Here is a 135,643-nt window from a genome sequence, read left to right on the forward strand (position 1 = left end):
GCCGCCCTCCTCGGGGGTGGCGAGACGGGGCCGGGAGACGTCCCCCATCCTCCCCCGGCCCGGTGGCCCCCGCTGGACGCCGGGCCTCGGAGGGAGCGGGCCGCGCCAGCCCCGAATCGCTCGTCGCCTCACCCGCTCACTCGCCTCTGGTCTCACCGTAATTAAACTCGGCCGGCCTCTGCGTGTGGGAAAAGACTCCAAGGTCCTAATGTGCGCGGCGTGGGAGACGGGAGGCCCGTCGGAAGAGCCGGGCTCACGGGGAGGATGGGCCTCGCCATCGGCGGCCAGTCGGTCCATCGGTCGTATTTATTGAGCGCTTACCGTCTGCGGGGCACTGTGCTAAGCGCTTGGGAGAGTCCGCCCACGAGCTGACAGTCCGGAGGGGAGCTAGGTTAGCAGATGGAGAGCCGCCCCCCCCGCACCGAGGCCTATGGGCTGGATTCATTCCTTCAGTCGTATTTATTGAGCGCTTGCTGGCGCACTGAAAGCAATCCCTCAGGGGTATTTATTGAGCGCTTACTCCGTGTAGAGCACTGGACAAAGCACTTGGGAGAGGACAGTAGAGCAGAGTTGGGAGAGGTGTTCCCTACCCACAAGGAGTTTAGCGATGACCCACAGAAGTCGGTTTTGGGCCCCCCACAAAACTATTAGAGAAGCGGCGTCGCTCAGTGGAAAGAGCCCGGGCTTGGGAGTCAGAGGTCATGGGTTCGAATCCCGGATCCGCCACTTGTCAGCTGTGTGACTTTGGGCAAGTCACTTCACTGTGCCTCCGTTACCTCATCTGTCGAATGGGGATTAACCGTGAGCCTCAAGTGGGAGGACCTGATTACCCTGTATCTGCCCCAGCGCTTAGAGAAGTGCTCTGCACATAGTAAGCGCTTAACGAATACCAACATTATTATTATTATTATTTCTGGGGGGAGGGACCTGACCCTCCGCTCTCGCTCCTGACACTGCATTTCCCTCCCAGGCCCCTCGGTTCGCTCATCTCTAAAGCGGGGGATGAAATCCCTGTTCTTCTTCCCCACTTTCGGCTGAGCCCCGTATGGGACGGGGGCTGCGCCCCCCCCAGATGTCAGAACAACGGTTGGCACAGAGTAGACGCCTAACAAATCCCACTATTATTATCGCTACTATTATCATTATGAGTGCCGTTCCCGGCGGGCCTCTGCTTTCGAGTCCTCGACATCCGCTCCCGTCGGCCATTCACTCCGTCGCATTTACTGAGCGCTTACGGTGTGCCGAGCACTGTACTAAGCGCTTGGGAGAGGACAGCGATAGACAGACGCATTCCCTGCCCACAGGGAGCTTCCTGCCATCCCACCAACGCGCCCTAAGACAATATACCTCGCTTGCTTCCCTCCCAAGTGACCCTAACCCTCGATCTCCCCCACCCGAAGCTCCCCTTGCACTCCCTCCCTCCCGTCTCCCTCTTCCCCTTCTCTTTCTTTATGGTATTCGTTAAGCGCTTACTATGTGCAGAGCACTGTTCTAAACGCTGGGGTAGATACAGGGTCATCAGGTTGTCCCACGTGAGACTCACTGTCTAAATCCCCATTTTACAGATGAGGTCACTGAGGCCCAGAGACATGAAGAGACTCGCCCACAGCAGACGGGAGGGAGGAGCCAGGATGAGAACCCAGGTCTTTCTGGCTCCCAGGCTTTTGTTCTGGCCACTACAGCACCCTGTTTCTCTATCCTCCTGTTTTGTTTTTAATAATTTTATGGTATTTAAGTACTTACCGAGCTCCCTCTAGACTGTAAGGTACCAACTGTTACCTGTAAACTCGTTAAGGCTGGGTACGTGTCTGCCAGTTCTGTTGTGTCATCCTCTCCCCAGCTCTTAGTAATAATAAATAATAATAATAATCACGGTATTTAAGTGCTTGCTGTGCGCCAGGCACTGTACTAAGCGCTGGGGTGGATCCGGGCAAATCGGTCCCTGTCCCACGTGGGGCTCACAGTGTCAATGCCCCTTTTCCAGATGAGGGAACCGAGGCCCGGAGAAGTGAAGTGACTTGCCCAAGGTCACATAGCAGACAGGTGGTGGAGCCGGGACTGGAACCCATAACCTTCTGATTCCCAGGCCCAGGCTCTACTTACTACGCCATGCTGCTTCTCGCAGGTGCTCAGTACAGCGCTCTACATATAGTGAGCACTCAATAATTGCCGTTGATGGATCATATTGTCCTCTCCCAAGCGGTTAGTACAGTGCTCTGCACTTAGTAAGTGCTCAATAAATGCCATTTTGGATTATATTGTCCTCTCCCAAGCCCTTAGTACAGTGCTCTGCACCCAGTAAGCGCTCGATAAATACGACTGGTCGGTTGATACGTGCCAGGCACCGTACTAAGCGCTGGGGTGGAGACAAGGTGATAGGGTTGGACCCAATCGCAGCGTGGCTCAGTGGAAAGAGCCCGGGCTGCGGAGTCAGAGGTCAGGGGTTCGACTCCCGGCTCTGCCACTTGTCAGCTGTGTGACTGTGGGCCAGTCACTTCACTTCCCTGGGCCTCAGTTCCCTCATCTGTAAAATGGGGATTAAAACTGCGAGCCCCACGTGGGACAATCTGATCACCCTGTATCCCCCCCCCCCAGCGCTTAGAACAGTGCTTTGCACATAGTAAGCGCTTAACAAATACCAACATTATTACTATTATTCATCCCCATTTTGCAGATGAAGTCACTGAGGCCCGGAGGAGTGAAACGATTTACCCAAGGGCCCACAGCAGAGCAGGATTAGAACCCAGGTCCTTCTGACTTCTGCTCCGGAGCTGTCCCTCCTCCTCCTGCCCCCGCCCCGAGCAGGTCCTGAACGAAGCGCTCGCCCCGCCCTCCCGCGGACGGACACCCGCGTCGTCCAATCAGAGGAGGCGGGGCCGTTGCCTAGCAGCGGAGGGGGCGGGGCCGGCGGAGGGGCGGGGCCGTTGCCTAGCAGCGGAGGCGGACCTGGAAAGGAGGGGGGGTCGATCCCCGGGGAGGAAAGGGGCGTGGTTGCCTAGCAGCGGTTGGGAATGGGGGGCGGGGCCGTTGCCTAGCAGCGACGGGGCGAGCCCGGGTGGGCGGGGCGGCGCCGTTGCCCGGCAGCACGAGGGGGCGGGGCCAGGAGGGGCGGCCGAGCCTCGTGGCCGAGGGGGCGGGGGCGGCTCCGTTGCCTAGCAGCGCGCGCGCGCGCAGGGGGCGTGTCCCTCCGGGGGGCGGGGCCGTTGCCCGGCCGCACGAGGAAGGGGGCGGGGCCGGAGGGGCGGCCGAGCCTCGTGGCCGAGGGGGCGGGGCGCCGCCGTTGCCTAGCAGCGCGCGCGCGGAGGGGGCGTGTCCCTCCAGGGGCGGGGCGGGTTGCTTAGCGGCGGGGGCGGGGCGGTTGCCTAGCAGCGCGGGGGGGGCGGGGCGGGCGAGGCTTTAAGAGGCGCGGCGGCGGCGGCGGAGGCCGGTCGGCGCTGCAGCATCCGCACGCTCCGCAGCCTCCTCTTCCTCCTCTTCCTCCCGCCCGCCGTCTATGGTGCAGCCGGGACCCCGCACCATGTCGCGCTCGGAGGAAGTGCACCGGCTCACCGAAAATGTCTACAAGGTGAGTGACCGCCGCAGCGCTTGGCACAGTGCTGGGGCCTCCCCGGGATGCGGCCCCCTCCCCCCCTCCGGGGTGGGCTGCGGAGGCACAGGTGGAGGCCACCCCCCAGTGGGCTCCCCCCCACCCCAGCGCTCATCCCAGTGCTTGGCACAGAGTGAGCATCGAAAGAACCCCCGGAGAAGAGCTCCAGTCCCTGCCCCCGCCTCCATCTCGACCGTCCAAACCGGGTGCCACGTCGCCCTCGTCCCCCTCCAACAGGTCCTGCGGGGGCATTTACTGAACGCCTCCCCCCGAGCTCTGGATGAAGCGTTGGTCTCCTTCCCCCCCTCCCCGCGTTGGTCATTCGGTCCATCTTGGAGGAGCGGGGGGTCGAGCGGTTACTCTGCGCAGAGCGCTGGGCAGGAGGGGGAGCGGGGGTGGGGTGGGAGCGGGCGTGGGCGGTGGGCCGGGCCTGGGGCAGGGGGCTGCGGCCGGACAGAGAGAGGGGCAGAGACACGCAGAGATACAGAAGAGCAGGGGGAGAGACAGAGACAGGAGCAGGGGGAGAGACAGAGACAGGAGCAGAGGGGGAGACACAGAGGAGCAGAGGGAGAGACAGGAGCAGGGGGAGACGAGAGGCGAATTATTAACATTATTATGATTAAGCAGAGACAGAAAGAAGCAGAGAAAGACAGAAAGAAGCAGAGAGACACAGAGAGAGGAGTGCAGGGAGAGACGAGAGGGGAATTATTAACATTATTATTATTATTAAGCAGAGACAGAAAGAAGCAGAGAGACTCAGAGAGAGGAGCAGAGGGAGAGACAGGAGGAGGGGGAGACGAGAGGTGAATTATTAACATTATTATTACTAAGCAGAGACAGAAAGAAGCAGAGAGACACAGAGAGAGGAGCAGAGGGAGAGACAGGAGGAGGGGGGACGAGAGGCGAATTATTAACATTATTATTATTATTATTATTAAGCAGAGACAGGAAGAAGCAGAGAAAGACAGAAAGAAGCAGAGAGACACAGAGAGAAGAGCAGAGGGAGAGACAGGAGCAGGGGGGGGACGAGAGGCGAATTATTAACATCATTATTATTAAGCAGAGACAGAAAGAAGCAGAGAAAGACAGAAAGAAGCAGAGAGAGACAGAGAGAAGCAGAAACTGAGAAGCAGAGAGAGAGAGAGAGAGAAGCATTATTTTTGAGGAGCAGAGAGAAAAGCAGAGAGATACAGGGGCAGAGAGACAGAGGAGCATTATTATTGTTGTTGTTATTAATAATAAGCAGAGAGAGAGAAGCAGAGAGAGAGATGATTCCTCCTCCAGTCCTGTTCGCCCCCCCCCCCCAAAAAAGGCCCTCGCTGGGCTTCCAGCTTCTCCTTTCCCCACTCCCCTTGGTAAGACGAGTTGGCCGTGCCATTTGGTGCCCTCCCCCCGAGGCCCGGGGGGCTGGGGTGGACGACCCCAAAGGGAGAGGATCCGGTCCTGGGCCCGGAAGACCGGGGGACGGTTAATTGGCCGTCTTATGTAACGGCGGTTGGGGGCGCGGGGGCGTCTAAGTGTGTGGGAGCACCCGAAAGCCAGAATCTCGCCTTCCCACGCTCCCGGTTATAGATCCGGGAGAGGCAGGAGGCAGGCACCCTTTGTCTCCCCAGAGATGCCCCGGAAGCTTGGTGGCATCTCGCCCCCCGTGTGCCCCGAATCCGGGCAGGGCCCCGGAGGAGGAGGAGGAAGGCACCCCTCGGCTCCCCGGCCGGGGAGACGAGGACCGGTTGAACCGGACAGACCTTTCGGGGCCCAGCCTTTCCAGACGCCCCCACCCCAGATTAAGCCCCGGAGCCCCGTGTGGGACGTGGACCGTGTCCAACCTGATGAGCTTGGATCGATCCCAGAGCTCAGTACAGTGCCTGGCAAGAGAGTAAGGGCTTAACGAATGCCATAAAAAAAAAACCCCGAAAGAGCCCAAGATAAATCGACCGAGGGTGTTTTTTTGAGCGTTGACCGTGTGCTGAGCGCTGGGATCGATCCAGTTTGGGCGGGGGAGACCCTCGGCCTGCATCGCCGGGGCAGATGGTCTTGGGGGCCGCCCGGGGGGGGACGGATTTTCGGGCCCAAATCTGAAGGCGAAGCGACGGGGAAGGGGCGAGTGGGCCGTGTGGAGGCGGCGTTGTGGAGGCGGCGTTCGCGCTGCAGTTTTGGTTTCCTAGCTCCCTACGCCACATCTCGACACCCCCAGACGACAGTTTGGATGCGGCCTCCGACCACCCTCCAGCCGGGCCCGGGGGGACCCAGGGGGTGCCAGGGGGCACCGGGCAAGCCGCTTAATCCCTCCGAGGCCACCGGCTGCCTCGACGGACACGACCGCCCGTCGGATGGACCTGTGGGGTCGCAGCCCGCCCGTCGGGCCGGGTTGGGGCGGGAGATCCGGGGCCTGTGGCTGCCCCTCGTCCGGCTCCTCTGGGCGGGGACGCTTAGGGGAGAAGACGACCGGCCCCCGAGGCAGCTTTGGGCCCTACTGGGAATTAATTTTCAGGGACGTTGGCGTGGGATCAGGGGATGGGGAGATCAAGCGCTCTGCCTACACAGCTGACACTGGGGGCTCCATGCTCCCTCTCTCTTCCCTCCTCTCCTCCCTCTCTTCCCTCCTCTCCTCCCTCTCCCTCTTCCTCCTCCCTCTCCCTCCTCCTCCTCCCTCTCCCTCCTCCCTCTCCCCTCTCCCTCTTCCTCCTCCCTCTCCCCACTTCCCTCTCCCTCCTCTCCTTCTTCCCCTTTTCCCTCTCCCCCTTTTTCCCCCCCTCCCCTCCCTCCACCAGCAGCTGAACCCAAGGCAGCAGTCTTTCAGGTGCTGGGTTGGTCGTTAGGAGGGCGAAGGGAGCAGTTCTGCCCAGGTGAATCTCCTGACGGCCGGGATTGCCCTCCTCACCTGAGCCTCCGGGGTCTGGCTAGGCCAGGCTGGCAGCTTGTAATAGACCCCGGACCCCCGAGGCCCCGGGGGGGTCAGCGGAAGGGAGAGGGGGGAGGAGGAGGCCAGCACGGGCCTCCGCGGGGCAGCGTCCCTGCCCGGTGGCATTGAAGCGGGGTCGGTCCAGCTGGGCCGGGAGGGAGGCCGTCGGGGGCCCCCATGTAGACTCAGTCGACTCTGAGGAGCAGGAGGCCTGGGCCCCGTGGGGGCTCTTCCCAGAGCCTCAGGAGAGGAGACGCTTGCCCGTAGCGGTATTTATCGAGCGCCCATTGGGTGCGGTGCACTGTACCGACCGCTCGAGGAATGCAGAAGCCTGGGGGGCGAGGGGAGAACCTTTGCGGCCAGAGTGGTCATGATGAATAACCGATACTCGAGTGACTGTGTTCATGTGTCCACAAGGGAGCTGAGGAGGGGTCCCTCAATCGGTGGTGTTTATCGAGCACTTACTGTGTGTAAAACACTGGACCGAGCGCTCCGGAGAGGATAATACAGCAGAGTGGGCAGACTCGTGCCGTGCCCACGGCTAGACGACAGTTGGTCGAGGTGGATGGTGGGTTGCTACGGCCCAGGATTCCGGGAGATCAACCAATCCATCGGCGGCGGCATTTATTGAGCACCCGAGGCGTGCAGAACACTGCACTAGGCGCTCGGGGGAGCCCAACCCAGCGTTCCCCGCCCACAACGAGCTTCTGGTGTAGAGAGGCATGAGTTTTCAGGAGGAGGTGGGATCTCGGGGGAGTTGCGATGGTAGGGAGATCGAGCCCCGGGGGTGGGGCGTGGGCGAGGGTCAGGAGCCCCCGGGACCCGTTGGGTGGCTTGGTTCATCCATTCATTCATTGTTGTATTTATTGAGCGCTTACAGTGTGCAATGCACTGTACTGAGCGCTTGGGAGAGCACAGTAGAACAACAAACAGACACATTCCCTGCCCACAAGGAGCTCACAGCCTAGAGAGGGCCGTGGGCTCCTGGGTGGAGGGAGGAGAGCCCGTAAGCGCTCAGTAAATACCACTGACGGATGGATTGCCCAGGGTGACCCGGCAGGCCAAGCGACGGGGCAGGATGGGGACCCAGGTGCTCCGAGTCCCAGCCGGGGCTCGTTCCACTGGGCCGCCTCCCTCCTGCCGGAAACTCCCTCCCTCTTCTCCGGCTCCGACGCCCTTGGGAGAGCCCGGCCCATCCGGGAACCGTTCCCCGTCGTCCCGGGGCTGCGGAGGGCTTCCTGGGTGCCGAGTAATCCCTCGTCTCCCCGCCCTGGGTCCCCTCTCCCGCCACACTTCCTTGTCACCTTAAGGGCTTGGGGATGCCCGCCCCACCCGTCCCCCACCCCTCCCGAGCACATACCTAATCTCTTAGACTCCCCTATTACTTCCTCCTTCCAGTAATTCACCTCCGCGTCTTTTTCGGCCACTCGACTGTAAGCTCCTTGAGAGCGGCGTAGTGGACAGAGCGCGGTCGTGGGTTCTGATTCCGGGCCGCACCGCTTGGGCCAGTCGCTTCTCTTCTCCGTGCCTCAGTGACCTCATCTGGAAAATGGGGGGTTGAGATTGGGAGCCCCATGTGGGACAGGGACTGTGTCCGGCTCCATTTGCTTGCCTCCACCCCAGCGCTTAGTACAGTGCCTGGCACTTAGTAAGCGCTTAACAAATTATTATTATTATTATTATTATTATTATTATTAAATGCCCTCAAGTCTTTTCCAATTCATAGCGACCCTATGGATGTATTTTCTCCAGGTAACAAATACTATTATTATTAACGCTAATACTAATATTAATACTAATAGTATTAGTATACTAATGTTAATAGTAATACTGTCTTATTTCCATGGGGCTCACAGTCGAAGCAGGAGGGAGAACAGGGATTGCACCCCCATCTCGCAGATGAGGGAACCGAGGCCTAGAGAAGTGAAGGGACTTGCCCAAGGTCACCCAGGAGACAGGTGGCGGAGCCGGGATTAGAACCCGGGTCCTCCGACTCCTAGTCTGGGGCGCTTTCCACTGAGCCACATTGCTTCTCCTCGAGGGCTGGGATCACGTCTGCCGATTCTCGTACCCTGCCGAACGTTTAGCGTAGTGTCCTGCACCCTGTAAGTGCTGTCGACTGACTGCTGTGTAAGCGGTAGGCGTTCAGAAGACACCCTTGATTGGTTGAGTGATTCATCCATCTTGGGCAAGGGTTCTCTGTGCTGTTTTATCTCGGTTTGGGAGAAAGTTAGGATCGGGGTGGGCGTTTCCAGATGAAGATCCCTTAGAAGTATTTATTGAGCACTTGCCAGGTGCCGAGCACTGTACTGAACACTACTACGGAGAGTGGGTTAGAGTTAGTAGACGTGGACCCTGCCCTCGAGAAACGTCCACCCTACCGTGTACAGAGCGCGCCTAAACACCTGGGAGAGTGCAATCGATAGATGGTATTTACTCAGCACTTAATGTGTGCAGAGTAATCGACGTACCGGTGGTATTTATTGAGCGCTTACAGTGTGCCGAGAACTGTACCTACTGCTAGGAAGAGTCCAATCCAGCAGAGTCGAAAGGCACGGTCCCTGCCCCCAGTGAGCTTATGTTCCAGAGAGGGAGAGAGACATTAATAGAAAGAAATGAAAAAAATAAATGGTGTGGGGCTGGGAGGGAGGAGTGAATAAAGGGAGCGAGTCAGGGTGACGCAGAAGGGAGCGGGAGAAGAGAAAAGGTGGGCCTAGGCAGGGAAGGCCTCTCGGAGGAGGTGGGCTTTCACTAAGGCTTTGAAGGTAGCACTGAACTACTAAATGCTCAGTACAGTAGAGGTGGCAGACATTATCTCTGCCCTCAGCGAGCCCATAGTCCAGAGGAGGAGATAATAATAATAATTACAGGTGGATTAATCAGCCATTCGTATTTATTGAGCACTTACTGGTGCAGCATTCGTATTTATTGAGCACTTACTGGTGCGGAGCACTGGACTAAGCGGTTGGGAGAGTACTATATAGCAATAAACAGATGCATTCCCTGCCCACATGGAGCTTACATTCCAGAGCGGGGGAGACAGACGTTAAAATAAATAAATGATGGATATGGACATAAGTGGTGTGGGGCCGGGGGCGGGGAGAGATGAATAAAGGGAGCAAATCGGGGTGACGCAGAAGGGAGTGGGAGGAGAGAAAAGGAGGGCTTAGTCAGGGAAGGCCTCTCGGAGGAGATGGCCCTTCGATAAGGCTTTGAAGTGAGGGAGAGTCATTGTCCGGCGGGTAGGAAGAGGGAAGGCGTCCGGGGCCGGAGGCGGGACGTGGGCGAGGGGTCGGAGGCGAGGGAGACGAGATGGAGACGCGGTGAGTAGGTTGGCATTGGAGGAGCGAAGTGTGCGGGCTGGTTAGGAGCGGGAGAGCGGCGGGGAGAGGTAGGAGGGGCGAGCCGAAGATCTGTGTCTAAGTGTTACGGGGGGAGCGTTGGCGTCAAACTGGGGTACGGACCCAGACGGAGGGGTCGCAGCGGTGTGGGGGCGGATCGGGGGAACGAGGGCTCAGTCGGGGAAGGCCTCTTGGAGGAAGTGGCGGTTTAGGAGGGCTTTAATCGGTCGAATTTATTGAGCGGTCACTGTGTGCAGAGCTCTGTGGTAAGCGCCCGAAGCTTGGGAGAGCGGTGGTCCACCGTGAAGTCGATGGATACGATCCTTTCCCTCGGGGAGCTTCCAGTTTCGTGAGGGAGGGGCGGCTGCCCGCGCCCCGGCCTGGTACCTTTGGGGATAGAGCCCAGGACAAGGGCAGGGTGAGGACTACGGCCACCCACCCTGCAAATTTCACTCCTCTAATGCCAGCCTACTCACTGAACCTCCATCTTGCCTATCTCGCCGCCGACCCCCCGCCCACGTCTGCCTCCGGCCCGGAACACCCTCCCTCCTCGAATCTGACGGACAAGTTACTCCCTCCCCCTTCAAAGTCTTTCTGAAGGCACATCCAGCGCTTAAACGCCATAATTGTTACTATTACTATCTCCTCCAAGAGGCCTTCCCTGATCGAAGCGCCGGGGGATTTGCAAGGCGATCAGCTGGGACGCAGCCCCTGTCCCACATGGGGCTCCCGGCCTTAATCCCCGTTTTCCAGATGAGGGAACTGAGGCCCAGAGAAGCGAGGCGACGGGCCCGAGGTCCCACAGCAGACGGGCGGCAGAGCCGGGAAGAGAACCCGGGTCCTCGGACTGCCAGAACCGGGCTCTACCCACTGGGCCGCCTTGGTTTACGTGGAAGGGTGCGGAGAGGGACACGTCGGGGCCCGGAGTGAAACCGCGTCCCCCCGGCACGGGGCGGCCTACCGGCAGGATGCCGCCGGCCAGGACGGGAAGGAAGTGACCGGCTCGGTCTGGCCCACCCCCCTAATCTACAAAGGGGCAGCGCGGCTGGGGGTCACCGCTCCCGGCCCTCCGGTTGCGGGGTGGGTCTCCGGCACCCCCTCGAGCCATGGGGGGAGAGAAGGGCTACTAGAGTCCCAGCCGGTCCAGAGGCAGCGGGGAAGAGACCCCGGCGGCTTTTGGTGGTGTCCCCGGCCCCGAGGCTCCCGGGAGGTCCTTTTTCCGTATTTATTATATCATTGTTATTATGTATATTATTATATTAACATCCGCCTCCCCCCTCTAGACTGTCAGTTGGTTACGGACAGGGAACGTGTCTGCCAACCCTGCCGTGTTGTCCTCTCCCGAACGTTCAGTCCAGTGCCCTGCACACAGTAAACCCTCAGCAGATGCCACCGATGGATCGATTTCTCCAATGTGGAGGGTGGGTCGACTTGGCATCCCCCGAGGGGGTGGAAGGGATGGCACAGTTTTTTCCCGAGGGGTCCGTGGGGGTGGAAGGATCCCACTCCATTCAGAGCCCTCTTCCTCCCTCCTCCCACTGGTCACTGCTGGCCTTGGGGGAGAAAGAACAGTCTGGACTGTGATTTCTGCCACCCCAGCCCCACCCCAGATCTCCTAAGTAGGTCACTTGAATGTTGGACAGTAATCATAATAATCAACGTGGTATTTAAGCACTTACTCTGTGCCAATCGCTGTATCGAGCAAGCTTCTCAGGCCTGACACAGTCCCTGTCGCACGCCGGGTTGACCGACTGAGGGGGAGGGAGAACGGGGATTGAATTCCCAGTTTACAGATGAGGAAAAGGAGACTCCGAGGTGTGAAGTGACTTGCTCGAGGTCACCCAGCAGGCAGCGGCAGAGGCAGGATTAGAACCCGGGCCCTCGGACTCCCAGCCTTTCCCCCGGGCCGAGCCGTTGTGGGGTTCAGGACAGTGCTCTTCACGGAGTAAGCTCTGAATAAGAAGCAGCAGCTTGGGCTAGTGGTTGAAAGCCCCGGCCTAAGAGTCAGAGGATCTGCATTCTTTTGTCTTTTGGGAGTTTTTTTAATGGTATTTTTAAGTGCTTATTATGTGCCAGGCGCTGTTCTAAGAGCTGGGTTCGATCCAAACTCGTCAGGTTGGATACAGTCCCCGTTTCACACGGAGCTCACGATCTTAACCCTCATTTTCCGGGTGAGATAACTTGAGACACAGAGCAGTGAAGTAACTTGCCCAAGGTCACCAAACCGATCAGGCCGGGGACAGTCCGTGTCCCACGCGGTGCTCCCAGTTTTAATCCCTGTTTTACAGTTGTGGGAACTGAAGCCCAACGAAGTGACTCGCCCCAGGTCCCACAAGTGGCGGAGCCGGGATTAGAACCCAGGTCCTTCTAACTCTCTACCCACCGGGCCACGCCGCTTCTCTGACGTGGGCAGAGACCGTGTCTACCGACTGTCTTATATTAGAGAGGCTGCCGTCTGCGGGGAACCAATCCCAGCGGAATCTATCGAGCGCTTTACCGTGCGCGGAACACTGTGCCAAGCATATGGAAGAGCACGGTATAACATAGTCATAGTCCCTTCCTACTTTTCAGAGGGGGAGAGGGACGTTAATATAAATTACGGATCTGGACGGAAGTGCCGCGGGATTGAACGAGGGGGTAATAGAGAGCAGATCCAAGTGCGAGGGTGAAGCAGAGGGAACGGAAGAAGAGGAAATGAGGCTTAGAGGGGGAAGACCTCTTGGAGGAAACGTGCCTTCACCGAGGCTTTGAAGGTGGGGAGAGCCATCCTCAGACTCGTGAAGAAGGTGGGAGAAACGGGGAACTGCTCTCTGTGGATAGGGGACGCCCGCGTCTGCCAACTCTGTTATATTGTCCTCTCCTAAGCGCTTACTACGGTGCCCTGCACGCTGTCGACCGTAAGCTCCTTGAGAGCAGGGTTTGTCCCTACTGACTCCTGTGCTCTTCCAAGCGCTCGGCACAGTGCCCTGCCCCCAGTTGACTGTCAGCTCTTTCAGGGCAGGGATCGGTTCTACTGACTGCCGTGGGGCCTGGCACAGAGCTCTTCACAGGGCTCTGCCCATAGTAAGCGCTCAATAAATAGCACGGGTGGACTGCAGGGGCCGGCCGGCTTCGGGGTGAGGGAGGGGAGGGTCTCGCGTGGCTCGGTGGAAAGAGCACGGGCTGTGGAGTCGGAGGTCATGAGTTCGAATCCCAGCTCTGCCACTTGTCAGCTGTGTGACTGTGGGCGAGTCACTTCACTTCTCTGTGCCTCAGTGACCTCATCTGTAAAATGGGGATTAAGACCGCGGGCCCCACGTGGGACAACCCGATTCCCCTGTGTCTACCCCAGCGCTTAGAACGGTGCTCTGCACATAGTAAGCGCTTAACAGATACCAACATTATTATTATTATTGTTGTCTCCAGAGCAGCTGGGGTGGACCACGCGGGCTGTCCTTAGGCAGCAGGGCTGGGGGCAACGAGGCAGCCAAGGGGGTTGTCGGGAGGAGCAGTGGGGTCCAGTGCGTAGGGCATGGGCTGGGGCGTCAGGAGACTTGGGGTCCTTCCCTCACCTGCTGAGTGACCTTGGATAAGTCGTTTGGCTTCTCTAGGCCCCGGTCACCTCATGTGTTGAATGGGGGGACCAAATATCCGTTGTTTCCCCACCCCCGGCTCCCCACCCTACCAGGCCTCTGGAAGCTATTAGCCTCAAGGGAAGGAAGAAGAGAGAGGAGGGAGAGAGAGAGAGAAGGGGGAAGGAGAGTGGGAAGAGGGAAGGGAGAAGGGGAAAGAGAGAAAGAAGGGAAGGAGAAAAAGGGAAGGGGGAAGAAAGAAGGGAAGGAGAAAAAGAGGGGGGAAGAGAACGAAAGGGGGAAGAAAGAAGAGAAAAGAGGGAGAAAGGGAGAAGGGGACAGAGAAGGAAGAGAGAAAGAAGGGAAGAGAGAGAGAAGCGGGGGGAGAAAGGGAGAGATCACCATTCCACGACGGACTTACTCATCGATTGCCCTGGCCGGCTGGGAAGGGACTTGGGCCAGGACCGTCCGCCGCCCCCGTACGCACACGCCGGGCTGGCTTCTGGGTGTTGAGGGGGAGCCGTTCCCCATCTCGCTTCCGCCCTGGACTGGCCTGCAACGGGAACAGTAGCGCGGTCACATTCTTCAAGAGGGCCAGGAGCTCCAGGGAGCACGCTGCAGGCCGGCAGGCCGGCCGCGCCTCACCTGACACACGGCTCAGCAGCTTATCTTGACACGGTCTGTCAGGGTGTGTGTTGGGGGGAGTCTGTGAGCTTGGGTCTGTGGGTGTGCAGGGCTACGTCTTGGTGTTGCCTTCTTTCCCCTTCGTTTCCAGAAGCGGGTTAGGGGCGGCCCGGTCGACCCTCCCCGGGCAAGGGCCGGCGGCCCGGCCGGCGGCTCTTACGTTGAGGGTCTCCGGTCGACCCGGGTCCCACCCGCGGCCCCTCCCAAGCCGGGTCGGGGTAGGGGGCATCCAGCGGCTCCCATCCCCAGGCGAGGTCTCTCCTTTCACCTCCCGGACGGTATCCCCCGGGCCCCGAAGCCCCCGCTCTGTGCGCAGCCTAAACACCCCCGGCGCCGGGGCGGAAACCCAAGCTAATCAGATTTTTCCAGAGGCCTAGTCGAGAAGCGGCGTGGCCTAGTGGAAAGAGCCCAGGCCTGGGAGTCACGGGCCGTGAGTTCTAATCCTGGCTCCGCCGCATATCTGCTGTGGGACCTGAGGCCAGTCTCTTCACTTCCCTGGGCCCCCGTCCCCCCATCTGGAAAATGGGGATGAAGACTGGGAGCCCCATGTGGGACAGGGACTGTGTCCAACCCGCTCTGCTTGGATCCACCCCAGCGCTTAGCACAGCCCCGGGCGCGTACTAAGTGCTTTCTTTAAGAAAAAGAAAAAAAGATGCCCCCTTCCCCCAAGTGATCGAGTGACCCCTTGCCCGCTCAGAACAAAAGCGCCATTCTCCCGCTCTGGGCGGGCCTCGGTCAAAGTAGCGAGGAAGGGAGAGAGACTGCTTTGTTTAGGGGTGGGAGAAAGCTGGTGTGAGTGTGTGTGTGTCCGTGTTTTCCTCCCTCAAAATGTGGGCGGGAGCAGGGCCCAGCCTCAACCCGGTGTCCCTGACTTAGTCATTTCTCTGAGGCCCGTCATGGTAGAACCCCAGCAGCCGTGACTCTCTCTCCCCCCAACCCCCCCAACCGCGGGCGAGTGGCTGAGTGGCCTTGGCACGTGAAGAGCCCGCAGCGTTCCCATCTGGACCTCGCCCTCCCCCTCCCTCATTCCTGCCCGGTGACCGCGGGCACCCTCCTCCCGGAGGAAGCGAAACGCCAGGGCCCGTCCGCCCCGGGCCGGCTCCGGCCGGTTTCCCTCCACACCGTCCCGCCGGGCTTGCCGGAGTCGGAGAGTTTCGGAGAGGGGGAGGTTTGGGCTTGGACGAGGCCTCTTCCTCTTCCTGTTCCCCATCCTTCCATTGTCTCGGCTCCGAGGTCCCGGAGAGGAGCACAATGGGACTGTTTTGTGGACGTGGGCCCTGCCCCCCTACCGAGGGGTGGGGGAGGGCGAGGAGGGGGAGGCGCTGCCCTAAGTGCTGGGGTGGATACAGGACGATCAGTTCGTACGTGGAGCTCCCAGCCCGAGGAGGAGGGAGAACAGGGATCGAATCCCCATTTTGCAGATGGGGGAACTGAGCCAAGAGGAGGGAAGCGACTCGCCCAAGGTCACCCAGCAGACGGCTGGCGGAGCCGGGATGAGGACCCAGGTCGTCTGACTCCCGGGCCCGGGCTCTTTCCGTTAGGCCGTGCTGCCGGTCTACAAGTAGAGAGTGATGGAGGCGTTCCCTGCCCACAGTGAGCTCACGGTCTAGAGGGGGAGACGGGCATTAATCGCCGTCGCTGTCGGTGGTATTCGCTGAACACTTATTACGTGCAGAGCACTGTGCTGAGCGCTTGGGAGAGCACAGAGCTGTATTGTGCGCCTCGGGGAGGAGAGGGTGCCATCACCCCACCTCTTACAGACAGAAGGATCGATTGTTGCCCGGTTTGTTCCACCCCCTCGCCCCGTTTCCGTCCAACGTGCCTCGTCTGGTTTGGGGTCGCGGGCGACGGAGGCCCGATCGTAGAGGAATCCATCTCATCCAAGGGAAGCAACAGCAGCGGCCTAGCGGATAGAGCCCGGGCCTGGGAGGCAGAAAGACCTGGGAGCCCACCCCAGCTCCGCCATTTGCCTGCTGGGTGACCTTGGGCAAGTGGCTTCACCTCTCTGGGCCTCAATTCCCTCGTCGGTCAAATGGGGATTAAGACTATCAGCCCCGCGGGGGGCGTGGACTGTGTCCAACCGGCTTAGCTTGGCTCTACCTCAGCGCTGACTACAGTACCTGGTACACAGTAAGCGCTTAACGCCATTTGAAAAAGAAAATAGAAATCCATTTTTGACTGAGCGTCCGACCGCCGGCCTGGAAAACCCTCGGTCTCTAGGCAAATAGCATCAGGAGCAACACACTGTGCTACAAGTTTCTCAGCCACACAAAAGCGGCTCGGCCCGAAGCTTCTGCCAGATGGCCTTCGCTCGCCGACCCTTCAGTAAGGAGCTCGTTGTGGGCATGGAATGTGTCTGTCTGTTTTGCGCACAGTAGGCACTCAATAAATACAATTTAATGAATCAACGAAAAGCGGATAGGCGCCTTCAAAATCCAGACCACTCCCTGGGTCAGCTTGCTTTGGGCAAAGAACTTGTCTGCTAATTCTGTTGTACTGAACTCTCCCAGGCGCTTAGTACAGTGCTCCGTATATAGTAAATGCTCAGAAAACACCGCCCTTGGACTGGTTGGTTGAATAACTCGGGCTCTCCCGTTGCGGGCGGGGACGGCGTTTGCTTATTGTTGCATCGCCCTCTCCCAAGCGCTTAGTACAGTGCTCTGCACGCAGCACTCGCTAAATACGACTGAATGAAGGAATGTCTTCCCGTCTCCCCTTCCCAGACGATCATGGAGCAGTTCAATCCCAGCCTCCGGAACTTCATCTCCATGGGGAAGAATTACGAGAAGGCGCTGGCAGGTGAGCGGGCTCTCCCCCTTGGGTAGCGCGGGGCGGGGGCAGGGCGCGTCGGTCCCCTGGCGGGTGGGCCGAGGGGCCGGCGGGGGTCCCGGGGCCGGGGTGACCTCTGGTGTCCCCTGCGGGGACGGCCAAGGCCTCCATCGATGGATCATCTTCCGGTGGGGCCTCCCGGCGGCCTGGGGTCGGGCCTGGTCACCTTCAGACAATTGCCCCTGTCCCCCGAGGGGCAGGCTCTGCCCATCCCTCGTCCCCGGCTTGTCATTTATCACCAGCTCTTTTTATGACATCTGTTAAGCGCTCTCTATGTGCCACGTGCTGTATTAAGCACTAGGGTGGATCCGGGCTAATCAGGTTGGATTCAGTCCCTGTTCCTCGTGGGGCTCAATCTTAATCCCCCATTTGACAGTCGAGGGAACCGGGGCCCAGAGAAATGAAGCGACTTGCCCAAGGTCACGCAGCGGACAAGGGGTGGAGCTGGAACGAGAACCTAGGTCCTTCTGCCTCCCAGCCCTGGGCTCTACCCACTAAGCCATACTGCTTCTCGGCTCTCTGCACACAGCAGGCCGGCTTGCGTCCGGCTAGCCGGCCCCAACCCGAAAGGGGGCCGTTTTAGAGAGATGATAATAATGGTGTGTATTAAGCGCTTACTATGTGCCGAGCACTCTCCTGAGCACTGGTAGCTACAAGGTGATCCGGTGGATCCAGGTGAGGCTCACGGTCTTAGGCCCCATTTTCCAGATGAGGTAACTGAGGCACAGAGAAGCGAAGAGGCTTGCCCAAGATCACCCAGCAGACGAGTGGCGGAGCCGAGATTAGGACTCACGTCCTCTGTCTCCCAAGCCCGGGCTCTTGCCAGTGAGCCACACTGCTTCAACCCCGTTTATAATGTCACCCCGTTCTCGGCCCTGGAGAGGTTCACGGTCCCCTTCCCCTCTCTCCTCCTTTGCGGTCACCGGGGGCCTGGGCGAGCACACCGGCCCCCGTCCCAGCTGTGTCCGCCCAGCGACTCCCCCGGGCACAGAGGAGGGGACCGTGCCGGGAGCCGGCGTCCTCCCCCGGGCCGCCCCCGGTCAGCCTGGAGGAGCCGCTCGGTTGGCATGGAGACGGCTCCGGTCCGGCCTCCCCCTCCCCCGGCGGGCGTGGGGAGGGATGCGTGGCTGCTGGCTCGGGCCGCGGCGTTCCCGGGAACGGGCGGTGCCCGTCTGCCGGAGGGGCGGAGGCAGGACCGTTTCTGGGACCGCTCACCTGCCCGAGGCTCCGAGGGGCCTGACGGCCGCGGCCCGGACCAGCTTCCGACGCCCGCTTCCCGGCCCGAGCGTCGGAATGGCTGTGGCGGGGGTCTCTTGGCCACGCCGGACCCTGTCCGGGTCCGGCTCTCCGCGCCTGCCTAGTCTGTTCGCCTGTCTGGGGCTGGGTCTCGGCTCCTGCCTATAATAGTGATAACAATAATGATTTTGATTTACGTTAGTGCTTACTGTGGGCAGAGCACTGGACTAAGCGCTTGGGAGAGGACAGCACAGCAGTAAACAAGACACTTTCCCTGCCCGTAGCGAGCTCACAGCCCGTCCTTTCCTCACGAGCCCTCGTGTCAACTCTCCCCTCCCCACCCCAGCGGACCCAGGGGTCCCCGACGGCCCCGGGCATCCCCGCCGGACTCCGCCTCCGGCCCCCGGTTGTGTTTTCCTCCCTTCCCCCTCCCGCCCGTCTTGGGCCGCTGCCCGACGACACCGCGGGAGCCAATCGTTTCCCCACAGCCCCGACCTCTCCTCCACTTCGGCTGCGTTAAGCCTCCCGAAAAGCCCAGTTGCTAAGTTTTGCTGTGTTCCGTTCCGCTGCCTCCGTTGTCATCCTTCCTTTCCATTTATCCTAAGTCCTCTCGCTCGGGCTTCGGCGGCAGCCCCGGCCGCTCTCCGGCCCCCCCGCTTCCCGCCTCCCCCCACCCCCGGGTAAGGAGTCGGCCTCGCCTCGTGCCTCGGAACAAACTGTGACGGCTTAATTGAGAACGGCATAAATAAGCCCCGATAAAGGGCCCCGATTCTGAGGAGCCGAGCGGGGCTGTTAAAAGCAGGCCGCGTGTCCCCTCGTTCTTGAAGGGTGTCACCCTGTCCTCTCCCCTCTGCCCGTCCTGGGAAAGGCCCCGGCGGTTGACCCTCTGCCCGGTCGGGACCGTCGGGGCCCGCGGAGCCGAGGAGGAGCGGGACCTGATGGATAGATCCCGGGCCTGGGAGTCGGAAAGACCTGGATCCTCATCCCGCCTTTACTGCTTTTCTTCCGGGTGTCCTTGGGCGAGTCGCTTCTCCGGGGCCTCAGTGACCTCCTCTCCATTAAGACCGTGAGCCCCCTGTGGGACGGGGACTGCGTCCAGCCCCATTCGCTTGTACCCACCCCGGCGCTTAGGACGGTGCTGGGCACACAGTAAGCGCTTAACAGGTGCCATGGAAGGAAAAAAACAACCCCCTTCCCCAGAGCCTGGTGGTTGTCCCCCAGAGATCAACTCGCCCACGTGGCCGGCGGGGGAGAAATCTCCCCCTGGGAATCACGTTCCTGTTTCCGGTAGACGAGGGCCACCCTCCATAGTAGACGTCCAGACCCCCTCCGTTCCTCCGAGTCCCCCGCCTGATCGTCACGTCTCCGACCTCGGTCGCCCCCGCACGAGCTGGGGGTGCCCTCAAGGGTTTGACCACCAGCCGTCGGGCCGGGCCCGTCGCCGACTCCTCTCTCCTCTCCCCTCAGGCGTCACGTTCGCCGCCAAGGGCTACTTCGACGCCTTGGTCAAGATGGGGGAGCTGGCCAGCGAGAGCCAGGGCTCGAAGGAACTCGGTAAGGCCAGCGCGCGGCCGCGACCCTCTCCCGTCCCCCTTCCCCAGGCTCGGCGGCCGCGGAGCCGGGGGGTCGGCGCCGGGTGGGAAGCCCGTGGGTGAGCGTCTGCCAGACCCCCCTTAAACCCCAGCCCCCCGCCACGGTGCAACTCGTCAGGCCAAGCGCGCTGGGCAGAGGCCCCCTAAGGATTCTGGGGTACGTGATGACGGGTCCGGGGGAATCCACGGGTGCCACGCTTGGTCGGTGGACCCTCAGTCTGACCATCCGCTCCTCCGGTCCTGGTGGCGGAGGGAGCCTCCCGGGCCGGGCGGACCGCTGGCCCGACGATCCGATATGGCATCCCTCACGTCCGGGGCCCTCCGAGCGGCAACCCGGGCAAGAGAAGGCGGCGGACCCTGTTGGAAAGTGTCGATGGGGGCAAGAGGGCGTCACGGGTGTTTTGGGGTGCTCCGGGATGTCCCCACGGACCCCGGGGGACGTGGGGGATGATGTAAGGAATGAAAATCCCAGGGCCTTCTAGTGGGAGAGGAGAGGGCGGGGCCGGACGGTCCCCGCGCCAACCCAGGTTCGGTCTCGGGCAACCGCACCGGTGCCCCAGCCGCCCGCTCTCTCGCCTCAGCCGGCCACGTTCACAGGCGTCCCGTTGCCGGCGAAGGTCGCGGCTCCGGCGTTATGTAAGTCCGCCACGGTGGCGGATATAAATAGAGCGGGCCCACGTGTCGCCCGGTGAAATCTCCAAACAATTAGTGGGTGCAGCTCGGGGGCCCCCTCCCCCCCCCCCGAGGCTTCGCCTTCCAGGTGGAGGAGGAAACGAGCCGATGGGGAACTTGATGCTGTCTTCATCGCCGCTTTGACTCACCGTGGGGAAGTGTGTTTTTGTGTGTGTGTGTTGGCCTAAAATGGGATTTTCCCCTGATGTTGGTTTTTTTTTTTAATTGACGGGGCTCTCTCTTGCGCTCCATCAAGGTGACCCAGAATCGGTTACGGGCCCTTCCTTCCCTCCAGCCGCCACCCCCCTCCTCCCGAGGCCCGCAGACTTAACGATGCCATCAGTGGAATGGGCAGGGGGTCCGAGAGGAATGGAGCGAGATTTAAGGGCGGGGAGGTCCGGGGTGTCTAGTGGCTGGGTTCCGGGTTTGACTTGGAGCCCTCCGGCGAGATGGAGGCAGGGGCCCTGAGGGTCGGCTCACTCAAGGCGGGGGCCGCGTCTACCTGCTCTGTGGTGCTCGCCGAGCGCTCAGTACAGTGCTCTGCACGTGGTGGATTGTAAGCTCCTTGAGAGCAGGGATCAGGGTTCCTACTCAGACTGGGAGAGTCATACGGGGCGAGGACCGTGTCCGACCTGAAAAACTGGTATCCGCCCCAGCCCTTACAACCCTGCTTGACGCTTAGTAAGCCCTCAACGAGTCCCGTGGTAATAATAACTGAACTGTACTCTTCCCCAGTGCTTAGTACAGTGCTCTTCACACAGCAGACTGTAAGCTCTTGGAGGGCGGGGAGCGTGTCTACGGTTTCTAAGGGCATCTCCCGAGCGTTCAATACGGCGCTCTGCACACGGTAGGCCTCAAGCTCCTCGAGGGCGGGGAAGGCGCCAACCGACTGTGGCGGACTCTCCCGAGCGCTCAGCACAGTGCCCTGCACCCAGGAGGCGGTCAGCTCCCCGAGGGCAGGGATCGCGGCCTCTCGACGGCGCTCGGGGGCCGGGGCAGACCCGATCCCTTGCCCTCAAGACGCCCCCAGTCGAACAGGACCGATGAGAGAGAATCCAAGCGGCCGGACGGGTAGGCGGAGTCATACGTAGGACAGTCATGGTTCAAAACCACTTTCCGCCCCGCCCCACCAATACACACACACGTATGTACACACACGTACGCACAAAGGGCTAGTGTTTTACTTCCTCCTGCCTCCGGCGTCTCCCCCATGAGGCACCGGAGCCCGGCTGTTCCCAGGGTGTTGCCTTGAGGAACAGAAGAAGCCACTCGATTTTCCAGATTGGCTGCCTGTTCTCGAAAAGCCAAGCCCCCCGGCTGAGCTCCGATCGGCTCAGGCTATCAGCCAGTCACGGGGGGGGGCGTTTATCGAGCGCTCCCCACGTGAAGAACACTGTACTGAGCACTGGGGAGAGGACAGTCTAACAGGTACATTCCCTGCCCGCAACGGGCCGTCGGTGTAGAGAAGACAGATGCTGATATCCGGAGATAAGTTACAGAGAAGGACGTAAGTGCTGCGGAGCTGAGTGGGGCGAATGTCAATCTATCGATTCTATTTATTGAGCGCTTCCCGCGTGAAGAGCTCTGTACTGAGCACTGGGGAGAGGACAATCTAACAGACAAATTCCCCGCCCACGAGCCGACAGTCTAGAGAGAAGGCGGATACTGATATATGGAAATAAATTACAGAGAAGGACATAAGTGCCGCGGGGCTGAGGGAGGGTGAATGTCAATCGATCGATGGTGTTTATTGAGCTCTTACTACAGCCAGAGCAGTGTACTAAGCGCTTGGCACAGATAACAGTCCCGTTCCCTGCCCTTAAAAAATCAAGCGCCCAGGTTTAGGAGACCCAGTTGCTGGGCTTCAGCTGAAGCGCTTTGAGGTGGTGACCCGAAATGAATCCATCAGTGGTATTCATTGAGCGCTTAGGCCAGGGCTCGGCACACAGTGAGCGCTCAATAAATACGACTGATTGATTACTGGGTGCCGAGCCCTGAACTAAGTGCTCGGGGAGGACGATCGAGCAGAGTTGGTAGACGAGCTCCCCGCCCGCAAGGAGCTTCGGGTCCGGAGGGGGAGACCGACGTTGATAGACATAAAGAAATGACAGATCTGGAGACGAGCGGTGGGGGGCTGGGTGGCGGATACCAAGGGTCCGGGTTGTCTTCTCTGTCAGGGCCAGGCTTGCGTGCCGGGCTTCGGGCGAAGGGGTTCGCGATGGCAGCCCCAAAATGTATCCATCGATGGCATTTATGGAGTACTCGGGGTGTACAGGTCTGAGTGGTCGAGAGGACAATCCCGCAGATAGGGTGGACGGGTTCTCTGCCCCCAGCGAGCTTCTGGGACGCTCCCCCCACACAACCCGACGGCGGCCCCCCCAAAACACCACCAGCCCGGGATGGCCAAGCTGCCGACCGGGGCTACCCCAGGACAGACCTGTTAGCCCGGGGGTTGGGGTGGGGAGGTCCGTGGCTGGAGGGAGCCGAGCCCCCGGCCCCCCTTCCCTCCCCGACCGGGTTTGGCTTCAGAAGACCCTTGGGCCGGGGGAGGGGTCTGTGGCCAGGGAGAGCTGAGCCCCCTCCCCACCCGTGTCTGGCTTTGGGCCCGGGGTGGGGGGGTCTCCCAGAAGTCCGGTGCGTGGGGTGGGGTCCGTGGCTAGAGAGGGCCAAGCCCCGGCTGCCCCCTCCCCACCCAGGTGTGGCTTTGGGGCTGGGTCCCCCAGAAGCCCATTCCGGAAGTGGGCCACCTCGCGCCTCCTCCGCTCGACCTCTATCGGAAGGTCCCACCCCCTGTGGCTCAGGTTTTCGGGGTGTGGCCTGGGAGACCCCCAGTGCTCCTTGCAGCTGAACCCTTCCTTCGGCCGGAGGTTCGCCGCCGGCCTCACTCGACCTCCCCCATCGTTACCTGGGCAGAGGGGCAGGGGGACGGTACCGTCTTGGGGCTTCCCACCAGCTCCTCCGCGGGAAATCCTCCCCGGGGGACGTCTGTCCCAGGACCGGGGTCCCTAACCCCACCTCCGCCCTCGGGCTCATCACTTCCCCTCTCTGAGCCTCAGTTTCCTCGTCTTCGCCCTAAACGGTGAGCCCGGCTCGATGACCTCCACCATTCGTTCAGTCGTATTTATCGAGCGCCTACTGTGTGCCGAGCACCGTGCCGAGCGCTTAGTACGGCGCTCGGCACACAGCGAGCGCTTTAACGAACGCCACTCTCGGGATGGTTATTATCATCATCGCTGCTGATTATTAAGGTCGGGTGCCCCGGGTGGGCCAGAGACCCTGTGGATCTAATTATCTCGTAACCCCCCCCCCCCCCCCCCCCCCCCCCCCCCCCCCCCCCCGTCCTGGGGCCCCGCGTCGGGCACCGGGAGCTCGTTATCGTCGTGTCTGTGATCGGCCAACGTTTGCCCGGGTACGGTTGGGGGCCGGGGATCTTGGAGAAAGCGGGGTGTTACGACGATAATAATAGCGATGATGATAATTGCGGGAATTCTTAAGCACTTACTGTGTGCCAGGCACTGTACTAAGCACTGGGGTAGATACAAGACAATGGAGTTGGACGCAGTCCCTGTCCCACACAGGGCTCCGAGTCGCAACCCCCATTTTCCAGAGGAGGAAACTGAGGCCCGGAGAAGTGAAGTGACTTGCCCAAGGTCACACAGCAGACAAGTGGTAGAGCCGGGATTAGAACCCAGGTCCTTCTGACTCCTAGGGCCGGGCTCTCTCCGTTAGGCCGTGGGCTTGAGGGCAGCCCCGTTTCTCAACCGGAGCCAAATTTTCCAGTCACTTAATCACTGTCTACCCACCCCGCCCAATTCAGTTCAGTACAGCACAGAGCGCTGTACTAAGCGCTGGGGAGAGTCCATTATCACAATAGACACATTCCCTGCCCACAGGGAGCTTAAAGTCTAGAGGGCGAGGCGGACTTGTTAAGCGCTTACGTGCCAGGCCCTGTCCTAAACGCCGGGGTAGATGGAAGATAATGGGGTGGAGCCCCATGTGGGGCTCACGGTCTTATTCCCCATCTTCCAGATGGGATCACTGAGGTCCAGAGAGGGAAAGTAACCGGGCCCAGGTCCCCCAGCAGACAAGCGGTGGAGCCGGGAGGAGAACTGGGGTCCTCTGATTCCCAGTCCCGGGCTCTACTCACTAGGCCGTGCTGCATCTCACGTGGGCTTTGGTCCTCGGGGGACCCCCCCACCCCATCCCCCACTGCTCCATATCTGGCCTCTGCCCCCTCCCCTAATTAGGAGCGACTGAGGAAGCCGCCCGCCCTAGCGTTCGGCCCTCCCCGCCGGAAAGGGGAGACTCCCAACCCGACCCTCCACCCGGCCCGTCCGCGCATCCGGCCTCGGGCTCCCCCCTCCCCCCCGGGGGCCGGGGCAGTAGGGTTCAGCCTCAGTCTCCCCCCCAGCGAGGGCAGCCGCCTGACACCCCTCCCGCCCGCGGCCCGGTCCCCGCCCATCCTGGAACTCACTAGCCGGTCGTGCCCGGTGGCGGCCTTCCCACGAGGCCCCGCCGGCAGCCGCCCGCGCCTCTGCCTCGTCTCCGCTAGCCGGCCGCCCGTTCGGTTTTCTGATGCGTTTGTTTATTTTCTTCAGCTCTTATTTTTCTTTATTCATCTCCACCGCTCTCGGCTTCCGAGGAAACGGGCCTCCGATCCGCGTGCCGGGATGACCGGGCCGACCCGGGAGTGGGGTTTGGGGGGGGGGGACGGGACTGACCATCGGGACGTCCATCCCTTTAAGGTCCCCTTTGGTCATCCCCCGCCCCCAGCCCCCCACCTCCCCGATCAGGGCCCCGGCTCTCCGGAGCGGGGAGTGATCCGTGACTCGGGGCGGGAGGAGACGGAATTGAGGGCAGAGTTCGAGACCTCGGTCGGCCAAGCCGGGGTCGGGGGGACGCAGCGGCAAACCGGGGCTGGGAGCCACGGAGCCCCCATCCCTCAGACCCCCAGTCCCTATTTGCCATCTACCAGACCCACCTAGGAATAATAGTAATAATAATTGAGGTGTCCGGTAAGCGCTTACTACATGCCAGGCACTGTACCGAGCGCCGGGGTGGATCCATGCAAATCGGGTCGGACGCGGTCCCTGTCCCACGAGGGGCTCACGGTCTCCATCCCCATTTTACAGATGAGGGAACCGAGGCCCACAGAAGTCAAGTGATTTGCCCAAGATCACACATCAGACGAGTGTCGGAGCCGGCGACCACCTCCCTCCCCAATCAATCAATCGCTGGTATTTTCTGAGCGCTCACGGGGTGCAGAGTGCTGTAGTGAGCGCTTGGGAAAGGGCGCTATTAAGAGAGGTGGTAGACACATGCCCTGCCCACAGTAATCTTTCAGCCTTCCCACGATTTCTCCTCCCTGTAACTTGCTTTGGTGTCCGCCTCCCCCACTAGACTGGAAAGCTCCATGAGGCCAGGGATCGTGTCTGCCCTTATTTATTGAACGATTTCTGTGTGTAGAGCACCGTACTAAGCGCTTGGGACAGTCCAGTAGGACAGAATTAGCAGACATGTTCCTTGCCCATAACGAGCTGACAGTCTAGAGGGGGTGACAGACATTAATATAAATGAATACATTACAGGTGTGGGCATCTCTACTTCTAGTATCTCTCTTGGACTCTCCCAAGGGCTCAGTACAGTCTTCTCCTGTCAATCAGTGGTATTTATTGAGGGCTTACCATGTGCAGAGCGCTGTACTAAGCAGTCGGGACGGTCCAATATAAGAGGGTCAGTAGATTCGTTCCCTGCCCATAATCATGTTCGTATTAAGCGCTTACTATGTGCAGAGCGCTGTTCTAAGCGCTGGGGGAGATGCAGGGTCATCGGGTTGGCCCTCGTGAGGCTCACAGTCCTCATCTCCATTTTACAGATGAGGCAGGTAACTGAGGCCCAGAGAAGTGAAGTGACTTGCCCGCAGTCACCCAGCTGACAAGTGGCAGAGCCGGGATTCGAACCCACGACCTGACTCCCAAGCCCGTGCTCTTTCCCCTGAGCCACGCTGCTTCTCTATAAACTCCATAAGGAGTTTACAGTCCAGAGGGAGAGGCAGACATTAAAATAATTTAATAAATGACAGAGACGGAATCTCTCCTATCTCTTTTGGACTCTCCCAGATGCTCAGCACAGTCCTCCGCACGGAGTGAGCGCTCAGTAAATGCTATTAATTGATTAAGGTGCGTAGTGGAAAGAGCCCGGGCCTGGGAGTCCAAGGGCCTGGTTCCTAATCTCGGCTCCGCCACTTGCCTGCTGGGTGACCCCGGGCGAGTCGCGTGACTTCTCGAGAAGCAGCGCGGCTCAGTGGAAAGAGCACGGGCTTTGGAGTCAGAGGTCATGGGTTCGAATCCCGCCTCGGCCACTTGTCAGCTGTGTGACTTTGGGCAAGTCCCTTCACTTCTCGGTGCCTCAGTTGCCGCATCTGTAAAATGGGGATTAAGACCGTGAGCCCCAAGTGGGACCACCTGATTCCCGTGTCTCCCCCAGCGCTTAGAACAGTGCTCGGCGCATAGTGAGAGCTTAACGAATGCCGACATTAGTATTGTTCCCTGGGCCTTGGTTTCTTCATCGGCGGCCTGGGGATTCGCTCCCCGGTCTCCAACCCGCTTAGACGCCCGCGTGGGGCAGGGACCGGAGGCTAAAGTGGCTGTAGACAGAAGTGACCGTCTACTGGACGGGAAATATTCGGTGATTTGTGGTGTCTGGCGAGTCACTGGCGAGACCCGGGCGGGGGCAGGTGAGTGAGAGCGCGGACGATCATGGGAAGGGGTGGTTTGGACCGCCAAGATTTCTCGGGCTAAGAGGCTTCCTCCACCTCCCGCCATTCCCCTCCCTCCCGCAGCTGGGATTGAGAGCTTTGTGGGGCTCCGGATTGCTTGTCCGGGGAGATTAATAAATCTCCTAATTGGATTCGATGCTGTCTCAAGAGGCGGGGGCCTCCTGCGGGGGGAAGAGACTTGGCCACTGTTTTGTGAGGTCAAAGGTCCCGGCGCGGGGGAGCGGGGCCGTTAATAGGGGTCTGACCCTGGGGGGCTGGTTCCCGTGGGCCGGTGCCTGCCCACTCTATTGAACTGCCCCAGGCGTCTAGTTCAGTGCTCCGCACAGTAGATTGTAAGCTCCTTGGGCGCAGGGATAGACTCTGTTTTTGGCTCGGTACAGCGCTCTGCACACAGTAGACTGTAAGGGCCTCGGGGGAGGTCTACAGACTCTAGTGTTTTCTCCCAGGCGCTCAGTAGAGTGCTCTGCACCGAGGAGGCACTTAGTAAAGCCCATCAATTGGCCAGTCGGGTTGCTTCGATGGAAGGAGGGAGAGCAGTGCAGAGGGGAACGTAATTGTGCTATTTGTTAAGCACTGTACTGAACCCTGGGGTAGATGCAAGATAATCAGGTTGAACACAGTCCCTGTCCCGCACAGGGCTTACGGTCTTAATCCCCATTTCGCAGATGAGGTAACTGAGGCCCAGAGAAGTGATGTGACTTGCCCAAGGTCACGCAGCACTGAACCCGGGCCCTTCTGACTCCCGGGCCCGGGCTCTACCCACCAGGCCACACTGCTTCTAGCTCTCCTTAGACTGGGCGTCCCGGATGGGGCAAGGACTTGGTCTCATCTTGATCATCTTGTTTCTACCCAGCGCTTAACACAGCGTTCGGCCCAGGTTGCCAGACCAGGCACTACCCTTTAGGCTGTGAGCCCGTCGTGGATGACACGGGCAGGGTCAGGATTAGAACCCACACCCCCTGACTCCCAAGCCCGGGCTCTTGCCCCTGAGCCATCTGTCCTCCTTCGGGCGCTTAGGTAAGGATCCGTTATTTAGATTAACGTCTAGTCCAGAAGCTCGCTATGGGCAGGGAGCTCGTCTCCCCGACTCTCCGTCGGACTCTCCCAAGCGCTCAGCCCAGTGCCCTGCCCACTGCTCAGTAAATACCGCTGATGGACGGCGAGACCTTAATAGATGTTTTCGGCGGCATCATCGTTCCCCGGCCCCTCGACTCGAAGCTCGCCGTGGGCAGGGAACGTGGCTCTTGTCGTGTGGAACTCTCTCAAGCACTTAGTACACCGCTGCGCACCCAGTAAGCGCGCGATAAATACGATAGAATTTGGAAATCTGGAGCCAGCCCGCCCCCAGACCGCTCAACAAATAGCCGTTAGGCGAGCGAACCACACCTGATGTCCTTTGCCCCCTACGCCCGTCTGCTCGCTGAATATATTTTCCGTTCGCCCGGACGGGGAGCGAGTGTTCACAGGCCGGTGGGGGGTGGCGAGTACCTCTTGAGGGTCGCTGGTAAAACACCTCGCTCGGGCCCGGTGAGGTTTTATTTTGCAGGTGTCTTGCCAAGGCAGATGGGAACGTCAGAGCTACAACCGTCACCCTCTCGGCCGGAAATATCGGATCTCCCGGGGTCTGTCGCTGGCTGGTCCACGAGCGAACCCGCGTTCCTCGTCCCTTGCCCGTCTCGGACCCGAGAGACGGTAGCGGTGACGTGTGTTCATAGTAATAATTAGGATCGCTGGTGAACGCCTGGTACGTGAGAAGCAGCGCGGCTCAGTGGAAAGAGCCCGGGCTGGGGAGTCAGAGGTCATGGGTTCTAATCCCGGCTCCGCCACTCTGTCAGCTGCGTGACTTTGGACAAGTCACTTTGACTTCTCTGGACCTCAGTGACCTCATCTGTAAAATGGGGATTAAGACTGGGAGCCCCATGCGGGACCAGCTGACGACCTTGTATCCCCCCAGTGCTTAGAACAGTGCTTGGCACATAGCGAGCACTTAACAAGTGCCATTATTATTACGATTACGTGTCAAGCGGCGGGGGAGGTCCACCAGATCCCCCTGGCGCCCCACGGGGCTCACAGAAGCCGGGGGAGGGAGACCGGCCGTTGAACCCCCAGCGGGTCGTCCGCTCCCTTGGCACGGCCAAGGAACTCTGGGACACCAGCAGTGGCTTTGTGTGGCGGGGGAACAACCCAAAGGCGTGCGCCTTCCCCACACGCGGGTAGCGTCTGTGTGTCCGCAGAGCCACCTGGATCGGCGGGCGTGTCCAGCCCCACCGGTAGATACAAGCTAATCGGGTTGTCCCACGAGGGGCTCGTATCCCAGCACCTCTGTGTCTATGATGGATCTCCCTTATGCCAACAGCCCTTAATTGGAAAATTAAAAAAGCCCTCAAATTTAAAAAAAAACAACACACCCAAACACTAATGTCGTGGGGCTGTTGAGGAGGCGGAGGAGAAAAGAGCAAAGGGAGGGTTCCCCAGCACCGGAGCCCGGGTTTAGGAGTCAGAGGTCGTGGGTTCTAATCCCGGCTCCGCCACCTGTCAGCTGGGTGACTCTGGGCAAGTCACTTCACTTCTCGGTGCCTCAGTGACCTCCACTGTAAAATGGGGATTAAGACTGTGAGCCTCACGGGGGAGGACCCGATTACCCTCTATCTACCCCAGCGCTTAGATCGGAGCCCGGGACATAATGAGCGCTTAACCAGTACCAACGTTGTTATTATCGTTAATAATCCCCATTTCACAGATGAGGGAACTGAGGCACGGAGAAGTGAAGTGGCTTGCCCAAGGTCCCACAGCAGACAGGCGGCGGAGCCGGGATTAGAACCCACGTCCTCTGACTCCCAAGCCCGGGCTCTTTCCGCTAAGCCACGCTGCTTTAATCATCACTGTGGGGTTTAAACACGGGGCGGCTACAATCCACGCAGATGTGGGGCACGATCCTGGTCCCCCCTAAATGAAACGAGAGAGAAAAAACAACTGAGAAGCAGCCTGGCCTAGTGGAAAGAGCCCGGGCCTGGGAGGCAGAGGACCTGGGTTCTTATCCTCGCTCTGCCAGTCGCTTGCTGTGTGACCTTGGACAAGTCACTTGATGTCTGTCTCCCCGCCACCTCTAAATTGTAAGATCGTTGTGGGCAGGGAATGTCTGTTTATTGTTGTATTGTCCTCTCCCAAGCGTTTAGTACACTGCTCTGACCACGGTAAGCGCTCAATAAATGCGATTGAATGAATGAACTCTCCTTCTCTGGGCCTCCGATTCTCCTGTTCTCCCTCCTACTTAAACTCTGAGCCCCAGTAATTCACTTGGCTCCACCCCAGGGTTCAGAAGAGTGTCGGACACGTAGTGAGCGCTTAATAAATACCGTTTAAAAAAAAAAAATAAACCAAAGAGAGCAGGGATTTGATCCTTATTTGACAGATGAGGGACCGAGGCTCTGAGAAGTGAAGCGGCCCGCCCAAGGTCACACAGCAGGCAAGGGGCGGAGGCGGGATTAAGGTCTTCCGGGGGGGGGGTGGCGGGGCGGGCCCGGCCGGACCCTGGGAGGTCTCGGGCGACTGCCAAGCGACCGATTTGGTCCGGTGGGGTGTGGCACGGCACCCCCTTCCGTTCTTCCGACCGACCCCCGTCGTTCCTCGGACCCGACCCCTCCCTTTCGCAGAGAGCCGCCCCGCTCCCCTCATTCTTGGTTTATCTGCCATTAATGGCATTTGTCAGGCGCTCGCTATGCGCCTGGCACTGGACTAAGCCCTGGGGTAGATCCAGGCTCATCAGGTTGGACACGGTCCCTGTCCCACACGGGGCTCACCGTCTTCAACCCCATTTTACGGATGAGGGAACCGAGGCCCAGAGGATAGTAATAACAGCTCCGGTGCCTGTTAAGCGCTTGCTGTGCGGCAAGCGCTGTTCTGAGCACTAGGACAGATGTAAGTGAATCGGGTTTCTGTCCCCCGTGGGGCTCCCGGTCTCGATCCCCATTTTCCGGATGAGGTCACTGAGGCCCAGGGAAGTGAGGTGACTCGTCCGAGGTCTCGCAGCAGACAAGTGGCAGAGCCGGGATGAGAACCCACGACCTTCTGAGGCCCGGGCCCGGCCTCTAGGCGCCACGCCGTGCCGCGCTGTGGGAACGCGTCTTGCTACCTGTGCTGTCTTGTCCTCCCCTAAGCGCTTAGCACAGTGCTCTGCCCGTAGCTCTCAAACGGCACCGATTATAAATATAATTATATTAACGACTGTCCGTCCCCCCCCCCCAGACTGTAAGCTCATTGCGGGCAGGGAACGCGTCTGTTTATTGTCATGTCGTCCTCTCCCAAGCGCTTAGTCCAGCGCTCTGCACACAGTAAGCGCTGCGTAAACAGGACCGAACGCGTGAGTCAGTGAGAGCCGGTCTCGGCTCCCGCGACGCGGCGGGGGTTAAACGTCGGGAGGCCAAAGCCGGGCTTGTCACCCCACCTCCTTGCAGATTGTAACTTCACATGGCTTCCTGCAGATACTTGTAAAATCGGTTGAGAAAAAAAGAAAGCCAACAAAAACCAGAGAAAGCCGCACGCTGTGTGGGCTAGCCTGCCTCGCGGGCGAGCAGATTGAGGCCCGGCGCCGTGGAGAGAATTCGATTCCGCAGCGCTGTCCTCCCACCTGGGTACGGCTGGCAGAGCTCCGCCCTTCCCCCTGCGGGGGGCAGGGGGGCTCAGCGACCCTAGTCAGAGCACCCCCGGCCACCCCGACCCACCTCGGCCTCCCGGCCCCGGGGGTCGGACTCGGAAACGTCAGGAGACCCGGGTTCTAATCCCGGCCCCCTCCTCCCGCTGGCTCTTGCCCGCCGCGTGGCCTCGGTCAAGTCACTTCCCCCTCTCTGCGTCTGCCTCCTCCTCCATTAGGCGGGAACGAAGAACGCCGCCTCCTTGGGCTGGGGAGCCCGGTTGTCTCGTTCTCCCCCGTCCCGGCGCCTCGCACATAGTGCAGCGCTAAACAGACGCCTCCTCCCTGGCTCCTCCATCTTGTGGAAACCTGGGAGGAGATAAATGGAGCACAGCCTATTCCCGCCCGGCCGGTCGGAGCGGGAATTAAACTGGGCCGCGGGAGGAGCCGATGGGCCCGGAAGAAGACTGTAAGCCCGTCAAACGGCAGGGACGGTCTCTATCTGTGGCCGACTTGTTCATTCCAAGCGCTTAGTACAGTGCTCTGCACATAGTAAGCGCTCAATAAATACTATTGAATGAATGAAAGAGGAGGGGCGGCCGGGAGGTGGCCCCCCGGCCTGGCCGCCCGTCCCGGGAGGTCTTCGCGGCAGGCGGGTCGAGAGCCGCCCCCCGCCCGCACCCCAGATGGTCGCCGCTCCCCGCTCCCCCCCCCGGCCCTGGGACCTCGTTATCCCGGTTCTCTTGCCCAGGCCTGTGCCGGAACCGGAGCCAGGAACCAGGCCCAGCCCCGAAGGCCTGAATGACAGGGCGGGGTACCACCTGCGGGAAGAGTCCCGCCCGCCTGCCCCACCTCCACGCGCCCCCCCCCACCCCGCCTCCAGGGCCGGGGGTGCCACATCTCCCCTCCGGACTCCCAGTGATGGTATTGGTTAAGCACTTACTATGGGCCGGGCACTGTACTAAGCGCTAGAGCCGGGCCCAGGGAGGCAGGATGAGCCAAAGGGGCGGGATCACCTACCCCGGGACCACGAGTTGCCCTCTTTGGGTCTGGGGGTTCGCTCCCTCTCGGGTGACGGCGGAAGCTCAGAATTTTCCACCGCTGAGTGGTCCTGGTTTCCGGGAGGATGGGGGGTCGCCGGGGGAGGGGTCCCGGTCTCAGTCAGTAAATCGTATTTATTGAGCGCTTACTTTAGGCAGAGCATCGCACTAAGTGCTTGGAGAATACATTAATAGTAACTATGGTATTGAAGTGCTTACTGTGTGCCAGGCATTGTACTAAGCACTGGGTAGATCCAGGCTAATCGCGTCGGCCACGGTCCCCGTCCCACACGGGCTCTCGGTCTTAATTCCCATTTTAGAGAAGCAGCGTGGCTCAGTGGAAAGAGCACGGGCTTTGGAGTCAGAGGTCATGAGTTCAAATCCCGGCTCTGCCACTTGTCAGCTGTGTGACTGTGGGCGAGTCACTTCACCCCTCGGTGCCTCAGTTCCCTCATCTGTAAAATGGGGATGAAGACTCTGAGCCCCACGGGGGACAACCTGATTCCCCTGTGTCTACCCTAGCGCTTAGAACAGTGCTCTGCACATAGTAAGCGCTTAACAAATAGCAACATTTTGCAGATGAGGGCCGGAGAAGTGAAGTGCCTGGCCCAAGGTCCCACAGCAGACAAGTGGCGAAGCTGGGATAAGAACCCGCGTCCTTTGAGCCCCAGGCCCGAGTTCTATCCGCTAGGCCGCACTGATGTAACAGACACGTTCCCCGTCCACAGCGAGCTTACAGTCTGAGGGGGGGAAGGGGTGGGGCCTGGGAGTTTGGGGCTACCTCCGCCGGTTACCTGTGTGGCACTGTGGGACTAGTTGGATGATATGAGCCCCTCCTCGGGGCGGGGCGCTGTACTGGCCCTTCAGAAGTACCCAGCAGGCCGCCTACACGTTTAATATCGGTATTTGTTGGGCCCTCACTGTGCGCCGAGCTCCGCCCTAAGCGCCGGGGCAGATAGACGTTCAGCGGGCCGGACGTAACCCCCGTCCCACGCGGGGCTCGCCGTCCGAGAGAGAGAGCCGGTATCGAATTCCCCGTCTCGCGGGTGAGGGAACCGAGGCCCAGGGCAGTTCAGCGAGCGGGCCCAGGTCACACGGCAGGCGAGGAGCGGACGGAGAACCCGGGTTCCCCGAGGCCCCGGGCCCTCCGCTCGGGGTGACGGTGGCAGCCGCTTTTGATTCCATCTCTCTACGGCTCACGGGGTCCCCCTCCTCCTCCGCCCCGGCCGGTCGCTCCCGTTTTCTAACGGTCGTGGGGAGGGGGCTCCCCGAGACTCACCGTGGGGAGGACACTCTTCCCCTCCCCCACGGTTACGGGGCCGGATTTGGTGTGCCCCCGAGGCCCCCCACGCGGGGGAACAGACCGGTTTGAAGGTTACTGAGAACGGCCTTAGCCGCGGCCAGATGGGGTTCCCGATGTGTATATCGCAGGGGCTGCCGTGTGTGGGCACGTGAGAGCGTGTGTCCTTATATAATGGAGAGAGAAAACCTGTTGAGCAGACAGCCCGACGGGCAGCGGAGAGGGAGGGGCGGCCACCCTCCTGAGGCCCGAGGCGGGGCGGAGGGCTAGGGCCCGGGCCCCCGGGGAAGGGTCCGGCCCGAGGTCACCACGGGGAGGGGGTTACTGCCCGGCCTGAGCCCGAGGTCACCCCGGGAAGGCGGCGGGCCGCACGCCCCCCCGGGCGTCCGGGAACGGTGTCGATGGCGGATCGGGGAGCCCCGCCCGGCCCGGAGGAGGCCGTGGGGCTTACGCGCCCCGGTCGGGGACTCCGATCTCCCCGGTCCCGCCCATCGGCGGGCGGAGGGGGCGGCACGGGGCCGAGGCCCCGCGTGGGATCTGCTCCGGCCATAGCCGTGGAGGCGGGCGCGGTTCCGGCCCGCCCAGAGGGCCTCGTCTCAGCCGTCTGGACCTTCTCGCTGGACCTTAACGGTGGTACTGGTTAAGCACTTACTATGTGCCAAACGCTCTTCTAGCACTGATCTCATCCGTCTCGTCGCTGACCCCTCACCCGCATCCTGCCTCTGGCCCAGAACGCCCTCCCTCTTCGCGTCCGACGGACGCTGTCTCTCCCCCCGTTTCAAAACCTCATTGAAGGCCCGTCTCCTCCAGGAGGCCTTCCCTGACTAAGCCCCCCTTTCCTCTTCTCCCACTCCCTTCTGCGTCGCCCTGCCTCGCTCCCTTTATACATCCCCCCGTTCCAGCCCCGGTCCACTTATGTCCACATCCCTCATTTTATTGATCTATATTAACCCTTGCCTCCCCCTCTAGACTTTAAGCCCATTGTGGGCAGGGAATCTGCCATATTATACTCTCCCAACTGCTCAGCACGATGCTCTGCACACAGTAAGGGCTCAGTAAATACTGTCGACTGATTGACCGCTCCATCGATCGGTCAGGTTTGAGCGCTTACTGCTTGCGGAGGCCTGTTGCGAATACTAGGGAGAGCGCAGTAGAGTTGGTAGGCTGATCCCTGCCCTCGAGGAGCGTCAGTGCTTGGCACAGAGTGAGCGCTTAACAAATAGCACGTTTATTATCATCACGATCAGCGTCAGACTCTCCGGAAGCAGGGGAGCGGGCGGCGTCCCAGCCACGTTCTCGGGGTCGAACTGCGCTCTCTGTGTCTCTCTCGGGGTCCCCGTCTCACCACCGTCCCCCCCTTCCTGTCCCCGTCCCTTCAGGAGACGTCCTCTTCCAAATGGCCGAAGTCCACCGGCAGATCCAGAACCAGCTGGAAGACATGGTGAGTCCCCGGGGGAGGCGGGAGGAAGGAGTGGGGGTCCCTCACAAAGTCATCGGTCCGCCCGGGCGAAGGCGGGGGCCGAGGGGCCGGTCCAGAGCCTGCGGGGTAGCCCCCCGCTCCCCCACCACCCTCCCCCGGGCCGCCCACTCCCGCAAAGGTTGGGCAGCCCCGTTCCTTGGGACGCCGGCCGTCCCTCCGTCCCCCACCCCCTCCCGACGGTTGCGTTCTTTGTGTTTTCAGCTGAAGTCCTTTCACAACGAGCTCCTGACCCAGCTGGAGCAGAAAGTGGAGTTGGACGCCCGCTACCTCAGCGTAAGCGAATCCCAATCCCCTCGCCCCCACCCCAACTCCCGCCCGCTTCCGTCAGAGCCTCGCTCCCTAGTAGTGATGGCCCGGAGCGTTCTTCACAAACGAGCGCCGAAGTGACCGTAAGCTCGTTGTCGGCAGGGGATGGGGCCGTTCTCTTGTTAGGCCGTACTCTCCCAGGCGCTCAGTCCAGTGCTCTGCACGCTGTCAGCTGGGCCTGGAGGGAGGAGAAGCTTGGGAGAGGACAAGTGAGTGCGTATTCATTCATTCGGGCACTCGGTTGTATTTATTGAGCGCTTAGTGTGTGCAGAGCACTGTTCGAAGCGCTTGGGAGAGGCCAATACAACAACCAGCAGACACATCCCCCGCCCAGGACGAGCTCTCAGTCTAGAGGATTGTATTAGACGCGCTCCCTGCTGCCCTCGAGGAGCTGACGGTCTACCGGGTGCAGGGGACTGTACTGAGCACTAGGAAGAGAATAATTGAGTTTGAAGCTGCCATCCCTGGCCTCGAGGAGCTGGCAGTTTACTGCGGGCAGAGCACTGGACTGAGCAGTTGGGAGAGGCCAGTAGAGTTAGTAGAGCGGAGGTGGGGTCCCGGGACAGTCTGCCCACCCCCGTTTCTCCCCTCCTTGCCCGGCCGGTCAGCCCCCCCCCACCAGGTCCGAGGGGCCGCGCGTGTCCCGGGCCGCCCGCGGGGAGGGGGTCGGGATTCCCGTCGGCCCCGGGGCCTGGGGGCTCACTCGCCCCCTCTCCCCCCGGCCCAGGCGGCGCTCAAGAAGTACCAGACGGAGCAGAGGAGCAAAGCGGAGGTGCTGGACAAGTGCCAGATGGAGCTGAAGAAACTCCGCAAAAAGAGCCAGGGGAGCAAGAACCCCCAGAAGTACTCGGACAAGGAGCTCCAGGTAGGCCTCGGCGCCGGGCCCCGGGGGGGGGGGCCCTGTTTGGCGGAGGGGGTGGTCCCTCTCCTGCCTGGGACTGTGGCCCCCAGCCCCCCATCTCTGAGGAAGGCAGCGAGCTCCCTGGCACCGCCGCTCTCCGCTCCGTCCTCCCCGCCGGCCTCGTCCTGCTTCCGGGCCCGCGAGGCGGTTTTCCGGGTGGGAGTGGGGATGCCCCTCCACCGCCCACTTGCCCACGCGGTGGAGGAGCCGCCCCGGGACAAGCCGGATCAAGCCCTCCCCCCCCCCGCCCACCGGCCCACGCTCCCTCCGCCCGCCCTTCCCCCCACCGTGGGCTCTGCCCGGGCACACCCAGGCCTGGCACCAGCCGCGGGCACCCTGCACCAATCCCGCTCCCTCCGGCCCGGGTCCTGTTGCCGGCGCGGAGCCCTGGCCGAGCGCAGCGGGTGCGCGGAGAGCGAGGACGCAAATGAGAAAGGCAGGGTGGTGTCTTGGCTAGATCCCGGGCTTGGGAGTCAGGTCATGGGTTCTAATCCCCGCTCCGCCACGTGTCTGATGTGTGACGTTGGGCAAGTCATTTCACTTCTCTGGGCCTCAGTTTCTCTGGAAAATGGCGATTCAGACTGTGAGCTCCACGGGGGACAGGGACTGGGTCCAACTCGATTTGCTTGTATCCACCCCAGCGCTCACTAGAGTGTCTGGCACATAGTAAGCACTTAACAAATGCCGTGGAGATTAGTATGATTATTATTATTATTATAACACCCCCCGAAAACCGGCCAAGCCCCCGGGGCACTCGGGGGGGGACTTCTGTCGATCAGTGGTACTTATTTAGAGTCTAGTGGGGGCAGGGCGCCGCTCTGGGCACTTGAGAGAGATTCATAGAGTTGGTAGTCTCGAGGAGCTCGAACGCCGTCCAGCTTTTCCACGTGCCCAGCTTCCCACGCGTGCCATCCCACGCACCTTCAAGCCAGGCGGCGGCGGCAAATACGCCAACAGGGACACACAGACACAAGTATACACACACAGAGCTGTACACTCACAGACCCACTGAGAGCGTAAGGCGTGTACAGAAAACCACAAGCACACAAACAGAGACGTTCACGCAGAAATAGAGAGTGGGGCCTGACTGATTCTGGCAGAAGCGGGGTCGGGCAAGGAAGAGCGCGGGGTTGGTTTTTAAAGTGGCATCTGTTAAGCACTTACTTCGTGCCTGCCTCTGTAGTAGGCGCTGGGATAGATATGGGCTGATCAGGTGGGAGACGGACCCTGTGCAGTGTGGGGCCCACGGTCTTCATCCCCATTTTACAGATGAGGGAACTGAGGTCCAGAGGAGCGACTTGCCCAAGGCCATACAGCGGATGAGCAACAGAGCAGGGTTAAGAACCCGGGTCTTTCTGACTCCCGGGCCCGGGCTCTACCCACTAGGTCGACGCTGGTCCCATCTGCAAACTTCCCCCTGACCCCAGAGGAAGTGCTCTTTGTTTCTCCGTTTCCCCTGATGCACGGGGGATCGTTTAGGTCAACTTTGCCTCCTATTTTGGCCTTAAAGAGGTTTCGTTCTCTTTCCTTCTCCTTGCGAGTGTCAGAAGGCAGATACGCCCAGAACGCAAAGGGGGGAGACTTGTTCTATCCGAAGGGCTCTGTCCTCAAACGAAGCCAAAACGAAACCACCGGCTTCCAGCCGAATCTGTGGTGTTCACTGAGCACTCGCCGTGCTGGACAGTACAACAGAATCCGCAGACCCGCTCCCCGTCCACAACGAGGTCACAGTCTAAAGGGGGAGACAGACATTAATAGGAATAAAGGGAAGTGAAGTGACTGGCCCGGGGCCACACGGCAGACATGTGGCGGAGCCGGGTTGAGAACCCAGGTCCTTCTGATTCCCAGGCCCGGGATGCGGCCACTGGGCCACACTGCGTCTCTCTTCCCGGGGTGGGGGGAAGGGGAGCTGGGATAAGCCAGCCTCACCGTACCCCGATCTCGTCTAGCTCGCCGCTGACCACTCCCCACCTCCTGCCCCTGGCCTGGAACGCCTCCCTCCTCCTATCCGACAATGACTCCCTCCTCACCCAAGCCGTACGGGAGGCCCGTCTCCTCCAAGAGGCCTTCCCTGACTAATCCCCCCTTTCCTCTTCTCCCGCTCCCTTCTGCGGCACCCTGACTCGCTCCCCCTATTCATCCCCCCCCCCAGCCCCACCCCACTTATGTCCCTATCCGTCTTTTATGGATTTATATTCCACTCTGTCTCCCCTTCTAAACTGTAAGCTCCTCGTTGGCAGGGAATGAGTGTGTTTATTGTTCTGTCGTCCTCTCCCGAGCGCTGAGTCCAGTGCTATGCACGCAGTAAGTGCTCGATAAACACCGTCGACTGACTGCCCGGATCGAGGTCTCGTGGCTGGGGAGGGGGCTTCGGGCCCGCCCAGGGGGCCGGGGCGGGGGTGGGCCGCACGGGCCTCTGCTCCCAGGAGGGAATTCCTTCTCGGATTAACGGAGTTTGGGCCCGGACGGGCAGCGGCTAATGCCCGCTTAGTTAATCTTCAAACGCAGTCACCCCGAGCGGCGGGGGGAGGGGGACGCGGTCACTCGGGAGCGAGTGACCCGGCACGAACCGCCAAAGTTCGGTCTGTTTTCTCCAGTCGGCCGGAGGGCGGGCCTACCGGACGTCCGCTCGTCTGTTTCTCTGGGCGTTCTGTTTCCGTGGACTCGTGGTGCCCGCCGACGTGTTTTAGAGGACATCGTGAAGAGCTCTGTACTGAGCCCTTGGGAGAGTACCAGAGTTAGTAGACACGAGCTTAGAGTAGTCTACTGGCTGCAGAGCGCTGTACTGAGCGCTTAGGAGAGTACGAGAGTAGACACGAGCCCCCGTCCTCAAGCAGCTACTCTGTGCAGAGCGCTCTGCTAAGCGCTTGGGAGAGTCCAGCAGAGTCAGTAGACGTGATCCCTGGCCTCAAGGAGCTTCCAGCCTACTGTGTGCAGAGCACTGGACTGAGCGCTCGGGAGAGGACGGTAGAACAGACCCGTTCCCTGCCCACAAGGAGCTGGCAGTCCAGAGGGGGAGACAGGCATGACTATAAAGAAATAACTGAGTAAATGACAGATAGAATACATTACCCTCCCCCGGAGACAGGCGGGTGGGCGGACGCGGCAGCCGCCTTCGGCTCGGGTGTTTCTGGAGCACCGGTCTCCATGGCACCCGAGCCCGGAGGACCCCCGGAGAGGGGATGGGGGCGGTGGGTGGGGGAGGGCCCTGAGGCGTCAAGCCCCGAAGGGGCGGCCGGGACTCGGGAGGCTCCGCTCCGGCCCCCGGTTCGAGGTCTCGCCTCCCCTGCCCCCGGCGGGAGGGTGGGGGGCCCATCCTTATTTCCGGAAGGGGCCCCCCGCCCCTACTTCCGGTCCCCCGGAGACCGAGGAGGCCGGCCGGGAAGAAACGTGGCGCGTCCGCCTGGGCCCTGCCCCTCTCGCCGGCCTAGTTTCCCATCCCCGTCCACGCCGAGGACGCCGCCGGCCTCTCCCGAAGGCGGCGCCGTCCCGCGAGCGGAGGGAAAGGAGGGCAGGACGGGATCGCCGTGGAGACGGAGTCCGGGGGCAGCGCCCACCCATCCAGAGGATCTGGGCGGCGGGGAGCGCCGTCCGGGTGGAGGGGCGGCCGCTCGGCCCCCCCCACCGGCCCCGGGGTGCGGTCCCAGCCCTGCTCACAGGGGACCTGTGGGAAGAAATGAGAATCTTAAAAATAACAGGCGGCTCAGCTCCCCGGGCCCCTAACGAGGCCAGAGCGCCAGCCTACAAACCCAGAAACCACCTTGGCACGGGGCCGGGGGGAGCCGGCAAACGGCCTCTCGGCGGGGCGGGGGGGGGTCTGGCTCATCACCCCGATCCCTCACGACTCCCAGAGACACCGGGCGGCCGGGGCTGGGCTTCGGAAGACCCTTGACCTGTCCGGGCCTCAGTTCCCACATCTGTCAAGTGGGGGATTCAGCGTCGGTTCTGCCTCCCTCTTAGCCTGGGAGTCCCCGATGGTATTGGAGCCCCCCTCGGTGCTCAGCACGCTGCTCGGCACCTTAGCGCTTAACAAGCGCCACCCTGTCGATCGTTATTGTCTTTGTGGCTTTCGGTGTCAAGGCCGGGGTAGATCCAGACTAATGGGGTCGGGCACGGTCCCTGTCCCACGCGGGGCTCACAGTCTTCATCCCCATTTCGCAGAGGAGGGAACCGAGGCTCAGAGAAGTGAGGCGGCGGCTTGCCCAAGGTCAGGCGGCGGAGCCGGGATGAGGACCCAGGTCCTCTGGCTCCCAGGTCCCGGCTCTAGACCCGGGTACTTAAAAGGTCAGGTCCTGATGGTTTGAGTGGAGTAGAGCCTCCACCCGACACCCCTCGACTTTCTGCAGAGTTGGACGGGAGTGGGCGAGGAAGAGTAGGGATCGATCGCATTTATCGAGCGCCGCTCTGAGCCCTCGGGAGAGTATTGATCGATCGTATTTACTGAGCACTTACTGTGTGCGGGGCACTAGCATCAAGCCCTTGGGAGGGTTATCGATCAGTCGTGTTTACTGAGCGCTTACTGAGCGTAGAGCACTGTATTGGGCCCTTGGGAGAGGATTGGTCCATCGTATTTACTGAACACTCACTGTGTGCAGAGCAGTGTACTAAGCGCTTGGGAAAGTACGACTCCGACAGAGTTGGTAGACGGCTCCCAGCCCTCAAGGCCCTCAAGGGGAGATAGCCATTAAAATAAATTACATATATGGGAAATAATCAAGGGAAGAGATACGGACCTAAGCGTCGTGGAGCCGAGGTAAAGAGCGAGCGTGTAGGGCTCGCGGGAGGGAGCTGAGGGCGTAGCCCGGGAAGACCTCTCGGAGGAGATGGGATCTTCGGAGAGGGTCGAAGGAGGGGAGAGCGGCGGTCTGTCGGAGGAGAAGGGGGAGGGAGGACGTGAGTGAGGGGTCGGCGGCGGGAGGGCCGAGATGGCGGGACAGAGAGGAGGTCGGCGACGGTAGAGGAGCGAAGCCGGCGTGCCGGGCCGTAGTAGGAGATCAGAGAGATGGAACCGGCCGGGGGCGAGCTGATTGAGGGCTTTAAAGCCTCCGGCGGGGAGTTTCTGTCGGATGCGGAGGCGGACGGGCGACCGCTGGAGGCTTTTGAGGAGTCGGGGCCGGGGGGGGGGATGCAGCCTGGAAGGATTTTTTTTTCCGAAAGCGATCCGAGCAGCAGAGTGAAGCGTGGACTGGAGCCCGGAGGAGCAGGAGGCGGGGAGGTCAGCCAAGAGGCCGATCCTCTAGACTCTGAGCCCGTCGTGGGCAGGGAATGCGTCTGTTTATTGTGGTATTGGACTCTCCCAAGCGCTTCGTCATTCATTCATTCAGTCGTATTTATTGAGCGTCGACTATGTGCAGAGCACTGTACTAAGCGCTTGGAATGGACAATTCGGGAACAGATAGAGACCATCCCTGCCCGATGACGGGCTCGCAGTAGTCCGGTGCTCTGCACAGAGCGAGCGCCCAGTAAATACGAACGGAATGAATGAATGCAGAATGCAGGTGGGCTAGGATCCTTCCGGGAGAGGGCCGGGGCAGGCTGGGAAGCAAGAGGGATGGTGAGGCGAATACCCCCGAGCCGCGGGCCGCCCGCCATCGCCGAGGGGAAGGGGGCGGCGCCCCGGGCCTCCCCCTCCGGTTCTACGTCGTCGGCCCGGCCGGGAGCCGGGGGAGCCCGGGATGGAGGCTGGCAGAGCCGCGTTGGCGGGGCGGCCCCCGGGATGGGGTTCGGTGGAGGGGGGGACTGGGGCCCCGGGCGCTGGGCAGCGCCGGGCCCCGGGGGCCGGGCCGTGCTCCGCTCCCAGCTGGCATCGCATTTCTCGCCGAGTGCGTCCCATCTTCCTCCTCCTCCAGACACACACCCAGGTTGGAGCCCCGAAGCTGAGTCAGAGCCATCTCTTGGTGCAGGAGGGTTGGAGGGAGGATGGATGAGTCAGAAGCGGGGGAGGGGCGCGTGCCCCCCTCCCCCCCCCCCCCCCCGGTGTGGGTGGGAGGCCCCCCTGCTAGGGTGACTTGAATTTCAAAGAGAAGCGAGAGATGATACAAAGCTCCAGTTTTGTTTTTCCTTTTTTTTTTTTTTGGTTGGCTTTTTTTTATTATTATTATTGCCAAAGCATCTGGCAAGGGGGTTGAGCAAACCAGCAAGACAGATGAGGGGGGGATGGGTGTGGGGGGCTCTTCCTCCCCCTTCCCCCCTGCCACCCGCACCCCCCCCAGACCCGCCTCAGTACGGTGGAGAGGGCTGTCTGGGCACCCAGAGGGCGAGGGGCACGCTGGAAAATCCTGGGGCAGAGAGAGACGGAGGAGAATGGGCAGGAAGCCGGTCCCGTTCTGCTTCGTTGTCTGCCCCCCCCCCCCCCCCCCACTTTTAGACTGCGAGCCCGTCGTTGGGCAGGGATGGTCTCTATCTGTTGCCCGATCGTCCATTCCGAGCGCTTAGTGCAGTTCTCTGCACACAGTAAGCGCTCAATAAATACGAATGAACGAATGGTCCTAAACAGACGGGCCCATTTCGAAGCCACTGAAAGGAGTCGGCCCAAATGAGCACCTTTTGAAGCTCACCCGGAAAGGGGTGTCGCAACTCCTCTCCTTCCCCCTGCCCCCCAGATCCCCGGGGGGCATAGAGGCAGTCCGGCTCACGTGGTACGTAATCCCAAACCCATCGGGCCACACGCCAACCCAGGCGTGGCCTAGAAGCAGCGTGGCCCAGTGGCTAGCACCCGGACCTGGGAGTCAGAAGGACCTGGGTTCAACCCTGACTCCGCCGCCTGTCTGCTGGGTGGCCCTGAGCGAGTCACTTGACTTCTCTGGGCCTCACTGACCTCATCTGGAAAATGGGGATTGAGACCGTGAGCCCCATGTGGGACTGGGACTGTGTCCAACCTGATCAGCTCGGCTCTACCCCGGCGCTTAGTACAGGGACAGAGTAAGCATGTAACGAGTACCGTAAAAAAAAAAAAAGTTCCTCTCTCCCAAAGCAGCCACCTCAGACTCAGGGAAGTAATGGTGACGATTATCATCGTTAGTAATGATGATAATTGGCTCCCAGTGCTCTGCTATGTGCTGAGCACTGGGGCCGATGCCAGATCATCGGGTCGGGCACGGTCCCTGACCTTAATGGGGAGGGAGACCGGATATCGTTGACCACAGATGTGGAGGCTGAGGCTTGGAGAAGGGAAGCGACTTGGCCAAGGTCACACAGCAGGCGGGCGGCGAAGCCGGGGGAGGAAGGCAGGTCCCCGGACTCCCGGGCCCCGGGCGCTTTCCGCTAGGCCACGCTGCGTGTCTGGTGGACAGATGTGCCCTCCCCCCGAGGCCTGGGCACATCTGGATCCCATCTCCCCAAGGCATCCCCGCACCCTGAATACGCCCGTCCCCCAGCGCACGTCTCCCTTTCTGGCCGTCCCCCACTCACGGAGCTCCCCGCCCCCCTCCCCTGTCTCTGTGCGTCTAGTACATCGACACGATCAGCAATAAGCAGGGCGAGCTGGAGAGCTTCGTGTCCGACGGCTACAAGACGGCCCTCACGGAGGAGCGGCGGAGATTCTGCTTCCTGGTGGAGAAACAGTGCGCCGTGGCCAAGAACTCCGTCTCCTACCACGGCAAGGTGAGCCCCGCCGCCCCGGGGAGCCGGGACCGGTGACCCCCGCTAGCCCCCGGACCGGTCGGACGATCGACGCTACTTATCGAGCCGCTCTCTGGGCACGGGGCACTGGACTGAGCGTTTGGGAGAGGGCGGAGCACCCGGGGTCGGTAGGCACGATCCGCGCCCTCAGGGGAGCGGAGAGCCGTCCGGGGCTTTCTGCCCGCAGCCCCATTTCTCTCAGGTCCCGGGCCGAGGGCCCCAAGTAGTCAGTGGCACCGACCGAGCGCTGTCGGGGTGCGGAGGCACTGTACTGTGCGCCAGGGAGAGTCCGATACAGCGGAGTTGGTAGACACGATCCCTGCCTATATAGAACTCTCCCAAGCGCTTAGTACAGCGCCCTGAGCACAATAAATGCTCACTAACTTTGACTGACTGGCTACCTATAAGGAGCTGACAATCTACAGAGAGGGGAAATGGTAAAGTGTAAGGATATGGGCACCGGTGCCGTGGGGCCACGGTGAGCAGCGTCAAAAATGCTTAAGGGCCTCCACGGGCAAAGGGACACAGAGGGGAGGGTGAGGAGGAGAAATGGGTTATTCAGGAAGGCCTCTTCTTCAGAGGTGTGATTTGCATCGACCTTTGAACGTGGGGAGTGTGGTGAATTTGGAAGGGGAAGGCGATCCAGGCCAGAGGCGGGACAGTGAGCGGCAAAAATGCTGAAGGGTCTCCACGGCCAGGGCAGAGAGGGCAGGGAGGAGAAATGGGTTATTCAGGAAGGCCTCTTCTTCGGAGGAAGTGTGATTTGCATTGGCCTTTGACCATGGGGAGTGTGGTGAATATGGAAGGGGAAGGCGATCCAGGCCAGAGGCGGGACGCGGGCAAGGGGGTCCGGAGCAGGTTGGCATTAGAGGAGCCGAGAGCGCGGGCCGGGTTGGAGTAGGAGAGCGGCGAGGTGAGGTAGGAGGGGGAGAGCTGATGGACGGCTTTAAAGCCAATGGGGAGGAGTTTCTGTTCGATGCGGAGGCGGGTGGGCAACCCCCCCGAAGTTCTCGAGGAGTGGGGTGGCATGGCCTGGACGTTTTTGTAGGAAATGTGAAGTGTGGACCGGAGTGGGGAGAGACGGGAGGCAGGGAGGCCACCGAGGCGACAAGGTCCCGGGCCCTCAGTTCCCTCCTCCTTAAAATGGGGATGGAGCCCGGGAGTCCCCCGTGGGGCAAGGGACTGTGTCCAACCCCCTTTGCCGGGATAATAATAATAATAACGTCGGTATCTGTTAAGCGCTTACTATGTGCCGAGCACCGTTCTAAGCGCCGGGGGAGATACAGGGTCATCGGGTCGTCCCACGTGAGGCGCCCGGTCTTCACCCCGGTTTTCCAGATGAGGTCACTGAGGCCCAGAGAAGTGAAGTGGCTGGCCCGCAGTCGCCCAGCTGACCAGTGGCGGAGCGGGGATGGGAACCCCTGACCTCAGACTGCCAAGCCCGGGCTTTTTCCATCCAGCCCCGCGCCCAGCACGGTGCTTGGCACCTAGCAGGGGCTTAAGAAATGCCGGAATGATTAAATAGAGCGGTGCTGGTGGTGGTGAGGGGGAGGGCTTGAAGTCAACCCTCCCACGATGGCGGCTGCCCCTGGTCACGTGGCCCCGCTGTTCCCTCCACCTCCCGCCGCTGTTCCCTCCACCTCCCGCCGCTGTTCCCTCCACCTCCCGCCGCTGTTCCCTCCACCTCCCGCCGCTGTTGCGCGCCGAGGGCACGCCCCCTTGTGGGCGGCGCTTCGTCCTGCAGCCCGGCCCCCATTGGCTGGCGAGCCGGCCTCTGCCGCCCTCTAGTGGCGAGCCGCCGCCGCGCACCCGGGCCCACGGGAGCGCCCTCTTACTCCCCGTGCTCCCGGGCCCAGCGGTTCGCAGAGGGGCTCGCCGCCCCGGGGACTGCACCCGAGACCCCGCGGGAGGTCTGGTGATCATCGTAATTGCGGCATAGAAATGATAATGCCATTTGTGAAGCGCTTACTAGGTGCCAAGCACCGTGCCAAGCGCTGGGGGAGATACGGGGTCGTGAGGCTCACAAGTCTTCATCCCCATTGGACAGATGAGGGAACTGAGGCACCGAGAAGTGAAGTGACTTGCCCGAAGTCACAGAGCTGACAGGTGGTGGAGCCGGGATTAGAACCCACGACCTCCGACTGCTAAGCCCGGGCTCTTTCCACTGGGCCACATCTGAAGAGCCGCTCGCTAGGGGCCAGGCGCTGGACTAGACGTTGAACAAGTCTGGTCATAATGAGAGTAATATTAGTAATAATAACGGGGGGGGGGGTCTTTGTACAACGCTGTTGGATCGTCCTTTCCTAAGCACTCAGTACAGTGCGCTGCACCCAGTGAGCGCTCAGTAGATACCCTCCGCTGGGTAAGTCTGGTAATAGTGATAACCATATTAGTGATAATAATAATGATGATGGTATTTGCTAAGCGCTTACTATGTGCCGAGCGCTGTTCTAAGCGCTGGGGTAGATACAAGGTAATGAGGCGGTCCCACATGGGGGCTCACAGCCTTCATTCCCATTTTCCAGATGAGGGAACTGAGGCCCAGAGGAGTGAAGTGACTTGCCCATGGTCACACGGCAGGCCAGCGGCAGCCGGGATGAGAACCCAGGTCCTCTGGCTCCCAGGTCCGGCCTTGAAGCGCTAGGTCACGCTGCTTACTATGTGCCAAGCACTGGGCTGAGCGCCCCGGGGTTGACAGAAGGTGATCGGGTGGGATTGGTAGGAATAATGACTGTGTGGGGTTGGTTAAACACTCACTGAGCGGGGGAGATAAAATGCAATCTGATTGCGGGAGTTTCTGTCCCCCAGGAGGCTCAAAGCCTAAATGAGAGGGAGGGAGAACAGGTTTCCTGTCCCCATTTTGCAGAGGAGGAAACTGAAGCCCAGAGCAGTCAAGCGACTTGCCCAAGGCCACGCAGCAAGCAGGCAGGGGGTTGAGCAGGATTTAGAACCCAGGTGTCCTGATTCCCAAGGCCCCCCTGCCTCTTTTCCCTCTCCGCTCACCAACCCACCGCCCTCATGCTGACCTCCCCCGCGCCCCCCCCCCCCAGGCCCTGAGGAGGCAGACCCTTCCCCACCTCGCCGGTGGGGAAACTGAGGCCAACGAGGGCAGAGCAGAATCACACGGCGGAGTCGGTCCCCGGCATATGTCGCGCGGCGGAGACCGCGTGCAAGGTGCCGAATGGAGTCTTTTTTTAACACGCCTTGCGGGTGGCTGGCGGGAGCACCAGCCCCGTCGGGCCGGGAGAGGAAAGAGCTCAGGAGATCCAGGTTCTGGTCCCGGCCCCGCCGGCCGTCTGCTGTCCGACTTGGGGCAGGGCGCTTGACTTCTCTGGGCCTCAGTTACCTTCTCTGGAAAACGGGGGCGTCGCGTCCGATGAGGAAGGGGGGGCCGGAAGAAATGAGTCAGGAGGGCATCGAAGGTGGGGCGGGCAGCGGTGGGTCGCATTGGCCGTGGCTCTGAGGGTGGGGAGGGCGGTGGGCTTGCGGATCGGGGGTGACGCGGGCGCCGCTGACTTATCGATGGGTATTTACGGAGCGCTTGCCAGCGCGGAGCACTGCGCGAAGTCCTGGGGAGAGGACGGTAATAATAATAATAATGTTGGTATTTGTTAAGCGCTTACTATGTGCAGAGCGCTGTTCTGAGCACTGGGGGAGACGGTCAAGTTGGTGGACCCGACTGCGGCCTCCAAGGAACTTGCTATTTGGCAGGCGCAAAGCGCTGCACGAAGCGCTTAGGAGAGTGAGCATTTCTAGGGAGAGTGAGCGCTGTGCCCGCAACGAGCTCAGGGTCTAGAGGGGGAGACAGACATTCAGATGAATAAACAGATAAATAAATTACAGCTATTGACAGCTGTTGGGTGCCCTGGGGAGTCCAGTAGACTTGGTAGCACCGTCCCTGCCCTCAAGAAGCTACGGTGTAGCCAGGGGAGACTTGGCAGACGTTAGGAGAAATTACAGGGAGGGGGCAAGCAGTCCCTCAGTGGTATTTATCCAGTGCTTACTGTGTGCAGAGCGCTTGGGAGAGGCTAATAGAACAGAGAGCTGGGGGTGGGGTGAGTCTCAAGGAGCTTAAGGTGCTTTATGGTTATATTGTATTCAGTTTTCACCTCCTGCCTCTGGCCTGGACCGCCCTCCCTCCTCTTATCTGACTGCCCCACCCTTCAAGGCCCTACTGAAGGTCCACCTCCTCCCAGAGGCCTTCCCTGACTAAGCCCCGCTTTCCTCTTCTCCCGCTCCCTTCTAGGTGGCCCTGCCTCGCTCCCTTTCTTCACCGCCCCCCTTCCCGGCCCCTCACCGCTTGGGTCCGTAGCTGCCGTTCCTCCGTTGGTATTAATGTCGGTCTCCCCCGTGGCCTGTCGGGTCGCCGCGGGCAGGGAATGCGTCTTGAATGTCGTACCGTCCTCTCCCAAGCGCTCAGTCCAGTGCCCTGCACGCAGTCGGCGCTCGACAGATACGCCCGACTGACGCCGAAGGGGCAGCGGGAGCCCGGCGCGGCCGGGGGCGTCTCGCTCAATCGATGGATTGATGGCATTTATGGAACGCTTCCTCAATAAGCGGGGTGCGGGAGGGACGGTTCTCCCGCCGGGCCGCCGACCACCCCCCGCTGACCCCCCGCTCTTCCCGTCCCACAGGGGAAGGACCTGCTGACCCAGAAGCTGCCCCTGTGGCAACAGGCCTGCGCGGAGCCCAACAAGATCCCCGACCGAGCCGGTCAGCTGATGCAGCAGATGGCGGCCGCCAGCAGCAACGGGGCCGTCCTGCCCGGCTCCCTGTCCGCCTCCAAGTCCAACCTGCTCATCTCGGACCCCATCCCCGGGGCCAAGCCGCTGCCGGTGCCCCCCGAGCTGGCCCCCTTCGTCGGCGTAAGTCCGGAGGGGTCCCGTCCCCCGCCCCAACCTTCCCGCCGCGCGTCCGCTCGCGTCCTCTCCCCCAGTCCCCCGGGTCAGCGGGCGTCCCCTCCGCCCCCGCAGCGCATGTCCGCCCAGGAGCACCCGCCCGCCATGAACGGCACCGCCGGCCCCGACGCCAACGACTACAACCACTGGTCCGACCGCCAGCCCGCCCAGCCCAAGTCGCTGTCCCCGCCCCAGACGCAGGGCAAGCTGAGCGACTCGTACTCCAACACCCTGCCCGTCCGCAAGAGCGTCACCCCCAAAAACAGCTACGCCGCCAGTAAGCCTCCGGGCCGCGGGCGGGAGGGAGGGCGGGCCGGGCTCCGGCGGGGCCGCGGGAGAGGCCACGTCGCGCCACGGCCTGGCGCGAGGAGCCAGAGGAGAAGCAGCGTGGCTCAGCGGAAGGAGCCCGGGCTCGGGAGTCGGAGGTCGTGGGTTCTAATCCCGGCTCCGCCGCTTCCCAGCTGTGAGACTTTGGGCAAAGGCACTTAACTTTTCTGGGCCTCAGTCACCTCGTCTGTTAAATGGGGATTAAGACTGTGAGCCCCGTGTGGGACAACCTGATTTCCTTACATCTACCCCAGCGCTTAGAACAGCGCTTGGCCCAGAGTAAGCGCTTCATTCCCATTATTATTATTATTGTCCCGGCTCCGCCACCTGGCTGCCGAGTGACCTCGGTCCGGCCGCTTTGCTTCTCTGGCCCTCCCCAGGAAAATGGGGATTCGATCCCTGTTTTCCCTCCTACTCAGACTGTGAGCCCCATATGGGGCGGGGACTGTGTCCGACCAGATTAATTTGGGTCTACCCCAGTGCTTAGAATGGTGCTTGACACACAGTATGCGCTTAACAAATGATATGTGTGAGTGTGTGTGTGTGTGTGTACATACACATATATAAAAGCTCTGTATTATCTGGAGGTGTGGATTATCCACACAGGTGTTCCCCAGGTGTTCCCCCGGGCACCTCCCCTGGAAACCAGGGTCATCCAGGGAGCACAGATAACCGAGTGAATGAGGCTGCCTACCCGATCCCGGAGGCCTTTGGTCTTCAGAGCTCCCACCAGTGTCCATCCGGGGCCTGCCTGGGGTGGGTCTGGGGGGGCAGGAGGGGATTCTCCGGCCCACCGGGTGACCCCCGGGGGCCGATCTCTCTCCCGTCTCATGCCGTCTCTCCCTTTATCCCTCCCCGACTGCCTCTCTCTCCCCCACTCTGTCTCTGTCTCCTCCTCTCCCCATCTCTCTCCCTTTCTCTGTCCCATCTCTCTCTCTCCCGCTCTGCCCATATCTCTCCCCGTCTGCCCCTGCCTCTCTACCTCTTTGCCTGTCTCTCTCTCCCCTTCCACCCTCTCTCTCTCTCCAACACTGTCCCATCTCTTCCCTCTCTTCCCCGTCCCATCCCTCTCTCCCTCTGCCCCTCTTTCTCCCTCTCTTCCCCAACTCTCCCTCGCCCCTGCCCCTTCTCTCTCTCTTCCCTTTTGCCCCCTTCTCTCCCCGTCTCTCTCTCTCACCCCTCTGCCTCCCTCTCCTCCCTTCTGCCCCCATCTCTCCCCTGTCCCGTCTCTCTCTGCCTCTCCCCCCGTCCCATCCCATCCCCTTTTCTCCCCCTGCTCCTTCTCTCTCTCTTCCCTTTTGCCCCATCTCTCCCCCGCCCTGTATCTTTCTCTCCCTCTCTGCTTGTCTCTCTCCCTCCTCTCTGCCTCTGTCTCTCTCCCTCCCATCTATGTCCCCCTCCCCGCCCCAGCTGAGAACAAGACCCTGCCGCGGTCCAGCTCTATGGCCGCCGGCCTGGAGCGCAACGGGCGGACGCGGGTGCAGGCCATCTTCTCTCACGCCGCGGGGGACAACGGCACCCTGCTCAGCTTCAAGGAGGGCGACCTCATCACCCTGCTGGTGCCCGAGGCCCGCGACGGCTGGCACTACGGCGAGAGCGAGAAGACCAAGATGTGAGCATCCACGGCAGGGCCTGCCGGTCCCCCCGACCCCCCCACCCTGCCCCGCCACAGCCCCGGGAATGGGGGAGCCGCCAACGCGGCGACTTCCAGGAGATTGGGTGGGGGGAGGCCCAGAGAGGGCGAGTGACCGGCCTTACGTCACACAGTGTGTCGCCGAGCCGAGGGCTGGAGGGAGAAGGTTCGATCGGGCAGTCAGTGGTATTTATCGAGCACTTCCTGGGACTATCGGGTACTTAAAGGGGACCCAGCCACGTGCGAGGAAGAGGGAGGAGGGGGAATGAGGGCTTACGTCGGGAAGGTCCCTTGGAGGAGACGGGATTTTAATAAGACTTGGAAGAAGGAGAGAGCGGCGGCCTGGCCGACGTGGACGGGGACTGAGTTCCAGGCCCGGGGGGAAGACGTGGGCGAGGGGATTCCCGGGAACCTCCGGAAGCAGGGGGCCGACGGTATCCCCGTCCTCCCCGCCTCACGTGCCGTTTCCCATCTTCCAGGAGGGGCTGGTTTCCCTTCTCCTACACGCGAGTCCTGGACAGCGACGTCAGCGACAGGCTACACATGAGGTGAGCCGGCGGTCCGGAGGTCCCGAGACCCCAGGGTCCGGGGCCGGAGGGGTGTGCCGGGGGGCGGCGTGAGAGCAATATTCAAGGTCCGTCCCGTTCCCAGCCCCCCCGGCCTTCATCGGATCAGCCTCCCTGGCACGGGAGCCCACCGGGGGAGGGGGACGGACCCGAAAACTGCGTCCCGGCCTGTGTCCTGGCGGGTTACGGGCTTGTGAGACAGGGAGCGTGGCAGTATTGTCTACAGCGATGGCAAAGACGAGGGGAGGACGGGATTTGGGGTGGATGAGATGGTCCGTTTTGGACGTGTTAAGTTTCAGGCGTCGGCGGGACGTCCAAGTAGAGGCGTCCCGAAGGAAGGAAGGATTTGGAGACTGCAGAGAAGGAGAGGGATCGGGGCTGGAGATTGAATTGGGGAATGGTCCGCGTTACAGATGGTAGTCGAAGCCGTGGGAGCGACTGAGTCCTCCGAGGGAGTGGGTGTAGACGGAGACTAGACGGGGACGCAGACCTGGACCTTGAGGGACCCCCACCGTTAGGGGGGTGGGAGGCGGAGGAGGAGCCCGCGGAAGAGACTGAGAACTAGCGGCCGGAGAGCTAGGAGGAGGATCGGGAGAGGACGGTGTCGGAGAAGCCGAGGTCGGATAAAGTTTCCTGGAGAAGGGGGTGGCGGAAGGCGGCCGCGCGGTCGAGGAGGATGAGGACGGAGTGGAGGCCGTTGGATCTGGCAAGAGGGAGACCGTCGGTGACCTCCGAGAGGGCTGCTCTCTGTGGCGCGAAGGGGACGGAAGCCAGATCGGAGGGGGTCCGGGAGGGAGCGGCTCGGCGGTGTCTCGGGCGGGCCTCGCGCACGGCGGCGTCCCCGCCGCGTGCTCGGCGGTGTCCCCGCGGGTGCTCGGGAGTCCGGCGATCCCCGCGTACGAAGGACGTGGGCTCTTGAGAAGGCCCAAAATGGAGGCTCGGGTTGCCCCCGCCCCTCCGCTTGAGAACTAGGCCCGCTAGCGCGGGCAAGCAGGGCAGGGCACGGCTCCTCTTCCGCCACCCCACCCGTCGGGGGAGGAATTTCAGCCGGGCAGGGCTCCGAGAAGGGCACCGGTCCCTCTTCAAGGAGCAGGAGCCAAGGGGAGGGTGAGCGTAGGAAAATCTCCCACCCACGTGCCCCCCCGAGGCCCGAGGCGGCCCCGGGGGCCAGCCTCCCGGCCCGGAGCCCCCCAGAGACCGGGCCCCCGGGGCGGAGGAGGCCGGGCCGGCTTGCTCGGTGACGTTATGTGTGTTTGTGTGTGTGTTGTGTTGTGTTGTGTGGCGGGTACAGCCTGCAGCAGGGGAAGAGCAGCAGCACGGGGAACCTGCTGGACAAGGAGGAGGCGGCCCTCCCGCCCCCGGACTACGGCGCTTCCTCCCGGCCCTTCCCATCCCAGCCCGCCAGCGCCTTCAAGCAGAGACCCTACAGCGTGGCTGGGCCCGGCTTCTCCCAGGTGACCACCGGCCCCCCTCCGCTGCCCGGGCCTCCTCGCCGTCACCGCGCTCGTGTCCGTTGAGCGCTTCCTGCGCGCCTGGCGCTGTACGAGGCGCCGGGGCGGGTACGAGAGAAGCGGCGTGGCTCGGTGGAAAGAGCACGGGCTTTGGAGTCAGAGGTCATGGGTTCGAATCCCGGCTCGCCCACTTGCCGGCTGTGGGACTTTGGGCAGGTCACTTCTCGGTGCCTCAGTTCCCTCATCTGTCAAATGGGGATTAAGACCGTGAGCCCCACGTGGGACAACCCGATTCCCCTGTGTCTACCCCAGCGCTTAGAACGGTGCTCGGCACATAGTAAGCGCTTAACAGATACCGACATTATTATCATTATCATTACGGGTTGGTCGGGCGGGCCGCTCGTGGCCGGGGGAGGAAGGGAGGGTGGTGAAGGGGCTGGGGGGGGGTGTTGGGTACATCGGGCCGGGGTAGCTTCACGGGTCACCCCCCTCAGCTCTTCCCCCCCCCACCCTTTCCACCCTCTCCGTCTGCCCCCCATTTTCAACCTCTGCCCCCCCCCGCCCCGCCCCCCGACTCTCCGCCCGACCCCCTGTCTCTTCCTCCCAAGAGCTCCTACCGCTTTCTTGCTTTCCCATCGCTCTGACCCGTTATCATCAATAATAATAATAATAATAATGTTGGTATCTGTTAAGCGCTTACTCTGTGCAGAGCACCGTTCTAAGCGCTGGGGGAGATACAGGGTCATCGGGTCGTCCCACGTGAGGCTCCCAGTTAATCCCCATTTGACGGATGAGGTCACTGAGGCACAGAGAAGTGAAGCGACTCGCCCACAGTCACACAGCTGACAGGTAGCAGAGCTGGGATTCGAACTCATGACCTCTGACTCCCAAGCCTAGGCTCTTTCCACTAAGCCACGCCGCTTCTCAATATCGTTATCATTATAGGTAATAGTGACTGTAACGGAATTTGTTAAGCGCCTCCTCTCTGCCAAGCACCGTTTTAAGCGCTGGGGCGGATACAGGGTGATGAGGGTGTCCCACGAGGGGCTCACTGTCTTAGTCCCCATTTTCCAGACGAGGGAACTGAGGCACAGAGGGGTCAAGTGACTTGCCCGAGGTCCCACAGCAGACGAGTGGCGGAGCCGGGATCAGAACCCACGTCATCTAACTCCCAAGCCCGGGCTCTTTCCACTAAGCCGCGCCGCTTCTCTAATCGGCGTCGGTATCGTCGATATCATCATCATCATTTTAATCATCGTACCCGTTAAGCGCTTACTACGCGCCGGGCACCGTTCTAAGCGCTGGGGAGGATACAGGTCGATCGGGTCGGACGCGGTCCCCGTCCCACGTGAGGCTCACGGTCTTAAGTAGGAGGAGGAACCGGGTATCGGAGCCCCATTTTACGGTCGCGTAAACTAAGGCCCAGAGAAGCGAATTGACTTGCCTTAGGTCAGCCTGCAGGCAAGTGGCAGAGGCGGGATTAGAACCCGGATCTTTTGAATTCTAGGCCCGGGCCCTCCCCACCAGCTGCTTCCCGGGAACGGAGGCCCAGAGGGGCCGACCGACTAGCCCCGGGCGGCCCCGGCTACCGGCCTTTCTCCGGGGCTCGGGGCCCAGGCCGGGGGTCTTGCGGGGCCGGGCCGGGGGGAAGGACATTTTTGGGAACCCCCCCGCCCCCCTCGTCCCCGGCCCGGGCGCGGGACGTCACCGGCCGCTAGGGCGGAGGCCGGGAAACGGGGGCCAGAGGGAGGCGGCGCGAGCTTTCCCCGAGCCCCCCGGGCGGCCGCGGGGGCCGGCCTCTCCCCGACCCCGGGACCCCTCCCCTGAGCGCGGCCCCCGCCTTCTCCCCTCTCTTCCAGGGCCTGGACGACTACGGGTCGCGGTCCGTAAGCAGGTAAGAGGCTTTCCTGGATCTCGCCGCCGCCCCGGCACGCACGCACGCTCACGCCGACACTCACGCCAACACCCGCGCACGCCGGGGGCGCGGGCGGAGGCGGGTTCGGGGTTCAGGGGGCCGGGGCGCCGCCCCCCACCCCCCCGCCCAACACAGACCTTTTGCAAAGCCCAGGGGAGCAGGGCCGGCCAGCCCGGGGTCCCGCCCGGCTCTCAGGCCCCGGACCCCCACCTCGGTCCGTCCGTCCGTCCGTCCGTCCTTCCGCGCGCCTGGCAGCCGCCCCCCTCTGCTTCTCTGCCCCTCAGCGGCACCCTGGTGTCCACGGTGTGAAGACCCCAGAGCCGCCGGCCGCCGCCGCCGCGAGGACCTCTCCGCCGCTCCTCCCTCCCCCTCGGCTTCTCTGGCCGCCTCCGACTGCGGGCCTCCTCTTCTTCCTCCTCCTCCTCTTCCTCCTCCTCCTCTTCCTCCTCCTCTCTTCCTCCTGACGGCTCCGCCCGGCCCCCCGGCCCGGCAGCCCCCGGCCGGGCTCTCTCTCTCGGACTGTCGGCGCGGGTGACCTTCCGGGCCTCCGGGCGCGCCCCCGCCGCCTCGCCGCCCCCCCCCCCCCCCCCCGGCCCGCGGGCCCGTCTCCCCCGGGCCACCCCGGGGTTCGCTGTCGCCGCCCCCCGGCCCCTTCCCCCCCGCGTGCCTGTGGATGCCACCGCCCGCCCCGCGCCCCCGCCGCCCCCCAGCTCCGCCCGGGCCGCGCGCGGAGTTGGAAGAGAAAGGAACTGTTTGGACCCCCCCCCCGCCCCGATTGGGGGGAGCCCCCCCCCCGCCTCCCCGCGTGCAACCCCCCCCCCCCCCCCCCACGCCTCTACGCGGACGGACCGTCGCTATCCGAGAGGGCGGGCTTCGCGTCCGGTGGGCCCGCGGGGCCGGGGCGGCGGGGGGTGGCCTTCGGCCGGACCCTGGGGATCTTGGCGGCGGGGGAGGGGGTTTCTCGATGAAGCTGTTTTATAATGTACATAGGCCGTACGACCTACACGCGCCCGCACGCACACGCGCCCCCACCCGCAGGCTGTACATAAACACACCGTTTTGTAGCAGGGTATCTGTTTTACCTCACTCGAGCACGGCCCCGGGGGCCGGGGCCGGGGGGAGCCCCCACGGGACGGACGCGAGTCCTCCCTTTCGGGCCTCGATTCCTCCCCCCCCGGCCCCCTCCTTTTTAAACCGGCCTCGCAGGTAAGTAGCCGCCGCCGTCTACCGGCCCGCCCCGGGACGGGGGCGCCGCGAGAGGAAGGGCCGCGGCGGGGCCGGAGCCGGGCGAGGCCGACCACCCGCCTTTCCCCGCCGACACGCGGTGAACCGTTTTCTATACGCCGCCCGCCTCGGGGGCGAGGTCCCCGTCACTTCAGAAACAAGCCCCGGTGGAATCGGACTTCTTCCGTCCACTCCGGGAGCCCCTCCTCACCACCCCCCCGCCCCGCCCCAGGAGCTTCTTTTCTTCCCTCCGTGTGATTTCCAAAACCTCTCTCCCCCCCACCCCGTGCACACACCTGCAGACGCACAGACACTCGCGCGTGCGCACCTACCGACCGGGGCGTGGCCGGAGATCTAGAGGCCGAGAGAGAGGAAAAGCGCTTTCCTCATTTTCTGTCGAAGCCAGGACGGCGGTCTCCTCGACCCCAGACGTACACAGACGTGCCCCCCCCCCCCCCCGACCCCTCTTGCAGAGCGTTGGAAAGCTTAGAAACTGTCTTTGGTTTTTTTTCTTTCAAATTTTTTTTTTTCCGTTTCCTTTTTGGTAAGCAGAAGAAAAGTGTGCCCTGTACTGGAGTTAACTGTTCGAATAAAAGTTTTATTTATTGCATTGAGTCAGGTTTGGGTGACGGCTAGATTTCTGCTCTCGTTTTGGTCGTCGGGGTTCTTTTTTCCGGACCTCCCTCGGTCTCCACGCCCGCGTCGGCGGCCGGAGCGGGGAGGCCGGCTCGGGCCCGGCGGCCCGTTGGTTCGGATTTTTATCTTCCCCTCCCTCTCCCCCTCCTCCTCTCCCGCCTCCCTTCCCGCTGCACCGACGCGGTTCCGGGGCGGGTGTCCGCGCGGCGACGGAACGTCCGGGGTGGATGATGCGGGCTTGCAGATAGCGTGACGTATTTACCGGCCCACGCTCGTTTTCGAGACATCGGTTCTCCCGGAACGGGCCGTCGCTTCGCCCTCCGAGGCGGGGAGGTCTGGCGCGGCTCCGGGTCCCGCCTCGGGGAGAGGCCTCGGCCCCCGTCCCGCCCTCCCCGATTGAGCGGAGCCCCCCGGCCCCGCCGGCCCCCTTTCCCCGGCCGGCGTGGGCGCCGACCCCTCTCGGCTCCTCTCGCGTACCGACTACGTTTTGTTCTCGTTGCAGTGCGGATGTTGAAGTGGCCAGGTTCTGAGTTACCCTCCCGACTAGTTAGTAAGTTGTCTGGCTCCCGGGCGCCTCCGGCCCCCGTCCGCTCCTTCTCCCGCCCCCACGCTCCCCCCGGCTCCGGACGGACGCGGGGACGGCCGGGAAGGGACGCCGCCGGCGCCCGGGGGGTCCGTCCGGAGCCGGGGCCCCCTTCGCCCGGCCGTGGTTCTCCCCCTCCCCTCCTACACTCCACTGCTTTCTACCTCAAAATCACTGGCGTAAGGGAGACCCCCTCCTTTTTCGGGGTCTGGGAAGAAACGACGGACTTTGCTCCCCCCCCCGCCGCCTCCCTACGGTCCGGGAGCCTTTCCCGTTTCTCCGTCCCGGGGGCCGGGTTGTCGGGATCGGCTCTCCGTCTCTCTCTGTCGCTCGCTCTGTCTCGGACGCGCCCGCCGCCGATCGGGGGCAGCCCGTGGGCCGGTGATCCGGGCTCTTCCTCTGCAGCGACTCTGTCTCTCCGGTTTTGGCGGGGCGGGGGGCTCCTTGGGGGCCCGGGCCCGGCCGGGGGCGGGGGGCCCGGCCTGCGGGCGCCGGGTGGGGGTCGGTCGGGGTGGGCCACCGTCTCCGGCCTGCCGGAGACTCACGGGGCCGGAGGGGGAGGGGGGAGAGGGAGCGGATGCCCGCCCTCCGGGTGAGGAAACCGAGGCCCGGAGGAGGTAAGTGACCTCTCGTAGGGGCCAGAAACCCAGGCCTCGGGCCCGGGCCGCTTCGCGGCGGGGGACCCGGGGGTCCCGAGCCGGGGCCACCCGCCCGGCAGAGGGACGGTGCCCGTCCGGCGCCCCGCGGACGCGTCCCGTCGGCTCTCCGGGGCCCGGCTCACTGGGAGGCGGTGATGGCGCCCGGCGGGCGGAGGGGCGGCCGGGCCCGCCCGCCCGCACCTCCCCCGAAAACGGGCCCCGGGAGCGAGGCCGGGCCAAGCCCGGCCCCGTCCCTCCCCCTGCCCTCGGGGCTCGCGGTGCCCGTCCCGACGGGTCGCTGGCGGCCCGGGCCGGCCACGGGCAGGAGCGGACCCGCGGCATCCGCTACAGGTAACGGCGGAGGCGCCCGGGCCCCGGGCCCCCCCCGTGGGGCGTCCGGGAGGGTAGGGGGCGGGCTCCCCCGACTCCGTCTGTCCTCGTCTCGGTCCGTCACGTCTCTGGCTCAGTCAGCTTCTCGTGTGCCTCGGGTGGGCGGGGGGGGGGGGGGGGAGGGGGGAACGGTGGCCGTGGTCCCGTGTTCCATCGCCGTGTCCGTGCCCGGCCCCCACCGGCCTCCCCCGGCCGGCTGCAGGGGCCTACCACGTCTCTGTGTGCGTGTGCGTGTGTATTCGCGCACGGACGCGCCCGCGGCGCTCGGGGCCGGCCCGTCGGAGGGGTCTCTGACCCCTTCCCCCGCTTCTCTCTCTCTCTGCAGAAACCCCTTCGCTAACGTCCAGCTGAGGCCGACCGTGACCAAGGACCGATCCGCGCCCCTGCTCAGCTGATGGCCGGCCCGGGTCCGTACCCTCGCCTCGGGCCCCCCGCCAGCCGCCCGGAGAGGCAGGCCAGCCTGTGATGGGGACGCTCACCCCTAGGAGCCCCTCTCCCCGCCCCCCCCCCCCCCCGGCTACCCCGTCAGCTTGCTGCTAGCCCAATCCCCCCCCCCCCCGCCCCCACCGGTCCTCCAGGGCCCCGTCCCCGCTCGGCGGCCCACAGTATTAGCCCCGCCGAGCCCTCGGACCGGGGCGGGCGGGGGGCCCTCCTCCCGCCCCCGCCCCTCGGTGCCGGGGGCGGTCGGAGGGGCGGGACCGGTCCCGGGCCCGAAACCTAGTTCCGTCGCAGCAGCCCCCGCTCCCGCCTCGGGGCGGGGGGGACCCCGGGTGCCCCGTGAGCGATTAAAGGGCCCACAGAGCACCGTGCGTCTGCCGCTCGCTTCCTCGGCCGTGGCCGGCCGGCCCGTCGCCCCCCACGGCCGCAGAGGCGGGCCGAGGTATCCTACCGCGTTGGCCGCCGGGGTCCGGCATCACCCGCGCGCACGCGCGCGCTCCTCTCTCTGCTCGGGCAGCTCCGGGTGGTGGCCCTCGGGGGGGGGGGGGGGAGACGGTGCCAGGGAGGAGGGAGACGCTCCCTCCCCTAGGGTCCCCAGGGCGATGACACCCCTCCACGCGCACGTCACCCACACCGCAGTCCACCTCACCTCCCCCCCCCCGGATCGGGGCCGAAGCCGGCCCGGGCGAGCGGGCTCCGCGCCGGCTAACGGGGAAGAGAGAGAAAACCCCGGAACGGGGGTCCTCTCCCCGGGGAAGCCCGGCCGTGCGTCCCCTCCCTTTACCCGTTCGCGCCCCGCGCTCACCGGTACGCACCTGCGGTCCACCTCGCCTTCGCCTAGGTCGGGCCCGGACGGTCACCGTCCGGGGGGCTCCGTGCCCGCCGACCGGGAAGGCCCCAAAAGAGGGGTCCCTCCCCGGGGAAGCCTGGATGTACGTCTCCTACGCGTACCCGTTCACGCTGGCCAGGACGCACCTGCGGCGGGCATCGCCCACACCTGGGCAGTCACGCCCCCGGCCCCCCCCCCCCCCCCCCCACCCGGAAAGAAGCAGCCCCGCCGCTCGGCTCACCTTCACCCGGATCGGGCCGTCGACGGCCGCTCTCCGGCGGGTTCCGTGCCGGCTGATCGGGAAGGACGGGAAGGCCCCGGAGCGGGGGTCCTCCCCCGGGGGGGGGGCCCCGGACGAACGTCGCCTACACTCGCCTGTTGGCGTTCGCCGGCGCCCACCCACGGCGGCACGGACGCCGGCCGTTCACCTCAGGCGCGAAACGCGACAGGCACGACCCCGTAACCCACCTCACGCGCACCCGCGCAGACCTCTGCCGTACACACGTCCGCCTCACCTTCGCCCCGAGCGGGGCCGCCGACGACCCGGGGGGGCTCCGCGCCGGCTTACGGGGAAAGACGGGAAAACCCCAGAGCGGGGGTGGGGGTCCTCCCCCGGGGAAGCCTAGACGTACGTCACCTAGGCTTACCCCGTCGGCGGTCGGTTTCCGACGGGGAGAAACGGGACGACCCCAGAACCGGGTGGGGAGGCCTGGACGCGCGTCACCTACACTCGCCTGTCGGCTCTCCACGCTGGCGGGTACGCACCCGCGGCCCACCTCACCCACACCGAGACGAGGCCCGCCGCTCACCTCCCCTGGACGAACCTACCTCCGCACCCACACCCGGATACACGACACGACGCCGGTGCCCGGGCTGACCTGTACACAGCCCCTTCCCCTCATCCGAGGCCCCCCCCCCCGCCCCACTCCGGACCCTCCTCTGCTCACCTGTGGACGGACACAGACGCGCGCGCACACGCACACACACACACAAAAACGACAGGCCCCCAGCCCCGGCCAGGAGGAAGAAGAGACTCTCGGCTAAAGAGGGCCTTCCTCCGTTTAATGGTCCTTTCCCCTGGGGCCGGCCCGTCGCCCAGAGGCTCGGAGTGACCGGAACCGGCGCCGATCTGAAAATCCGGGGGTCCCTCTCCACCCGCCCCCCCCCCCCGTCCCCCCCGCCCCTCCCCGTGCGACCTCTCACCTTTACATCTCTTTGGCAACAATAACTTAAGATCACCTCGTCTCCCCACGCCCCCACCCCCGGCCGCGGTCTCGTAGGAACGTCCGGTGCCCCCTCCCCGCCCGCCGGGCGCAGCGGGACGGGGTTGGGGGGGGGGGGTCCCGCCCCCAGCTTCCCTCGGGGACCGCGGCCTCTAGAACGGGGCCCGCCCCGTGGCGCGGGGGCCGCCACCGACCGACGGGACCCGCGGAGCCGGCGGGGGTACGGCCGGCTCGGCCCCGGACCCGGGAGGGGTCTGGCTGCCCCGGAAACGCTCTCGCGCACGCGTCTATTTACACACGTCGTGGGGGGGGGGGGGGCACCCCCGGACAAGCGGCAGAGCCGATCCCGCCGATAAAATCTGCCTCGGAAAATAGAGTCGGTCCCCGGAGTCCTCCGCCCCGCGTCCGTCCGGCCGCGGCCTCGCCTCGACCGGGGCCCGGGGGCTACTCTCGGTCGCCGTCCTCGCTGCCGCCTGCGGGAGGGGGCGGGGGGGGGGGTCACCCCGGCTTCTCCGGGGCGGGGACACGAGGGGCGGCCCCGTGGACCCGGAACCCGTGGCCGCTCACCGGGTAAGCGGGCCCCGAGCGAGGGATTCCCACGCCTCCCCCGACTCTGGGAGCGCTCAGAGGAAGCGCTCGACCCGCAGAGCGCGGTGACCGGCCGACGAGGGGATCCAGATCTCCCGGGGGGCGGGGGCGGCGCCCCGGGTCCCGCTCCCGACCCCGCTCACCTGTCGCCGACCTGACGGCGGAGTCGGAGACGTGGGTGATGGAGAAGCGGGAGGCCGAGGCCGGGGAGACGGTGAACCGGGACGGGGGGGCGGGCGGCGACGGCGGTGCCGCCGAGGCCGGTTTGCCGGGCAACGGGGCGAAGCCGTCGTCCCACTCGAAGCCGCCGCCTGCGGGGCGGAGACGCCGCGTCACCGACGACCCCGGCCCGGCCGCGACCCCGGGGGCCGGGGAAGGGGAGAGGCCGCTGGGGGGGGGGGCGGGGGTCGGGACCCGGGAGAAGGCGGGGGCCGGATCCCCCCGGGTCCCGCCCGCTCACCCTCCTCGGGGACGGTGCCGGCGGCGTCGCCGGGCGGGCGCCGGGGGCGGAGGGGCGGCTCCTCGGGCTCGGGGAAGGGCGGCTCTCCGGGCTCCCGCGTGGGGCTCTCCTGGGAGAGGAAGGCCGGCATGACCCCGGGGGAGACCGGCCTCCGCGGGGGGAGGCGGGGTTCCCGTCGCGCCCGCCCCGCCCCGCGCGCCGGGCCGACCTGATCGAAGAGGTAGACGGTGACGTCGTCGAAGAAGGACACGGCCTTCTTCTTGCCGTCCAGCTGGCCGCGCAGGGACCGGGCCAGGAGGCCGGGGAGCTTGAGGAGGCCGCGCAGGTTGCGGGCGCCGGGGCTCTCGGCCACCACGACGGGCGCGGCCTCGGCCTCGTCCCCGCTCTCCTCGCCCCGCTCCTCGCGGACGTCGTAGCAGCGCAGCTCCTCGTCCGACTCGTCGCTGTCCGTGTCCTCCTCCTCCTCGTCCTCCTCCTCCTCGGGCCCCGGCCCCCGGAGCGCGGCCCGGGCGCCCCCGGCCGCCGGGCCCCCCTCCGGGCCCGTGGGCGCCGGCGTCGGGAAGAACCCGGAGCGGGCCGGGGGCGGGGACGGGACGAGGGCCGGGGACGGAGCCGCCGGGCACGGGGCCGACGTCGAGGACGGAAACGGGCCCGGGGAGAGGGGCGGGGGGGGACCCGGGGCGAGGGCGAGAGACGGGGCCGGGCCGGGCGCGGGGATGCCGCCTCCGTCCGGGTGGGACCCGACCGCCCCCGGGACCTCGCCCGGGCCGGGCTCCGCCCCCGGCCCCCCGGCCCCGTCCGGCCACTCGGGCTCCGCGTCCAGGTCGGAGAAGTAGGCCGAGTCGCGGTAGGGGTTCTTGACGCTCAGCTGGGCCAGATCGGTGCCCGAGGAGGAAGCGGAGAGGCACGGCCCCGCCCCGGTCTCCCCCTCCTCCTCCCCCTCCTCCTCCTCCTCCTCCTCCTCCGGCGGGTCCGGGGGCTCCTTGGGCACGAATTCGGGTGACTCGTAGTTCTCGGTGTCGTAGCCGCTGTCCGGAGCCCGGGGCTGGCCGGGGGGCGCCGGGGCGGCCGCCGGGGGTCCTCCCGGAGACTCCGGGGAGGCCGGGCCGCCCGACGGGTCGTCCGGGGCCCCGGGCGAGGGGGCGGAGGCGGCGGTCCGGTCCCCGGGGTTCGGGCCGCCGGGCCCGGGGCGGGCGGCGAGGTCCTCCGGGGCCGGGGGGGTCGGGGTCCCGGGCTCCCCGTCTCCTCTCGCCCCCGCCCGCCCGGGGCGGGCGGTGGGGCTCGCCCCGGGGCCCGCCGGCCAGGGGTCCGGAGGGGGGCTGCTGCCCACGTTGTTATTGCCCGACCTGTTGGAGGACCAGTGTCCCCGCCGAGCGGCCGGGGGCTCCTCTTCTTCCTCCTCCTCCTCCTCCTCCTCCTCCTCCTCTTCCGGCCCCCACGGCGCCATCGGCCGGTCGGGCCGGCCCCCCGGCCCCCGCGGGGAGTCCCGCGGGCCCGTCCCCGGCAGCGGCTCCGAGGCCGGGGCCTCCGCGGGGCCGCCGTCCGAGTCGTAGCCGGCCGCGTCCTCGGGGCCGGCCGGCCGGGCGCAGAGGTCCCGGAGGCGGGCGGCCGGGGCCCCGCCGGGCTCCCACCTGTAGTCGAAGTCCAGGCCGCGGCTGGTCCGGGTGACCGTCAGGACGTCTTCGCCGTCGGACGCGAAGCGCTCCAGCAGCGGGAAGGAGGAGGAGGAGGAGAAGGGGCAGGCGCCGGGCGGGTCGGGGCGGCGGAGGCCGCCGGCGCCGGGCTTGAGCGAGTTCCAGCGCGCCTCGAAGTCCTCCTCGTCCTGGCGGGCCCCGGCCGCCCCCCGGGCGCACAGGTAGGACAGCAGCAGGTGGACCTCGTCCGCCGTCGGCCGCTGGCCCGGGAGGAGCCAGCAGAACTGCATCACCTCGTACCTGCCGGGGCCGGGGGACGGGGTCGGCGGCGGGGCCCTCTCCGCCGGGTCCCCGCGCCCCTCCCGCCCCCGGGGGACGGGGACGCCGGGGACCGGGGGGACGGGCCACTCACCAGCGGTCGGACAGCGCCAGGCCCAGCCGGGGCTTGGGCAGCTTGAGCTGCTGCTCCTTGATGGCGAGGGCCAGCACCTGGCGATCCGAGCACTGCGGGTACGGCTGCCCGCCCAGCTCGAACAGCTCCCACAGCGTCACCCCGAGCGACCTGCCGGAGAGCCGCAGCGCCACGATGCCCCCGCCGGGCCCGAGCCCCTCGGCCCCACCGCCGCCGAGGGAGGAGGGGGGGGGGGCGGCGACGGCAACGCCCCTGAGCGCGGAGGACCAGGGCGGCGGGGTCCCGGCCCCCGGGATCCCCGTCCGGCCCGGGGACGGGTTCCCCCCCTCCCGCCCTCGCCTTTCACCTCCCCGAGGCCCGTGAGGACGAGGACGAGGGTCACCGTGGCATCCGCCGAGGGCTCACTGAGTGCCGGGCACCGGACTGAGCGCCGGGGGAGGATCCGAGTCCATCGGGTCCCACCCGGGGCTCTCGGTCCGAGTAAGAGGGAGGACAGGGGTCGGACCCCCGTTTCGGTCGGTCGGTCGTAGTTACCGAGCGCCCGAGGTGTGCGGAGCACCGTATTGAGCGCTTGGGACAGCCCCGTATGACAATAAACAGACACGCCCCCTGCCCGCGGAGAGCTTACGGTCTGAGGGGGGGGGAGACGGACGTTAGCGAAAACACACAGACCAACGTATGTATTCACTCCATAAAGCTCGCCGCGGGGAGGGAACCCCGTCTGTTCTACCGTAGTCTCCCAGGTGCTCGGTACGGTGCCCCGCACCCGGCAGGCGCTCGATAAATACAATCGACCGACGGGCCGTCCCGGGAGACGAGCGGCGGGACCGGGGGGAAGACCCCGGTCTCCGGACCGCCCGCTCGTCTGTCGTATCGTCCCATCGTCCTCTCCCAAGCGCTCGGCGCCGTGCTCCGAACACAGTACGCGCCCGATAAATACGACTGACCACCCCAGCTGCCTAGCGGGCGGGGGTGAGGGGAGAGCCCGGGCCGGGCCCGCTAGGCCGTGCTGCTTTCTCGTCTCTCGGAGCCCCGGGCGGGGGGGGGGGGTCTCCCCGGGAAAGAGGGGGCCGGGGGGGAAGGGGCGCGGCACCCACCACACGTTGCTGGCCTTGGTCTGGTCCACGACGAGCAGGTTGCCGTGGACCTCGTCGATGAGCTCGGGGGCGATCCAGCGCAGGGGCACCCACAGCTGGTCGGCCGTGACGAAGTAGTCGTCCTGCCCGGGGCCGGGGAGGGGAGGGATCCGTGGGCCCGGGCGAGCGGGGGGCCGCGGGCCCCCGCCCCCCGGGCCCCCGCGCCCCGCCGGCCTTACCCTATACTTGCAGCGGGCCAGGCCGTAGTCCCCGACCTTGACGGTCAGGTCGGCGGTCAGCAGGCAGTTGCGCAGAGCCAGGTCGCTGGACACCGGAGGGCGAAACGGGGGGGGGGGGGGGGGCGCGCGTCACCCGAGGCCGGACCGCCCGGCCGAGGGGCCCCGGGGCCGGAGCGGGTGGGCCGGGGGAGGGTCGGTCACCGAGGGGCCCGTGGATTTCCCGGGGGCGGCCCAGGTCGGCGGGGGGAGGCCAAGGGGGCGGGCGGGGCGGCGCCGCCTCTCCGGGGAGTGGGGCGGGGAGGGAGGGTCGCGGTGTCCCCGGCCCGGCGGGGGCCCGGCCGTCCGCGAGGCTGGTAGCCGCCCCCTTCAACAAAATCACTGATGCTGGAGTCTCCGAGCGCAGTCACTCAGCGTCAGGATATTGTTGGCGGGGGAGGCCGGGGGGCGGAGGCCGGGCGGCGGAGGCCGGGGGACCGACGGTGGCGGCTGGTCCGCGGGGCGGGCGGGGGGTGGGACGGTCGAGGCGACGCGGGCTCCCCCTCCCCCCACCCCTGGGCCGGACGGGATCGGGCAAAGTCGGGGGGTCCGCGCCGCCCCCCCCCGGGGATGAGGATGGAGGCCGGGGGACACCGGGCACCGCTCCGGCTCGCTCGCGCGCGTGCCCGGCCCGCCCGCGTGCGGCGTCTCCCCCGCGCGGGTGCCCCGACCTCAACCCCGAGCATAATAGAAATAATAATAAAAACCGTGACGGTGGGATTTGTTAAGCGCTCGCTGCGCGCCAGGTACCGGACTAAGCCCCGGGGTGGGACGCGGGCAGATGGGGGCTCCCGGTCTTCACCCGCATTTTCCACACCAGGCAACCGAGGCCCAGGGAACCGAGGCCGCTGGCCCGAGGCCGCGCGCCAGGCATGAGAACCCACGACCTCCCGACCCCCGGGGCCCGGGCTCTAGCCGCCGCACCGGCTCCCGCGTCCCGCGTCCCGGGCCGGGGGGTGGGGGCCCCCGGCGCCGACTCACCCGTGCACGTAGTTGTTCCTGTGTAGGTGCAGGAGGCCGGAGGACACCTCGCAGGCCATGCGCTGCAGGGCCCGGGGGTCCGGGCCCGACGCCGACTCGCCCAGCCGGCAGCTCCACAGGTAGCCCTTCACGTCGCCCTGCCGGCGGACGCCAGGGGCCGCGTCACCCCTCCCGCGCCGGGCTCCCGGGAGGGGGAGACCGAGGCGCGGGTCCCGCGGGCGGCGCGTCGGCGGGTGGGCCGCAGAGGGGGAAGCGGGGGGACGCGGGGCACCGGCGCGGGCCCGGGCGGGGGTCCGCCCCGGACGGAGCCCCTCGAGAGGGAGGGACGGACGACCCCGGGCCGGGGTGGGGGGGGACCGGGACCGCCGCGGCCCGGGCCGCACTCACCAAGGGGCAGAACTCCATGACCAGCAGGTAGGGCGTCACCTCCGCGCACTGTGCCAGGCACTGGACCAGGTTCCCGTGCTGCAGCGCCCTGCCCGGAGGAAGGGGAGGGACGGGGGGCGCTCAGCGGCCGCCACGGGGGGCCTGGGGGGGGGGGGGGAGGGCGGGGGGCCGCGGGCCGGGGGGGCCCACCTGTAGGGCTGGGCTTCCTCCAGAAACTGCATCTGCGCCCGGACGCCGGCGCTGGCCTTCAGCTCCTTGACCACCACCTGGGTGCTGCCGAGGCCCGAGTTCACTTCGCCCAGGAACACCTGCGCGGGCGGGCAAGGGGCGCGGCGCTCTACCGGGCGCCCGGGGGAGGACGGCGCAACGGTCGGCGGGGGCGTCCGCCGCCCGCGACGGGCTGGAGGTCGAGGGGCCCCTCCCCGCCCGCCGAGGGGGCCGGCGGGGAGGGCGACGGGGGGCTCCCGGGGACGTGCCTACCTTCCCGAACCAGCCGTGGCCGATCTCCTTCAGGTAGAGCAGGCTGTGCCGTCCCAGCCCGGTGGACTTGAGCAGCTGCACTGTACGGGAGAGGCGGGCGCCGGTCGGCGGAGCCGGACGCCCGCCCGGGCCCGGGCCCGGGCCCCGGCGGGGCCGGAGCTCGGAGGCCCGGCACGCGAGGGTCCCCGGGGCCCGGGGGGGAGGAAGGGGCGAGGGGCGGCGGGGTCTCCCGCCACGGGGGTCCCGGCCGCACCCGGGTCGGGACCGGTCCCGCGGGAGGCTCCGGGCGGACTGGGCGGCCCGGGCCCGGGGCCGGGGTCCCCGGCGTCCGGCGGGGAGGAGGGGGCCGGGGCGGTGACGTCCCCCCGCCCCCCGCCCCCGCGGTCCCGGAATTCCAGCCGTCGCCGGCACCAAAGGTCCCATTGTCGGGGGGCCCCGGCACGGGCCGGCACCGGGCACACTGGGGCCATTCTCTGGCCGGCCCGGGGAGGTCGGCGGCCCGGGCCCCCCCCGGCCCCGTGCTGAGCGCGCTCCGGATTCCGCTCCCACGCGCCCCCCCGCCCACGGCCCGGGGGTCGGGGAGGGCGGGGGGACGCCACCGGGGGCTTCCTCGACCTCCCGCCCCATCTGCCCTGCGCTCTCGCCCACCGGGGGGGTGCCGCGAGGGGCAGAGCCTCCCCCTCCCGGGCCGGGACGGAGAGGCGCAGACCACCCCCGGGCCCCCCGACCCTCGCGGGGGTCCTGGCCCGGCCTCAGCGTCCCACCCGACCGAGGGGACGCGGCCGGGCCCCTCTGGCCCACGGGGCGTCTCCCCGGAGCCGGGGGCATCGCGGCGGGGGGGTGGGAAGCGAGACCGCCCCCTCGGGCGTCTCCCCAGCCCTTAGGCCGGCGCCGGTCACGTAGTGAGCGCTCAGAAGAGGCCCTGCGGGAGCGGCGGGGTCGCGGCGGGGGCGACGAGGGCCGAGGCCGCCCCCGGGTCCCACCGACGGGGGGAAAGCCCGGGTGACCCCGGGGGAGCCGGCCGAGGGCGGGGACCCCCAGGGGAGGTACCCATCGTACTTATCGAGCACTTACTGCACGCGGAGCGCCGTACCAGGCGCTTGGGAGAGGACGACACGCTCGACGGACACCTTCCCGGCCCACGGCGAGCTGACGGCCCAGAGGGACGGGCTCCCCGAAAGGAGCGGGAGCCGGGGCCGGGTGGGACCGCGGAGCCGGGGCGGGGGGCGGCGGGGGGGCCCGCGGGGGCGGGACGGACGGACACTCACCCGATCTCCCGGGCTGCCTGGCCATGGGGAGCGAGACCTCGGCGAGGGGCAGGACGTAAACATCGGCCCCGGGTCCGGCGGCCGGGGACCCCCGCACCGACAAGCCGGACGGCCCGGCCTCGCCCTCGGCATTCTCGAACTCCTGCGGCAGAGGCGGGGGGCGGAGAGTGGGGGGGATGGAATGAGGAGGGGGGCGGGGAGCAGGGGGGCCGGGGGGGGGGCAGGGAGACCGGAGAGCGAGTGTGGGGGGGTGGGAGATTGGGGCACGGGGGGATGGGAGAATGGGGGGGGAGAGAGAGTTGGGGGGATGGGAGAAGAGGGGGGCAGGAGAGTGGGGGGTGGGAGATTGGGGGGTAGAGGAGAGTGAGGGGGTGGGAGAGCGGGGGGGATGGGATAAGGGGGTTATAGGAGAGTGAGGGGTCAGGAGAGCAAGGGGATGGGAGAGCGGGGGTACAGGAGAGCGGGGGGACCAGAGGGAAGGGGGGTGGGAGATTGGGGGGAGGGGTGACCTCCAGCGACCCCCGATTTGAGCCCAGCCGGGTGGCGGTCGTCCCCCCCCCCAATAGAAACCCGTGACTTTCCTCCCCCGGGGCCTCACTGCCGCCCGGAGCCCCTCACCCGCCACCGGGCCGCGGAGGGGAGGCCATTACGGGGGGCAGGGGAGAGGCCGGGGGAGGGAAGCGGCCACTCCCTGCCCTTCTCCTCCTCCCCTCCCACTTCCCCGGCGACCCCCCGGACCTGCGGTTGCAACTGGGAGAGGCCCACCGGGGCCCACCCACCGGGGCCCACCGGGTCGAGGCCCGGGGCGGGTAGGGCCCGACGACACCTCCCCGCCGCCCCCCGGGGCCTCGGCCCGGGCCCGCGGGGGGGGGGGGAGGCTACGCTCTCCCCGCACAGGCCCCTTACCTTGAACCCCAGCCCTCTCTTCTTGCAGCACAGACAGGCCAACATGAGGAAGACGACGGCGAAGGGTCCGGAGGAGGAAGCGGCTCACCGACCGAGGGGCCTTCCGGCCTGGGGGAGACCAGGGGGAAGCAGAGGAGAGGGTCGCCGCGCGGGCCGGGGGGCGCCCCGGGTCGCCCCGGGGGGACCCTCTGCCCTCCGCCATGGCCCTGTTCCTACTCATTCGTTCGACAGTATTTATTGAGCGCTTACCACGCGCGGAGCACTGGACTAAGCGCTCGGAATGGACAACTGGGCAACGGATAGAGACCCTCCCTGCCCGGTGACCGGCGGCTGGCGGTCTAATCGGGGAGACGGAGGGACGGAGGGACGAGAACAAGAGGGCATCATCGGATGAATAGAATGAAAGGGACGGACACCTCATTAACAAAATAAATAGGGTAATAAAAATCTATCCAAATGAGCAGAGTGCTGAGGGGAAGGGAGAGGGGGAGGAGCAGAGGGAGCCTGCGGTGTTGGCGGTGCCATTTACTGAGCGCTAGACGGTCAACTCGTCGTGGGCGGGGACCGTGTCCGTTTTCCTCGTTAGGCCACGCCGCTTCACCGGGCGCTCGGACGGGCGCGCCCTAAGTGGCGAGAGTCCGGGCTTGGGGGTCTGAGGATGTGGGTTCGAACGCCGCCCCTCCGCCGGGTGACCTCGGGCAAGTCGCTTCGCTTCTCCGGGCCTCGGTGCCCTCGGCTGGAGAAGAGGGATGAAGACCGGGAGCCCCACGTGGGACAACCCGATGACCTCGGATGGTCTACCCCGGCGCTCAGAACGGTGCTCGGCACATAGTGAGCGCTGAACAGATACCGTGATTACTGTTTTTAGCGCGGTGCTCTCCTGCACACAGTAAGCGCTCGATCAATAGCACTGGATGAACGAACGCCGGTGACACCGACGGTATTTGTTAAGCGCTTCCTTCCGACCCTTCGAACTGAACACCTCGGACTTACCGCTCCCGAGACGGAACTCCTCCTCCCTCCCGCCCGAACTTTATAACGACGGTATCGGTTAAGCGCTTACTGTGTGCCGAGCACTGTTCGAAGCGCCGGGGTGGACACGGGGTCATCGGGTTGGCCCGCGTGGGGCTCAGGGTTCGGCCCCCGTTTTCCAGATGAGGGAACCGAGGCCCAGGGGAGTTGACTCCCAAGCCCGGGCTCTTGCCACCGAGTCACGCTGCGGGACGCCGTCCCCGGCGGGGGCAAAGTAACCGGCTGCGCGACCGCAGCTCCCCTCCCTCCGCCCCCCAAACCCTCCCCGGCCGGGCCGGGGGGCGGCAACTGGTTCCCGGCACAACACGATAACGATAACAACAACAGCAGCCGCTACAAAGGCCTCGCTGATGAGGAGCGGGACCGAGACACAGACAGAGAAAGAAAGGGGGGGCGCGCGGAGGGAGAGAGACACAGAAAGGGACGGAGAGAGAGAGGGACACAGAGAGCAGGACGGAGGGAGACGGGACAGAGGGAGTGAGGGATTCAATAGTATTTACTGAGCGGTTACTATGTGCAGAGCGCTGTGCTAAGCGCTTGCAATAGACAATTCGGCAACAGATAGCGACGATCCCTGCCCCATGACGGCCTTACGGTCTAATCGATGATAATGGCATTTTTGAGCGCTCACTGTGTGCCAGGCACTGTTCTCAGCGCTGGGGGGGGGATACGAGGTGATCGGGTGGGGCTCACGGTCTTAATCGCCATCTTAATAATGTCAATAACAATAACGCTGGTATTCGGTGAGCGCTTACTATGCGCAGAGCACTGTTCTAAGCGCTGGGGTAGACAAGGTAATCAGGTTGTCCCACATGAGGCTCACAATCTTCATCCCCCTTTTACAGATGAGGGAAGTGAGGCACAGAGAAGTGAGTGACTTGCCCAAGGTCACCCAGCTGACAAGAGGCGGAGCCGGGTTTAGAAGCCGTGACCTCTGACTCCCAAGCCCGGGCTCTTTCCACTGAGCTGCGCTAAAGGGGGATAGAGAGACCCTCGCAGAGAGGGACCCGGACAGCGAAGGACAGAGACACGGAGAAAGAGAGAGAGAGGGCAGGGGAGGCGGCTCTCCCCTGCTCCCGCCCTCCCCGGGGGTGTCAGGGCGGGCAGGGTCCCCTGCGAAAGGTCACCGAGGCCCGGGGTCAGAGGGGCAGGTCGGGGCCGACGGGGGACGGACATTCGGACGGGTCGGCGCGGCTCCGGATCGCAGGAACGCAGACAGGCGCCCCGATGCCCCCGGCCCCGGGCAGCCGGTCGTTTCTTCATCATCTCTGTGAAACGCTTTACTATGTGCCTGGCGCTGTGCTAAGTGTTGGGGGTGATACAAGCTGTGAGAGGCAGCGGGTGGAGCCCCCGGCCCGGGAGTCAGAAGGACCCGGGTTCTCATCCCGGCTCCGCCGCCTGTCTGCCGGGTGACCTCGGGCAAGTCGTTTCCCTTCTCTGGGCCTCGGTGCCCTCATCCCTAAAACGGGGATGGAGACTGGGGGCCCCACGTGGGACGGGGACGGTGTCCGACCCGATTAGCCGGTGTCTCCCCCGGCGCTTAGTACGGTGCCTGGCACACGGGTCGCACTGAATGAACACCATTAAAAAAATTCCAGAACGGCAACCAGGTTGGCCACATCCGACACGCACCACGTGCCGTGCCGGGCCCCGTTCCAAGCGCTGGGGCGGGTTCAGGCTACCCGGATCGGACACAGTCCCCGTCCTCCCGACCACAGTCCCCGTTTCGCAGACGAGGTCGCTGAGGCCCAGAGAAGGGAAGTGCCTTGCCCGAGGTCACCCGGCAGACAGGCGGCGGAGGGGGAATTAGAACCCGGGACCTTCCGACTCCCAGGCGGCGATGCGACTCGTTTTCCGGACCCCCCGGGGGCCCCCGGGGTCTCTGACGGCCGGGGTGCCGGGCGAGGCTCCGGGCCCCCCGCCCGCCAGACCCTCCCCACGGGCACGGCCAGGAGGAGGAAAATAAAGAGCCTGAAGTACGTTCTCCTCCCTCCCGACCCACGAGTGGACACAAGGGACGACACCCGCACACACACTCTCTATCTCCCTTCCTCTCTCTCTCTCTCCCTCTCTGACTTTTTCTCTCTGTCCACCTGTTTTCTCTCCCCCTCCGTCTTTGTCTCTTTCTCTCTCTGTCTTTCTCTCTGTCCATCTGGCTTCCTTCCTCTCCCTTTCTAGCTTCCTCTCTGTCTCTGACTTTGTCTTTCTCTGTTCATCTCTGTCTTCCTCTCCCTTTCTAGCTTCCTCTCTGTCTCTGACTTCATCTTTCTCAGTCCATCTCCGTCTTCTTCTCTCTCTCTTCCTCTCTGTCTTTCTCTCTGTCCATCTCTCTTCCTCTCCCGATCATCCTCTCTTCCTCCGATTTCATCTTTCTCTCTCCACCTGCCTTCCTGCGTCTCCTTCTCTGACTTCATCTTTCTCCGTCCATCCGTCTTCCTCTCTGTCTCCGTCTTTCTCGGTCCACCTGTCTTCCTCTCTGTCTCTCTCTTTCTCCATTTCTCTCCAAATCTCTTTCTCTTTCTCTGTCTCTCTCGGTCTCTCTTCCGCTCTCTGTCCCCGCCTGTCCTCCCCTATCTCTGCGTCTCCGTGTCTCTCTCTGCCTTCCTCCCAGCCCCCTCCCACCCCCCCCCCCGACGCTCTGTGATGCAAACGAGATTTCACCACAGGAAGGAATCGTGCAACGGCAGTCGGCCGAGTCGATACGTGGGCCGGCCCGGGCAGGATGGCCCAAGCTCCCATCCGCTGGTCGTCAACGGTCCGGGCTCCCGGGGACGATAACAACGGCAATCGTCAGAATCGCGGGGTTTGGGGGGCGCCGTACTAGACGCCCGGGGGGAGGTTACGGATCATCGGGTCGCCCCACGTGGGGCTCGCCGTCGGACTAGGAGAGAGAACGGGGACTGAACCGGATGAGGGCCCCCAGGCCCGGAGAAGAGAAGCGACTCGCCCAAGGGCAACGCGGCGGGCCGGGATTGGAACCCGGGTCCTCTCCAGGCCGCGCTGCTCCTCCTCCAATGCCCTCCTGAACGATCGCAGCCCCGGGGGCCTCTCGAGCGGAAGATATCAATCGATCAATCGCCTAGCGGATGGAGGCCGGGCCTGGGAGTCAGGAGGACCTGGGTTCTGATCCCGACTCCACCACCTGGCTTCTGGGTGACCTCGGGCAATTCACTTCACTTCTCGCGGCCTCGGTTCCCTCATCTGGAAAGTGGGGATTGGGACTGTGAGCCCCATGTGCGACGGGGACCGTGTCCAACCTGAGTAGCCTGTAACTTCCTCAGCGCTTAGAACGGTGCCTGGCACGTGGGAAGCGTTTAATACATACCATTATTATTATTATTAGGCACCTGGGAGAGTCCAACACAACAGAGTGAGCAGACATGTACCCCGCCCATAACGAGCTTACAGTCTAGAGGAGGAGACCGACATTACTATGAATATGTAATCGATAATAAATCATTGAAAGATATGTACGTAAGAGGCACGGGAGCGGGGAGAATAGGAAATGTGTCAGGAAGTCACAAGGCAGGTTCTCTAGACTGTCAGCTCCCGGTGGGCGGGAACGTGACGACCGACACGGTAAGCGCTCGATAAATGCAACCGATTGATGTGCTGGACTCTCCCAAGCGCTCAGCACGGCGCCCTGCACGCGGAAATCGCTCCAAGGATACCGAATGAAGTCCGTCGGCTCTACCTTGACAACGCCGCTAAAATCCGCCCTTTCCTCTCCACCCAGACTGCTTCCACATTAAGCCAGGCACTCATCCTACCCCGCCTTTCGCCCGTTCGTCCCGTCGTATAGATCGAGCGCTTACCGTGGGCGAGGCACCGTACTAAGCCCCGGGGAGAGTATGATATAACGACAGACGCGTTCCTGCCCGCAACGAGCTCACGGTCTAGAGGGGGAGAACCGGTTACCGTGTGAGCCTCCCGGCTGACCTCCCGGCCTCCTGTCTCTCCCCGCGCCAGTCCAGACTTCACTCTGCTGGCCGGATCGTTCTACAGAAACGTCCGGGCCGCGTGTCCCCGCTCCTCAGGGACCTCCGGCGGTTGCCCGTCCACCTCCGCAACCAACAGAAACGCCTCACCGGGGGCTTCAGAGCCGGCCCCGCCCCCTCCTACCGCACCTCGTCGCCCTCCGACGCCGAGCCGGCCCGCGCGCTCCGCGCCTCCGACGCGCCTCCGTCTCGTCCACCTCACCGCCGACCCCTCGCCCGCGTCCCGCCTCGGGCCCGGAACGCCCTCCCTCCTCCCAGAGGCCTTCCCCGACTAGGCCCTCATTTCCTCTTCTCCCACTCCCTTCCGCGTCGCCCCTGCACTCGTATCTGCCCCCTTTATTCATCCCACCCTCAGCCCCACGGCACTTAGGTCCACGTCGGTGGTCTAGTCGCCGATATCAACATCTTTCTCCCCACCCGCGCTCGAAGAGCGAAAGAGCCCGGGGGAGTCGGAGGTCGTGGGTTCCGATCCGCCCCTTATCGGCCGGGTGACTCTGGGCGAGCCCCTTCGCTTCTCTGGGCCTCAGTGACCTCATCTGGAAAACGGGGATTAAGACTGGGAGCCTCACGTAGGTGCCCCGTATCTACCCCAGCGCTTAGAACAGTGCTGCACGAGCTTAACAAATACCATCAGTAGTATCGGTAAGCTCACCGTGGGCAGGAGATGTGTCTGTTTAGTTTTATACTGGACTCTCCCGAGCGCTTCGTACAGCGCTCAGCCCGCGGTATATGCTCAACAAGTACAACCAATCGACTGACTACACGTGTGGCCTCTTCGGAACCTTAGGGGGGGTTTCGGGGGAGTACACGCGAAAGGGCACCATCTATATAAGGGGTCGGCGAGGAGACGGACGACGAGGCCGTCCGGCGAGAAGCCTGGCACGAGAGGGGCGGAGCGTGCGGGCCGGAGCAGGAGAGCGGCCAGGCGAGGGAGGAGGGGGCGAGGCGACGGACGGCTTTAACGCCGCCGGGGTGGGGTGGGGGGGGGCGAGTTTCCGTTGGATGCAGGGGTGGGTGGGCAACCGCTGGAGGGTCTTCGGGAGCGGGGAGACACGTGGGACCCCGAGGGGGAGAAGCTGGAGCTACCTATGGAGCGTTTGGACTCGGAAAACGGCGGTATTTTTTCGAACGCCTGGAGAAAGAGAACGGCGGCGTTTACTGAACGCTCGTAGTAGGAGAACGGTAGTATTTACTGAACCCCCGCTGGAGAGTCGGTACCGTTTTTTGACTCCCTATGGGAGAATGGTAGTTTTTAATTGAATCCCCGTGGGAGAATGGTAGTCTTGACCGAGCCCCTGTAGGAGACTGGTAGTGTTTATTGAACCCCCGTAGGAGAATGCTAGTGTTTAACTAAATGCTTGTAGTAGGAGCAGGGTGGCGTTTACCGAACCCCTGTAGGAGAACGGTACTGTTTTGGGGATCCCTATAGGAGAATGGTAGTTTTTATTGAATCCCCGTGGGAGAACGGTAGTCTTGACTGAACCCCTGTAGGAGAATGGTAGCGTTTACTGAGTCCCTGTAGGAGAATGGTAGTGTTTATTGCACCCCTGCAGGAGAATGATACTGTTTGGTGAATCCCTGAGGGAGAACGGTAGTGTTTATTGAACCCCTGTAGGAGAATGATACTGTTTATGGAATCCCTGTGGGAGAATGGTGGTGTTTATTGAATCCCTGTAGGAGGACGGTACTGTTTACTGAACCCCTGTGGGCGAATGACACTGTTTACTGAACCCCTGTAGGAGAACGGTGGTGTTTCGGAACCCCTGTAGGAGAACGGTGGTGTTCACCGAACCCCTGTAGGAGAACGGTGGTGTTCACCGAACCCCTGTAGGAGAACGGTGGTGTTCACCGAACCCCTGTAGGAGAAGGGCGGTGTTTATCGAGCACGCCTACTACAGAGATGGTCACGCGTGAGCCCAAAGAGGAGGAGAATGGTGGTATTTCTTGAACGCCGGCAGTGAGGGAATGACGGCGCTTATTTCACACTCGTCGAAGGAGAAGGGGGGGGGGTGTTTGCCTCCTACAAAGATGGTCACGCTTGAGCCCAAAGAGGAGGAGAATGGTGGTATTTCTTGAACGCCGGCAGTGAGGGAATGACGGCGCTTATTTCACACTCGTCGACGGAGAAGGGGGGTGTTTACAGAACGCTTGTCGAAAGAGTAGGGGAAGGGCTGCATCTACTGAACGCTCATAAACAGAGGAGGAGGAGAGTGGTACTTATTGTGTTCCGGTAGGAATAGTGAGAGTATTCACTGCGCATCTAGAGCCCGATCAGTGGTATTTATCGAGCACCTACTGCGGGCACAGCGCTCGGGAAACGACAGTACAACAGAGTAGCGATCGATCAGCGGTACTTACTGAGTGCGGTGTGCAGAGCACTGGATCAAGCGCTCCGGGAGAGGACGATCCAATAGTCAGTATCAATCGGCGGAGGAGGGGGAAGGAGGAGGAAGGGAAGGAGGGCAGAGCTCACACTTCCAAGTAAAGAGCAGCCATTAGGTCTTTAGTCCGGGGATGAGATCGATTTTCTCCAGAGCATCTCCGCGCCTCCTTCCCCGGGTATTTTTAGGTCTTAAATGCGACGGAGCCGGGGGGGGGGGGGGTCGGACACGCAGTAGAAAGAGCGGGGGGCGCCGGCCAGCGCCCAGAGCCCCCGCCCCATCTCGCTGGGGGGCGCCGGTGCCCCAGCGGTGCTGCCCGCTCCCTCCCGGGGGAAGGGGCTCGGCGCGGGCCTGAGTTCGAATCCCCTCCGGAGCTGCCAGGCCCAAGGCCTCGACGGGACGGCTCCTCCGACACCGAGGGCAACTGGGGTGCCCGCTCCGTGCGTACCCTGTGCCCAGCACGGTGCGAAGCGCTGGGGGGACGCGATGCGCTCAGATGGCGGTGGTGTTTGCGAGGCGCCTACTGTGTGCCAAGCGCCGTATTAAGCGCTGGGGTAGACGTGAGAGCTTGGGCTCCCAGACAAGGCAAGAGGGAGAACAGGGATCGAATCCCCCTGTAAGCTCACCGTGGGCAGGGAATGTGTCTACCGACCGCTACAGCGGACTCTCCCGAGCGCTCGGTACAGCGCGCTGCACCCACTGAGTGCTCGGTAAATAGCATCCATCGACTGAATCCCCATTTTAAGGGGGAAACCGGGGCCGAAAGCAGTGAAGGCAAGGCAGTCGGTGGTATTTATCAGGCCCTTATTAGGTGCAGAGCGCGGTGCTGAGCGCTCGGGAGGGTACGGAACAGCAGAATTAGCGGACGGGTTCACTGCCCGTAACGAGCCGACAGTCTGGCGGAGGAGCCGGATACGGATATGAGTAATTTATAATATATAATTATATATAATATATAAAGATACGTACGTAAGTGCCGTGGGAGCGGGGCGAATATCCAATTTCCAAAGGTCACGGATCCAAGCAAAGCAAGCAAAGCGACCGGCCCAAGGTCACAGAGCGGGCGGGCGGCGGAGCCGGGATGAGAACCCCGGGGGGGGCGGGGCCCGGGCCCCTTCCACCACGACGCGCCGCTTCTGCTCGCCTCGCTTTCCCCCGGCCGAGAAGGGGAGAGCTCGGTCCCTCTCCTCCAAGCTTCCCGGCTGGCGGGGCGGGTGGGCGCGGGACCCCGACTTCCTGGGAGAAAGGGCTCGGGGGGGGGGGGGGGCCAGGCTGGCAGGCCGCTCCACCCGAACCCTGCCTTTCCCGATTCTCCCATCGCCGTGGACGGCACCACCACCCTTCCCGGCTCCCGGGCCCCGGAACCTCGGCGCGATCCTCGACTCCTCTCTCTCGTTCAACCCACGCACGCGACGCACCGCGATATCCCGGCGGCTCGGTCCCGCACGCCACGGCCAAAGTCCGCCCGTTCCTCTCCACCCAGACCGCGACCGCGTCAACGCGATCGCCCGTCCCCTCCCGCCCGGATGACCGCATCGGCCTCCCGGCTGACCTCCCGGCCTTCCGTCTCTCCCCACTCGGGTCTACGTTTCATCCCGCGGCCCGGATCACTCTACAAAAACGTTCGGTCCGCGGCTCCGCTCCTCAAGGACCCTCCGGCGGTTGCCCCTCCATCTCCGCGTCGCACCAGACCTCGTCCCCCGCCGGCCTGGAAGCCGTCCGTCGGCTCGCCCCCTCCCACCTCACCTGGCCGCTCTCCTCCTCCGACCCGGCGCGCACGCTCCTCTAACGCCGACCTCCTCACCGGGCCTCCGTCTCGTCTCTCTCGCCGCCGGCCCCCGGCCCGCGGCCCGGAACGCCCTCCCTCCTCCTATCCCGCAGACGATGACTCTCCCCGGCTTCCTGGCCTTATCGAAGGCCCACCTCCTCCCGGAGGCCTTCCCTGACTGCCCCCTCCTTTCCCCTTCTCGCCCTCCCTTCTGCGTGGCCCCGACCCGCTCCCTTCCTTCACCCAGCCTCGCACCCCTTAGGGGTCGTTTTATCCGTATTAACGTCCGTCTCCCCCTCTAGACTGGAAGCCCGCTGTGGGCAGAGCACGTGTCCGTTCCCTCGTCCCCTCCCAGGCGCTCGGTCCAGCGCTCGGCGCGCAGTAAGCGCTGACTCTTCGCCCCCCTCGAGCGGTGTGGCCCGGTGAAGCCGGGAGGAGACCTCTCCCCCGAGGGGTGCCCGGCTGCCAGGCGCGGGCACCGCCCATCGGAGCCGGCCGGGGCGCGGCGCCCGGCCCACGAGATCTCAGACCTCGGGGGGGGGTCGGCGCGGGCGGAGAAGCCGCGCGGCTCGGGGGAGAGAGCCCGGGCTCGGCAGTCGGAGGTGGTGGGTTCCGATCCCGACCCCGCCCCTTGTCAGCCGCGTGACTTTGGACCAGTCGCTTCGCTTCTCTGGGCCTCAGGGACCTCATCTGGGAAACGGGGGTGAAGACCGCGAGCCCCGCGTGGGACAACCCGATCGCCGACGTACATCGCCTTAATTCTATCTATCGGCTACCGTTTCAATGAGACGCTCGTCCCCTATCCATCGCTATCGTTCTCGTCCGTCCGTCTCCCCCGATTAGACCGTAAAGCCGGCAAGGGGCAGGGACCGCCTATCTGTTACCGACCCGTCCATTCCAAGCGCTTAGCACGGTGCTCTGCACATAGTAAGCGCTCAATAAATACTATTGGATGAATGAATGAATCACCTTCTATCACCCCCAGCGCTCAGAACGGTGCTTGGCACCTAGTAAGCGCTTAACAAATGCCATTATCATCATTATTAAAATGGGGACGAAGACCGCGAGCCCCACGTGGGACGGGGACCGCGTCCAACCCCATCTGCTCGTCCCCACCCCGGCGCTTAGTACAGTGCCTGGCCCACAGTTTTAAGCGCTTACCACAAATGCCGTAATTACGACGATCGGGTGGAGCGGGGCGGCCCGTCCCAGGGCGCCGGACGGCCCCCCCTCTCTGAGTGCAGGACCCCCGGGACGCGAGGCCCAGAAAAGCGACGCGACCTGCCCAAGGTCCCCCCGGCGGACAAGCGGCGGAGCCGGGATCGGAACCCGGGTCTTTCCGACTCCCAGGCCCGGGCTCCATCCGCCAGTTCTGCGGGAAGCGGGCCCAACGCGGACCCGACGACGAGCGGCATCCGAGCCGCCACCCGTGCCCTGCCCACAACAAGCTTACGGTCTAGGGGAGGGGAGCCGGACGTCGATAGGAATGAAATCACGCATCCGGACATTTAAGCGCGGTGGGGTCGAAGCAGGGGTGAGAAGGGGGGGCAAATCCAGCCCGCTGGGGAGGGGGTGGGGGAGAGTGACGATAACGGTATTTGCGGAGCGCCGACCACGCGCCGAGCACCGTTCTAAGCGCCGAGCCACCGGGGCCGACGAGGGGCAGCCCAGCCACGGCGCCTCGGCTCCCTTCCGGGGACGCTAAGGGAGAGAGCCCGGGGGACGCGGGCGAGCGGGCGCGGGGACCCCCTCTCCCCCCCAGCCCGCCGGCGAGCGGGAGCCGGGAGCTGCCGCCCCCTAATCCTCCATTCAGTCGCTCGGGAGAGTCCGATACAACAGTAATCGGACGCGTTCCCTGCCCGCAAGGAGTTGGCCGTGGGCGGAACACCGCACCGGGCGCCCGGCAGAGTCCGGCGGAACGAGAGACGGACATTCCCGGCCCACGACAAGTTGGCCGCGCGCGGAACACCGTACTAAGCGCCCGGGAGAGTCCGACGGAACAAGAAACAGACATTCCCGGCCTACGACAAGTTCACCGCGTGCAGAGCCCCGTGCTAAGCGCTCGGGAGAGTCCGCTCCAACCATAAAGACACACTGCCGGTCCACAACGAGTTCACCAGGTGCAGAGCACCGTACTAAGCGCTCGGCAGAGTCCAACGGAACAAGAAACAGACATTCCCGGCCTCCGACAAGTTCGCCGCGTGCAGAACACTACGCTAAGCCCTTGGGAGAGTCCAACAGAACAAGAAACGGACATTCCCCGCCCACAGGTTCACCGTGCGCAGAGCACTGTACTAAGCGCTCGGGAGAGTCCGATCCAACCATAAAGACACATTCCCGGTCCACAACAAGTTCGCCGTGTGCGGAACACCGTACTAGGCGCCCGGGAGAGTCCAACGGAACAAGAAACAGCCATTCCCGGCTCACAACACGTTCGCCGTGTGCAGAGCCCCGTGCTAAGCGCTCGGGAGAGTCCGATCCAGCCATAAAGACACAGTCCCGGCCCACAACGGGTTCACCGTGCGCGGGGCCCTGTGCTAAGCGCTCGGGGGAGAGTCCGGTGGAGTGGGGAGAGCCAATCCCGGCCCTCCAGGGGCTTCCAGTGGGAAGAAGGGTTGGGGAAGCGAGGGCGGTCGCCTCGCTTCGCAGCCCCGTCCCCCAACCCGGCACCCCTCCGTCCATCCGGTCCTATCTACTGAGCGCTCGCCGCGTGCGAAGCGCTGTACCGAGCGCTCGGGAGGGCACGTACAGCCGCCAACCTCCCCTGCCCACAGGGAGCGCATCCGGCAAGCTCGGCATTCGCGGCGGAGGACCCCTCTCCCCCCCCGCCCCCCCAAACGAAGGCCCCCCGGCATCCCTCCCCCGCGGAGCGGCTCTCGGGGGAGAAGGACCCTCGGACCGACCGAATCCTCGAACCCAGGCCCCGTGACCCGCCCCCGACGGCCCCGGCCTCGCTCCCGACGTTCAGCACGGCGCTCCCGGAGCATCCCCCCAAAGACCCACCCGATCTTTCCTCTCATTACTGGGGCGGGGCAGGGACCGGATTTTCCAAATCCTGGCCGGTCCCCTCCTCTCCGGGGTGGGGAGGTGGAGGGGTTTGGGGGGGGGGGAAAGGGGGGGGAAAGGCTCCGTCTCCCGAGCCCCCCGCCCCTCCTCCGGGACCGTGCAGGGATGGGATCGGGGCATCCCGGTCCCCCCCCCCCCGCCCCCCGGCACGTCTTACCGCCTTCCTGCCAAAATGCAATTTCGCAGTGGCCGGAAAGACCGGTCCTTCTCCCGGCCGGGCCTAGAAGGATGTCAAGTGCCTAGGAAAGGATGGAGGGGGGGGGGAGGACGAGAAGACCCCCCCCCCCAAGACAAAACGTCCCCCCGCAAAAAAAATCCAGATCGAGGACGCCCCTCCCCGACCCACGAGGAAGGGGGATGGGGAAGGGGGGGAGGAGGATCCGAACTCACCGGGCCGGGAGGGGGATGCGGGCGAGCCTCTTCCCTGCCCGACCGGAGGAGGAGGGAGAAAGAGGGGGGCGGGACGGGGTGGGAGAAGAAAAAGGGGGGCGGGAGGGGGTGGGAGAAGAAGAGGCGGCCGGAGGGGGAGGGGGGGGGTCACTCGGGGCGGCGCGGGAGAGCTCGGGGGGCGGCCAGGACCGGCTGCGAGATCGCCTCCTCCTCCTCCATTTTGCCCCGCCGCATCTCCCGCGGGGAGGGGGGGACCCCCTCCGGGGGGGGGGTCCGGGGGAGCCCCGGGGGGCTCGGTCCCCTTCCCCCTTCTGGGGTCCCCTCCGGGGGCGGCCGCTCCCCAGCCGGTGCGGGCTCCAAAGCGGGGGGGGGGGGGCGGGGGTCTCTTTCCGGGGGGCGGTGTTGGGGGGGGGGTCCCCCGGACGCAACGTTTGGAGAGGTGCGTGCACAGGAGCCCCCCCCCCCCCCCCGGGGCCGGGGTCTGCAGGGGCGGGGCCTAGAGGCCGGGGAGCTGTTCCAGTGCTGAGCCCCGCGCCATCTTGCAGCGACCGCGGCTTGCAGCGCGGGCTGCGGTGCACGGGGGGGGGCGGGGGGGGGCACGAGGACCGGACACGTGCCCGGAGACCCCCCCCCGGGGGGTCGGGACCCGCCCCTCCCCCCCCCCGCAGCTTTGCACGGGGGGGATGATGTGAGCGTCCTTGCCCGGGGGGGGGACGAGGCCTTTATCGTCATCATTCGTCACCCTCGACCTCCCCTCCTAATTAGTGAGCCCCCCCCCCCCCGACGGTGCGCAGAGCACTGCGCCGCACGCTCCGGAGAGGGGAAGCAGCGTGGCTCAGTGGAAAGGGCCTGGGCTTTGCAGTCGCAGGTCGTGAGTTCGAATCCCGGCTCCGCCACCTGTCGGCCGGGTGACCGCGGGCCCGTCGCTTCACTTCTCTGGGCCTCGGTGACCTCACCTGTCAAACGGGGATGAAGACCGGGAGCCCCCCCGTGGGACGTCCCGATTCCCCCCGTGTCCACCCCGGCGCTCGGGACGGGGCTCGGCCCGTAGTGGGCGCTTAACAGGTGCCGACGTTCTCCGGGCCTCGGTGGCCTCATCTGTAAAATGGGGAGACTGTGAGCCCCGCGTGGGACCACCTGGTTCCCGTGTCTCCCCCGGCGCTTACGACGGTGCTCGGCCCAGAGTAAGCGCTTAACGGGTACCGACGTTATTATTGTGGTCATTAAGCGCGTGGGCTTGGGAGTCGCAGGCCGCGAGTTCCAATCCCGCTCGGCAGGCTGGGTGACCGTGGGCGGGCCTGGGCCTCGGCGACCTCGGTCCGGAGGACGGGATGGAGACCGGGGGGCCCCCGCGTCCCCCCCGGCGCTTAGAACGGTGCTCGGGGCGCTTAACGGTTATCATCGTCATCATCGTCATCACTTCCCCCAAACCGCCGGACGGTCCCCGCCCCCGAAGGGCTCGCCGTCTAGACCGATGACGACGATGACCACGTTGGCATCTGTTAATGATAAACGTGGGTACCTGTCGAGCGCTTACGGGGTGCAGGGCGCTGTTCTAAGCGCTGGGCGGGGGGACGCGGGGGACTCGGGGTCCGTCCCCCGTGGGGCTCACGGGCTTCGACGCCACTTTACAGACGAGGGGACCGGAGGCCCGACCGAGGCCCGACCGGGGCCCGGGGAGTGAAGTGACTCGCCCGCCGCTGGGATGCCAACTGGTGACCTCCGACTCCGAGGCCCGGGCTCTTTCCCCTGAGCCACGCTGCTTAATTATCGTCGTCACTGTCAATCGTCATCGTCCCATACTATTTAGTGAGCCCCCGCTGCGCGCAGAGCGCTGGGCCGCGCGCTCGGAAGGGTGCGACTCGACGACCGCTAGACGATCCCTGCCCCCGACGGGCTCGCTGATGATGAAGACGATCCCGTCGGCATCTGTTAATAATCCCGTCGGTATCTGTTAAGCGCTTACTAGGCGCGGAGCGCCGTCCTGAGCGCCGGGGGAGACACGGGGGGGGATCGGGTCGTCCCACGTGGGGCTCACGGTCTTAACGCCCATTTTACACACGAGGTAACCGAGGCCCAGAGCAGTGAAGCGACTCGCCCCCGGTCACCCCGCTGACGCGTGGCGGAGCTGGGATTCGAACCCATGACCCCTGACTCCAAAGCCCGCGCTCTTTCCACTGAGCCACGCTGCTGTCGGTGTCTGTTAGGCGCTTACTGGGCGCGGAGCGCCGCTTCTAAAGCGCTGGGGGAGATGCGGGGTCATCGGGTGGCCCACGGGAGCCTCACCGTTCGTCACCCGTTTTTCCGGACGGGGCCCAGAGAAGGCGAAGTGACTCGGCCACGGTCACGCAACCGGACGGAGCCGGGATTCGCAACCCACGACCTCCGACCCCCAAGCCCGGGCTCCTTCCGCCGAGCCGCGGTTAAGCGCTCACTAGGGGCGGAGCGCCGCGCAGGATACGAGGCGATCGCGTCGTCCCCCGTGAGGCTCGCGGCCTTCATCCCCGTTTGACGGATGAGGGAGCTGAGGCCCGGAGAAGTGAGGCGACTGGCCCCGAGTCACACGATACTGATGACGGCATTTGCTAGGCGCCCGCCGGGGGGCCGGACGCTGCGCTAAGCGCTGGGGAGCCACGGGCCGGGACGCCGGCGTTATTTGCGGGGCTCGGCCTGGCGTAGGCGCCTAATGAATACCTCGGGTGTTACTGAATAGTAACGACGACGGTGGCTGTGGAGCGCTTCCTATGGGCCAGGCACTGTACTGAGCGCTGGGGTCGTGGCCCAGTGGAAAGGGCGCGGTCTGGCCACCCAGAGGTCATGGGTTCAAATCCCAGCCCCGCCGCTTGCCGGCTGTGTGACTCCGGGCAAGTCGCTTCGCTTCTCTGGGCCTCAGGGACCTCGACTGTAAAATGGGGATGACGACTGGGAGCCCCGCGTGGGACAAGCCGATGACCTCGTATCCTCCCCGGCGTTTAGAACAGTGCTTTGCACATAGTGAGCGCTTAACAAATGCATTATCGTTATTATTATTATTATTACAAGCTCTCGTCTGCCCGTCTCCCCCGATCAGACCGTAAGCCCGTCGAACGGCAGGGACGGTCTCTATCTGTTGCCGGCTCGTTCATTCCAAGCGCTTGGTACGGTGCTCTGCACATAGTAAGCGCTCGATAAATACTATTGAATGAATGAATGAATGAATGAATGAAGCTCATTCCCCGCCCCCACCCCCAGCCCTTCCAGCGCTCAGAACAGTGCTTGGCCCATAGTAAGCGCTTAATACCTCAGTTATTATTTAATGATGATGATGATGGCATTTGCTAAGCGCTCGCTATGTGCCAGGCACTGTACTGAGCGCTGGGGCTCATTCCCCGCCCGTCCAGTGCTTAGAACAGTGCTTGGCACATAGTGAGCGCTTAGCAAATACCATCATCGTCACGGGAAGCGCTCGGTTCCTTCCTTCGTATTTATTGAGCGCTTACTGTGTGCAGAGCGTTGGATTAAGCGCTCAGAGAATACGATGGGCCGATGACTAAATGCTCAATCAATACAATCTATTGACTGCCCTGCCACCTGAAACGGGGGCTGAATCAGACGCACCCCGGTGTCCTCGGAGGCCTTCCCAGACTGAGCTCCCCATTTAATAATAACGATAATCGTGATAACAACGATGGTACTCGTCAAGCACATACCATGTGCCAAACTCTGTTCTTAATTCTTAAGATCACGGTCTTAATCCCCATTTTACAGACGAGGCCCAGAGAAGTGAACAGGCCCGCCCAAGTTCACACAGCGGACGAGTCGCAGAGCCGGAATGAGAACCCACGACCTCAGACTCCCACGCCCGGGCTCTTTCCACCAAACCACCCTAGCCGTCGTTCAATCATTATTCACCTCTATTAACGTCTGTCTCCTCTAGACCGTCGGCTCGTCGCGGGCAGGGAACGTGTCCGTACTAAGAGCGCCGTACTAAGCGCGCTTAGGAGAGTCCATTGCAGCAGAGCGAGTGGACACGGTCCCTGTCCGTAGAGACCCACGCCCTCCGTTTTAAAAAATGGTATTTGTTAGGCGCTCACTCTGTGCCAGGCACTATACTAAGCACCGAGGTAGATACAAGATAATTAGGTTGGACCAGATTGCCCTCCATCTCCCCCGGCCCTTCACGATCCCCCCCGCGACCTCCCACGCCCCTTCACGATCCCCCCCGCGATCTCCCCCAGCCCTTCACGATCCCCTCACGATGCCCCTCACTCCCCCCCAAAGCCATACAATTCCTCTCCGTCTCTCACGCCCCTTCACAGTCCTCCCCAGTTCCCCTCGATCTCCCACCCCTCTTCACCATTCCCCCCCCCCCCAGTCTCCTTCACCCTTTCACGATCCCCCCACGGCGTCCCTCAATCCCCCACGGAGCCATACGACTCCCCTCCACCTCCCACCCCTCTTCCCAATCCCCCCACCCTCTCCCACACCCCCAGACGATCCCCCCCGGGCCCTTCGCCATCCCCCTCGATCCCCCCCAGAGCCATAGAGTTCCTCTCCGTCTCCCACACCCCTTTCCCAATCCCCCTCAATCTCCCCCAACCCTTCCTAAGCCTCCCCAGTCCCCCTCAAACTCCCACGGCCCTTCCCAACCCCCCTCACGAGCGGGCCCCGGCCCGTCCGATTCTCCCCATCTCCCCCAGCCCTTCACAACTGCCCCCCCCCCCCCGGACCCCTAAAATTCCTCTCCGGCTCCCCGAACCCCCTCGGACCCGCCCCGGCCTCCGCGACGTCCCCGGGCCCGGCCTCCGGGGCGCTGACCCCGCCGCGCCGGCGGCCGGGGGCGACTCCGGCCGCACCTTCACGCCGGCCGCGACCTCGGGCGGGCGGGAGGACGGCGGGGGCCGGGAGGGCCCCGGGGTGTCCGTCCGGGCCCGGGGTCCTCTCCGGAGAGGCCGGCGGGTCGCGCGGGCGGTCGTCGGAGTCAGGCCCCGGCTCAGTAAATCCCACTGAACGAATCGGCCCGCCAACGGGCCTCGGCCCGCCCTCTCCCAGGAGCCCTCAAGCCCCGGGGACGTCGCGGAGAAACCCCCCCCCCGCCCCCGTTCCCGCCGTTCGGGGGTCCGCACATCCAGCGGGGCTTTTTTTATGGCATCTGTTGAGCGCTCCCCGTGTGCCAGGCGCCGTACTAAGCGCCGGGGTAGATCCACAGTCCCCTTCCCCCGTGGGGCTCGCCCTCTTGACCCCGGACGAGGCCCGGAGAAGCGAATCGACTCTCCCAAGGCCACGGGGGCTATCTACCGGACGCCGCCGTCTGGGGGTGAGGCCTCCCGCCTCGTCCCCCCGCGAGGCCCCTCCGGCCCGGAGGCCTACGTACCGGCCTCCGCCGTGCGGGCGGGCTCCCGGGGCGAGGCTCGCCGGCCTCCTCCGGACGACTGTCGCTCGGCGGGCGACAGTTCCACATCCGGCCTGAGCAGGAAGCAAGACTGTGGACCTTTGCCCTCCCTGACCCGTCATTCCTTCGGTGGTGTTTATGGAGCGCTTGCCGTGCGCGGCGCGCCGTAGTAAGCGCCCGGCGGAGGACAATACGGCCTGTTTGGTCCGGCTCCCCCGATCGGACCGCAAGCCGGTCGACGGGCAGGGATCGTCTCTGTTGCCCAGTGGTCCGTCCCGAGCGCTCGGTACGGTGCTCTGCGCACGGTAAGCGCTCGGTAAATAGGATCGAATGAATAAACGGAAGCATTCCCCGCCCACGAGCCTCCAGTCCACCTCGTCTCCTCCACCGCCGCACGGTGAGGGGACGTGTCCGTTCCATCGGACTCTGCCCAACCCGATGAACTCGTATCTACCGCGGCGTTTACAACGGGGCCTGGCACACAGTAAGCGCTCAACGGATACCATCGTCACGACTTGGCCCGGCGGAAAGAGCCCGGGCTTGGAAGTCGGAGGTCGTGGGTTCGAATCCCGGCTCTGCCGCTCGTCAGCCGGGTGACCTCGAGCGAGTCTCCTCCGCGCCTCGGCTCCCCCTCATCTGGAAAATGGGGATGAAGACCGGGAGCCTCACGGGGGACAACCCGACGAGCCCGTATCTCCCCCGGCGCTTAGGACAGTGCTCCGCCCGGAGTAAGCGCTTAACAAATACCAACATCGCCACCTCACTTCTTTAGGCCGCGGTCACCTCATCTGTGAAATGGGGATGAAGACGGGGAGACTCACGGAGGGCGGACGCACGCTCCCGCACGGAGGAGGCTTCTCCGGGCGGCCGGGACCCGCGTGGGGCTTCCTCGCCCGGCTCCCGCCCGGGCGGGATGGATTCGTCGTCCGGCAGGCGTCACGTCGGTCGAGGGGGCTCCCTGTGGGCCCGTCCTCATCCGCGCCGTTTACTGAGCGCCTAAGTAGGTGCGGAGCACCCCCGCACACCCCCTCAGGGGCCCCGCAGCCCCTTCCCGCCCTGACGGTCAACCCCCGGCCCACGGTTCCAGCCGGGACGGCCCACTCCCAGACCCCGGCACGTAGCGGGCGCTTAAATACCGCAGTTATTATTATGATGAAGGAAAACACCCTCCCTCGGGTGGCATCCTGCTGGGACGCGCCATCTCCTTGGCCCAGTGGCTTCTCTGGGCCTCGGTTTCCTCCGCCGTCAAATGGGGATCCGATACCCATCCTCCCTCCCGGCCTGGGGCGCGGGGCCTGTGTCCGACCTGACCGGCCGCCTCCGCGGCCAACAGAAGCTCTCCGCCGTCGGCCTTGAAGCCGTCCCGCGACCTCCCTCTCCCTTTTCAGCCGGATGATCCCTCTCCTCTCCTTCAAATCCTTCTTTAAATCCCATCTCCTCCGAGAGGCCTTCCCTGACTGCACCCTCCTTTCCTCTTCTCCCGTTCCCTTCATAAAAATAATGACGTCGGTATTTGTCAAGCGCTCACTTTGTGCGCTGTCCTAAGCGCCGGGGGAGCTACGGGGTAACCGGGTTGCCCCACGTGAGGCTCACAGTCTTCATCCCCATTTTCCGGATGAGGGAACCGAGGCCCAGAGAAGTGAAGTGACTCGCCCACAGTCACACAGCGGACAAGGGGCAGAGTTCGGGATTCGAACCCATGACCCCATGACTCCCAAGCCCGGGCTCTCTCCGGCGAGCCAAGCCGCTTCTCTACATTCACCCCCCCTCCCTCGACGCCACGGCACCTATGCCCACGTGCGTCATTTCTTTATATACTCTCCCCCGATTAGACCGCGAGCCCGTCGTCACTGGGCGGGGATGGTCTGTTGCCCAATTGTCCATTCCAGGCGCTTAGTCCAGTGCTGCGCACACAGTAAGCGCTCCAGAAATACTATCGAACGAAGGGGGAAGCAGCGTGGCTCGGTGGGAAAAGCCCGGGCTTCGGAGTCAGAGGTCACGGGTTCGACTCCCGGCTCTGCCGCCCGTCAGCTGTGTGACAGTGGGCGAGTCGCTTCACTTCTCTGGGCCTCAGTGACCTCATCTGGAAAATGGGGATTAACCGTGAGCCTCAGGTGGGACAATCCCCCCGTGTCCGCCCCGGCGCTCAGAACGGCGCTCAGTAAGCGCTTGACCAATACCAACGTTATTATTATTATTATGAATGAATATTAATATCTGGCTCCCCTTCTAGACCGTCGGGGGCAGGGAACACGCCTCCTAACTGTCGTACCGGGCTTTCCCGAGCGTTTAGTACAGTGTTCTGCCCCCAGCGGGGGCAGGGGAGGGCCCCCTCTGGTGGCCAGAGAGCCGCCCTAACCCTCAGCCAAGTAACGCGGCCGTTTGTTCCGACGTTCAGTGGGGTCCCAGCACCGTGCTAAATCCCGGGGTCGACCCCTGATCATCGGCTCGCTGTTCCTGTCCCGGAACTGTGGAATTTTTTAAGCTCTTACTACGCGCCGGGCACCGTTCTAAGCGCCGGGGCGGATACGAGATATTAGGGTTGGACACGGTCCCCGTCCCGCATGGGGCTCTCGGGCTTCACCCCCCTTTTACAGGTGAGGTCGCTGAGGCCCAGAGAATGACAACGATAATGGTATTTAAGCGCTTTACTATGTGCCGAGCACCGTTCTAAGCGCTGGGGAGGATACAAGGTGATCAGGCCGTCCCCCGGCGGGGCTCACGGTCTTAATCCCCATTTGACGGACGGGGTCACGGAGGCCCAGAGAAGTGAAGTGACTTGCCCAAAGTCACCCGGCTGCCAAGCGGCTGAGCGGGGATTCGAACCCATGACCTCTGACTCCCAAGCCCGGGCTCTTGCCGCCGAGCCCCTAACCCCACCCGCCTCTCCCCAGGCACCCAGATCCCGGGTCCCCGCCGCGCCGACGAGGCTCTCCTGCTCCCCCCCCCCCGGCCGGCCGCTCTCCACCCCGACCCGTGCCCGGCCCCCTCTTCCCAGCCCGGAACCCCGGCCCCGCTTCCAATCCTCCCCGGCGGCGGCGGCGGCGACCTAGTGGAAAGCTTACCTGGGTTCTGGTCCCGGCTCGGCCTCTCGCCCGCCGGGCGAGCCGGGGAAAGTCACCTCGCCGCTTCGGGCCTCGGTTTCCTCATCCGAAAAAGCGGGGGTTCGCTCCTACTCTGTGGGGGGCGGGGGCCGGGTCTTACCCCATCAACCTGCGCCCCCCCCCCCGCCGGCGCTCGGTACGGTCCCGGCCCCGTCGCCCCCTTGCCCGCGTCCCGTCCCCGGCCCGGAACGCGCCCTCCCTCCTCGCATCCGACGGCCGGTGACCCTCCCCCCGCTTCAAAGCCCTATCGAAGGCCCGCCTCCTCCGGGGGGCCTTCCCCGACTGCGCCCCCCCCCTCCGCTTCTCCCGCTCCCTTCCGCGTCGCCCTGACTCGTTCCCTTTCTTCACCCCCCCCACCCCCCAGCCCCCCACCGGTCCAGATCCGTCATCGTACTTATTTCTGTTCACACCCATCTCCCCCTCTAGACCGCAAGCTCGCCGTGGGCGGGGAACGTGACTCATATCGCTACGCGGGAGTCTCCCAAGCGTTCGGTACGGTGCCGTGAGCGCCCGAGTACCACCGACCGACCCAAACGCCACCGTGGGTATCGTCGGCCCGGCCGTCCCCATCTCCGAAGCCCTCCTGGAGGCTCGCCTGCATCGGGCCGCCCTCGCCCCCGCTTCCCTCGCCCGACCCCGACGGCCCCCCGGAGACCGAGCGTTTCATTTCCGGGTCTCTGTCCCGCCAACCCCCCCCTCCCAAACCCGATTCCTGGGTCTCTAGCCCTGACGTCACATTCCCGTCCATCTTCCCCTCCGCGCCCTAAGTTCACTGTGGGCAGAGAATGCGTTCGAGGTGCTCTCCCGAGTGCTCGGCGCAGCGCTCGGCCCCCCAACGGGCACTCGATGCATACGACCGACCGTCGCAGAGCGCCCCCGGGGCTGCCGGGGTCGTCCCCCCGGGGAGAATCCGGGTCATCAGAGAACGGAGGACGGCATCCCCCCCCTCCCCGAGCCCGGCCCGGGGGGGGGGGGGACCCCGATTTCGGCGGCTCCGAGATCCCGCGAAGCTCGGGCCGGACCCCCCGCCGTCTCCCCCGGCTCGGCTCCGCCCTCCGCCCCGACTCTTCGGTGCCCGGTCCGTGCCGGGGAAGGGGGGGGTCGCAGACTATCCGCGGGGACCCGGCTCCGTCTCCCCCTCGCCCGCGACGCGCCGGCGTCCGGCCAGAGCCCCCGGGACGCGCACAGACACACGCTTGACCACCGGCCTCCTCCGCTCGGCCTTTAATGGGTCGGACGGCCCGGCCCCGCCCACGGTCAAGTCGTCTCCGGGGCCGGCGGGGGCCGGGGGGCCGGCTCCGGCGAGGGGGCCGGGTGGGAGTAGCAGCAGTCGCCGCCCAGGGTGCAGGCTCCCTGCGGGGAGAGACGAGGACGAGACCGGCTCAGGGCGGGGGCCGGGGGGGAGACGACGCGCGGGGGCGGGTGGAGGGGCCGGACACCGACCTGCTTGAACTTCTTGCAAGGAAAGGCCTTGAGCCGGTCGCTGTCCCCGCCGGCCTCCTTGCGCTTGTTCTGATGCTGCCGTCTCTTCTCCTCCGGGGCCCGGGTCTTCCCTCTGGGGCGGCGGGGGCGAAACACGGGCGTTGGGGGGGGGGGGGGGGGGAACGGGCCGGGAGCGAGGGACGGACAGACCAGAGACGGAGAAGGGGATGGACGGAAGGAGGGACAGAGAGACGGAGGGAGGGCCGGCCGGCGCCTTCCAGGGCCGTTTCCCCGCGCCCTGCCCCGGGGAGGCGCTCGACGGGCGGCACCGGCGGCCGGATCTCGATCGGCGGGGGCCCGCACGGGGAAGGTGCCCCTCCTCCACCCCCCACTCCGCCGGCCGCCGAGCGGCCGGACACTGACCCCGGCGGGCGCGGGCCTTGGGCCCCCAGTTGGCCTCGGGGTTGACCTGGAAGCGCTTCCGCTTGCGTTGGCGGGAGCTGGGGTTGGCGTCGGCCCGGATGGAGAAATTCGCCTGCAGCCTTGGAGAGGGGGCCGGGGGGGGGCCGGCTCAGGCGGGGGGGACCGGGGCGCGGAGACCGAGCGGAGGGGAGGGGAGGGGCGAGGGGGTTTCGGGGGATCCACCCTCCGGAACCCCCCCCCCCCCCCCCCCCCGGGGCCGGCCGCCCGGGGCCGCCCCTCACGTGGGTTCCGTGGCGAGGATCCGGAAGGCCGGGCTGGTCTCCGACAGCCGTTCCCGCTTGACGGGGTTCGCCTTCTCCTGGGGGCGGGGGGCGGCCCGGCGGTCAGGGCCCGGGCCGGCCCCCCCCCCCCCCCGCCCGCCCCCCCCCCGCGGCCCCGCCGCCCGCCCGGCCCCTCACCCAGCAGCGCATGATGTCCCAGAGGGCCGAGGGGGGGGCGTCCGTCTTGACGGCGTCCTTGCGGGCGTGGGACAGGGAGACGCGGTAGCCGGCGTGCAGCACCGCCGATCTGCGGGAGGGGGTGACCGGGGGTCGCGGGGAGCCCGCCCCCTCGGGACGAGGGGCGCCCCCCCGGCCCTCCCGCCGCCCCGATCCCCCCGACGCACCTGAACTGCAGCAGGGAGGGGGTGCTGCAGTGGAGGGTGCTGCTCAGCTGGGTCAGGGTGTAGTAGAGGGGCACGTCGCTCAGCTCCTGGGCGGGGGGACGGCGGGGACGGGTGACCTCCCGCCCCGAACCTCACCTCCTCCTTCCTCCTCCCGCCCCCCCTCGGGGACCGGGCGCTCGACGGACGCCGCCGAGCGCCGGGCCGAGGACGCCGGGCCCCCTCGGGCGGGCGGGGGTTGGGGGGGACGGGACGGGAGGCGGCGGCGGACGCCCCGGGTCCGCGGGGAGGGAGGGCGGGGCGGGCGGTCACCTCGGACACCATGCTGAGGACGCCCTGGATGCGGGCGGCGGTGCGGAAGCGTCCGGGGTTCCGGCCGACGGCGCTCAGGACGCGGCCCACGAAGTCCGGGTCGTGGATGGGCTCGGCCCACAGCGGCCCCCCGAGCTGCGGACGGCGGGGACGGGCGGTCGGGCCGAGGGCGCGGCGGCGGGGGCGGGGGGATCGCGGGGCGGCGCGGCGCCCGCTCTCACCTGGGTGCCGCTGGCCGCAGAACTCACAGGCCGGGCCGACGGGGGGGCCGCTGGCCGCCGAGAACTTGACGCTGCGGAGGAGGGGGAGGACGGAGGGGCCGGGCTCCCCTTCCCGGTCGCGCCCCCCCGCCCGCCGGCCCGTCCCGCCGCCCGCCCGCCCGCTCACCGGTCGCCCTGGTCGCTGGCCTTGCCCAGCCGCTGCAGGTGGAAGGCGCCGCAGCCGCCGCACTGGTAGACGAGGGCCTGCTTGCTGGGGACACGCGGGCGGGGGGTGGGTGACGGAAGGGCCGGGCGGGGGGTCCGCGGGAGGAGGCCGGGAGACCCGGGGCGGCGCCGGGGGGGGGGGGGGGGCCCTCACCTGGCGGAGGCCTTGACCTTGGCCTGGCCGGTGAAGACGCGGACGAAGACGCGGACGTAGAAGTCGGCGCTGACGGAGAGCAGGGGCGCCACGTACCGCCGGTAGCAGTTGGCGTGCAGGTCCAGGCTGTGGAGGACGATGCGCAGCGCCTGGGCCGGGCGGGGAGGGCGTTGAGGCCCGGGGGGGGGCCGCGCGGGGACCGCCCCCGCCCGCCCCCGGCTCCCCGGCGGCCCCTCACCATCTCGTGGCAGGCGGGGCTCTTGAGGGACACGGCCCCGTACTTGCCGTAGCAGGTCTCGCCGCCGTTGCCCGCCATGACGGCCATGTCCGTGCACGTGACGCAGAGCAGGCCTGAGGGGGCGGGACGCGGGCGTCCGCTCGTCCGACCGCGTGGGCCGGGAGAGGACGGCGACGGGCGGACGCGTCGGGCTCGCGGAGAAACCCCGCGTCCTTACGGTCGGAGCGGGGAGGCCCCCGGCGCGGGGGGGGGGGGCCGGGGGCACCCACCTCCTTCGCTCACGGCCCGCACGGCCGCGTCCAGGAAGGGCGAGGGGCTTCCGTAGGGGTCCAGGTCGATGACGTCGAAGCGCTCCGGCCCCGACTGGTGCCGGTACATCAGCGTCCTGCGGGCGCCGGGGGACGGGAGGGCGGGGGCCCGGGTGAGCGCCGGCCCCGCGGCGCCGGGCCCGGCCCTCCCCCGCCCCCTTCCCCGGCGGGTACCGGGCGTCTGCCAGGCTGGGCCGCACCAGGTGGGCCACGGCGTTGAGCTGGACGTTGCGGGTCACGAGGTCGACGGCCCGGGCGGAGGCGTCGTTGGCCACCACGGCCCGGAGGCCCGGCACCTCGCGGGCGAAGCGGATGGAGCGCAGCCCCGTCGCCGCCAGACCCTCCAGCACCCGAAGACCCTCCTGCGCACGGACGGACGCGGGTCGGCGCGGGGCCCCCGGGGCCCGGCCCGCGGAGGGGGCTCGGACAGGGCCGAGACCCCTCCCCGGTCGGAGACGCCCCCCTCCCCGGCCCGGCCCGCCCCGCCCCCGGCACCTCACAGATCTCCCCCACGGCCGCCGTCTCGGGCCCGGCGCCTCCGGCCTCCTCCCCGGTCCGCTCCGCCGCCTCCGCCTCGTCCTCCCCGGGCACGACGACTGGACGGGACCCCCGGGAGAGACGGGGACGGGAGGAGGGGCCGTCAGGGACGGCCGCCCCCTCCCCGCCGCTCCCGTCCCTCGGCCGGCCCCGCCGGGGAAAGCGCCGCCTCCGGGAGGCCCTCCCCGGGTCGCCGCGGCCTCCGCTACCCAGAGGGCGGGACCGGGTCGGGCGGAGAGAGGCGTCGGGGAGCGCGGAAGCGGCGGACGCTCACCCCGGATGCCCTTGGCGGCCAGCTGCAGGCGGGCGAACTCCGTGACGACGGCGCACCTGGACGGGGGAGACGGGGGGGACGTGATCTCCCGGGACGCCCGGCGACGGGACGGTCGCCTCCGTGCCCCCCCCCCCCGGGCCGCGCTCCGCGCCTCTCCCCGCCCGAAGGGATGGGCGGGGGGCTCCCGAGGGCCCCACTCACGTCAGGTCGCGGTTGAATTCCTGGACGGGGTTGTAGAAGACCTCGTTGGCGCCGGGGAAGACGATCCTGGCGGCCCCCTCGGTGACCACGGCCTCGCCGCCCGCCGCCGGGGCCCCCCGCGGGGGTCGCCCCGGGTCCCCCGCCTCGGGCCGCCCGGGCTCGCCCGCCATCGCGGGGCCGCTGCGCCGTCTCCTCGTCGGGGCGGGCCGGAGGGCGCCGCGGGCTCGACGCCACACCTGGAGCGGGAGCCTGAGGGGCATCAGCGGCCGCCCCGGGCGGCGGGGCGCCGGGGCCGGTCTATCGGGCGCTCGCTACGCGCGGAGCGCTGTCCTAAGGGCTTGGGAGAGTGCGGGGAAATCAGCGGACACGCTCCCCGCCCGTAGCTGTCGCGGAGTCTAATTTCACCGTCTCTTTCTAGGGGCGGCCCGCGGGCCGCGGGGCCCAGCGGGCAGAGTCCGGGCCTGGACGGCAGCAGGACCTGGGTTCTGATCCCGACTCCGCCACCCGTCCGCTGTGCGACCTCGGGCGAGTCGCTACCGCTTCTTCGGGCCTCAGTCCCCTCATCTGTCAAATGGGAGCGGGAGCCCCTTGCCGTTGTTCTCGTCCGTCCGTCTCCCCCGATCAGACCGTAGGCCCGTCAGAGGCCAGGGACCGTCTCTACCTGTTGCCGACTTGTTCGTTCCAAGCGCTTAGTACAGTGCTCTGCACCTAGTAAGCGCTCGATAAATACTATTGAATGAATGAACGAATGACTCTATCCAACTTGATTGGCTCGTGCCCACCCCGGCGATCGGTACGGCGCCTGGCGCGTAATAAGCGCTTAACGGAAACCCCGTCATTATCATCACTGTCATCGGCTGCGACCGCGGGTCGAACACTGAGCTGAACGCTGTGGGCGGGGGCGGGGGGAGGACGAGATAGAGAAACAGCGTGGCTCAGTGGAAAGACCAGGGGCCGGGGACTCTGAGGTCACGGGTTCAAGTCCGTCGCTAGACAGCTGTGTGACCCTGGGCCAGTCGCTTCGCTTTTCTCTGCCTCGGTTTCTTCGACTGTCAAATGGGGATGAAGACCGTGAGCCCCCACGTGGGACGACCTGATCACCCTGTATCCTCCCCTGCGCTTAGAACGGTGCTTTGCACGTAGTAAGCGCTTAACAAATGCCGTCGTTATCGCCGTCGGGCCCGGAGAGGACCCAAGAACGCTAAACTTGCCTGCTGCGCGACCTCGGGCTAGCCGCTTAACTTTGGGCCCTCAGTGACCTCATCTGTAAAATGGGGGCGAAGACTGTGAGCCCCACGTGGGACAACCTGATGACCTTCTATCTCCCCCGGCGCTTAGAACGGTGCTCGGCACATAGGAAGCGCTCACCAGATACCATCATTACTGTTATTTTTATTCTCTGGGCCTCAGTTACATCATCTGGAAGATGGGGATTAAGAGTGTGAGCCCCGCGTGGGACAACCTGATGGCCTTCTATCTAGCCCAGCGCTCAGAACAGTGCTCGGCACATAGGAAGCGCTTACCAAATACCATCGTTAGTGTTACTTTTATTCCCTGGGCCTCAGTTCCCTCACCTGTAAAACGGGGGTGAAGACTGCGAGCCCCACGTGGGACCACCTGAAGACCTTGTATCTCCCCCAGCGCTTAGAACAGTGCTTGGCACGTAGTAAGCGCTTAACAAATACCATTCTTCTTCTTCTTATTTAAAAAGACGCCCCCCCCCCCCAAATCCACTTCTCGGGGCCTCAGTCTCCTCATCTGTAAGATGGGGGTTAAACAACGGTCCTCCCCGTTTGGGGGCTTGTTGCATTGGACTCCCCCGAGCGCTCAGTGCAGTGCTCTGCACGCCGGGGGCGCTCAATAAGTACACTGACTGAATGAATGAAGGTCCTGTCGAGGTGGGGTGTCCCCTGGCGCTCAGCACAGTGCTTAGCGCTTAGCAAGCGCGTGGCCAGCGTCGCGGAGATCGGGCTGGGGCTTCCAGGCGCTCAGTACAGTGCTCTGCGCGCAGTAAGCGCTCAGTAAATACTAAAGGGCGAACGAATGAATGAATGAATAAAACGAATGAATGAGGCGAGGGTCCTTCCCGCCGCCGCCGCCCCCCGACCTCGCTCACCGTGCTCGGCTGGTCCCGGCGGCGCCTTGACGTCACCGCGCGCGTCACGTCGGAAGGGCGACGCACGCTTCCGGTGCTGCCGCCCGGGCGCCGCCATGTTGAGTCCAAGGGCGCCGCCATGTTGAGTCCCAGGGCGCCGCCATGTTGAATCCGGGGCGCCGCCATATTGAATCCGGCGCGGGCCAATCAGGCGCCGGCGCCGCCGGCGCGGACCAATCAGGGGGCGGCGAGGCGCCAGAGGGAGGCGGAGGGGACGGGCCGGCGGGAGGGTCAAAAAGCTGCGAGGCGGAGGGGCCTATCAGAACTGGGAACCGGGGAGGGGGTGTTTCATTAGCATCATCATAATGTTGGTATCTGTTAAGCGCTTACTATGTGTGCAGAGCACCGTTGTAAGCGCTGGGGGAGATCCAGGGTCATCAGGTGGTCCCACGTGAGGCTCCCGGTTAATCCCCATTCTCCAGATGAGGTCACTGAGGCCCAGAGAATAATAACGGCGGTATCTGTTAAGCGCTTACTCTGTGTGCAGAGCACCGTTCTAAGCGCTGGGGGAGATCCAGGGTCATCAGGTGGTCCCACGTCAGGCTCCCGGTTAATCCCCATCTTCCAGATGAGGTCACTGAGGCCCAGAGAAGTGAAGCGACTCGCCCACCGTCACGCAGCTGGCAAGTGGCGGAGCGGGGATTCGAACCCATGACCTCTGACCCCCAAGCCCGGGCTCTTTCCACTGAGCCACGCCGCTTCTCACATCATATCACATCATCATCATCATAACGGTATTTGCTGAGCGCTTACCATGTGCCAAGCACTGTTCTGAACAATGGGGGAGATACAAGGCGATCAGGTTGTCCCACGTGGGGCTCCCAGTCTTCATCCCCATTTGACAGATGAGGGAACTGAGGCGCAGAGGATAATAATAATGGTATTTAATAATAATAATAATGTTGGTATTGGTTAAGCGCTTACTATGGGCAGAGCATTCATTCATTCATTCAATAGTATTTATTGAGCGCTTACTATGTGCAGAGCACCGTACTAAGCGCTTGGGATGAACAAGTCGGCAACAGATAGAGACGGTCCCCGCCGTTCGACGGGCTCACGGTCCGATCGGGGGAGACGGACGGACGGGGACGATGGCAATAAACAGCGTCGAGGGGAAGGACGTCTCGTAAAAACGATGGCGACTGACTAGAATCGAGGCGACGTACGATTCGTTAACAAAATAAATAGGGTGACGAAAATATATACGGTCGAGCGGACGGGTACGGTGCCGTGGGGATGGGAAGGGAGAGGTGGAGGAGCGGAGGGAAAAGGGGAAAATGAGGCTTTAGCCGCGGAGAGGTAAAGGGGGGATGGCAGAGGGAGTAGAGGGGGAAGAGGAGCTCGGTCCGGGAACGCCTCTCGGAGGAGGTGATTTTTAAGTAGGGTTTCGAAGAGGGAAAGAGAATCGGTTCGGCGGAGGTGAGGAGGGAGGGCGTCCCGGGACCGCGGGAGGACGCGACCCGGGGGTCGACGGCGGGACGGGCGAGACCGGGGGACGGCGAGGAGGCGGGCGGCGGCGGAGCGGAGCGTGCGGGGCGGGCGGTGGAGAGAGAGAAGGGAGGAGAGGTAGGAAGGGGCGAGGTGACGGAGAGCCTCGAAGCCTAGAGTGAGGAGTTTCTGTTTGGAGCGGAGGCAACCGCCGGAGTCGTTTAAGAAGGGGAGCGACCGGCCCGGATCGTCTCTGCGGGAAGATGAGCCGGGCGGCGGAGTGAAGGATAGACCGGAGCGGGGCGAGAGAGGAGGGAGGGAGGTCGGAGAGAAGGCCGACACGGTAGTCTAGCCGGGATACGACGAGAGCCCGTAACGGTGAGGCGGCCGTCCGGGTGGAGGGGAGAGGGCGGACCTCGGCGATATCGTAGAGGTGAGACCGGCGGGTCTCGGTGACGGATAGGACGCGCGGGGCGAACGAGAGGGACGAGTCGAGGACGACGTCGAGATCGCGGGCCCGAGAGACGGGAAGGACGGTCGCGCCGTCCACGGTGATGGAGAAGTCCGGGAGGGGACCGGGTTCGGGAGGGAAGACGAGGAGCTCGGTCTCGCTCACGTCGAGTTTCAGGCGGCGGGCCGACGTCCGGGCGGAGACGTCCCGGAGGCGGGAGGAGACGCGAGCCCGAAGGGAGGGGGAGAGGACGGGGGCGGAGATGTGGATCCGCGTGTCGTCCGCGTAGAGATGGTCGTCGAAGCCGTGAGAGCGGACGAGTCCGCCGAGGGAGTGAGTGTAAACGGAGAACGGAAGAGGGCCGAGAACCGACCCTCGAGGAACTCCGACGGTTAAAGGACGGGAGGGGGAGGAGGCGCCGGCGAAGGAGACCGAGAATGATCGGCAAGCGCTGGGGGAGACGCAGGGGGATCAGGTCGTCCCACGTGGGGCTCCCGGTCTTCATCCCCATTTGACAGACGAGGGGACTGAGGCGCCGAGAAGTGCCAAGCACCGTTCTAGGCGCTGGGGGAGATACAGGGCCATGAGGTCGTCCCACGGGGGGCTCCCAGTCTTCACCCCCCATTTTACAGATGAGGGAACTGAGGCACCGAGAATAACAACACCGACGTTGGCTTAGCGCTTATGTGACAGCACCGTTCTAAGCGCTGGGGGAGCGCTTAGAAATATACAAGGCGATCAGCGTGTCCCCCGTGGGGCTCCCAGTCTTCACCCCCATTTTACAGAGGTGGCCACTGAGGCCCAGAGAATAACAACGATGGTATCCGTTAAGCGCTCACTATGCGCCGAGCACTGTTCTAAGCGCCGGGGTGGGCGCCAAGCCATCGGGTGCTCCCAGGTGGGGCTCAGGGTCTCCACTCCCATTCGACGGACGAGGTCGCTGAGGCCCGGAGAAGCGGGGCGACCCGCCCCCCACGTGACCCAGGGGACCGGCGGGCGGAGCCGGGATTCGGACCCGTGACCTCCGACTCCCAGGTCCGGGCTCTCCGCACCGAGCCACGCTGCCTGTCTACAAGAGACCCAACCGAACGAGCGGACCGAGGCGACGAAGGACACGACCGACACGTCCCCCGCCCACGAGGCGGTCCCCGACGCCAGCTCCTTGAGGGCGCCCGGGAGAGCGGTGGCACGGACAGGTGGCGCCCTCCCGAAATAGCCCCCCGCGGGGGGCGGGGGGCGGGGCATAAAAGAGCGGGGGGTCCCCGGCCCGGCGCAGACCCCCCCCCGGGAGAGGCTCAGAAGCGAGGAAGGGGCACCTGAACCGTGAGTCTCGTCGGCCCGGCGGGAGGGGGCCGGGCGGCGCCGAGGGGCCGGGGAGACCGAGGCAGCCTCCGCCGGGCTTTCGGCCCCTCGGAGGAGTCCGGGAGGAACCCGGTTCTCGCCCCGGCTCCGCCACCTGTAATGACGACGTCGGTATTTAAGCGCTCACTGCGTGCGCTGAGCGCCGGGGGGAGACGCGGGGTCGTCAGGGGGTCCCGCGGGAGGCTCCCGGTCTTCATCCCCGTTTCCCAGAGGAGGGACCCGAGGCGCAGAGAAGGGAGGACGATGTTGGTACCCGTTAAGCGCTTACCCCGGGCCGAGCGCCGTTCTAAGCGCCGGGGGGGGGGGATACGGGGACGCGGGGCACCCGGTGAATCCCCGTTTTCCAGATGGGGTCACCGAGGCCCGGAGAAGCGACCCGCCCCCCCCCCCCCCCCCCCGTCGCCCAGCTGACGGGCGGCGGAGCCGGCGTTCGAACCCATGCCCTCTTCCCACGGAGCCAGGCCGCTTCTGCCGGGTGACCTCGGGCGGGTCGCTTCACCTCTCCGGGCCTCAGTTGCCTCCTCCGGAAAACGGGGATTGATGGGGGGCCCCGGGCGGGGCGGGTCAGTTCGGATCCACCCCGGCGCTCAGGACGGCGCCTGGCGTCCCGGCGCGGCTCGGTGGGAAGAGCCCGGGCTCGGGAGTCAGGGGGTCACGGGTTCGAATCCCCGCTCTGCCGCTCGGCGGCCGTGTGGCCGTGGGCGAGTCGCTTCGCTTCTCTGTGCCTCATCTGTAAAGTGGGACGGCCCGATTCCCCCCGTGTCTACCCCGGCGCTCGGAACGGCGCTGGGCACGTAGTAAGCGCTTAACGGATACCAACATTATTATGATCACATCTGCTCGGAGCCACCCCGGCGCTCAGTACGGCGCCCGGCTTAAACGCCACGCTCGTTATCATCATCAGTTTCTGGAGGGGAGCGGGCCGCCGCCCCCTCCACCCTCCGCTCTGAACTTTAAAAGTGCTGCGCGGGAGGGGTTCTCCCTTCCACGCCCCGGGGGACCCACCGCCCCCAAAATAATCCGCGGCCCCCCCGGCCCCGAACCCGATCGCCCCTCGGGGAGACGCCGGGCCGGGAAATCGGAGAGGCCGGGCTCGTCACGAGACGGGCCCGCGTTCACCCGAGAGCCCACGGGGGGCCGGGGGGGGGGGCGGGGGCGGGACGGCGGCAGCTGCCTCCCCGCCCAAGGAGAGGGTCAAGGAGACGCGGCCCGGCGGGCAGGGCCCGGGAGGCGGAGGAGCCGGGTTCGGATCCCGGCCCCGCCGCCCGTCTGCCGGCCCCTTCGCTCCTCCGGGCCTCGGTCTCCCCCGCTGGAAGACGGGGACGACGATGACGTCGGTATCCGGTGAGCGCCCGCCACGTGCGGAGCACCGCTCGAAGCGCCGGGGGAGATAACGGGGTCATCGGGTCGTCCCACGTGGGGCTCCCGGTCTTCACCCCCATTTCCCAGATGAGGTCACCGAGGCGCCGACGAGTGGCGGCGCCGGCATTCGCGCCCGCGACCCCGGACCCCCGGGGCCGGGGCTCCTTCCGCCGCGCCGCGTCCTCCCCTTCCCCTCGGGCCGTGACTCCGGCCCCGGCCCCGCTGCGGGGCGGGGACCGTCCTAGACCGTAAGCCGGGTGCGGGCAGGGATCGTCTCTATTGCCGCACGGTGCTTTCCAAGCGCTCAGTACAGTGCTCCGCGCCCGGGAAGCGCTCCGTAAATACGATGGAACGGACGGACGGACGGACGGACGACCGCGGGCCTTCGGCTCACGGTACAGCCCCCCGAGCGCCGAGCCGGAGCAGACGCTTCGCCTGGGCGCGGGCATAACAACCAGAAGAATAATGGTATCGCTTAAGTGCTTATTATACGGTTTAGTGGAACGAGCACGGCTTGGGAAGCAAACACCATTCATTCAGCAGTATTTACCGAGCGCTCACTATGTGCAGAGCACCGGACTGAGCGCTTGGAACGTAGAGCTCCGCAACAGAGACCATCCCCGCCCGCCGACGGGCTCACGGTCCGAGGATGCGGGTCCTACGCCCCTCGTCTGCTGCGTGACCTCGGGCGAGCCAACGGCACCTCTCCGGGCCTCAGTTTCCTCATCTGGAAAACGGGGATGAGGGCGCGAGCCCCGGCCGGGGACCGGGTCCGACCCGATTGACTCGAACCCGCCCCCGGCGCTTAGAACGGCGCGCCGGAAGCGCTCAAGGATCGGGCACTCGTCCGTCCGTATTCACCGAGCGCCCGCTGTGCGCGGGGCACTGTACTGAGCGCTCGGAAAGGACACCGATCGGAATGCCACCAGCCCGGCTATTCGTCCCGTAAACACGCGGGGCGGAGAGATGGGGGGGAAAAGAAACCGCCGCCCCCGGCACGTTCCCGGGGTGGAGGGGGCCGAATCCCGAGCCCCGCCCGCCCCCGGCCTCGCGGGTCCCCGTCCCGCCCACGCCGAGCCCGTCCCTCCACAGGGCGGACATGGACGAGGACTTCTCCGCGCAGATGAAGAAGATGGCGTTGGCCATGGGGACCAACCTGTCCGACAAGGACATCGACCTACTGCCCCCGGACGTGCGCCACCACGGTGAGGGCCGTCGGCGGGAGGCCGGGGCGGCCGACGTCCCCCTCGGCCGCGGATCTGATTCGCCGGCTCGACCGTATTCCTCCGGCGCCTCCCGCGTGCGGACCCGACGCTCGGACGGGACGATTCGGCCCCAGAGCCGACCCCCGCCCACCCCGGGGGGGATCCCGTCACCCACCATCGGGCGAGGCGCTTCGCTTCCCTGGGCCTCGGTCCCCCCCCCCCCGCCCCGCCCCGGCCGTAAAACGGGCGTGAGCCCCGACGCGATTAACCTGTGGCGACCCCGGCAACCAGCGCCGGCCCTGAATTTTGGATGGGCGGAGGGACGGATGGACGCTCGCTCTCCCGGTCATTCTTCTCGCCCCTCCTCTCCCGGCCGCAGGCTCCTTTAACTACGGGAAGTTCCTGGAATACATGCAGAGATTCCAGGCCTCGGGTCAGCAGGAGGAAGCCATTCGCAGAGCCTTCCAGCTGCTGGACAAGGACAAGAGCGGCTTCATCGAGTGGAACGAGATCCGGTAAAGGGACCCGGCAGCCCCGGGCTCCCCTCCCTCCCGTCCGTACCCCCCGGCCCGCGCCCGGAGGGGGCCGTCCCACCGCCCTCGCCCCAGCCCCCGGCCCTCTCCTCCCGCAGGTACCTCCTGTCCACCATCCCCAGCGGCGGCCCCGTGGCCCCGCTGACCGACGAGGAGGCCGAGGCCGTGATCCAGGCGGCCGACGCGGACGGGGACGGACGGATCGACTTCCAAGGTCCGGGAGGGCGGTCGGCGGGACCCGGGGGAGCGGGCGGGCGAGGGCCCGGGGGCGGAATTCAGCTGAATTCCGGTCGGGATTTTCCTCGGTTTGAGAAGTCACAATTTACGGGGGGGGCGTTGGCGAGATCCAAAAACCCATCCCCACCGACGAAGCTTTTTTCCGCGTCTGGGGCCGTCGTGGGAACCGGCCTGGGGTCCCGTCCCGTCCCGCCCCTTGTAATCATCCTCACGACAGCAGTATTTAAGCGCTTACTACGTGGCGGGCACCGTACTAAGCGCCGGGGTGGACGCAGGCAAGTCGGTCCCCGTCCCCCGTGGGGCTCCCGGTCTTCACCCCCGTTTTCCGGATGAGGTCACCGAGGCCCGGGGCAGCGAGGCGACTTGCCCGAGGTCACCCGGCAGACTAGCGGCGGAGCCGGGATTAGAACCCGGACCCCTCTGCCTCCCAGGCCCGGGTTCTAGCCACGCGGCTTCCCCATTGCGCTGGGTGACCCGAGTCCAGCCACTCAACCTCTCTGGGCTTGAGCCGCAGGGCCGGCCCGACTCTCCGGGCCGGCTGTTTTTTTTGGGGGGGGGGAGGATTAACAATGATAATAATAATAATAATGACAACAACGTTGGATCAGCGGGGTTGGGGAGGGTGGGGGGATCGGGAACCGCCCAATCCCATCGCTCGCGTTCCCCCGGCAGAGTTCTCCGAAATGATCCGAAAGGAGAAGCTTCCGAAGAAGAAGTAGCAGGGAGGAGAGCGGGGGTCCGCAGGCCGGGAGACGCCGCGGGACGTCTCCGGGACGGGGGGCGGGAGCGGGGGGGGGGGAGGGGGGCCGGGAACGGATTTTACGGGGAAAACGGAGAAGCGGCGACTCCGAGGTAAACGCTTGCGCGCGAGCGTCCGAGCCGGCGACGGAGCGGGGCCGGGGTCTCCCCGGGCGGCCCCTCGGAACCCCGCCGCCCGCGGCCGCCCTCCCCCCGAGCGGGGCGCGCTGTTCTGCGCATCGTCAGCGCTCAATAAATATCACTGCTTGACATTCACCGAGCGCCCGCTGGGTGTGACGCCCCGACTCCAGTTCCGCAGAGCCGACGGGAACGTTCCCCAGAGACGCGAAGGGGCAGGCCCGAGGTCACGCAGCCGACGAGCGGCGGAGCCGGGACTTGAACCCAGGTCCTCCGACCCCCCCCCCCCCCCCGAACCGGCTAAGCCTCGCCGGCGGACACAAGCCCTGCCCTCGCGGAGCTCACGTCGCGCCGCGCGCTACGCCCGGGGAGCACGGCGCGGTGCGGCGCAAACGTTCCCCGCCCCGGGGAAGTTCAAGGTCTACTCTGTGCTAAGCACCGTACTGAACGGTGGGGAGCGTCCAGGAGAGTTAGCAGACAGGCTCCCCGCCCTCAAACAACTTCAAATCTAGCAAAAGGCGGGGGACGGCTCGATCGGGGGGGGGGGGGGGGTCCGGGCTGCGGAGGGGAGCGCTCGGCCGGGGATCAAACCCTCGGCTTAAATATTCGGCCTTTTAGGGGTTGAGGTCTCGAGGATGGGAGATGAGAGAGTAGTCAGGGAAGGCTTCCCGGAGGAGGGGCGATTTTTTTAAATCGCCGCCCCCCCCCCCCCCCCCGGGGCCATGTTAAATTCTGGGGGAAAGGAATGAGCGACCCACGAACCGTCGGACGAACCGACGTTTACCGGGCGTGCGGGGAGCGCCGGGCCCGGGGGAGGACAGAGCCGAGCGAGAGCTCCGGCCTCTGACGACTACCGGGCCGGGGGCGGGGGTGGGAGGGAAAAGACACCGCGGTCGCCCCGGCGGCGCCCCTGCCCCATCAAGGCCACGTCCCTCTTTCCTACCCCGGAAAGACTCCTGCTCCTATCCCGGCGGCAGCCCCGCCCTCCACCCAAACGGCGCCTCCGCCCCCCCGTCCGAGCGGCTCCCCCGCCTCTCACCTCTCCCCACTGCGGCGGCCGCTCCGTCCGGCGTCGCCTGGTCCCGCCGGACGGGAAGCCCCGACTCCCCGGGCGCGGGGCGGAGACGGGGGACGTGGCGTCCGAGGGCGCCCGGGGCCGGCGGGGGCGTCCCGGGCTCCCTCGTGACAAGGCGAACGGGGCCGGCCCGGTGCGGCCTCGGGTCGGGGGCGGCGTCCGGTCGGAAGGGCGGTCGGAGAGTCGGCCGCGGTCGGGGGCGACGGGGCCGTAGGCGTTCGCCTGGGCGGGGGGGGGGGGGGGGACGGCGAGCGGGGCCGGGTCAGACGGCCCGGCCGCCCCCAGACCCGTTTCCGCTTCTCCCGCTGCCTCCCGCGGGGGCCTCGCGCTCGGATTCGCCCCCTTCGCTTCCCCCGTCTCGGCCCCCCCCCGGCCGGGATGTGGGGGGCCCGGAGCCCGGGTCCCCACCCGGGACCTACCTCGTCGCAGGAGCGCAGCGCGGCGGCCCCAGCGGGCGGCCGGGAGGCCTTCAGGCCCGCGCGTCTGGCTGGCGGGAGTCTGCGGCAGAGGGGGCCGGGCCTCAGAGACCGGCCTCCGGGCCTCCCCGCGGCCCCCGTGTCCCTCCCCGGCCTTCCCGGCCCACGCGTTCTCTCGGTCACCCCCGCCCCGGTCAGCGGGGCCGGACGCGGGAGGGCTCGTCCTCCTCCTTTCCGAGGCCCGGAGAGGTTGAGCGCCCGGCCGGGCCGTGGGCCGAGCCGGGGCCGGAGTCCCGGCGGGGAGGGCGGGGTGGTCCCTTACCCGTTCCCGAGGCGACGCGCGAAATCCCGGCGCGGCAGCTTAGACTTCTCCGGCTTCGGGTCCGGCCCGAAGGAGCTCTCCGGCCCGAGGGGGAGGAGGTCGGAGGGGAGGCGGGGGAGGAGGAGAAGTGAGAGGGGCAAGACCGATCGGCCTGTCGCTGTTAATTGATTATTAAGGGTAATTGTGGTTTTTGCCAAGTGCTTCCCTTGCGCCCAGCACCGTGCTAAGCGCTGGGGCGGACCCGAGCAAATCGGAATGGACCCGGACCCCGTCCCGCGTGAGGCTCACCGTCTCCATCCCCGTTTTCCAGATGAGGGAACTGAGGCCCAGAGAAGCGAAGCGACCCGCCCGCGTCCTCGCGGCGGACAAGTGGCGAAGCCGGGATCGGAGCCCGTGACCTTCCGACTCCCGCCGCGCTGCCTCTCCGGGGACCGCTCAGCGCTGTACTAAGCGCTGGGGCCGATGGGAATCAATCGGGTCGGGTCCCCCGGGGCAAGTGGCCTCACTTCTCTGAGCCTCGGCTCCCTCGCGCGTGAATGGGGACGAAGGCCGGGAGCCCCACGGGGAACGTTCTGATGACCCTGTATCCCGCCAGTGCTTAGAGCAGTGCTTGGCACGGAGTAAGCGCTCAGGAAATACCACCGAGGGATGGCTTACTCTTCCAAGAGCTCAGTACGGCGCCGGGCACACGGTAAGCGCTCCAAAAATACGCCCGATGGATGGGGAGGGGCGAGGGGTGCCCCGTTGCCCGGGGATCTCGCCGCGCCAGCTGCTCGCCCGGCTGCCCGAGCGAGGGGCAGAGCGGAGGCGGCCCGCCGTCCCATCTCTGCCGGCGGGGAGAGGGCCCCGCTCCCGCGTCCGGCCCGGCGCCGGGGGACCGAGGCCGAGGGGCGGCCGGCCGCCGCTCCTGGATCCGGACCCCGCCCGTGCCGCCGGAGGAAGATCCCCCCCCCCCGAGGCCCGGCGGACGAGGGGAAGGCCTCGCTCTCGGGGGAAGAGAGGCTGGGGGCACGGCCTCGGCGGCGGGCGGGCGGAGGCCGCGAGGGCCCGGGGGCCGAGGGTCAGGCGGGAGGGAGAGGGCTGCGGTCAGACTCGGCCGGGAGGGGGAGAGGGAGGTTGCGGTCGGGGCCTCGGGCGGGAGGGAGAGGGCGCGCGGTCGGGACCCCAGTCGGGAGAGAGAGGCCGCGGTCGGGGCCTGAGCCGGGAGGGAGGCCGCGCCGTCGGGCCTCGGTCGGGAGGCGGAGAGGCCGCGGTCGTGACCTCGGGCGGGAGGGAGGGAGGGCCGCGGCCGGGGCCTCGGTGAAGGGGCGGCGAGGCTGCCGTCAGGACCCCACCCTCCGGGCCCCCCCGCCCCGGCCCTCCGGGGAGAACCCCGTCGACCCTCGGCCTCCGTTCCCGTTCCGATCTCCACCGAGGCCGGCTCCCCCCGCCTCTCGAGCCGCGGTCCGAGCCCCCGGCCCCGGGGGGGGGCCGTGGGGGCCGGGTCCCCCCGACTCCCTCCCGGCCCCGGCCCCCCCCCGGCCCGGATCCCCCCGGCCGACCCGGCCTCCCGGAGAGACGGAGTTCACAGGCGGGGGGACAACTGACTTCCTTTACTGTTCGACTACAACCGCGACGTCCCGGGTCCGACCGGGAGCCCCGGGGGACGCCGTCACCCGTCGGTCAGAAGCTGCTTTCTCTGTTGGTCCAGCAGGGCCTCCAAATGGTCGGCCCGTTTCGCGGCCGCCTGTTGAGACACAGACGGCGGGGTCAGCCCGCCGGCCCCCCACCCCTCCGGCCGGGTGCCCGGGAGCGGCGGGCGGGTCCCGTGTCTGTTCACCCTCGACGACGGCATCCGTTAGGCGCTTACTACGTGCCCGGCGCCGTTCTAAGCGCCCGGGGTAGATACCGGGTCATCGGGTTGCCCCACGTGGGGCTCGCGGTCCCCGTCCCCGGTTTCCGGATGAGGGAACCGAGGCCCAGAGGAGTGAGGCGGCCCGCCCGAAGTCGCGCGGCCGACGAGGGACGAGAACCCACGACCTCCGACTCTCGGGCCCGGCCCCTTCCCACTGAGCCCCGCTCCCTCTCCGTATACCGCCGTACTGGACTCCCCCGGGCGCCCAGCACGGTGCCGGGCCCGCCGCAAGCGCTCGATGGACGCGACCGGCTGAATGAGAGGATGAGAGAGGGGAGGGCGGTGGACGGGTCCCCCGGATCTCCGCCCTAGAATCGCCCTCGGCCTTTAATTCGTTCATCCCTTCGATCCATCCTGTTTATTAATAACGATAATGTTGGCATCTGTTAAGCCTCGGTCTCCTCGTCTGTAAAACGGGGATGAAGACCGCGAGCCTCACGCGGGACAACCCCATCAGCCTTCGTCCCCCCCGGCGCTCGGCACACGGTGAGTGCTTCACAGATCCCAACGCTATTATTAAGCGCCTACTATGCGCCGAGCGCCGTTCCAAGCGCTGGGATGGGCTTGTTCCCAACCTCAATCCCCATTTCCCAGATGAGGTCCCCGGGAGGCGACTGGCCCCAAGTCCCACAGCAGACGAGCGGCGGAGCCGGGATGGGAACCCCCCCCCCGACCCCCCGGCTCGCGGCCCGGGCTCTTTCCGCTGAGCCGCTCCGCGAGCCGCGTCGCCTCGGGGCAGAGCACTGTGCTGGACGCTTGGGAGAGGACCGCAGGAAGACGGGCGTACGGTCGCGTCGCCCGATCGCTCCCGAGGGGAGAAGGGGGGGGGGGGGGGGGGCGGGGGGCTGGCGGGGGGGAGGGAAGGGCCGCTCACCTCGTATTGTTTGCGCAGCGTGTTGACGGTCTCCTCTTTCCTCCCGATGGCCGACTTCACCCTGTGGAAAGACCGGGACGGTGGTCGGCTCCCGACCCGTCTGGCGCGACGACCTCCCAACGGCGGTCCGGCGGCCCGGCTGCGCCCGCCAAATAGGAAGTTGCGTTAATAGCGTAAATTAGAGAGGTCGACGTCCTCTGATTTCCAGAATGATAGGATTTGAACCTCCATCTCGAGCTTCACGGACCTCCGTGTTCTCAACTGCGCTAAGAACGATAATAACGTCGGGATCCGTTGAGCGCTTACCGTGCGCCGAGCGCCGTCCTGAGCGCCGGGGGGAGACACGGGGGGGGGATCGGGTCGTCCCCCGGCGGGCTCACCGTCTTCATCCCCGTTTTCCGGACGAGGGGACTGAGGCACCGAGAAGTAGAGCGACTTGCCCCAAGTCCCACAGCCGACAGGTGGCCGAGCCGGGATTTGAACCCGTGACCCGTGACTCCAAAGCTCTCTCCGCTGAGCCTCGCCGCTTCACCGTGCTCTGGTAACGTCAGCTAGGTAAGTATCGGGCCCATGCCCCGAAAACGTTGGTTTATATCCTTCCCGTACTACACAGAGAAGCTTCTACGGCGAGAAGCGGCGTGGCTCGGGGGAGAAGAGCCCGGGCTTGGGAGTCAGAGGTCATGAGTTCGAACCCCGGCTCCGCCACGCGACAGCTGTGTGACCGGGGGGGGGGGGGGGGGGGCGGGCCGCTTCACTTGTCCGGGCCTCGGTGACCTCATCCGGAAAATGGGGATTAACCGTGAGCCTCACGTTGGGACGACCCGATGCCCCCGGATCTCCCCCGGCGCTCGGAACGGTGCTCGGCACACGGTGAGCGCCGAACAGACACCGACGTTATTACATCGCACCCGCAACTGACCTAGTTACGTTATCGGTCCGTTCGGCGCTCAACAAACATCGCGGTCACCAAAGGGCCCGGGAGCGGCACGGCGCTTCGGATGAGGCCCCGGGTTCTGATCCCGGCTCCGCCGCCTGGCCGCTGGGTGTCCTGGGGCGAGTCACTGATAATAATAATAAAGTCCGGTATCCGTTAAGCGCTTCCTCTGCGCCGAGCACCGCCCCGAGCGCTGGGGGAGACACGGGGGGATCGGGTCGTCCCACGTGGGGCTCACCGTCTTCATCCCCGTTTTCCGGACGGGGGAACTGAGGCACCGAGAAGCGAAGCGGCTTGCCCAAAGTCACCCAGCCGACAGGTGGCCGGGCCGGCATTCGAACCCATGACTACGCTCCACCCCGGCGCTTAGTAATGATAATGTCGGTATCCGTTAAGCGCTCGCTAATGCGCCGAGCACCGTTCTAAGCGCCGGGGGGGATACCGGGTCACCGGGCCGTCCCCCGCGAGGCTCCCGGTTAATCCCCATTTTACGGACGAGGTGAAGTGAAGCGACCCGCCCACAGTCGCACAGCTGACGCGCGGCGGAGCCGGGATTCGAACGCGCGACCTCCGACTCCCAAGCCCGGCCTCTTTCCACTGAGCCCCGCCGCTTGTCCAGTACAGCGCCCGGTAAGCGCGTAATAACAGACACCGTTAGCAGCAGCAGCACCGGGCCGGCGCTCAACGAATACCACAGTTACCGTGCGCCAGGCACCGTGCCAAGCGCTGAGACGCGCAGAAGCAAACCGGGTGGGTTGGACCCAGTCCCTCGTCCCACACGGTTGGGGGGGGGGGCTCAGGCGCTCGGCACGGTGCTCGAGAAATACGGCTGAATGAACCGAGTGAATGAGCGCATCCCCATTCTACCGATGAGATAACTGAGGCCCAGAGAAGTGAAGCACTCGCGTCTATAATGATGATGATGATAATGATAAGTAAAAAGAAACTGCGGTATTTGTGGTGAATGGGGGTATCTGTTAAGCGCTTACTATGTGCAAAGCACTGTTCTAAGCGCCGGGGGATCCAAGGTGATCAGGTGGTCCCACGTGGGGCTCGCAGCGTTAATCCCCATTTGGCAGATGAGGTCACTGAGGCCCAGAGAAGTCAAGCGACCCGCCCGAGGTCACACAGCGGACTGGCGGCGGAGCCGGGACCCGGGATGATCTCTAAGCGCTCGACCACGTGCCGGGCGCCGTCCTACGCGCTTGGAGCCGATATAAGCGGATATATCTGTCGAGAAGCGGCGCGGCGGAAAGGGCCCGGGCCCGGGAGTCAGAGGCCGCGGGTTCCAACCCCGGCTCCGCCGCTCATCGGCCGTGGGACTCGGGGCACGTCGCCTCACTTCTCTGGGCCCCGTCGGGGAAACGGGGATGAGGTCGGCGAGCCCCGCGCGGGACGGGGACCGGGCCCGGCTCGATCCGCTCGGGCCCGGCGGTCAGCACGGTGCAGGGCACGCGGCGAGCTCGTCGACGGCAGAACCGCGAGGCACCCGAGGCGCGTTCGTCCGGCGGGACCTGTCGAGCGCCCGCTGCGTGCGGGGCACCGTACTAAGCGCTGGGAAAGCACGATTCGGCGCCAGAGCCATCTGTTTACCGCTACCGTTCCTGTCCGTCCGTCTCCCCCGATGGGACCGCGGGCCCGGCAGGGACCGGCCCCATCTGTTGCCGACCCGTCCGTTCCGAGCGCTCGGCCCAGCGCTCCGCGCGCCGTAGGCGCTCGGTAAATACTGCTGAACGAAGCCCCGGCCGCCCCCGGTCGCCGCTCACCTCCTGTGCACCTCCTCCAGCTCCCGTCGCTTGCCTCGGGCCACCCGTTCGAGCTCCAGCCGCTGGCGGGCCCGCAGCCGGGCCACGTCCTCCTTCAGCTGCCGGTTCTCCTCCTCGGCGGCCGCCAGCCGGTCGGCAAACTCCCGGCGGACGACCCCGGCCGCGTCGCTCCGCTCGGCCTCCAGCCGGTCTCTCGCCTGCCGGGGGTCGCCGGCCTTGGCCCACCCGCGTCCGCCCCGCCGAGCCCGCCCGCCCGCGCCCGCCCGGCCCGCGCTCCCCGGGATGGTCACGGTAACGGCGGGCTCTGTCCAGCGCCGGGCGCGGGCCCGGCGCCGTTCTAACCGCTGGGGAGGATTCGAGGTCACCCGCTTGTCCCCCGCGGGGCTCGCGGTCATCCGTTCTACAGATGGGGTCACTGAGGCGCGGAGAAGTGAAGTGGCTCGCCCAAGGTCACCCGGCGGCGGAGCCGGGATTGGAACCCAGGTCCTCTGACTCCCGATAATAACGATGACGACGACGACGGTATCCGTTAAGCGCCTGCTACGTGCCGAGCGCCGTGCCGAGCGCCGGGGTGACGATAATAATAGTAATGATGACGACGACGGTATCTGTGAAGCGCCGGCTATGTGCCGGGCACTGCTCTAAGCGCTGGGGAGGATCCAAGGTCATCGGGTGATCCCTTATGGGGCTCACGGCCTCCATCCCCGCTCTCCAGACGAGGTCAGCGAGGCACGGACAGAGTGCTCCGCGCATGGTGAGCACTCAATAAACACGATCGAATGAATGAACGGAGGCGAAGTGGCTCGCCCAACAGACGCGGGGAGGAGCCGGGATTAGAACCCCCGACCCCGTGACTCCCCGGCCCGGCTCCGGCCGCCTCCCGGGGTCTTGGGGAGCGGCGCGGCGAGAGCCCGGGCCGGGGAGTCGGACGTCACGGGTTCGAATCCCGGCGCCGCCCCTCGGCGGCCGTGGGGCGGGTCGCTTCGCTTCTCCGCGCCTCGGTTCCCCCATCCGTCCAACGGGGCTGACGACCGCGAGCCTCACGGGGGACAACCCGACGACCCCGCACCTCCCCCAGCGCGAAGAACGGCGCTCTGCGCATAGCGAGCGCTTCGCAAACGCCAACGCTCTCGTTACCGGCCCCGTGGCGTCGGCCCCTCCCGAGCGCCCGGTCCGGCGCTCCGCCCCAGTTAGGGGCGGCCGGACCGGCCCCGCGTCCCCCGCGCCCCCCGGCTCACCCGCCTGGCGTCCTCGGCCTCCTCCTCCTTCCGGCCGAGGAGGGCCCGGAGGCGGTCGGCCTCGTCCCGCGCCCGGCCCAGAAGGCCCCCGAGGTCCGCGCAGCGCTCCCGCAGCTTCCGCTCCGACCCCTCCAGCTCCGCCAGCTCCGCTTCGTACTTGTCCCGCACGCGCTGCACCCTGGGGAGGCGGGAGGGGAGGACGCTGGGGGCCGGGAAGCCCCCTCCGCTTCCCCGACCCGACCCGCCTGGATCCACCCCGGCGTTCGGTGCGGCGCCGGGCACGTGGTAAGCGCTTGACGACACCGGGATCGTCGTCGTCGTCGTCAGAGAGGCCTCGTCCCCCTGGGTAGACTGGGAGTGACGCCGCCCTCCCCCCGCCCGGAGAGGACACCCGCTCCTGCCAGACGGGATGGGGACCCCCAGACTCCCGGGATGACCGACGGGCCCATGGGGTCCCCGGCCCGCCCCCGCCGCCCCCGGCGCGGGTCCCCCGACCTGCTCTCGGCCGCCCGCTCGCACTCCTCCTTGGTGACGGACACGTCGGCCTCGAGGCGCCGGATGACCCGCTCGATCTCCTTGTCGCGGCCCTTGCGCACCTCCTCCCTGAGCTCCCGCTCGCGGGCCCGCATCCAGGCCTCCTGGGCGGACGGCGGGGACGGAGAGCTCGTCCCCGCGCCCAGCGAGCGGGCCCAGGGGGCGCCGCCGGTCGGGGGAGAGGGCGGAGGGGCAGAGGCCGGACCCGCCAGCCACCCCGTCGGCCGCTGGCCGAACCCCCCCCCCCCCCCCCCCGCCAGCCCTCGTCCCCGGATGTCGACCCAACTGAAGAGAGGGGTAGAAAGAGAGGTCGAGGGGAGAGAGATGGGGAGAGATGGGGGACGGAGAGACAGAGAGGGAGGGAGAGGGATGGGGGGGGAGAGAGGAGACAGAGGTAGAGGGGCGAGAGATGGGGAGAGAAAGGGGGGAAAGGGATGGGGGGGAGAGAGATGGGGGGAGAGGGATGGGGGAGAGAGAGAAGTGGAGGGGGAGAGATGGGGAGAGAAAGGGGGAAAGGGACGGGGGGAGGGGGATGGGGAGAGAGAGAAAGAGAAGTGGAGGGGGGAGAGATGGGGAGAGAGAGAAGTGGAGGGGGGAGAGATGGGGAGAGAGAGAGAGGAGAGGTGGAGGGGGAGAGATGGGGGAGAGAGAGAGATGGAGAGAAAAGGGGGAAGGAGAGAGAAGTGGAGGGGAGACAGGAAGAGGGAGAGAGGGAGGGAGAGGGAGAGAAGGAGAAAAAGAGGGAGAGAAGGGGGGGGAGAGATGGAGAGAGAGGGAGAGAGGGAGAAGGGGGGGAGAGAGGGGGAGAGAGATGGAGAGATGGAGAGAGGGGGGGGGGGGGAAAGGGAGAGGGAGAGACAGAGAGGGAGAGGGGGGAGAGATGGAGAGAGAGGGAGAAAGGGAGAAGAGAGGGAGAGAGAGGGGGAGCGATGTGGGGGAGAGAGGGAGAGGGAGAGGGAGAGGGAGAGCAAGCGGGCGGGGGGCCGGGCTCGGGGGGGCCGGGGCGGGGGCCGCTACCTCCTTCTTCTTGTAGTCGACCTCCCAGGCCCGTTTCTCCACCTGCAGCTGCTCCTTCAGGGCCTCCAGCTCCACCTGCGGGGTCCGGCGGCACCGTGGGACCCGGGCCGCCCCGGCCGCCCCCCCCGGCCGCCCGGCCCCCGGGGGGAGCCCGGCGGAGACGGCCCGGGCGCCGCGGGGCCGGCCGGGCGAGGGGGGCCGCCGGGAGGGGCCCACCTGGTGGCGTCGCTCCCGCTCCTCCTCGCCCTTGCGGTACTCCTCCCTCAGGGTCCGGCCGAGCAGCGAGCCGTCCTCCTCCAGCTGCCGCCGCAGGTCCTCCAGCTCGGCCCGCTGCCTGGGGGCCGCGAGGGACGGCTCGTTCGTTCACTCGGTGGCATTTATCGAGCGCTTACTACGCGCGGGGCGCCGTACCAAGCGCTCGGTACGGACAAACCGGCCACGGGGAGAGACGGTCGCTGCCCGCCGCCGGGCTTACGGTCCGATCGGGGGAGACGGACGGAAATAACGGCAACGAACAGAATCGAGGAGGCGGGGACGGCGGGCGGAGGGACGCCCGCCCGCCCGCCCCGCCGACCGCCCCGCCCGGAAGCTCCGCCCGACTCCCTGGCGGACCCTCCGGCAGATACCACTGGGCGATGGGTCGAGAGTGCGAGCTCGGGGCGGGCGGGGGACGTGTCGACCAACCCTCTTCTATCGGGCTCTCCCGAGCGCTGGGGACCGTGCTCCGCGCGCGATGAGCGCTCGGTAGATACCACGGGTCGACCGAGCCCGGAAGCTCACTGTGGGCAGGGGATGCGTCTTCCAACTTCTTCTTTTGGACTCTCCCGAGCGCTCAGAACAGAGCTTTGCACGCAGTGAGCGCTCCATCGATACCACTGACTAAGCTCGCCGTGGGCAGGGACTGTGTCGACCAACTCTCTTCTACTGGACTCCCAGGCGTTCAGTGCAGTGCTCCGCGCCCAGCAGGCGCTCAATAAATACCACTGACTGAGATTCAGCCGCTTACGGGCGGGGACCCTGTCTCTCCAATCTCTTCCATGGCCCTGGGCAGGGACCGTCTCTCTCCGTCGCCAATCTGTCCGTTCCAAGCGCTCAGTACGGTGCTCTGCACGTAGTAAGCGCTCGATAGACGCTACTGAACGAGTAAGTGGTAAGTAATAACAATAAAGGTATCCGTTAAGCGCCCGTTATGTGCCGAGCACTGTTTTAAGCGCCGGGGGGCGGGGGGGGGGGGGGGATGCAGGGCGATCGGGTGGTCCCACGTGGGGCTCACGGGCTTCATCCCCATTTGACAGAGGAGGGAGCTGAGGCCCAGAGAGGTGAAGCGACCGGCCCCAAGTCCCCCAGCGGGCAAGGGGCGGAGGCGGGATTAGAACCCACGACCCCCGCCTCCCGGGCCCGGGCTCTCGCCGCTGAGCCGCGCCGCTCGGTCCGGGGCCGTGCGGGCGGCGGGCGCTCGATCCATCCCGCTGATTGACTGACGAGGGCACAGAGGGAGGGGAGCCTCGAGGACTCGGGGGACGCTGGGGGGGGGGGACGCCCCGGACCCCCCAGAGGACCCCGTCGACCCCCGGGCCCGGCCCCCCGGGGGTCCCGGCCTCCCCTTGGGCTACCTGGCCGCTTGCTGGGCCAGCCTCTCCTTCTCCTCGGCCACCTCGCCGTACAGCCTGCGCCGTTGACTCTGCAGGGCCTCCTCTTCCTGCTCCAGGTATTTCTCGTACCTGATGATAATACTACCCGTTGAGCGCTCGCTACGTACCGAGCACGGTGCTAAGCGCTGAGGGGTGGAGGCGAGCAGGTGGTCGCTGTCCCACATGGGGATGAAGCCCGTGAGCCCCACGTGGGACAGCCCGATGACCTCGCGTCGTCCAGCGCTCGGGACGGCGGGTGGCACGTAGGAAGGCGCTTAAAAAATACACTGGGCAGGGCGTGTGTTTACAATGACGACCATTACGGTATTTGTTAAGCGCCTGCTATGTGCCAGGCACTGTACTAAGCGCTGGGGGGGGGGGGGGGGGATACAGGCGGACGGGGTCGGACACGGTCCCCGTCCCCCCGCGGGGCTCACGGCCTCCATCCCCATCTTCCAGATGAGGGGACCGAGGCCCAGAGAGGCGAAGCGACTTGCCCGAGGTCTCACGGCGCTGAGGGGTCGGCGGAGCCGGGATCGGAACCCAGGACCCCCCCGACTCCCGGGCCCTCCCCGCTACACCGCGCTGCTTCTGCGGAGGCTGGCGGTCTTAACCCCCGCGTTTATCCTCTGGATCGTGAGCTCGCTGTGGGCAGGGAACGCGCGCGTCGGGGCGTCGTCCTCTCCCAGGCGGCGCGGCACAGCGGCGGGCGCCCGGGCCTGGGCGTCGGAGGTCGGGGGTTCGAATCCCGGCGCCGCCACCTGGCAGCCGGGTGACTCTGGGCCTGTCGCTTCCCTTCTCGGTGCCTCGGTGACCTCCTCTGGAAAACGGGATGAAGACCGGGGGCCCCGCGTGGGACAACCCCATCGACCCGTGTCCCCGGCGCTTAGAACGGTGCTTCGCACCTAGTGAGCGCTTAACAGATGCCACCGTCACGAGTACGACGATTACCATCACAGCGTCCCGCACCCGGCGAGCGCTCACTAAATACGACCGCGTGAATCGGTGAGGCCCCGGGGGAGCCGAGTGACTTCCCCGAGGTCGGGCCGGGGGAGAGCCCGCGGCCGCCGCCCGCCGCCCGGGGAGCCCCCACGCACCGCTGCCGGGCCAGGTCCCGCTCCCGCTGCCCCTCCTGCTCCTTCTCCCGCTCCAGGTTGGCACGCAGCTCCCGCGCCCGCTCCACGAAGCGCCGGGCGGCCCGCTCGTCGGCCTGCAGCAGCTCGGCCTCGTGCAGGGCCTTCAGCTTCTTCACCTCCCCCTCATGTCGGGCCATCAGCTTCCGGATCTCCGGCTCCAGCCCTGGGCCGGGGGGGGGGGGGGGGGTGGAACGAGGGAGGGTGGCGTAGGCGCCCCCCGCCCCGCTGCCCTTCCCCGCCGCCGGGGCTGGGAGAGGAGAGGATTCCCACCCAGAGCCGTGGGCCGGGAGGGATCCGGTTGATTCTCTCTACCGCTGTCGTTCCCGTCCGTCCGTCTCCCCCGATCAGACCGGGAGCCCGTCAAAGGGCAGGGACCGTCTCTATCCGTCACCCATCTGTCCAGCCCGAGCGCTCGGTCCGGTGCTCCGCGCGTAAGCGCTCAATAAATACTACCGAATGAATGAACGAATCCGGTGGGCCCCGAGGAAGGGGGCGGAGGGGGGTCCGGGGCCGCTAAATCACGACGGCGTTTGTCAAGCGCGTACTGTAATGACGACGTCGGTATCTGTCAAGCGCTTGCTTTGCGCAGAGCACTGTTCTAAGCGCTGGGGGAGATACAGGGTCATCGGGTTGTCCCCCGTGAGGCTCACAGTTACGGCGGATCCCCATTTTACAGATGAGGTAACTGAGGCCCGGAGAAGCGCGGCGACTCGCCCGCCGTCACCCGGCTGGCCGGCGGCAGGGCCGGACCCCCGCGCCAGGCGCCGTACTAAGCGCCGGGGTGGATCCGAGCAAACTGGACGGGACGCAATCCCCGTCCCGGGCTTAACCCCCATTTTACAGATAGTAACAGTGACGATGACGGTGTCCGTTAGGCGCTTACTAGGGGCCAGGCACTGTACTGAGCGCTGGGGTGGATCCAAGCGAATGGGGTTGGGCGCGGTCCCCGTCCCGGTCTTAATCCCCATTTTACGGATAACAACACCGATGGTGTTCGTTGAGCGCTTACTACGTGCCGGGCGCCGTACGAGGTCCCTGTCCCAATCTTAACGCCCGTTTTACAGATGATAACGATAGCAGCGATGGTATCTATTAAGTGCCCGCTGTGTGCCGGGAACTGTACTAAGCGCTGGGCTGGATCCGAGCGAACTGGATCGGACGCAGTCCCCGTCCCGGTCTTAATCCCAGTTTTACAGATAATGACGACGGTGTCTGTTCAGCGCTTACTATGGGCCAGGCACTGTACTGAGCGCTGGGGTGGATACAAGGAAAAACCGGGTTGGACTCAGTCCCCGTCCCGGTTTTAATCCCCGTTTTACGGGTAGTTATAACAACGACTCAGGCGCCTGTGAGGCGCTTACTAGGGGCCAGGAACCGTACCGAGCGCCGGGGTGGATCCAAGCGAATGGGGTTGGACTCTCCGTCTCGACCCCCCATTTTCCAGATGAGGAAACTGAGGCCCAGAGAGGTGAAGTGGCTGGCGCCAGGACGGAGCAGGGGGCCTGGGGCGGGGGGTCCCCGGTACCTCTGACGGTGATCTCTTTGATCTTCTTGGTTTTCTCGTCGATCCATTTCTCCCGGCGGATCTTCTCCGTGGCGCTCATCACTTCCTTGAGCTTCTTCAGCTCCTGTGCGGGAGAGAACGGGAATTCCGGGGGGGGGGGGGGGAGATCGGGAAGGGGGTCGCCCACCCCCCCGCCGAGAGGAGTCACCTACATCCCCATCCCTCTCCTCCTCTCACTTGGCCGGCGGGGGGCCGCGGGCCCGGCCACCGACGGCGAAGCAGGGCGGCCTGGCGGGTAGAGCCCGGGCCCGGGAGTCGGAGGACCTGGGCCCTATCGGCCGGGGGGCCTTGGGCAAGTCGCTTCGCTTTTCTGTGCCTCAGTTCCCTCATCTGCAAAATGGGGATCTCCCCAGTCCTACTTAGAGCGTGAGCCCCACGGGGGACCCGATCATCTTGGGTCCACCCCAGGGCTCGGCAGAGAAGCGGCACGGCGAAGCGGGTACAGCCCGGGCCTGGGACGGGGGGAGGACCCGGGTCCTGAGCCCGGCTCCGCGGCCCGTCCGCCGCGTGACCGGGGGCAAGTCACTTCTCTTCTCCGGGCCTCAGTTCCCTCATCTGGGAAATGGGGATCGACTCTCGAGATTGAACCCCACGTGGGACGGGGACTGTGTCCGACCCGATCTGCTTGAACTCACCCAGGCGCTTAGTATGGTCAAGCTATAATCCCCCGCTTAGACCGGGCGCCCGTCAGAGGGCAGGGACCGTCTCTACCTGTTGCCGATCTGTCCATTCCAAGCGCTCCGTCCAGTGCTCTGCACCTAGTAAGCGCTCAATAAATACTACTGAAGGAATGAATGAATGGTTTCCGGCACATATTAAGCGCTTAATAAATTCCATCGTCATCATATTATTACTACTACTACTACGGTGCCTGCCACGTTACCGCTATTGTTCTCGTCCGTCCGTCTCCCCCGTTTAGACCGTGCGCCCGTCAAAGGGCGGGGACCGTCTCTATCTGTCACCGATCTGTATATTCCAAGCGCTCAGTACGGTGCTCTGCACGTAGTAAGCGCTCAATAAATACTTCTGAATGAACTTTACAAATCCCGTTATCATTATTATTATTATTATTAGATAACGGGCCACATCTCCTCTCCTCACGGTCTTCCCAGGCAGGGAGAGGACCGACCTCTAAGCCGCGTCTCCGGCCCCGGAGGGACGGCGACGACGACGGCCTTTGTTAAGCGCTTACTATGTGCCGAGCACCGTTCTAAGCGCTGGGGGAGACGCGGGGGTCATCGGGCCGTCCCCCGGGGGGCTCCCGGTCTCCGTCCCCATTTTCCGGATGAGGGAACGGAGGCCCAGAGGAGTCACGTGGAAGCGGCCGCGGCGCGGCCCGGCGGCCGGAGCCCGGGCTTGGGAGTCAGAGGTCGTGGGTTCCGATCCCGGCGCCGCCGCTCGCCAGCTGGGTGACTCCGGGCAAGTCGCTTCCCTCCTCCGGGCCTCCGGGGCCTCATCCGGAAAATGGGGACGGAGACCGGGAGCCCCACGGGGGCCAACCCCATGACCCCCGTGTCTCCCCCCGGAGCTCAGAACGGTGCTCGGCCCGTAGCAGGCGCTTAACGGATCCCGTCGTCGTTATCTTTATTATTAAGTGACCCGCTCCAAGTCGCCCGGCTGACAAGCGGCGGAGTGGGGATCAGGTCGCGACCTCCGACTCCCAAGCCCGGGTTCCCTCCACCGAGCCGGGCCGAACCGCTCCGGGGCCCAGCCCGGAGCCCGGCTTAGATAGGGCCCGACGGCGAGCGTTTCACAAAGGCCGCGACCACGCTTATCGTTAGGCCCCGCGGCGTCTCCGCCAGGAAGGGGCGGCCGGGGGGAGTCGCCCCGGTGAGCGGGTGGGCCAGGGCAGGGTTGGCGGCTCGCCCAACTGTCCCGTCCCGAGCGCCGAGGCCGGTGCTCGGCCCCCGGGAAGCGCTCGAGAAACGGGACGGAAGGGATGCGGGGCAGGGCTCCCTCCGAGTTGCCCCCGGGCCCGAGCCTCTCACCAGCTGGTGCCGCTCCTGCGCTTGACCGATCTTCCGGGCGTACTTCTCCTCCACCTGCTTCAGCTCGGCCACCACCGCCTGGCACTTGCCGCTCAGGGCCCTCTTGTCCTCGATCAGCTGGGGCGGGGGGCACCCCCGGAGACCACGATGCCACTCGCGCTCGCCCGGCCAAGATCCCTCCCCACCCCGGCCGCCGGCTCTCGTGTGCCGCACCGACCGGCGGCCCGATTCCGACCCGTCCGTGTTTCGGGCACAGCCCCGTACGGGGCGCTCGGGAGAGTGCGGCACGGGAGTCCCGGCGGCCCCAACGCGGGCTGGAAGCCGGGTCTCCCGACTCCCAGCGCCGCCTCGGGCCCCTTTTCTCCGGCCGGGGTCGGTCGTATTTACGGAGCGCTTACTGTGTACAGGGCACTGTGCTAAGCGCCGGCACTGTGATGATAATGATGGTATTCGTTAAGCGCTTTCCATGTGCCAAAAAAGCGCCCCACTTGTTATTGTTATTATTACAGTGGCCGCGTAAAACTGATAAAACCTGTATCTCCCCCAGCGTTTAGCCCGGTGCCCGACACCCGGTAAGGGCTAATAACGACGGTATCTGTTAAGCGCTTACTAGGTGCCGAGCACTGTTCTAAGCGCTGGAGAGGATACAAGGATATCAGGATGTCCCCCGTGGGGCTCCCGGCCTTCATCCCCATTTTCCAGATGAGGGAACCGAGGCCCAGAGAAGGGAAGCGGCTCCTCCTCCCCTTCTAGACCGTGAGCCCGTGGCGGGCAGGGACCGTGTCTATTTTCTGCCGCACTGTCCTTTCCAAGCGCTCCGTACAGCGCTCCGCGCCCAGCAAGCGCTCACTAAGTACGACCGAACGAGAGCGACTCGCCCCGAGTCACCCGGCCGACCAGCGGCGGAGCCGGGATTAGAACCCACGACCTCTGACGCCCAACCCCGGGCTCGTCCCCCGTAGCCACGCTGCGCCTCGATTATTATTATTACAGGGACCGTGCCCAACGTGTCACCGCTCCTACGTCCCCCGGCGGTTAGGACGTAGCAGGCGCTGACAAATCTCACGCCCGGAAGAGGACGGATCGGGGGGAGAGGCCCGGGGGGGGGGGGGGGGAGACCCCCGGGGGTCTTCGCGGGGGGGCCGGTTACCTGGTCGATGAAGGCCAGGTGCCTCTGGATGGCCGCGTCGTACTGCTCCCTCTGCAGCTGCAGCCGGTGGCCCAGCTCCTTCTCCGTGTCCTCGGCCTGGCGGACGGTCAGTTCCCGCTGCTGCGCCTGCGGGGGCGGCCGGCGCTCGGATATTTCCTTCCACCGTCTCACCGGCCGCCCGCTCGGGGCGCCGGACCGAGGGCCCGGCCCCGACCGGCGCGGGGCGGGTCACGTCCCGCGCCCCTCCGGAGGAGCCCCGCCGCCCGCCGCGGGCCCGTCCCCACCCACCAGGGCCGTCTGCAGCAGGGCGACGGCCCGCTTCTTCTCCTCCACCTCCAGCTTGAGGCGCAGCACGGAGCCGGTCACCTCGGCGGCCACGGCCGACGCCTGCTCCAGCTGGGCGAGCTGGTCCGCCTCCGACGGGAGCCCCTGGGGACGGGCCGGAACCGCGCCGTCGGACGCCCGCCCGCCTCTGACCTCAGTCCGCCCGCCGGGTCCTATCTCGTCCTCTCCCGGGCGCTCGGTACGCTCACGCGGCGGGCGCTCGCTAAATACGACCCGACCAACGTGGCCCCGGGGAAGGGACGGGCAAGGGGTCCGCGGCTCCCTTCCTTCACCCCCCCCTCCCGGCCCCCCGCCGCTTAGAGAAGCAGCGTGGCTCAGCGGGAGGAGCCCGGCCGTGGGTTCCGATCCCGGCTCCGCCACTTGTCGGGCGGGGTGGCTTTGGGCGAGTCGCTTCACTTCTCTGAGCCTCGGTGACCTCACCTGGGAAATGGGGACGAAGAGCGGGAGCCCCGCGTGGGACGGCCTGATCGCCTCGTATCCCTCCCGGCGCTTAAACAGTGCTCTGCACTTGGTAAGCGCTTAACAGATGCCATCCTTATTATTATATCCGTCACCGAGCCGGACCGTCAGCTCGCCGGGGGCGGGGACGGCGTCCGTCCTCTCCCCGGCGCTCAGTCCGGTGCTCGGCCGACCGTAAGCGCTCAGTAAACTCGACCGACACGGCGCTCCTTCCCAATTCCCGGCGTCGGGCGCTCTCCCGCGGGCCTCAGCCCACCCCACCCCGGGGGCGTCCGCTCGGGGGTCCCCCCGGGGCCGAGCTCGCCTCCCTCCGGGGGCCCGAGGGGGGCCGCTCCCGCTCGGACTCGTCCATCTCGTCCAGGAAGCTGATGATGCTCTGCAGCTTGGCCTCGGACAGCAGGGCGCCCTCCGGCCGCGCCCCGGCCCCGCCGCCGGGCGGCCGGTTCAGCTTCCCAAACCGCTCCAGGTTGTCGGCCGTCAGGGAGTTGGGACCCTCCTCCTCCTGCGGCGGGGCGAGAGCGGGGGGGGGGGGGGGGGGCGTTCACGCCACGGCCCCTCCCCAGCTGCCGGGCGGCGGCGTTAGAACCCACGACCCCTGACTCCCCGGCCCGGGCTCTTTCCACCGAGCCCCGCTGCTTCTCTTCATTGAGCGCTTACCGTGTGCAGAGCGCTGTACCGAGCGCTTGGAACGGGCAAGTCGGCCACGGATCCCTGCCCGACGACGGGGCTCTACCCACCGGACCACCCCGCTCCCTCCCCCAACGAGAGGGTCTCCGCCACGAAGGCTGAGCCGGGAGAGCCCCCGGGTGGACCCCCGTCTGACCCGCGGGCCACCGCAGTCCCTCCGCCGGCTCTGGGCGGCCGGTAGAGAAGCAGCGCGGCCTGAGGGGTAGAGCCCGGGGCCTGGGTGTCCCATCGCCTCAGAGACCGTCATTATCATTCTTACTATTACTGTAGTGAGGGCTGAATAAATACCCCCATCATCCTCACCGATATTACGTCGGAAGCGCTTACCGGATACCGTCGTTCGTCTTATTACGTAGTAAGCGCTTAACGAATACCGCGGTCATCGTCACGGGAACCGGCCCAACGGGGAGGATTCCACCCTGGCTCGGCCAACTCACGATCCGCCACCGGACGGCTTCGATCCGAGAGGGCCGAGCCGGCGGGGGAGGCCCTGATCTCCCCCGCCTTCCCCTCCTCCCGCTGCCGGTGACCCCCTCCCACCGCGGGAGGGTGCGGGGGGCGCGGAGGGCTTCCCCGCCCCGCGTACCCCATCGATCCAGGCGTGTCTGTCCTCCTGGGGGGCCTCGGGGCGGGGCGGGGGGTCCGCCTCCTCCTCCAGCAGCCTCAGCGTGTCCAGGAGCTCCTCCAGCGGCCCCTTGGACGGGCCCCCGCCGGCCGCGGCCGCCGCCGGCTCGGGGTCCCGGCCGGCCACCTCGCGGGGGCTCGGCTCCTGGCGGTCCGACGGGGGGCCGGGGGGGGACGGGGGGGAGACGGGATGGCCGGTGAGCCGGCGGGGAGGCTCTCGAGACGCAGACCGCCCCCCCTCCCCCCCGCCACCCCGGGGTCAGTCTCGGGTACCCGGGGTCCACCCCCGGGAGCAAAGGGGCGGCCCTCCCGCCCCGTCGCTTTGACCGCGGGACCTCTCCCGCCGTGCCCGGGGCTCGGGGGACGGGGGCGGGGGGGGGGGGGTCCCGGGAGGGGAGACCTGAGGCTGGTCCTCGGGCCGCTTGCCGGGATGCGGGGCCGGGCCGAAGGCTTCGTCGGGGTCTCGGGCCCGGAGGCCGGCATCTGAAGAAACCAACCCCCGTTTGGCGTCCGGCTCGCGCCCGGGGCACGGGGAGGTGCTCACTGGGGACCACTCTGTCACACCTCCCCGAACTCTAACGGGTCTTGGTTAAGCGCTTACTATGTGCAGAGCACCGTTCTAAGCGCCGGGGTAGATACAGGGTAACCAGGGTGTCCCCCGCGGGGGCTCACGGTCTTCATCCCCGTCTTACAGACGAGGGAACCGAGGCGCAGAGAAGTGACGTGACTCGCCCGCGGTCACACAGCCGACGAGTGGCAGAGCCGGGATGCGGACCCGCGACCTCTGACTCCCGTGCTCTTTCCACCGAGCCACGCCGCTCCCGCCCGGCTTCGGTGCGGGGCACCCTAACCCGACCCCCTCCCATGGATTCTCTCCGTGCGGAATGGGCGTTCTCCGGGGAGGGAGGGAGACCACCCGGTCCCCGCCGGGGGTGCGTTCCCGGCGCGCGGACCTGCGGCCGCCCCCGCCCCCGGCCGCTCACCGGCGTTGTTGACTTTGACGGGGCCGGGGGCCGGGCCGCCGTCCTCCGGCCGCCTCTTCCCCGTCCTCCTGCTCTCCCTCCGGGGCCCCGGCTCCTCGTCTCCCATCGGGGCCCGGGCCGCCTCCGGGGGCGGCTCGGCATCGCCTGCCGCCTTCTGGGCCCGCTTCTGCTGCAGCTCCTGCCGCGGGGACGGGCGTGAGGGCCCGGGGCGCCGAGGGGGCGGCGGGGAAGGACGGTGGAGGGGCGCAGAGCACGCCCGGAGGCCTCCGGGGAAGGGGCTCCCGAGGGGGTCACCCGCCACCCTCCCGCTCCGACCGACGGGTCCGTCCGGGGGGCGGCGGGACTACCTGGACGGCCGCCCGGCGGGCCCGGCGGGCCTTCTCCTCCCGGATCCTCCGTCTCTCGGCCTCCCCGCGGCGCTGCCGCTCCAGTAGGTTTTCTTCCCACGGCGGCGCCCGCCGCCGGCGCTCCTGCGACCGAGGGAGGGGTCGACGCCGGCGCCCGGGAGCGAGGGGGAGACGCCGGGGCACAGACCCGAGGTGGGGGGGGGGGGGGGGCGTCTCCCTAGCTCCCTTCTCCTTCGGCTGCCTCAACCCACCACCCACACGTGGGTTCCTTTTTTTTTGGCTTTTAAGACCTCTGTTAAGCCCTCGCTACGTGCCAGGCACTGTACTGAGCACTTAGGTAGAGACGGCTCGTTGTGGGCAGGGCACGTGTCTGTTTACTGTTGTGGCTCGGCGGAAAGAACCCGGACTCGAGGGTCAGAGGTCACGGGTTCGACTCCCGGCTCTGCCACTCGTCAGCTGTGTGACTGTGGGCGAGTCGCTTCACTTCTCTGGGCCTCAGTGACCTCACCTGGAAAATGGGGATGAAGACCGTGAGCCTCACGCGGGACGGCCCGCTGACCCTGTATCTCCCCCTGCGCTCAGAACGGCGCTCTGCGCATAGTAAGCGCTTAACAGATGCCAACATTATTATTATTTATTGCAGCGTCCTCTTCCCGGCGCTCCTTAAGGTGCTCCGCCCGCAGCCAGCGCTCAATAAATACAAAACTGACTGACTCTAGGCTGTAAACTCACCGCGGGCAGGGACCGCGTCCACCCCCTTTGTTCTCCTGAACTCTCCCGAGCGCTCGGCAGGGCGCTCTGCACCCGGTAGGCGCTCCCCGAATACCGCCGACCGATCGACTGATCGCCACTTGACGGCTGAGGTAACCGAGGCACAGAGAAGTGAAGCTACCTGCCCGGCCCCGTGCTCTGTCCACTAAGCCACGCTGCTTCTCCGGGAGGGACAGGGGCGACGGTGAGAGATGGGAGAGTGAGGCACGGGGCTTAGAACGGTGCCCGGCGCTTAGAAGGGCATTCGGCACCCAGTGAGCGCTCAACAAATGCCCTTATTTGGCGAGAAGGGCGGGTCCAGAAGGACCGAGGCAGCCGCCCACGTCCGGAGCAAAGACCCCCGAGATGCCCCTCCCGTGGGGCGAGACCGGGGGAGGTGGTGACCGTGGAGACCGAGGACCTTCCCGCCCCGTCCCCGCTCCCGCCGCCGGTCCTGGCTGCGGAGGGCCCCGCTGACCTCTCGCTTGGAAGCCAGCAGACGGTCCAGGCCGGCCGCCCCGGCCCGCCGCTGCTCCGCCTGGCGCCGGTACCAGCGCTGGATGGTGACGACCGCCAGGTTGACCCGGTCGATGAACCTGGGGGGAGACGGGCGGGGAGGGGACGGGGTCGGCCCGGCTCCGCCGCCTCCCACCGCCCCGGATCCCGTCGGCCGTCTCCCTCCCGGGCCCGGGCTCGGGGAGGCGGGCGGGAGCCGGGCATCGCCGCCCGGGCTCACCTCTCGGCCTCCTCCTCCGTCACCTCCTTCCTCCCGGGCGGGCCGGCCTCGCCGCCGGCGTTGTTGGGGGCCGCTTCCCCGTTGCTCCGGCTCAGGTTCTTCCGTGACTTCCGGAGGCAGCCGCCGCTCTCGGCGTCCTCGCGGGAAGTGGCTTTAATGAGGTTGCTGAGGGGGAGGGAGGAAACGGGGGTCCGTCGGGGGGCGGGGGGCGCGGAGATCTGCGGGCGGGGAGGGATCGGGCGGGCCGGCACCCCCCGGTTCGCCTCTTCCTTTCTGACGGGCTCGGTGTCCCTGCCAACCTGTCCCGGCCCTGTGCGGGGGCGGGGGGGCCGGGGGGGGGCGTAAGGACCCGGGGGAGGGGGCGTGGGGTGAAAAAACCGGAGAAACCGAGGCCCGGAGGGGATCCGGACGGCCGCGGCCCGGGCTCCTCCGGCCTCGGGATGACCTCGGGTTCCATCCCGCCGCCTCCGTGAGCCCGCGGGCTCCCGGCAGGCAGGGGGTCCCCCGGGCTCCATCCTCCGGCCCCCCGGACGGACCCCGTGCCCCAGGTCAACGCCGCCGACCCACGCCCCGGACTCCCCGTCTCCCGGCCGGTCTCACTTGAGAGACGGAGCCGCCTGGTTGGAGCTCTTGGGCGGGGGCGTCCTGTCGGCCGTCGAGTAGTTGTTGTGGACCATGGTGGTCACGCAGTTGCCCACGGCTCCCTTGTTGCTCCTAGAGGCGAGGGGGAAGGCGGCGGGGGTGAGGGGCTCTCGGGTGCCCGCGGGGCGGGGCCCGTCGGGAGACCCCAGGGGTCCCGGGAAGGGCCCGTGTGCCCACCTGTTGTTGGCCGTGAAGTTGGCCGCCAGGGCCACGCCGGTTTCTCTCCTCCTCACGCCGACCGGCGAGACCACGGGGCCGGCGCTGCGGCCGCCGGGCACGACGGGGAGGCCCCTGGGCTGGTCGTCCTGTGGGGGACCCGACGGGCGATGGGGCCGAGCGCGGACCGCCCAGGCGGCCCCGTCCCCGCCTCGGCCTCCCCGCCCCCCGCCTCTCCCACGGCGCCTTCCGCCCGCGGAGCACCGGGTCGATTCGAGGCTGGTAATAATAACCGACCCCCGTGAACTAACCGTGGCGCTCGTTAAGCGCTCACTGTGTGCCGGGCGCCGTGCCAAGCGCTGAGGCGGATCCAGGCTAATCGTGTTGGGCACAGTCCCTGGCCCACGTGGGGCTCCCAGCCTTACTCCCCGTTTTACAGAAGAGGGAACCGAGGCACAGAGAAGTGACTTGACCGAGGTCGGATCGGACACGGTCCCCGTCCCTCACGGGACACGCCCTATCTCACCCCCGTTTTCCGGGCGGGGAAACCGAGGGCCGGAGAGGTGAAGCGGCTGGCCCGGCTAGACGATGCTCTCGCATCCCTGTTTTGCCCCCGGCTTCCCCCACTTCCAGAAACAGGGGAAGCAGCGCGGCTCGGTGGAAAGAGCTTGGGCTTCGGAGTCAGAGGTCACGGGTTCGACTCCCGGCTCTGCCACCTGTCAGCTGTGGGACTGTGGGCGAGTCGCTTCATTTCTCTGTGCCTCAGTTACCTCCTCTGTAAAATGGGGATTAACTGTGAGCCCACGCGGGACAACCCGATGACCCTGGATCTCCCCCAGCGCTTACAACGGTGCTCTGCACACAGTAAGCGCTTAACAAAACAAATACCAACAAAATACCAACATTATTCATTCATTCAATAGTATTTATCGAGCGCTTACTGTGTCCAGAGCGCTGTACTAAGCGCTTGGGAGAGGACACCCCATTATAACGGACACATTCCCGCTGCCCGCGGAGAACCCGTAGTCTAGAGGGGGGGGACAGACATTAATAGGAGTAAATAGATTGAATAAATAAATAGGGAGGTGATGGGGGGCTGTTGGCCCTGAGGGAAAGGGTTGCCTGTGATGGGGTGAGTGTTGAGGACGGAGGGCTTCACTTCTCTGTGCCTCAGTTCCCTCATCTGTAAAATGGGGGTGAAGACTGTGAGCCCCACGTGGGACAACCTGATTCCCCCGTGTCTACCCCAGCGCTTAGAACAGCGCTCGGCACATAGTAAGCGCTTAACAAATACCAACATCATCATCCCAGTGCTTGGTATGGCGCTCGGCACACAGTAAGCGCTCAGTCAATACCATCGGATGAATGAATGTAGCGCCTGGCACCTAGCAAACGCTTACCAAACACCACCATAAATACCGTCACAGTCTCCCATCCCCGCGTTTTCTCACCAAGACGTTCCACGTGGTCCTCTTCTCGGGGGAGGCTGGGCTCGGCTTCCTCCCCGCTCCGGCCCCGCTGTCGAAGAAGGCCAGGAGCTCTTCCGGCTGCTCCACGCTGCGGGGAGGGAGGCAGAGCCGATCCGCGGGAGAAAACGGGCCGAGAGGCGGACTCTCCCACGCGCTCAGCCGGGCGCCCTGCCCACGGTAAGCGCTCGGCAGATCCCGCCGATGCGATCCATCGGCTGGAGTGGGCTCGGGTGCCTGATTCCTTCCTTCGTTAGGTCGGTCGCATTTATTGAGCGCTCACCGTGTGCGGACCGCTGGACTGGGCGCTTGGGAGACGACGGTACGACAACAGACGGACCCGCTCCCCGCCCACGGTGAGCTTACAGTCTCGGCGGAGACACATTAAATATCAATAAATCCCCGACAGAGCTGGAAACAAGCGGTGAGGGGCTGGGAGGGGGCGATGAATAAAGAGGGCGAATCGGGGCGACGCAGAAGGGAGCGGAGGAGAGGAGGGTGCAGTCAGGGAAGGCCCGTGGGAGGAGGTGTCGCCGAGGCGCCAGACTGGAGCTCGTCCTCTAGACCGTCAGCTCCTTGCGGGCAGGGAACGCGTCTGCTTTTCTGTTCTACTGTCCTCACCCAAGCGCTCAGTCCAGCGCTCTGCACCCAGTAAGCGCTCAATAAATCCGACTGAATGAGGGGCTGCTGGGCCACCGGGGCGGGGGGCGGACTCCCCCCCGCGGGATTCGCCAAAGGCTTCCGGGGTCCAGCCTCAAGCCGGGGTCAGCCGGGCAGAGGGATGCATCCGTTCATTCCATCGGATTTACTGAGCGCTTCCCGTGTGCAGGCGGTAGATACGACAGATACAACTGACCGCCCGAGCCCCCGTAGCCTTCGCTTCCTCACAGACACCCGGGTACGTTCGGCCTTCCTCGGCCGTTCACCGTCCGGCCCGGGGAAGCAAGCCGCGGTGGGGGGGGAGAAGCAGCATTTAGTATTTATCCATTCGATCCTATTTATCGAGCGCCTAACGTGTGCAGAGCCCCGAACTAGGCCGCAGTGTGGCTCAGCGGAGAGAAGCGGCGTGGCTCGGTGGAAAGAGCGTGGGCTTTGGAGTCGTGAGTTCGAATCCCGGCTCCGCCACTCGCCAGCTGCGTGACCGTGGGCGAGTCACTTCACTTCTCTGGGCCTCGGTTAGCTCATCTGGAAAATGGGGATGAAGACCGTGAGCCCCACGTGGGGCAACCCGATTCCCCTGTGTCTACCGCAGCGCTCAGAACACCGCTCTGCACATAGTAAGCGCTTAACAAATACTTTTTTGGGGTGAGGGGGGGAGAGTCCGGTACAACAACAGACACATTCCCTGCCCACAGCGAGCTTAGGGTCCGGAGGGGGAGGCTGAAGAAATAAACAAATGACGGGATAAGGACATAAGTGGTGGGGGGCTGGGAGCGGGGGACGAGCAAAGGGAGCGATAGCTGGGAAGGGGGGATGAATAAAGGGAGCAGAGGGAAGTGGGAGAAGAGGAAAGGGAAGCCCTCCGGGAGGAGATGGGCCTTCGCTAAGCCTTTGAAGGAGGGGAGAGTCATTGTCTGTGGGATTTGCAACCGGAGAGGCCGTTTGACCCCTCTCCAAAGCCGTCTGACCCCTCCCCAAAGAGGGGGTGTTGAAATCCCCCATAATTTCTCCGCCGACTGAGCTCCTTTCCCAGCAGGGATCGGGTGGGGGGGGGGGGGGGGTCCTCCCAGTCTTCCCTCCCCACCCCAGGCCCCCGGATTTGAATATCCATAGGCTCCACTCTTCCCACACAAAGGCATTCCCCTCGAGCAGGGGGACAATGCATTCCAGGAGGGAAGGGAAGCTGAAAGGGAAGGGAGGGGGAGGAGAAGGGGATTGGGAACAACACCCAGAGAGGGAGGGAGATGGGGGTCCCCACTCGGGCTAACCGCCCTCGCGGGGTCAGAAATTCCCCTTCCCCGCTGGCTTCCTCCCCCAGTTCCGGCTGCAGGTCAGAGGCACAGGGCGGCCGACCGTCGCGGGGAGGAGGGCGGCGGGGTGAGGCCAGTGTTTGGCACAAAGTAAGCACTTAAATAGGAGAAGCAGCACGGTGCGGTGGATAGAGCCCGGCCCCGGGAGTCAGAAGGTCCCGGGTTCTAATCCCCGCTCTGCCACTTCTCTGCTGGGTGACTCGGGCAAGTCACCTCTCTGGGCCTCAGGTCCCCCATCTGGAAAACGGGGACGGAGACGGTGAGCGGGGGCCACTCGATTCGCTTGGATCCACCCCGGTGCTTAGTCCAGCGCCTGGCCCATAGTAAGCGCCTAACAGTCGTTATTATCATCATTAGGACGAGGGGCAGGAGCCACGGCGCCCGGTCCATAGTAAGCGCCTAACGGGTGACGTCATTATTATTATTATTATTATTGTTAGACGAGGGGCAGGAGCCACGTGGGGGTGGGCTGGCGGGGCGTAACCAACCCCGGGTCGGTCCGGGGGAGCAGATGCTGGGAAACTTGCTGACAAAGAAATTCCGGGGATGAGAAAGAGGCGCGGGGGCCGGGACCATCTGTCACTCAAGCCTCCCTGCGGGACCCAGACGGAGCGGCGACTCTTGGGGCGGGCGGAGGAGCCGAAAAGGCCAGCAGGAGGGAACGGATGGCTTGGACGGCCGGGGTCGAGGAGGCTCCTTTGATGTCGACCTCCCGCCTGCTCCGACGGGGGCGACTGGGGGGTCGCGGGAGGGGAAGGGCAGGCGGCCGGTGGGATGAGGAGGACGGGAGGAAGAGGGGAGGAAGGAAGGTGGTCCGGCCTTACCCGACGGCGCCGTTGACGCGCGTGGTGCCGTTAGACCTCCGCAGGTTGTTGACGGCTCTGGAGCCCGCCGGGCCCGCGCCCTCCTGCCGGAAAGAGCAAACGGCATCGGTATCATCACGGTGGGATCTGTTCCGCGCTTAATAACGACGACGGTACCCGTCAAGCGCTTACTCTGTGCCGGGCACTCCTCTAGGCGCTCCGTGCCAGGCACCGCGCTAATAGTCGGGGTAGATAACGACTTCTAAGCGCCAGGCACTGCTCTAATAATCAGGGGAGCGAGAAACAGCACGGGTAGTGGACGGAGCGCGGATTCAAGCGCTCAGCACAGTGCCCTGAGCACCGTAAGCGCTCAATAATAACGATGATGGTGTTCGTGAAGCGCTCGTTAAGTGCCCGGCAGGGGTGGATCCAAGCAGATCGGGTTGGACCCGATCCCCGTCCCGCGTAGGGCTCACAGTCCTCATCTCCGTTTTCCAGCTGAGGTCCCCGAGGCCCAGAGAAGCCGAGTGGCTTGCCCAAGGCCACGCAGGCGGCCGAGGCGCAATTAGAACCCAGGGCCTTCTGACTCCCAGGCCCGTGCTCTATCCGCTAAGCCACGCTACTCCAACGAACACCACCGAGGGATAGAGTGAGGAGGCAGAGACGCCAATATCCGCCGCGTCCCCGACTTTTCTATCCCCGTAGACGACGGGCACCGTCCTCCCTCCCGGGGGGGGCGGCGGCGGGTCCCGGCACTCACCAGCTGGTTGCGGGCGGGCCGGTTTCCGGCGGCGACGGAGACGGAGCGGGCGACGGGTCCGGGGGGCGCCGGGCCGCCGGGGCGCCGGGAGACCGCCAGCCGGAGGCCCGTCAGGCTCAGGTCCACGCCGCTCGCGGGGAGACCCCCGCCCCGGGACCCCTTCATCGCTGACGGGGCTCACCTGTCGGAAAAACCCAGAGGGGTGAGGGGCGCTTCCCCCCCGCCCCCATCTCGTCCGGCTCGCCGTCCCCCCGTCCACTCGCCAGTCAGGCGTCCGGACTCAGTGAGCGCTTCCTGTGCGCACGGCGCTGTATTAGGCGCTTGGGGGAGTCCAATATAAAAATAAAGAGCCACTTTCTCTGCCTCCACCTTCAGCTCCCTGTTAAGGACACGTCTCCTCCGAGAGGCCTTCTCCGACTAAGCCCTCTTTTCCCCGGCTCCCTCTTTTTTTTACTGTAGTATTTAAGTGCTTACTATGTGCCAGGCGCCGAACTAAACGCCGGGATGGAAGCCTGCGAGCCCTATGTGGGACCGTGTCCAACCCGATTATCTTCTAACTACCCCGGCGCTTAAAACAGGGCTCGGCACATAGTGCGCGCTTAACGAGTACCAGAATAATTATTATTATTGTCATTAAACGCCCTCGGCTGATTGGCTGACTCTGCGGGGTTTGGAGGGGGCGGGCCAGACGGTCCGGGGTTCGACCAGGGGATCTTATCGTCGGTCTTCCCACAGTCCCGCCTAGCTTCCCGGGCTCTGGGGCGGGTGGATAAACAAACTCTCGCTATGGAAACCACCACACTGGCAGGGTTGGCGCCGCCGGGAGGGCAGAGCGGGCTGCTTTCCAATCCGCCCTTGACCGTCGGCTTTAAGGCGGCCCGGTCCGGTGGCTGGAGCCCGGGCCCGGGGGTCAGAAGGTCCTGGGTTCTAATCCCGGTTCCGCCCCTTGTCCGCTATAACAATAATAATGTCGGTGTTTGTTACGCGCTTACTATGTGCAGAGCACTGTTCCAAGCGCTGGGGGAGATACAGGTTGTCCCACGTGAGGCTCACAGTCTTCATCCCCATGTGACAGATGAGGTCACTGAGGCCCAGAGAAGTGAAGCGACTCGCCCACGGTCACCCAGCTGACAAGTGGCAGAGCTGGAATTCGAACCCGTGACCTCTGACTCCGAAGCCCGGGCTCTTTCCACCGAGCCACGCTGCTTCTCTGCTATGTGGCCCGGGCAAGTCCCTTCACTTCTCTGGGCCTCGGTGACCTCATCTGTCGAATGGGGACGGAGACTGCGAGCCCCAGGTGGGACTGAGCCTGCGCCCAACCCGACCGGCTTGGTACGGGGCCTGGCACAGAGTAAGCGCTTAACAAATACCACTATTCATTGCTATTATTAGGGGCTCGGGGATGCCCTAATATAGAGGAATTAGGAAGAGGGAGAGCCGTCCGCGTTGGCAGGGGCCGGAGGAGGGTGGGTAGCGCGGGCCGAAAATCGCTCCTTCTCTGGACCGGACCGGGCCTCCGCAACGTGAGCCGGAGCGTGGACGGCGACCCCGCCACCCGAGCCACACTTCCTCAGCGCGGGCAGCACCTCCTCGACGGGGGCCGAACCTCGGCGGCGCGGGCACCGTCTCCTCAGGGCGGGCCGGACCCCCTCGGGGCGGGCGGCGGCGTCCCCTCGGCGCGGGCAGGGTCCCCTCGGCGCCAACTGTTGTCCTCTTAGCGTGGGGTGTTTCTCCTCGGCGCCGGCAGTGTGGCCTCAGCGCGGGCCGGGCCGCCTCGGAGTGGGCGACGTCCCTTCGGCGCCAACAGTTGTCTCCTCAGGGCGAGCGGGGCCTCCTCAACGTGGGCGAACTTCCCTTCAGCGCCAACAGTTGTCGTCTCCTCAGGGCGGGCCGGGCCCCCTCAGAGCGGGCAGCTTCCGTTCGGTGCCAACAGTTGTTGTCCCCTCAGCATGGGCAGCGTCTCCTCAGCGTGGGCAGCTTCCCTTCAGCGCCAACAGTCGTCGTCCCCTCAAGGTGGGCCTCCTCCGTGTGGGCTG

General features: G+C 65.6%; 5 protein-coding genes across 7 annotated transcripts; 2 read left to right on the plus strand and 3 right to left on the minus strand.

The window, feature by feature from the left end:
• Nucleotides 1-3,413: 3,413 nt before the first annotated feature.
• On the plus strand, nucleotides 3,414-59,220 carry BAIAP2 (BAR/IMD domain containing adaptor protein 2). Of its 3 annotated transcripts, XM_029056893.2 has the most exons (15): nucleotides 3,414-3,565; nucleotides 16,788-16,863; nucleotides 19,597-19,683; nucleotides 35,521-35,582; nucleotides 35,823-35,894; nucleotides 36,655-36,792; nucleotides 44,278-44,430; nucleotides 49,083-49,313; nucleotides 49,422-49,623; nucleotides 51,084-51,285; nucleotides 51,786-51,854; nucleotides 53,164-53,326; nucleotides 55,183-55,217; nucleotides 57,601-57,648; nucleotides 59,035-59,219. In XM_029056893.2, the coding sequence occupies exons 1-14, from the start codon at nucleotides 3,494-3,496 to the stop codon at nucleotides 57,626-57,628; spliced, it is 1,590 nt and encodes a 529-aa protein (XP_028912726.1). In that variant the 5' UTR covers nucleotides 3,414-3,493; the 3' UTR covers nucleotides 57,629-57,648; nucleotides 59,035-59,219. The 3 variants fall into 3 exon arrangements, with proteins under 3 accessions (XP_028912726.1, XP_028912725.1, XP_028912727.1); XM_029056892.2 differs by lacking the exon at nucleotides 57,601-57,648 and having other exon boundaries at nucleotides 59,035-59,220; XM_029056894.2 differs by lacking the exons at nucleotides 57,601-57,648; nucleotides 59,035-59,219 and adding an exon at nucleotides 55,523-55,813.
• Nucleotides 59,221-61,146: 1,926 nt separating this feature from the next.
• AATK (apoptosis associated tyrosine kinase) lies at nucleotides 61,147-82,164 on the minus strand. Its single transcript, XM_029056737.2, has 15 exons — nucleotides 82,069-82,164; nucleotides 69,667-69,774; nucleotides 68,761-68,902; nucleotides 67,493-67,572; nucleotides 67,202-67,320; nucleotides 67,013-67,100; nucleotides 66,626-66,762; nucleotides 65,609-65,693; nucleotides 65,391-65,512; nucleotides 64,294-64,443; nucleotides 63,692-64,181; nucleotides 62,456-63,415; nucleotides 62,248-62,356; nucleotides 61,931-62,098; nucleotides 61,147-61,672 (listed from the first exon to the last, which is right to left on the minus strand). The coding sequence occupies exons 2-15, from the start codon at nucleotides 69,709-69,711 to the stop codon at nucleotides 61,644-61,646; spliced, it is 2,724 nt and encodes a 907-aa protein (XP_028912570.1). The 5' UTR covers nucleotides 69,712-69,774; nucleotides 82,069-82,164; the 3' UTR covers nucleotides 61,147-61,643.
• Nucleotides 82,165-87,646: 5,482 nt separating this feature from the next.
• TRMT1 (tRNA methyltransferase 1) lies at nucleotides 87,647-98,027 on the minus strand. Its single transcript, XM_029056738.2, has 18 exons — nucleotides 97,848-98,027; nucleotides 95,732-95,967; nucleotides 95,531-95,586; nucleotides 95,215-95,315; nucleotides 94,894-95,081; nucleotides 94,681-94,796; nucleotides 94,412-94,524; nucleotides 94,174-94,322; nucleotides 93,982-94,065; nucleotides 93,820-93,886; nucleotides 93,595-93,732; nucleotides 93,286-93,371; nucleotides 93,080-93,188; nucleotides 92,903-92,979; nucleotides 92,622-92,740; nucleotides 92,220-92,331; nucleotides 91,971-92,129; nucleotides 87,647-87,746 (listed from the first exon to the last, which is right to left on the minus strand). The coding sequence occupies exons 1-18, from the start codon at nucleotides 98,010-98,012 to the stop codon at nucleotides 87,647-87,649; spliced, it is 2,175 nt and encodes a 724-aa protein (XP_028912571.1). The 5' UTR covers nucleotides 98,013-98,027.
• A 5,542-nt stretch (nucleotides 98,028-103,569) lies between these two features.
• Nucleotides 103,570-105,224, plus strand: PVALEF (parvalbumin like EF-hand containing). The gene is made up of 4 exons (XM_029056985.1): nucleotides 103,570-103,694; nucleotides 104,074-104,209; nucleotides 104,326-104,441; nucleotides 105,137-105,224. The coding sequence occupies exons 1-4, from the start codon at nucleotides 103,589-103,591 to the stop codon at nucleotides 105,181-105,183; spliced, it is 405 nt and encodes a 134-aa protein (XP_028912818.1). The 5' UTR covers nucleotides 103,570-103,588; the 3' UTR covers nucleotides 105,184-105,224.
• Nucleotides 105,225-108,730: 3,506 nt separating this feature from the next.
• CEP131 (centrosomal protein 131) lies at nucleotides 108,731-133,784 on the minus strand. The gene is made up of 26 exons (XM_039911010.1): nucleotides 133,608-133,784; nucleotides 132,869-132,951; nucleotides 132,533-132,570; nucleotides 130,060-130,352; nucleotides 128,630-128,757; nucleotides 128,411-128,524; nucleotides 127,811-127,975; nucleotides 127,553-127,670; nucleotides 126,325-126,447; nucleotides 125,978-126,155; nucleotides 125,395-125,477; nucleotides 124,957-125,139; nucleotides 123,988-124,185; nucleotides 123,168-123,530; nucleotides 122,880-123,005; nucleotides 121,730-121,846; nucleotides 119,703-119,805; nucleotides 118,139-118,340; nucleotides 117,024-117,131; nucleotides 115,627-115,744; nucleotides 115,411-115,485; nucleotides 114,355-114,497; nucleotides 113,860-114,037; nucleotides 112,622-112,818; nucleotides 109,922-109,982; nucleotides 108,731-108,879 (listed from the first exon to the last, which is right to left on the minus strand). Exons 1-26 carry the CDS (start codon nucleotides 133,770-133,772, stop codon nucleotides 108,805-108,807), a joined length of 3,735 nt encoding a protein of 1,244 aa, XP_039766944.1. The 5' UTR covers nucleotides 133,773-133,784; the 3' UTR covers nucleotides 108,731-108,804.
• Nucleotides 133,785-135,643: the final 1,859 nt, after the last annotated feature.

Source organism: Ornithorhynchus anatinus, unplaced genomic scaffold (genome assembly GCF_004115215.2).
Source record: "Ornithorhynchus anatinus isolate Pmale09 unplaced genomic scaffold, mOrnAna1.pri.v4 scaffold_264_arrow_ctg1, whole genome shotgun sequence".
Classification (NCBI taxonomy): Eukaryota; Metazoa; Chordata; class Mammalia; order Monotremata; family Ornithorhynchidae; genus Ornithorhynchus; species Ornithorhynchus anatinus.

Coding starts and splice junctions, on each gene's coding strand:
- BAIAP2 (XM_029056892.2), top strand. CDS start 3,494: ATGGTGCAGCCGGGACCCCGCACCATGTCGCGCTCGGAGGAAGTGCAC. Junction 36,793..44,277: donor ACTCGGACAAGGAGCTCCAG/GTAGGCCTCGGC, acceptor CTGTGCGTCTAG/TACATCGACACGATCAGCAA. Junction 55,218..59,034: donor GGGTCGCGGTCCGTAAGCAG/GTAAGAGGCTTT, acceptor CTCTCTCTGCAG/AAACCCCTTCGCTAACGTCC.
- AATK (XM_029056737.2), bottom strand. CDS start 69,711: ATGTTGGCCTGTCTGTGCTGCAAGAAGAGAGGGCTGGGGTTCAAG. Junction 65,694..66,625: donor AGGAACAACTACGTGCACGG/GTGAGTCGGCGC, acceptor TCCGGTGTCCAG/CGACCTGGCTCTGCGCAACT. Junction 62,099..62,247: donor CGGCACCGTCCCCGAGGAGG/GTGAGCGGGCGG, acceptor TCCGCCCCGCAG/GCGGCGGCTTCGAGTGGGAC.
- CEP131 (XM_039911010.1), bottom strand. CDS start 133,772: ATGAAGGGGTCCCGGGGCGGGGGTCTCCCCGCGAGCGGCGTGGACCTG. Junction 123,006..123,167: donor CCCTGCTGCAGACGGCCCTG/GTGGGTGGGGAC, acceptor CCGCCCCCGCAG/GCGCAGCAGCGGGAACTGAC. Junction 109,983..112,621: donor CTGGAGGAGGTGCACAGGAG/GTGAGCGGCGAC, acceptor GTCTTTCCACAG/GGTGAAGTCGGCCATCGGGA.
- TRMT1 (XM_029056738.2), bottom strand. CDS start 98,012: ATGGCGGCGCCCCGGATTCAACATGGCGGCGCCCTGGGACTCAACATG. Junction 94,797..94,893: donor CCCAGCCTGGCAGACGCCCG/GTACCCGCCGGG, acceptor CGGCGCCCGCAG/GACGCTGATGTACCGGCACC. Junction 93,189..93,285: donor CCCTCCCTGCTGCAGTTCAG/GTGCGTCGGGGG, acceptor CCCCTCCCGCAG/ATCGGCGGTGCTGCACGCCG.
- PVALEF (XM_029056985.1), top strand. CDS start 103,589: ATGGACGAGGACTTCTCCGCGCAGATGAAGAAGATGGCGTTGGCCATG. Junction 103,695..104,073: donor CCCGGACGTGCGCCACCACG/GTGAGGGCCGTC, acceptor TCCCGGCCGCAG/GCTCCTTTAACTACGGGAAG. Junction 104,210..104,325: donor ATCGAGTGGAACGAGATCCG/GTAAAGGGACCC, acceptor CTCCTCCCGCAG/GTACCTCCTGTCCACCATCC.